This window comes from Rhinoraja longicauda, chromosome 27 (genome assembly GCF_053455715.1).
Source record: "Rhinoraja longicauda isolate Sanriku21f chromosome 27, sRhiLon1.1, whole genome shotgun sequence".
In the NCBI taxonomy this organism is placed as follows: Eukaryota; Metazoa; Chordata; class Chondrichthyes; order Rajiformes; family Arhynchobatidae; genus Rhinoraja; species Rhinoraja longicauda.
In genome coordinates this window covers 25,592,376-25,736,554 of record NC_135979.1, presented here as the reverse complement: position 1 = coordinate 25,736,554, position 144,179 = coordinate 25,592,376, and the positions used below count along the sequence as shown (strand labels likewise).

The 144,179-nt window shown below is 43.0% G+C and overlaps 1 protein-coding gene across 3 annotated transcripts; it reads right to left on the bottom strand.

Moving 5' to 3' along the window:
- Positions 1–26,058: 26,058 nt before the first annotated feature.
- Positions 26,059–139,576, bottom strand: thrap3b (thyroid hormone receptor associated protein 3b). 3 transcript variants are annotated; one of them, XM_078423348.1, is made up of 13 exons: positions 139,474–139,576; positions 124,032–124,086; positions 97,268–97,348; positions 63,834–64,013; positions 48,156–49,151; positions 44,638–45,297; positions 43,103–43,275; positions 40,524–40,632; positions 38,293–38,377; positions 34,593–34,786; positions 32,483–32,678; positions 31,349–31,498; positions 26,059–28,759 (listed from the first exon to the last, which is right to left on the bottom strand). In XM_078423348.1, the coding sequence occupies exons 4-13, from the start codon at positions 63,968–63,970 to the stop codon at positions 28,514–28,516; spliced, it is 2,946 nt and encodes a 981-aa protein (XP_078279474.1). In that variant the 5' UTR covers positions 63,971–64,013; positions 97,268–97,348; positions 124,032–124,086; positions 139,474–139,576; the 3' UTR covers positions 26,059–28,513. The 3 variants fall into 3 exon arrangements, with proteins under 3 accessions (XP_078279474.1, XP_078279475.1, XP_078279476.1); XM_078423349.1 differs by having other exon boundaries at positions 48,171–49,151; XM_078423350.1 differs by lacking the exon at positions 31,349–31,498.
- Between the last annotated feature and the right edge of the window lie 4,603 nt (positions 139,577–144,179).

Below are 144,179 nucleotides of genomic sequence, written 5' to 3'. Positions count from 1 at the left end.
TTATACGTTTCGATAAGATCTCCTCTCATCCTTCTAAATTCCAGTGTATACAAGCCTAGTCGCTCCAGTCTTTCAACATATGACAGTCCCGCCATTCCGGGAATTAACCTAGTAAACCTACGTTGCACGCCCAGACACGCATCATTCTCTGTGTAAAAAAACTAGCCCCGCACGTCTCTTTAAACTCTGTCCCTCTCACCTTAAAGCTATCCCCTCTGGTCTTTGACATTCCCACCATGGGAAGAAGGTTTTGGCTGTCTGCACTATCCATGCCTCCCACCATTTTACATACTTCTCTCAAGAACTGGGGAAAAGCCCGTAAATGCAACGCAGGCTTGATGTGAGGGTCCACAACCTTTCGGCTTGGGAGGCCTTCTTCGGGCTGAAGTTGGGCTCGGACTTGAAACGTCACCTGTCCATGCCCTCCACAGATGTTGCCCAACCCACTGAGTTCTTCCAGTACATTGTATTTTGTTCAAGATTCCAGAATGTGCAGTTCCATGCATCTCCAGAAAGACAGGGATAATGGTTAGGAGGAAAACTGGGCTCCGGTTTAGAATGAACGGCATTCAACACAAGGAGAGTAAGGATCCAGTCCATGCATGCAGCGGAAATTGGAAACAATAAAAAAACAGCAGTATAAGTGAATTAACTTGTAAATAATTTGTCTGATCAAATCCAGCTGCTAAACATTCTCTTCACGCCTATCACCAAGTGAGAAACGATTTTTGGACTTTTTTATACAATCACTGTAATGGGGCAGTGTAGAGTGAAGCCACTCAGCCCATCGAGTCTGTGTTGGTCGATAACACAGACACTTTCAGCTGCAGGGTCATCTATGATCCTCTCCGACACTTCACCCAGAGCCACCAGTCCAAACGTATGGTGGGTTGCACAATGAGCCAGATTTGGGAGGAATCAGGAGCCTTCCCCCCCACCCTCCCCCCTCCCGTTCCACCAGCGTTGGCATTCCCGAACAATCAATCACTAAACTCCCAAAAGGACATAAAGTGCTGGAGCAACTCAGCGGCTGCCGGAGTGTGGAATCTGCACATTTTCCCTGTGATGGTGTAAACTTTTACAAAAACTATTACAAACATAACATTGAGATAACATTTATATTGTTAAACAAAATCTGAAACTTTTAATACATTAAAATGATTTAAAAAAATTAATGTTGTTCCATTGATTTAAAAAAGATGTGAACGCTGGTCTTTCTCCCACACAGGCTCTCTTCTCTGGGAATTAATGGAGTTACTGTTCCTGCTTCACGCCTAATCTGGGCCAGTTGCAGGGGTAGATACCCCAGCTTATGTGGTGGGGAAATATCACAACTTCAATCTTACCTCAATTGAGAGATACAGCATGGAAACAGGCCCTTCGGCCCACCGAGTCCACACTGACCATTGATCCCCCATTCACAGTCGTGCTTCAGCACTTATTGTTCCACTTACCAGGTGTTTGCCCTCACCAAGTCAGTTGTCAGTGTTCTGTCTGATTCCAGTCACTTGTTGCCACTTAACCTGTCTTTTAAGTTTTAGTTTTAAAGATACAGCATGGAACCAGGCCCTTCGGCCCGTCGAATCCACACTGACCATCGATCACCCGTTCACACTAGTTCTATGTTGTCCCACTTTCTCATCCACTCCCTACACACATGAGGGGGAATTTATGCAGGCCAATTAACCTACAAACCCACATGTCTTCATGAAATGGGAGGAAACCCGGAGCACCTGGTCACAGGAAGAACATGCAATCTCCACGCACCCAGCTCCCGAGGTCAGGATCGAGGCCTGGTCTATGGCGCTGTGAGGCAGCTGCTCTACCAGCATCGCCACTAATCCCTCATCCTGCCCTAGTGTGATTCTGAAACCAGTGGCTCCCTCCAATCATTCTCTTTGGAGCAGCCTCCAATGTGTGGGTGCAGTCTTCACACAAGGCCAAAGCTCAAGTGTACACACCTATCTGGGGTCCAGCTTCGCCTTGGCAACCAGCATCTGCCTGGGGACTCACCGATCCAACAGGTGGTTCCTGCAGGAAAAAAGGCATGTTGACCAATATCAAGCTTTCTTGGACTTTGAAAAGAGCTATTAGCTCTTATGTTGCTGTGACTTGCAATCAAAGGATTGTGAGTTTAATTCCCACTTGAAGTCACTTACGAAGTAAAATCCATTTTGGTTCTCCAGTGCAGTAGTGAGGGTTAGCTGTACCATCTGTGCTGCAGACTAAATATTACCTTAAACCAAGGGCCAGTTTGCTCTCTCAGCTGCTTGGTAAAGACCCAAGGTATTTTAAAACATTGAACATCGAGCAGCACAGGAACAGGCACTCAGGTCCACAATGTACCGGCCCAACATGATGCCAAGTTAAAGTAATCTCCTCTGCCTACACGTGATCCATATCCCTCCATCACCCACACCTCCATGTGCCCATCTAAAAGCCTCTTAAACACCACTGTCGTATCTGCCTGCAGTGTGTTCCAGGCACCCACCACACTCTGTGTAAACAAACTTGCCCCGCTCATCCCCCTTAAGCTTTGTCCCTCTCACCTTAAAGCCTTGGTCCTGACATTTCCATTCCAGGAAGAAGGTTATGACTGTCTATCCTATCTGTGCCTCTCATCATTTTACACACTTCTATCGGGTTTCCCCCCACCTCTGGCATTCCGGAGAGAACAATCCAGGTTATTTCAAAGAAGAATAAGTTTGTTCTGTTTTAGGGCCTTGCTCTGCAAAAATGGGCCATCATTCTTCCTCCATTTCCAACAGGGGCTCCACTTCACAGTTTACTCATTGGTGTGGACTATTTGTGGTCAGGGATCGAGAACGCTTCATTGTCATATATACTGACAACGGAAATATGAAATTCTTACTTGCAGCAGTTTAACAGGCCTGTGAGCACAACATGCATAGATAATATATAATAATAACTATAAAATCAATAAATTAATGACTCTAATAGTGCTGCAAAAAAAAAGCCCAGACTCCATAGTGCAACCACAGACAATCCTTTGATTTAGATTTTTGATTTAGATTTAGATTTAGAGATACAGCGCAGAAACAGGCCCTTCGGCCCACCGGGTCCGCGCCGCCCAGCGATCCCCGCACATTAACACTATCCTACACCCACTAGGGACAATTTTTTTTATTTTTAACATTTGCCCAGCCAATTAACCTACAAACCTGTACGTCTTTGGAATGTGGGAGGAAACCGAAGATCTCGGAGAAAACCCACGCAGGTCACGGGGAGAACGTACAAACTCCGTACAGTACAGCCCCCTTAGTCAGGATCGAACCCGAGTCTCCGGCGCTGCATTCGCTGTAAGGCAGCAACTCTACCCCTGCGCCACCGTGCCGCCCCTCGGCTAGTGTTGTGTGCTGCTCAAGAAGCTAATGGTTGTTGGGAAGAAACTATTCTTAAACTGCAGGTGACGGTTTTCAGATTCTTTGCCTACTTCCCATTCATAAGAGTGAAATGAGAGTGTGGCTCGGGTGGTGTGGGTCCCGGATGATATCGGCTGCCTTTTTGTGAAACCACCCCCCCCCCCCCCCACACATCCCTTCGATGGTGGACCGTTATTGTCTGGGGAAAGTTACAATAAAATGCAATACATGGGATCCTGGCCTGAAGTGAAGTTGCTTAGTGGTAACATTACAAGACCAAGAAGACACCTTCAATATGCTTTTACCAAGGTTGGATAGAATGGGATCGGTGAACATGTTTCCGTAAAGTTCACGACACATGTGTGTCCTGCTGTGAAATTATTCCAGCATCTGCGGTTCCTCGCAATCTAACTACTCTGCCGTTCTACATTTGATCCTGTTCCCATATCATTAACATTCCCCAGTTTGGTGGAAGAGTTACCTGCAAGTCTGCGTTTGGTTCAGCTTCATTTTGGACACTGAAATCTGATGAGGCAAACAGGAGAAATGATGCATCACTGGACATTGTTTCTTACATCAGGTGCTCCCAACATTTCTCAAATAAACCCAACCACCACACTTCCACTCCCTCCCTCACCTCACCGTATATGGAACGAGCTGCTGGAGGAGGTAGTTGAGGCAGGGACTATCGCAATGTTGAAGAAACATTTGGACGAGTACATGGATGGAACAGGTTTCGTGGGATATGGGCCAAGTGCAGTCAGGTGGGACTACTATAGATGGAACCTGTTGGTCGGTGTGGGCAAGTTGGGCCCAAGTGCCTGATTCCACGATCTATGACTTTTACCAATATCAAGTGCAGAAACAAAGATGCTGATTTCCACAAAAAGACACAAAGTGCTGGAGTAACTCTGCCGGTCAGGCACATCCCTGGAGAATGCGGACAGGTGATGTTTCGGGTCAGGACCTTTCTTCTACACTGTGTCTTTTTAATACTAATACCAACCTTGTCCTTTCAACTTCTGTCCTTCCAAACCCTCAACCACACGCTACTATAATCTCTACTCCTGACTGAACCTCCCTCCATGAGCCTGTGGTTCACTCTGTCCTCAGGGTCAGCATCTTGTCCCACCTTCAGATAACTGAGGTACCGCACTGCACAGGGTATCAATATCCCAGCATCCGATACACATAGTGCCACACTTAACATCAGTCCTGAGTATTGCTTCCAATGCAGGGAATGCATGAAGTATCAGACAATGAAGAGGCTTTTTTAGAGATGAACGTCAGGGAGAGAGGCCACAACTCAGGGTGCATTTGCCAGGCAATCGATGACTATTCAGACTGTTTCCCCTTCCCAGCACACGGTGCCAGACACATGCTCAGCCAGTGACCTTGTCAATGTAATCAAGCTTCTGTCTCCTCCACCCTCTCAGCCAGTGAGTTCCAGACCCACCATTCTTGGGTCAGGAAACCATTCCTCCACTCTGTTCTGAAGCCATTAACCTTAAGTGAAATGCTCCTTTCTCCACCTCATCTAGACATTGGCATTTACACAACCGATCCATCTTCGTTATGGTACTTTGTGAAACATTTGCTCAAGTCCCAGTAGACGACCTTCAGCGTTCCATCTGGCCTCAATTGAGCCGATTCACACTTTGCCTACACCAACCATCCTCGATTAATCTTGTTCCTTTTTTAAATGTGGATTTATACAGTCTGTGGTGTGGAACAACCTGCCCACTGCTGAGGTTAGGGTGGCCTACCTGCAGCTATTCATTGTACTGCTTTAAACCTGTGACACTGAGCCCTCCTGCATCATGTCTGCACTTTTGTTTACACAAGAGACTGCAGATGCTGCAATCGTGAACAAAGTGCAAAGTGCTGGAGGAACTCAGCGGGAAAGGCAGCATCTGTGGAGGGACTGGACAAAATATGTCCTTCCTTCAGACTGATTGCAATAGGAAGGAAGAGAAGCTAGAAAAGAGAGGTAGGGGCAGGATAAAGCGATAGGTGGATACAGGTGAGGGGGGGGAAGGGTTGATTGGCAGATGGGTGGAGTAAATGACAAAGGCTGGAGATGAAAAGGACCCAGAGGGCGTCAGGTAAAGAGAGAAGAGGTGAAATGTAAAACTGCAGGAGGGTTACAGGTGGAAGGGGATGGGCAGGAATATCCTGGCCAGAATGGTCTTCAATATATTAGGGGTGATTTCATTCACATAGGAAGGTTGGCAATATATTCGCCATTGCTCTGGGAAGGGATTAAAATGATTGTTTTAGGGAACTGGAAGCTGAGTGCTGGGTTTCACATGATAAGGAAGGCCCAACTCTTCCTGGGGACATCGTGAAACCTTATTGATGCCAAAATGTGGCACAGTGTCGCAGCAGGTAGAGCCGCTGCCTTACAGCACCAAAGACCAGGGTTCCATCTTGACCTCGGGTGCTGTCTGTGTGGAGTTTGCACGTTCACCCTGTGACCGCGTGGGTTTCCTTCTGGTGCTCTGGCTTCCTCCCACATCCCAAAGATGTGCTAGTCTGTGATCTAATTGTAAAATTGTAAACCTGGCCGGATTGACAAAATACAGGGGGGTTGGGATTAGTGCAGATGGGAGTTTGATGGTCAGCATAGACTAGTAGACCAAAGGGCCAGATTCCGTGCTGAGTCATTCGATGACTCTGTTTCCATTCAGGGCCTGAGTCTTACCGCCAATGTGGTCCATTTGCACGACTAAATCGGACAGGGGACGGCCAGTGTTTCTGTTCTTTTCTCTCAGCCACCAACCACTTTCAATCTAATAGGCAAAAAGAAGAATGAAATAATTTAAAGTCACAGTGCAGCAATTGAGAAAACCCCAGTTCACGATGTGTGTGCAGTTTGCTGAGTATAGGTGGGGAGACAATAGACAATAGACAATAGGTGTAGGAGTAGGCCATTCGGCCCTTCGAGCCAGCACCGCCATTCAATATGATCACAGCTGATCACCTAAAATCAGTACATTGCTGCTGTTTCCCCATATCCCTTGATTCCTTTAGCCCAAAGGGCTATATCTAACTCTCTCTTGAAAACATTCAGTGAATTGGCCTCCACTGCCTTCTGTGGCAGAGAATTCCACAGATTCACAACTCTCTGGGTGAAAAAGTTTTACCTCATCTCAGTCCTAAATGGCCTACCCCTTATTCTTAAACTGAGACCCCTGGTTCTGGACTCCCCCAACATTGGGAACATTTTTCTTCCTTCTAGCCTGTCCAATCCTTTAAGAATTTTATATGTTTCTACAAGATCCCCTGATTCAGGGCAAGAGAACTAAAAAAATTATATCTTCAATGTATAAATTGTTACAAAAATCTAGTCCAAAGACAGGAATTCAAAAATCAAGACAAAGATGGGAAACAGATCTGAATATTAGCATTGATGAACCAAGTTGGGAAAGATTATGTTTAGAAAGTATGAAAAATACTATTAATGTGAGATATAGTTTAGTACAATACAATTTTTTACATCAATTATATTTAACTCCGAAAAAATTAAACAATTTAAATCCAAATTTACCTGAAATTTGTTTTAGATGCAACCAGGATGTGGGTACTTTTTTACACTCCACATGGGCATGTCCGAAGGTAACTCCTTTTTGGAAAGACCTAAAAAACTTTTTGGAGCAATTGATGAATAAGACCATACCATTGGATTCAAGGTTGTTTTTATTGGGAGATACTAAAGGAATACTACCAAGATTAATTTTAGATAAATATCAGGAAAGATTTCTCAAAATAGCAATAGCAATAGCAAAAAAATGTGTGGCGGTCACTTGGAAAGATCACAATGAAATAAGAATTGCAAGATGGTATGCAGAAATGCGTAGTTGTATCCCATTAGAAAAAGCTACTTATAATCTGAGAAATAAATATGATTTCTTTTTGAAACTTTGGAACCCATTCACTTTAAAACTAGGATTAAGAATTGGAAATATTTAATATTTAATTTTAGGATTGTTTTGATACCCCTAAAAAGAATTTAATAAGAAATTAGCCGGAAGTGTTTCCTTCTTGTCTCCAGGTTTCCTTCTTTCTTCTTTCTTTCTTTCTTTCTTTTTTTTATTTTTTTATCTTTCTTCTTCTCCTTTTTCCCCTTTTTTTCTAACTGGGGGGTGGAGGGGGGAGAGGGTTGTGGGTGGGGAGATAATACAGAACAATACAAGTATAATCGAATTTAAAATGTATAATCGAATTTATAATGTAGGTACCATCGCGTACTATAAGTTCATACATGTATGTGTTTTGTTAAAATTTAAATAAAATTAATTAAAGATCCCCTCTCATCCTTGTAAATTCTAGTGAATACAAGCCCAGTCAACTCATTCTTTCATCATATGTCAGTCCCGCCATCCCGGCAATTAACTTCTTCAATAGCAATAATGTTCTTCCTCAGAATAGGAGACCAAAACTGCACACAATACTCCAGGTGCGGTCTCACCAGGGCTCTGTTCAACTGCAGTAGGAACTCCTTGCTCCGAAACTCAAATCCTCTCGCAATGAAGGCAAACATGCCATTAGCATTATTCACTGCCTGCTGTACCTGCTTGCTTACTTTCAGTGACTGATGTACAAGCACACCCAGGTCTCATTGCACCTCCCCTTTTCCTAATCTCAGATAATAATCTGCCTTCCTTTTTCTTGCCACCAAAGTGGGTAACCTCACATTTATCCACATTATACTGCATCTGCCATGCATCTCCCCACTCACCCAACCTATCCAAGTCTTCCTGCAGCCTCATAGCATCCACGTCGGAGCTCACACTGCCACCCAGCTTTGTGTCATCCGCAAACTTGGAGATGTTACAGTTAATCCCATTATCTGATTATTATTATTAGGGCATGGACAGCCGGAAACTCTCCCGGTAACAGAAGATCTAAAGCTAGACAGCTTAGGTTTGGGGTAAGGGGCTCAACATTTGGAGGTGATCTGAGGAAGATTTTTTTCCATATCCATGTTCCTCTCCAAAAGTCTCTTAACCCCCTCTAGCAAATCTGCCTCCACCACCATCCCGGGTGGCAGGGTGGTGCAGCGGTAGAGTTGCTGCCTTACAGTGAATGCAGCGCCGGAGACCTGGGTTCGATCCTGACTACGGGTGCTGTCTGTACGGAGTTTGTACGTTCTCCCCGTGACCTGCGTGGGTTTTCTCCCAGATATTTGGTTTCCTCCCACACTCCAAAGACGTGCAGGTTTGTCGGTTAATTGGCTTGGTAAATGTTAAAATTGTCCCTAGTGGGTATAGGATAGTGTTAATGTGCAGGGATCGCTGGTCGGCGCGGACTCGGTGGGCCGAAAGGGCCTGTTTCCGCGCTGCATCTCTAAACTAAAGTAAACGTTCCGGGCATCCACCACCTACTATGTAAAGAACATTCTCCGCATATCTCCTGTAAACCCTCTCACCTTAAATTATGTTGACAGAGTTCCTCACAATGCCTCAGCTATTTCCCATACCTGATCGCAGAGTTGAATTACTTCCTCAGTTACTAATGTTGCTTTTGAGACTTCACTATAGACTTCAGAGGTGCAGCGCGGAAACAGGACCTTCGGCCCACTGAGTTTGCTCCGACCAGTGATATCCCCTTACCTCTAGCACTATCCTACACACTGGGAACTATTTACAATTAAACCGAAGCCAATTAAACTACAAACCTGTACATCTTTGGAGTGTGGGAGGAAACCGGAGCACCTGGAGAAAACCCACGCAGTCGCAGGGAGAACAATCGAACTTCGTACAGCCAGCACCCATAGTGAGGATTGAGCCCAGGGGTCTCTGACATTGTTAGGCAGCAACTCTATCGCTGCGCCTCTGTGCCAGCCCCCCATTGTTGGTGATTCATCTGCCCATCAGTGTCCACCTGACACCTGTGGTGTATTTTTGGTCCAGGACTGTTTCTTTTCACACGGGCATGTGGCACGAATGTAGGAAATACTGCAGCTCAACATCCCCCCCCCTGCCCTCAGCCCCAACCTTTGCCTGTTGCTGTGGAATGCGGCGGTGCCTGAAATTCATGTCCAACTCGACACCGGCACTTTTTACATAAACACGGAAATGTTTTGGCAGAAAGAGCTGATCGTACACAAATCACTCGGGATGGAGCGGAGGGAGGTTCACGGGGAGGGAGGCAAAACAGACTGCGATGGTAGATTGTTCCTCAATCTGACGACCCGTCTATTTCCCCCACAGATGCTGCCCGACCCGTCGAGTTTCTCTAGCACGTTGTGTTTTGCTGAAGATCCACAGAGACGTTGCCTGGGATGGGGCATTCCATTTTGAGGAGAGACGAGGTTTTTTTTTCTTTTCCTGGGACTGGGAGAGACTGGGTTTGTTTTCGTTGGAACATGGGAAATACTAGAGATGCAGCAAATTATCAGGGCACGGACAGCTGGAAGCTCTCCCAGTAACAGAAGATCTAAAGCTAGACAGCTTAGGTTTGGGGTAAGGGGTTCAAAGTTTGGAGGTGATTTGAAGATTTGTTTTCACCCAGAGGGTGGTTGGAATCTGGAACGCGCTGTCTGAGAGGAGGATGGAGGCAGAGAGGTGTCTAGAGCAGCACATTAATTACCAAGGCATGGACGACCAAGTGCTGGTAAATGGAATTAGCATGGCTAGGTACTTGATGGCCAACATGAGCATAGTGGGCTGAAGGGCCTATTTCTGTGCTCTCTGACTCCATGAGTCAATAAGCACAAGACAAACACAATAGAATGCAAAGATCAGCCGCTCTGCACAAATCAACGTATCCGCCTGGAATAATACACCGATCAGCCAAAACATTATGACCACTGACAGGCGAAGTGAATAACATTGATTATCTTGTTACAATGGCACCTGTCAAGGGGTGGGATATATTAGGCAGCAAGTGAACAGTCAGTTCTTGAAGCTGATGCGTTGGATGCAGGAGAAATGGGCAGGAGTAAAGACCTGAGCGGCTTTGACAAGGGCCAAATTGTTATGGCCAGACGACTGGGTCAGAGCATCTCTGAAACGGCAAGGCTTGTGGGGTGCTCCCGGTCAGCAGTGGTGAGTACCTACCGACAGTGGTCCGAGGAGGGACAAACCACAAACCGGCGACAGCGTGTTGGGCGCCCAAGGCTCATTGAGGGCAACGAAGGCTATCCCGTCTGGTCCAAACCGATAGAAGGTCTACTGTGGCGCAAGTCACAGAAAATTTTAATGGTGGTCACGGGAGGAATGTGTCGCAATACACAGTGCATCGCACCCTGCTGCGTATGGGGCTGCACACGGAGGACCAACAGCAGTTTTGGCTGATCGGTGTAGGTGCAGTGTGGCTGCTGTACTGTAGGAAGGAGGTGAGTAAGCTGGAGGGTGTGCAGCAAGGATTGACAGAGATGTTGCTGGGCTTGGAGGGCTTGTGTTATGAGGAGAGAGTGGATAGGCTGGCAGTGTTTCCCCAGGGGTAGAGTGGGCTGAGGGTTGGCCTTACGGAGGTTCATAAAATCATGGAGAAATAGATGGATGGTCATTGTCTTTTCCTTAAGTCAGGGAATCAAAAATCAGAGGCTCTCGGTTTAAGGTGAGAGGAGGAAGATTGAAAGAGGATATGATGAACAAGTATTTCACACAGGGGGTTGTGGGCACGTTGAATGAGCCGCCAGAGGAGGTAGTTGAGGAAGTACAATAAGAACATTTAAAGGACATTTGGACAGGTAGGCGGATAGGAAAGGTTTTGAGGGGGGGTGGGCCAACCGTGGGTAAATGGGAATCGCTTAGGACCTTGGTCGGCATGGATCAGGTGGGCTATTTATAGAAAATACCTATTTCTGTGCGGTACAACTGTACGAGGCAAGAGGATAAGAAGAAAGGAAATGATTTAAAACGCAAATGAAGTGTTGCCTGGGTGGCTGGATGCCAAAAAAGCAGGAGATGAGATTAAACCAACATTGAAGGTAATTGTTGAGCAAGAAATCCAGAAACAAGAGAGCAGTGTCTGACTGCAACTCAGAACTCACCCAGCACTCCATCACAGGACATTTACCCAGGTTTTCCAGTACTGGGGCCATTCACAGCCCAGGTCTCATTGAACACAGAATCTGGCAGCATAGAACAGGAACGGTACGGTATAGGATCAGGCCCTTCAGCCCACAATGTCTGTGCCGAACATGATGGCAAGATAAACTAATATCCTCTGCCTGCACATGATCCATTTCCCTCATTTCCCTGCATATCCGATTATAAATGCCACATGATGCTGTGAAATAGTGATAATAAGCACCTTAAAGGATCCAACTTTGGGATACTTTAAATCCCTAATCAGGCCTTTCAGTCCAACAATGATTTCAGCTCAAGTGTCTGTGAGTTAACCCAAGGAGAGGCAGCCAGACAAGTCCATGTTGATTCAGGTCCCTCCTTTCTTGTTTCACTTGGCTCATGATGTGGAACGGAGCCAATATGGCCGACATCACTGCCAGTGCTGTTGCTGTTGGGACTGCAGTTTATTGTTCAGTGTTAACCTCTGAGCAACATGTCTTCTGCTCAATTTATTCACAAAATGCTGGAGTAACTCAGCAGGTCAGGCAGCATCTCGGGAGAGAAGGAATGGGTGACGTTTCGGTCTCGACCCGAAACGTCACCCATTCCTTCTCTCCCAAGATGCTGCCTGACCTGCTGAGTTACTCCAGCATTTTGTGAATAAATCAATTTGTACCAGCATCTGCAGTTATTTTCTTATATGTCTTCTGCTCAATCACTTTAAAGATTTTAAAACGTGCTTGAAGTCGACTCGAGGGTTTCCTAAGATGGACACAAAATGCAGGAGTAACTCAGCGGGGAAAGGCAGCATCTCAATCCAGCATTTGGTTACTCCAGCATTAAGTGTCTATCTTCGGTTTAAACCAGTATCTGCAGTTCCTTCTTACACATTTCGCAAGTTTCTCCTAGTTTCCCACCGCACCCAACCAAGTGTTCCGAGAAACAAAGAGGCTGGCTCTTGAATGGCAACGGAAACTGCCGGAAACGCTCGGCAGCTCGAGAAGTAAAGCAAATGTTTCAGATTGACGGTCCTTCATGGAACTGATCAGCTCTGAGGAAGAACCTTCCACAGCACGTTTCCTGTGACCATACACAAAAGTACAGCATACTGATCCCTCCAATAAGTACATAACTATATTAATGTACAGTGTCAAAGGACATAGGACAGTACAACACAAGAACAGGCCCTTCGGCCCACAATGTCTATGCTGAACATCAGGTCAAGACCATCATTTATTTACCTGCACATAACCCATATCCCTGCATATCCATGTGCCTATACAAAAGTCAAAAAAGCCACTAACACATCTGTCACTAACCACCACCCACTGCAGTGTGTTCCAGGCACCCACCACCCCCTGCAGTGTGTTCCAGGCACCCACCACCCCCTGCAGTGTGTTCCAGGCACCCACCACCCTCAGTGTAAAATACTTGCCCTGCACATCTCCTTTAAACTTCGCCTCTCTCACCTTAAAGCCATGCCCTCTTGTCTTTGGACAGGTGTACGCGTACCAGCACCTTACAGTTGAATGTTCTTCGACCTGCAGCATTGACTGTTTCACTCTCTCTGGATGCTGCCCCGATCTCCTGAGTGTTTCCACCAGTTACTGAGTTAGTTTCAGATTTGCCGCATCTCCATTTTTAATTATTTTTAAACCTGTTGCTCATCCTTGCTCACGCGATATATTCTCCACCAAAATAGTGCAGCCGTATCCCATTCACAACAGTCCGCTAATTCAGTATGGACTGCTCCGAGTCCACCATCTCCCTGTTACTCTTTCCTTTCTATAGACAATAGACAATAGACAATAGACAATAGATGCAGGAGGAGGCCATTCGACCCTTGGAGCCAGCACCACCATTCAATGTGATCATGGCTGATCATTCTCAATCAGTACCCCGTTCCTGCCTTCTCCCCATACCCCCTGACTCCGCTATCCTTAAGAGCTCTATCTAGCTCTCTCTTGAATGCATTCAGAGAATTGGCCTCCACTGCCTTCTGAGGCAGAGAATTCCAAGTAACACTGGGAATCTGCCATCCATTATCTACCCACGTCTTCAGGACAAGGCGCCTTTAGGTTTAGTTTAGTTTAGTTTAGAGATGCAGCATGGAAACAGGCCTTTCGACCCACCGAGACCATGCCGACCATCGATCACCTGTACACACTGGTTCTACGTTATCCCATTTACGCATCCACTCCCTTACACACTAGGGGCAATTTACAGAGTTCAATTAACCTACAAACCTGCACGTCTTTGGGATGTGGGAGGAAACCGGAGCACCCAGGGGAATACCGCAGTCGCAGGCAGAACATGCAAACTCCACTCAGGCAGCAGCTGAAGTCAGGATGGAACCTGGGGTCTCCACTGCTATCTTGAACTGATTTATTGCAACTGAGCAGCCTGCTAGCCAGTTAACATGTTACTGTGTGGACGAGGTGCTGTCAGCAGATGTCCGCAGCTGCACGATGGTGCAGCAGTTAGTGCTGCTGCCTCATGGCTCCAGCCATGCGGGTTCGATCCCGACTTCCAATGTGGTCTCTGTGCATTTTGCACCTCCTCCCTGTGGCCCCAGGTGCTCCGAGCTACACTCACATCCCAAAGACGTGCTGGAAGTTTAATTGTCCACTGTAATTAAGTGGCAAAGGACCAAAGGTGGACTTGGTCAGCATAAAGTAACAGTTCTGGAAGAAGAGAAGAAGAGGGGCAAAGGATTAGGCTGAGGGTGAATTGTAAGGGGCTCGGAGGAAAGAACTCTTTTGTCCAGTGTACTTGGAATCTAGAAAGCACTGCTAGAGAGGGTGGTGGAGGGAGAAACTCTCGTAGCACTTCATAAGTATCTGGATCAGCTTTAGAATCACCATTTCATAAAACGTTCAAGACCAAGCAGTGGTACATGGGATTAGTATAATGGGTACAGGAAGTTTTGCTATAATGTAATAGTTGTGTTCCTAAGAAATCTTGCATTATAGAAAATCCTGTTTGAAAAACTGTATATAAAGGAACTGCAGATGATGGTATATAGTGAAAATAGACACAAAGTGCTGCAGAAAATAACTCAGCAGATCAGGCAGCACCTCTGGAGCAAAAGGATGGGTGACGTTATGGGTCGGGACCCTTCTTCAGACTGGAAGAACAATTGGGTTAATGAGGAAAAGGAATTCAGGGCCGGAGAGTTTCAGACAAGCAATAACAATGTTTTACTCACCACAGAATTTTTAAAAAATGTGTTTTTAATTGCTTTAGTTTATTTTTCTTACTGTAAGCTAAAATTACTAAAGGCTGTATTTATTTCTTTAAGAGAGTATTGATGCACGAGTATCAATGGAAGCAATTGCCTGTCAATTTCCATGGCCACTGGCGGTGAAATTAACAGACTGTGCGATTAGTGTGGGGAAGATTTTTTTTTTCTTAGACTGTTTTATTTTGCAATGCAGCTTTTTTTCTGCTTGTCCATAGATTTCTAGTTCCTAATCTAAATCACGTTAAAACCAATTTGTCCCACAGAATAAACCAGTGTTCCATAATTCATCAATCATGTTGCATCCAATTCTGGGTATGGAAACGTGTTCTAGTAGAACTACCTGAAATTGATGACACAGGGAACTGCAGATGCTGGAACTTTGAGCAAAAACCAAAGTGCTGGAGGAATTCAGCAGGTCAGGCGGGAATGGATGACAGGCTGTTTCAGGTCAAGACCCTTCTTCGGTCTGAAGAAATTTTGTCTGTAGATTTCCCTACGCAGATGCTGCCTGGCCTGCTGAGTTCCTCCAGCACTTTGTTGATGATTGAGTGGACATCATGGGCCAAAGGGCCTGTTTCTGGGCTGACTCAAAGAGCTGAATGGCCTGTATCATAGTAAGTATTTTCTCTAAGGGGATACCACTGGACCTGGGGACATCATGGCTTTTACTGACTTCTGTCCACAGATTGTTTTGATTGCCACATTCCTATGATCAAACTGCCTTGAACTCCCACTCTCCAGACGTATGGTTATAAATCCATTAAAAGGCACATTGCTGCACTGCAAAGTTATTTACACGTAGCAGAGAGAACTTTAAAACTCACCTGGCAGATGGGAACTTCGTCTCGGGCTCAAAGTGAATGATTAACTCTGCCATCATCTCCCAGTGTCTGAGGGGTGCCCATCCTGATGCCAACTGCAACAGCGTTTCTCCAGCTGTTCCCAAAACTAACGGCCAACGATGTAACTGCTCCAATTCCCGGTGTTAAGTCTCACACCAAAAGGACACGTGTTCAATTTTTTCCAAACCAATGTCCCTGCCACTTTCACTTTGAGGCAGGGACTTTGCCAGATTCACTTTGTTTCTGAAATGCAGGTGCGAAGAAGTTGCCAGCAGCATCCGTGGATGCGATGGATGTCCAGGGGCAATGGTGCAAGTGAGAACTGGGAGTTGCTGCAAGATCACTGGCAGTGTGCAAAGAGGCAAAATACTTAAGGTGGGGAATTGTGATGCCATCGGCTTAAAATTCAACTCGTTTCTTCGACGAGAGAGCTTGGAACTGTGGATCAACCGAGGAATACAGAGGTCCAAGCAGATAATAATGAAACTATGACAATCCATGAGTTATAGAGTCATAAAGTGATACAGCATGGAAACAGGCCCTTCGGTCCAACTTTCCCACACCAGCCAACATGTCCCAGCTACACTCGTCCCACCTGCCCGGGTTTGGTCCATCTCCCTCCAAACCTGTCCTATCCATGTACCTGTCTAACTGCTTCTTAAACGATGGGATAGTCCCAGCCTCAACTACCTCCTCTGGCAACTTGTTCCATACACCCACCGCCCTTTGTGTGAAAAAGTTACCACCTCAGATTCCTATTAAATCTTTTCCTCTTGACCTGAAACCTATGTCCTCTGGTCCTCGATTCACCTTCTCTGGGCAAGAGACTATGCATCTACTAGTTGATTCAAAATGTATTCAAATTGGACAATGTTGTACATGAGTTAGGATACATGCGATAGAAGGTTACACATTTTGTTTGCTCCACTACGAAAGCTCCTCAAGATATACCTCCTTTGAAGAAGTTCTCTTCTCTGTAACACCCTCTCTCACTGTTCCCCCTCTGTGCTGTTGCTGGTCCTGTTTTGTTCGGTCTTTTTCTCGCCCTCGGTCTGAGGAAGGATTCTGACCCAAGACGTCACCTATTCCTTTTCTCCAGAGATGCTGTTGAACCCATTGAGTTACTCCAGCATTTTGTGCCTATCTAAGGACATATACTGAGTTGTATTTGGTCAGTTACATTTTGCTCTGCCCATTAGGTCTCAGGTTGAATATATGGATCATTGAGAGTGTTTCAGTGTTTCTCCTCTCCTGGAATTGTTCATATTAACATCTCAAAAAAGTTTTACAAGACCGATAGAGAGAACCAATGTTTTATATGAGTCTGAAGAAGGGGCCTGATCCAATATATTGCCTATCCATTCCCCCCACACTGATGCTGCCCGACCCACTGAGTTCCTCCAACACTTTGTGTTTTACATACTATGCTGGTATTGTTTGATCAGTTTATCTTTGCTGAATTGCCCAGTCACTCATAACATAACATAACAACATAACAACACTTTATTGTCACTCGGCACAACACCGAGCGAAATTTCAGCAGTCACACAAAACACAGCAAAAAAGAAAAGAACACAGGACACCCGACCCCAACACAAACATCCATCACAGTGACTCCAAACACCCCCTCACTGTGATGGAGGCAACAAAACTTCCCCTCTCCTCCCCCCGCACCCACGGACATCCACCTAACAGAGGATGGGAGAACCAGCTGTAGGAATGCACAACGTGTCTCTGAGGTCGGCAACACTTTGCAAACAGGAGTATTATTTAACTCGGGTTCCTCCGCATCTAATGCACTCCACTACATCTTCTCACTTACCAAGCTCCGAGTGAGCCTGGCTCATCCGCTGATTAAGGGAGTAATGTTAAATCTCCATGAATCCAGTTGAGGATGGCACAATGACGCAGCTGGTAGAGCCACTGTCTCACAGCGCCGGACTCCCAGGTTCAATCCTAACCCGGGACAGCGTGGGTTTCCTCTGGGTGCTCCGGTTTCCTCACACATCCCAAAGATATGCTGGCTTGTAGCTTAACTGGCCTCCGTAAAATTGAGTGTGTAGGGAGTGGATGAGAAAGTGGGACAAGTGTGAACAGGTGGTCGATGGTCAACGAGGGTTCACTGAGCTGAAGGGCCCATCACCGTGCTGTATCGTTCTATCAATCTATTGTGTTTCTTTGAACAAAATAAAGTGCCTGAACTCTCAAACCTGTTAACTGAGGCCCTTGAAGTAAACAATAAGATCTCGTTACCACACAAATCAAAATCGCCTGAAATATTTCACCAGCATTATTGCCTCAGGGGATTAGTGTCATGAAAACAACTTTCTTCTCTATTCCTGCACGCTACCCCCAGAAATGAGAACCTAAATGCTCTGCTGGGACAATATATCTAAGCTGCCCTTGGTGTGGTTGGGGTAAAGCTGTGGATAAGTCTGGGTCTCCATTGGGCAGTGCGAATGGCCACCAGGAGATGGACACCTTGCCCCTGGTTGGACTGCTTCCCCTTCCAGGACTGGTGAGTGTTCTGCTAGCTGGTTGTCACTTGCTCCCCAGTCAGGCTGAATGTACCACCCTGAGAGTCCGCGTACACCTTCCCCTTCTGCAACAATGTGTTTCCCTTGTGCTCCTCAGATCTACCTGGTTTCCGGCACCTGAGTCAGATACACTTACCCACGCTCTTTGCTCTGCGATACATTTTCACCACTCCAGCCAGAGGTCTGCTTCGGAAAGGCCCCTCTTAGAAAATGAGCGTCAAAAACGTGAGACGCACACATAAATAAATTCTGCAGATTAAGGAAGAATTAACACATGACCCTAAGAAAGTTGGGAGGGATCGAAAGATCCACACAAACAGGTGAGACAGGTTTGGAGAAATACTCTTCCGCTAAAGAAAAGGTTGTAATAACTGACGAGCATTGCCCTGAGGTGATTTGAAGACTGGGAGAGAGATAGTGACACTCAAAGAAAAGGACTTGTTTTTAAATAGCACTCTCTGTAGCAATAGGACAACCCAAGGAACAATCTGAGTATTTTGCTAGATATGGTTACAATATTATACTGTGAAAGATTACAAATCCATTGACAGGAAACGCACACAATTTAACAGATATGTAAGTGATGAGATGAGAAAGTGCAGATGCAGGAATATGGAACAAAACACGAAGTGCTGGAGCAACTTAGCAGGTCAGTCAGCAACCATGGAGGGACAATCAATGCCAATGTTTTGCATCTAGACATTGCATCGGGACAGCTGATATATTTAGTGGCATCGGGGGAGATAAGTATCGGTCAGGATACTGGGAAGATTCAGCAGTTGTTTCAAAGTGTTGCCATTGGATCTCTTGCTGACAACAGAGAGGGGTTTGATTTGACATCTCACCACAGTAACAGCACCTCTAATGACACTGTAGCGGGTGGAGACACACACTGGGTAAAGGGGAGGCAGGGTAGGGGATGTGGGAGGTGGAGACGCACACTGGGGACAGTGGGGGCATGAGGAAGAGGGTGTGACAGGTGGAGACACACAAGACAGTAGGGTGTGGGGGGGAGGCTTGGCTGTGGTGGGTTGAGACACACACTCGGGACAGACGGGACAGCTCTGGCAGGTAGAGACACACTGGGGAGGCACAGGGAGGGGGCGCTGTGGTGTGTGCGGATGCTAAAACCTTCCTACATTCGCTTGCTCTGGTGACTCGGTCCCATCAGCTGCCCTTTTGGGTCAAAGCACGTGTTCTGACCTGGACACAGGAACATAGAACATGGACCAGTATAGCACAGCATCAGACCCTTCAATTCGCAATATCTGTACCAAACATGATGCCAATTTAAACTAATCTCCACTACCTGTACATGATCCATATCCCTCAATTCCCTGCATATCCATGTGACTATCTAAATGCCTCTTAAACTGCTTCCACCACCACCACCCTTGGCAGCGCATTCCAGGCACTCATCACTCATTGCATAAAGAACTCGCCCTGAACATCTGTATACTAAAACTCTTGTTTATTTGTTCCTGAACTACAGCCAAAACAGTACACGATAGCGCGACAATTTTAGGCCCAGCTTACTCACCATCATCCCTTTGGTGCTAATAGAAGAAGTTTCATTGAAATTGGTGTTATATTTTTTAAGTTATTCACATCTTAAAGTTTAAATCTATCTCCTTGGGAGAGAGGGCGGTGGAGGGAGGGAGGGGGAGGAAGGAGGATAAGGTGGGTTGAGGGGGATGGAGTGGGGGGGAAGGGGAAGGCGGAGGAGGGAGGGAGGGAGGGGAAAGACGGGAGGGGGAGGAGAGGGTGCTGCACCAATGCAGGAGAGGTTTGGGCCCAACAGGTCCACTTAGTCTAGTCTCCTTTAAAATGTGCCCCACTCACCTAATGCTGTGCTGTCTAGTGTTTGATATTTCCACACCCGGAACAAGGTTCTGACTGTCTACCCTCTCAATGCCTTTCATAATTTTATACAATTCTATCAGGCATTCCTCAACCTCTGGCATTCCAGCAAAATCAATCCAGGTCTGTCCAACCACTCCTGACTCACCCCACTAATTCAGGCCTTCCTGTAATGGGGTGCTCAGAACGGCACACAATACTGCAACCTGTCCAATTCCGAGGCGTGTTCGAGGCTGACTTTGATGCATTCCTTGCAATGCTTTTTTGGGCATCCCTGGTTCCTGTGGCTCTGTACAAGAATTCCGTAAAAGAATTCTGCAGGGCATACGGAACCATGTAGATTCGGCCAGGAATGCAATGATGAATTAAAGGGAAAAAGGACATTTTTTACCCGGTTCCACATATCACCCACTAACCTGCTGAGTTCATCCAGCATTTTGTTTTTTAATTAAAATTCTGCATTTTTCAGTTTTTAGTCCATTGACTTTAACTTATATATACGTCTGCCATTGGCCGTACATTGTTTTGTTTTTTTGGATACTTTCTTGGGCATGCTTTTCATTACCATCCAGCATTTATTGGCCATTCCTACTTGGTCTTGAGAAGGTACTGGTACGTCACACACTTGAACTGTGGCAGGACATGTGCATGGAGTGGGGGGGACGGGGGGGACTGCCAGGAGTCACCAGGAACTGCAGATGCTGGAATCTTGAGCAAAACACAAAGTGCCGGAGGAACTCAACAGTTCAGACAGCATCTATGGAGGCGACGGACAAAAGATGTTTCGGATCTGAATCCGTATTCAAACCAAGTCCGAAGAAGGGTCATTACTCAAAATGGTGTCTGCCCATTCCCTTCACACATGCTGCCTGACCCATTGAGTTCCTCTGTTTTGCTCAATACATTTCCGTCAGAGTCGTATGGGTCATGGTGGGGGAATGTGTAGCTGTTGGTTTTCCAATGTATTTGTTGCCATTGTAGAAGGTAAAGGCAGTATATTTTGGAGATGCAGTTAAAGAAGTCTTGAGCACATTGAGGGCATGGCTCACACTGTTCACCAGAGGCAGCGAATGTTTCAGGCAGTTGAGGAGGCATTGGCTGTTTTGTCCTGGGTTTTGTTGTGACTGTGTGTTCGAGCTGCACCCATTGAGCAAAACAAGCATTACTCTTGTTAACAAGTTATGGGCAGCACAGTGGTACAGCTGCTGCCTCACAGCACCAGAGACCTGGGTTCAATCCTGACCTCAGGTGCTGTCTATGTGGAGTTCATACCTTCTCCCATAACCACATGGCCTTTCCTCCGGCTTCCTCCCACATCCCAAAGTCGTGCAGATTTATTTGTAGGTTAATTGGCCTCTGTAAATTGCTCCTAGTGTGTAGAGGGTGGAAGTGAAAGTGGGATGACATAGAACTAGTGTGAATGGGCTGGCATGGACTCGCTAGGCCCAGATACAGCCTGTTTCCATGCTATATCTTACACTCTGTCAAAAGCAAACTCACATAATATGTTTGATAGCTGGTGGACAGACCCACAATCAGGAGGTAGTCCCGTATTGCAGAATAGCCAGCTTCAAGCCTGCTGTTGTGGCCAGTGTATAAGATGTTACTAGCAACTGATGACTTGCTGGATCATTTAGGGGAGGCGTTACCCTGGACCTGTGGACACTAACTGCTTCATTAAGAGGAGCTCTGAATGCAATGGAGCCTTGCAATCATCAGAGAACATCCCCAATTCCGTCCTTGCCAAGGACAGATGAAGCAGTTGGTTGGGTCTGGGGCAGTGTTCTGATAAAACTCCTTCCCCAATGCCCTGGATCTGAAGTAACCAATTCAACAATAATTTTTCATCGCTTATGGTTCCAGTCAGAGGAAACTTGGTAACCCAATTTTATTATGCTTCCTTCATGCCACAGCCAGTCAGAAGATGTGCTGATGTCCAGTGCAGCTACTTTAGCCGCACTGTTGCAATTTGTCCATGTTTGGGCCAAGACTGGAATGAGATCTGGTCATGGATATTCTTGCATACCGAGAGTTGGTTATTGGCAAGTTCCTGTTGAGAGTACAGTCATCACTACCATCCATCATGTTTCTGATGACCATTCCAGATGGGCCAGTAAATGTTTAGCACAGACCAGCTTTGTATGGTAACTTCGCCAGATTTTGGCATCTTGTTTCAGATCTACTTACTCCTGTTCCTAGCCTACACTTCCACACTCCCCATTGAACCCAAGCTGCTCCCTGATGTGATTGTAAGAGAACGAGTAACCTACTAAATCAGGTGGTTAACAGATTTAGTGGAATAAATTCTACTGCTAAGCGTTCAAACCATCCTACTAAAGCTACTCGATTTATTTTGAATCAATCCCAAGTAACTCATTTTGTCTCGGTACTAAGATGGTCTCCACTAAGACCAGTTACTCCCTATTAGACAAGGATGAAAATCCAGCAAGCCTTTTCTTTCACATTACTTTCGGCGCCTGCTATAAAACTAGTTTAATTTAGAGATACAGCATGGAAACAGGCCCTTCGGTCCATCGAGTTCACACTGACCATCGATCACCTATTTCACACGTTCTATTTTATAAGATCATAAGTGATAGGAGCAGAATTATCCGTTTTCTCATTCACTCCTTATACACTAGGGGCAATTTACCTACAAACCCTCAAGCCGTTAAGGTGTGGGAAGAAACCCCCAGTCACAGGGAGAACATGCAAACTCCACTCAGACGGCACCCAAGGTCAGGATCGAACCAGTCTCTGGCACTGTGAGCAACAGCTCTACCAGCTGCATCACAGTGCTGCCCTCAAAGTCTAGAAGAACTCAGTTTGGCCGGCTGTGAACGAGCACTGAAACACTCTTAAGTGATAGTTATCCCAGAATGCATTCCATGCTCTTAATATTCTCCTTGGAATATTGCCCCATCAGCTGACAACAGGTCAATCCATATGCCTGAATCTGACCTTGAGATCATGAGATTTCATGGGGTGAAGACTGTTGGCATAGTAGTGTAGGTCAAATGCTGCAGAGGCAGCGACAAATTGCAGAATTCACCACACTGTTGCCTAGATTAGAGTACTTTAGCTATGAGGAAAGATTGGATAGGTTGTGCTTGTTTTCCCTTGGAGCAAAGGCAGCCGCGAGGTGATCTGATGGAGCTATATAAAATTATGATAGGCATTGATAAAGACAATCTTTTTCCAATGGTAGGTGTAAGGTAAAATATCTTGGACATTTTATTACAGAACAAATGACAGATGATGAGGATATTTATAGGCAACGCCGCATGGTGTATGCACAAGCAAACATTCTCTTATGCAAGTTTAGTGCGTGTACAGATGGATTAAAGATGTCTCTGTTCAGAGCATATTGTATACCACTCTATACTGCACACTTGTGGTCAAACTACAGAAAAGCAAGCTTTTTGTAAACTTCAAAGTAGCTTGTAATGATGCTATGAGAATATTAAGAGACCTAGATGGTGTAGTGCAAGTGAAATGTTTGTGACTGCAGGAGTGCAAACTGTCTTAAGAAATCTTATGTATAAATTTATTTGCCGAATTAATGACTCTGAAAATGAAATCATCTTGGCCTTATCAAACATAAGGTTTAGCGCTACACGCTACCAATCCCAGCTGTGGTGACATTGGTATAGTTGTCTTGTTGTAGGACACTGATTTTTTTTTTAAATCTTGGTTTTAAACCATGTATTGTGCTCTTGTAAGTAATTTATTGTGCTTTTGTAAGTAATTTATCGTGCTTTTATATGCAATTTGTTCATGCAATTCCTTGTCTTTTATCTGGACTCTGAGCCTGTAATAAAAGTATTGTTGTATCAAAAGCTAGAGGGCATGTGGGAGGAACAAATTTTAAAGGGGATCTGAGAGGACACAGTAAGTGGTTAATATTTGGCTGCCAAAAATCAAACGCAAGACATTCAGAGTCTTAAATAGGCAAACTAGAGATACAATCCAAATGCAGGCAAATGGCATGAGTGCAAGTCAGCAGGGGCATGGTGGGCTGAAGGGCCTGTTTGTGCTGGGCATCTCTTTCACTAAATCTGCAATGTAAAGGGTATTTAGGTTCCTCTTTCACTGGAGCAGAAATCTCGGTGTATGCTGATGTTACTGAAATAGGGAGGTCATTGAATTTGCTTGGTGCTTAGAAAGGGGCCTTTGTTGAAAAACCCCATTGGCACGGCCGCCCACAATATGCACTTAGAATTAGACGGAGCTTTGACAAGACGCAGAATAAAACTCACTAAACTCCAAGGAAGTGTACTCACAGTGCAATAAGAATTGACTGTACTCCTGAGATGTGAAGCTAGTTTCAAAAGCTTTGCCACCAGTGCGAGTTTTCTCACTTCCAAGTCTGTTGTAAATTGCTGTGAATAATTAACTCCATCATTGTGGTAATCCCAGAATAAGCAGCTGGATAGATGACAGTCTCTCAGTACTGCCCTCATCCATTCCCCACTCAGGCACCTCGCCTACATTCATCGATGTGGCAGTTTTCTTCCTCCTTGCTACTTGTCTTTATTTAAACATTCTGTGTATGTGTAGTGTCTGTCTGTTCTGATAAAGCAATTAAGGTGAAACATTACTTCCTCTGTTGGCAGCAGTAACACGGTCTGACTGGAACCATTTCCAACTCCTGGTTTTATTCTCAGATTAAAAACAGTACTTGTTAAAAATCTGACTGGTTGGATTCCAAAACTGTGGTAATCTGCTTAATGACCAGTACGATTTGTGCAAACCTTTTACATAATTGTCTATTGATGTTTGGTATCTACGTCACACCAATTATCAGCACCTTTGTTTAAAGGTTAATTTTAGAAACAAAACATCAGCTGATTCACTCTGCTGGTATTTGAATGGCCACTGGGAAACTCCCAGGTGAAAGTTAGAACTTGCACACACAAGGCAGAAATAATTTATCAATTGATGGCTTTCAATTTTGTAGATATCTATGATGATGCATCTGTTCTACTTTTAACATGACTTTTACCAAATTTCCTCCTTTGATGTAGACTAAACTAAAAAGAGTGTTTTTTTTGAGTGAGGCATTCATAAATTGACAAAATAGGAATTGGTTTGTTCAAAGTCTGCTTTGGGTCCATTGTTTGTTCATGCTCAGAAATGCTGACATTTTTTAAAAAAACTGAGAACCAGGGATATTTGGTGTTGAGTTTATGGTCAACATTCCATACCACAGGCACACTGTTCTTTCACACACTGTTCTTTCACACACTCCCCATTTCTACCAGGATTTGATGCTCCCCAAACTCATTCTTCCAAACCTCTTCATGTCACCTCTGCCATCATCTTCAAATCGCTTTCAGACTGTGCCTCCCGACATTTCCTCCCTTTACATAAAACACTCAATTGTAAAAATGTTATGCTCACACGAACGCAGGGTTCAGTAGAAGTGGGTGCAGGGTGACCGATGTTATCTTTGTCCTTAACTTCTTTCTTACCCGATCCCATTAAATTCCACACTTGAGATTCCTTCCCATGAAGAGCTCTTTCTCGACCATCCCCCACCCCCGGAAATTACTCACTTCCCGTCAAGCCCCTCAGAACCGTACATTTTTCAGCGAGAAAACCCCTCATTCTGTTAAGCTGTGAGAGATACACGCTCAATATTTCCTCTCTAAATTCCAAGGATGAATCGTTTTACCAATTTAAATAAACCTCCAGTTTCCCTCTCCTGCCCCACTCCCTTCCCAAACACCAAAGCAATTTAGCACTATTGGAATTGGCTCATTAAAAAACTAGCAGCAAAGTTTTTCCTCGTCTTACGCTGCATGCCCTTCCCAATAAAGGCAACATTTGCCTCCTTAATGACTTTGCCAGTCAGAAGGTTGTCCAGATCGCTAAGAACACCAACATTTTATAGCTTAGCTTTGCCATCCTTCCTACCAATATGGGCATCATCATTCCTACCCTGGTCGTATGCCGCGTGCTATGTCATTGGCCACACATCTATGACCCTCTCCGGATCCATATCCCCCTTGGGACTTTCGTAGTGGCCCATCTCTATAAGGCAGACAAACTTCGAGACATTACACTTGTACGAGTATGGATGACAAATATCCATTCGAGTGTCGCTACATAAATGGGAATAGTTGAGTCAAGGCAGAGTCAATAACACACATATACAACTGATGACGCTGGCACAGAAGTTTAATTAAAATTTAACACAATGCTTTGAACCTCAGCAAAATCACAGTTTGAGGGAGAGTCAGGGGGACTAACTGATGACAGAATGCCATTTTAGACTAGGGACGAGACCACAGTAACAAAACTGAACACAAATAATTGGAGAGATACAAATCAGGTTAAATTCTGGACAAGTGACTTTTAACGAATCTTAGTGATAAGGCAGTCAGCAAAATTTTACAAAAATAGTGCAGCCGTCATACTCCTCCCGTTTCATGTTCCCCTCCCCTCAAAACTATTTACTTCCATGTATAAAAAAAAATTCAGTATACCTCCTGCAGCCGAGAGCATGTCACTTTTTTAATATTTTTTTGATACATACATAAAAAGATACAAAATAAAGGGATTAAGCAAGATGCATTAGAGAATGGGGGTTAGGCACAGAGCAGAGGTGAGACAGCTGATTGTCAATATAAAATGTACTTAAATGTTTATCCAATGTCTGTTCAATAACATTAATTCCAAGGTCTAAAGCAACAAGTGACTCAACATTTAAAGTCAGATGACGAAAGAAACTCCCAATAACAAAAAAAAAATCAAAAGGAACCTAAATTCATTCTTTATTAATATGTGTATTGCTCCCACTTTCCCAGTTGGGAAGTTCCCAATTTTGGGGGGAGGGGGGCAGGAAATTGGGACAGAAGAATGGTGGATAGTGAACAGGTAACACAGGTCTGAAGCCATGGCATAATCTGGGGGGGGGGGGGGGGGGGGATTGTTGCCCGTAGCCTTGGGTTTTAATGGGACCATTTGTGGAAGAGGTGTCACAGAATGTAGACTACTTGCCTACATGGACAATCGGACTGTACTTCAAACTGCAGATCTGCACAGCAAGAGTGCTCTTGCAAGCACTCCCCATTTATCCAATACTCCACAATTCCAATCAACCCCACCTCTATTTTTTGCCAGAAATGAGCAAACTAAATTAATTGACATCTTTTGCTTCAGGTAAATATTTTTTGCAGATCTGTTAAATTCAAAGAATTCTTTAAGAACAGTTGAATCTTCCCATTAATTTGTATCTCAGTTCCTATTCCGTGTCCAGCCTCTCTCAAACCATTCCAATTATCTTTGCGAACTGTGGCTCGAGAAAGGGAGGGAGGGAGAAAAAAACGTGGAGACCTTGCCAAATATTAGAAGCTGGCACAAATAATGCTCGGAGACAAGTTAAAACCTTTCTTTTTCAAGTGATTTTCTCCCAGCTCTCTCACCTTTTCCCTTCTCCAGTTCTTTGCTCATGATCAACGCAGTTTTTAAGCAGCATTTAATTACATAGCCTCTCAGGCAGAGGCAGTGTAATGTGATCAAGAACAGAAATACTGGCTGAATCCCTTCCCCTGAACAGTGACAAAACAAGAAATAGAGGCCACAGCAATGGCAGCACTGGCCAGGAACCAACTCAATGAATACACTCGCTGTATTCTAACTCACAAAATAAAATGTAATGTTTCAATTTACACTTTTGCTCTTGGCAAGCTGGAAGGCGGGTAGAAGATTGGGGTTTAAAGTGATCCTTCTGGGCATTAAGTGTTGACTCGGGCAATTCCCTACCTGAACTATCAGAACAAATTCACAGCTGGTTCACACCTTTTGATCAACAATACAAACAAACAGCGAATTAGGCCCAAGAAGAACTGCCTGTTGCTTTTTAAAAAAAAACCCTAAAAAAAAATATATAGAAACCACTCTCGCCGTCAATCACATTGGTAATAAAGCATAAGCCAAGCGTCGTAACCAAATATGGAGATGTGCAGATTGCAAAAGGAACTAGTGAAAGGAAATGAAGGAGAATCCTTGAAACATGTACCACTATAAAGCTGGCTTCAAAAGTGAAAGTGTTTTAAAACCCATAATGATAAAATAAGCATGCGGCAATATCGGGGGCTCAGAAAAACAACAATTTGGGAAGAAATTTCTTCTAGATTGCAGAGTGCGACTTGTGAAGGGAGTACTCATTTTCTCCTTCCCTTGTCAGTTCACATTTTTTTGAAGCAGTTTCCTATCACAAACTGAACCCAGTAGCTCAGGAAGTCTTGCAAAGTCGATCTACACAAGTCGCACCAACATGCACTCTTATATATTTTTTTAATGTCTCTAAATACATGGGGGAGGGGAATCACTGCCCCAGGGCAACGTGTGGCGTTATCGATGTCGACTCGTGTGGTATTACAACACAGGTACGACGCCTGCACCGCACTTTATATAGTAAGTTGCATTAAAGACAGATGTTTTTGGTCCTTTCAATCTCAAAAGGGTCCTATACCCTTACCCCCACCAAAACAAATAACCTACTACACTGTAAACCCTAGAGAAATCTGGATGAAGAAATCTTGTCTGATCCTAGTGATCAGCTTCTATACTCAAATCAATGCACTGTTGCCATGAGATAGGCCCAGTCCTTTCACCTCTACTGTTCCAACGCACCCATACTTTTCTCTTCCTGGGTGGCGATGCCAGCAATTTGCCCATCCTCCTCCTCCTCTTCCTCTTCCTCCTCCACGCCTTCCTGTCCGCTGCCTTGATACTTGTCGTGTGTCCACTTGGGGCTGGTGTTGGACTTTTTGTACAGGAAACGGCCCCTGCCTCGCTGGAAGGCTCCACGACCCCTTTTGTTTGCCCAGTAATTGTCTCCATCACCCTCACGGTCATCGTGCTGCAGAGGATAAAGTAGGGCAGGGAGGTAGGGTGGGGGGAACAGGGGAGAAAAATTATAATTAAACGCAAATTATCAGCATGGACAGGCTTTTAATTCAATCCATTCAGAAAGTCAACAAGAATGTTACCATCTTGTGTAGCTTCATAACGATTATATGGGAATGCAATCATGTCTCTGATGACACACAGCTTACTAGTTTGCTAGAAGCAAACCTTCCTCAGCCAGCCACACTGGCTCCGTTGGTAGAGATCTACTCCCCTTCCCCTCATAGAAGATAATAGATTCAACCCTCAGAGTTTAGAAGGACACTTCAGTACGACTGAGAGTGCAGCAAACTATCATAAGTGGTAGCTTTCACAGATTAGACATTTAACCAAGATACTGCCGACCTTCACAGGTAGAAGTAACCCCTCCCCACAACCCCTCTGGCTCCCACCCACACTAACGAAACAGAAGTTCTCCCAGTATCGCTCTCATAAGGTCATAAGTGATAGTAGAATTAGGCCATTCAGCCCATCAAATCTACTCTGCCATTCAATTATGGCTGATATATCTCTCTCTAACCCCATTCTCCTGCCTTCTCCCCATAACCTCTGACACCCGTACTAATCAAGAATCTATCTATCTCTGCCTTCTCAGCAAACACCTGTTACAGATTATTTGGTTTTATAATCACAGTTGGTTGCCTTGGTTACTACATCCTCTCCAATAGTGACTACACTATAAATTTACTACTTCAGATGCATTGCACTTTGGTATTCCCGAGACCATAGAAGACACTAAACAGACAAAAGGAGACACAAGGGAGAGCTGCTGCTGGAAACTTGAGCAGAAGCCAAATTGCTGGTTGCTCCCGGTGGCTGCCTATATGTCAGTGAGACCAACAGTAGACTTGGCGACCGCTTCGCCCAAACACTTGCCCGCTGACTGCCGGGGCCAGATGGAGCTCCCAGTTGCAATGCATCTTACTTCTCCTTCCCATTTGCTCACAGACCCGTCTGCCCACTGGCTTCCATTGCCAGAATACCTCGCATTCCGCTTGGGTAGCTGCAATGCAATAACATGAACATTGAATTCTCTTTCAGATAAACCTTTCCCACCTCTTTCCTTCTGATCTACCCAGACCCTCTCACTCACACCCTTCCCTCCACTACTGTGTTAACTTCACCTCCTTCTACTCATCACACCCTTCCCACTCCCTGCACCACCATTCCCATCTACCTATCACTTTCAGCACATGCCCCACCCCATTTCCCTCGCAATTGTCTGCCAGCTAAATCCACTCTACTCTAGTTTTGAGGAAGGGTCCTGACCCGAAATATCATCTGTCCATTTTCCTCCATGGATGCTGCCTGTTCTGCCGAGTTCTTCCCGCAGTTTGAATTTTTGCATCAACAGACAAAATGAGTTCACATAAGGAAACAGGAATACAGGGAATCAAACTAACGGGTATGACAGAGGACGATGGTTTGACACTGTCACAGAAGCCAGTATTTACTATTAAATGAACACTGCTGTAAATTTAATGGCTCTTGGCAATTATATTCAAAGTCTGCTTCAGCTTTGGTCAGTGTCTCTACCAATTAGCTCCCACAAATCTGTGTTCTTTTGGCTTCACGTCATGAGGACATAGTCACCTTTGCATTACCCAGGTAGGGTGCAGACAATTGACATAAAATGAGGCTCAATTACTCTCTAAGCAACAGGATAATCCATTAACCCCCACCAAACTAACACACCAATTAGATTTTGCTCAACTCTCCCTCCCAGCATGGGGGAAAAGAAAAACGACTTGCTTGGATTAGCGATAAATTATTAAATCCTATTAAGCAGTTACACTTATACTTTACCCTCTCCCCAAAGCTGCTCAGTGTCACTTGTCAACCCGCAGGTTCGATATTTCCATTACAGATGTTTGTACAAATTTGCAGCAATAGCTATATCGGCAAGTGGTCGTCATTTTAACACTAAGGTGAACTTCCAACAGAAAACTCTGGATAGAAGCATCTTAACCTTGATAGGTCGACCAAGCATCAAAATGAAACCCTGCAGCACATGGCCAATATGACATGGTAAACATTGGGTCGCTGCCTGATGGCAACTGTACAAGATTAAGGTGCTTTCATCCAGAGTGAGTCATGGATTCTAAACCTTGCCTGACAAAGATTTGCCCATCTGGATTGTGAAACTTTTAATTGACCCCCTGATTCCGACTAGCCTCTAGGTTTCCATATGCCCATCACCCTTCCGGGGTAGAAGTGCTTCCTGTGTCACTACAAAACAGCCTTAGCCTACATTACACCCCATTTGCTCTGTAGGCACAACTTACAATTCAGGACTCAACTATTTTGCAGTGACATCAAAAACATTTCTGAACACAAGGACGCAAACCTGCCACATCTACTCTATGCACATCAATCACGCACTGTTTCTACTTGCTGACCTCTTGGGGGTTGGGGAGGGGGGGGGGGGGGGTTGGACACCTGCCTATCCCTGTGTTACTTAGGACATTGACTGAAGTCCCCTCAGCACAGACTGAACATGGCACTGACCCAGGCCTGAGCCTGGATGCTTGTGGACACGTACCAGGTAGTACTTTTTGCTTTTTGGCGTGTACTCGGGATCCCAGTCCTCTTCACGGGGTCGCTTTTGGAAGGTTGTGTTACCTGGGTTACTGCTATTGCTGGGACCAGGAAACGCTCCCCTGCCATATCCTCTTCCTCTTATTCTGAACTGCTGCATTAGCATAAAAAGGAAGGCGTGATTGGGACAGGTATTCAACTTCAATGAGTTACATTTTCAGATCTTGATGCAAGTACCAGTGACAGAGAATGAAACTGACTCAATGTACCAAGGTGACAGGGTGGAGGTGGCTTTCTCACACTAACTTGGTCATGCAACTCCACCCAAACACTGCCATTTTATGAAAGTGCCCTCATGCAGCAAGGCATCTCAATTCTCTGAACTCTCAAGCACTGTTTTGTCGAGAGATAGAGATAGAGAGAGAGAGAGCGTGAAAGAGAAAAAAGAAAGAGAAAGGAATGAGAGAGGGAGGAGAGAGAGATGCATTCAAGCACTGTTTTGCCATGAGAGAGGGAGAGAGAAGGAGAGAATAGGAGAGTGAGAAGGAGAAAGAAAAAGCAGGGTGAAGTCACAAAGGCCAGAAGTAAAACCACCCCAAAACCCTCTCCCTAAGTATCACTTCTAATTGCTAAACACTTGTGAATTTCTACTTTGGTTCTCTGTATAAATTAGGAGCAAATATCACGCAAGCTGGAGGTCAGACATGGGCATTAAATAGAAACTCTGGATGGAAGCATCTTAACCTTGATATCCAAGATCACTATTCCCAAGAAATCGATGTGGAACTCTGCCACAGTGTCAATACAGAGTTAGAACTTGGTCAAAGCCCACAAGCAAATGTTTCCATTCAAGGATGAGGTGGTTCCAACCAGAATCATTTGAAGACACTCAACTCCAATCCTGCGCTCTAGAACAAAAGGTACATTAATCACATTTCTATACATGAGTTAATAACTCTCAAATTACTTCAGTATCAGACTAGGTGATTCTGGGCCAGATTAGAGGCACAAAAAAACTTTGAAAACAAACTCAGTCGTTTAATCTGAATATTACAAAAAGCAGTGACCCATTTTGTCCAAAAATTAGAAATCAAGGAAGTCCTAATGCAGAAGGCACCAATGTTCAGTTTTTGCTTACAAAAACTCCGCGTGCTCGGCCTCGAGTCGGTGGGCCGGTGAACTCTCTTGTCCCAAGACGAGCTTTGTTAAAACCAGGAGTGGGTTCTTCCCGGCCTGCCCCCTCTTCTCTTTCTTCTTTTACCTCGTGCGGCTGGGAAGAGGAGGAAGATGAGGAGCTTGAAGAGCTGGACCTTGCTCTGGCTTTCTTGCGCTTCCTGTTCAAAGTTACATAAAGATTTTTAAAGTTTTTTTGTTAGACCCAATGTAGAACTGTAGATATTGGTTAAAAAGCGGGACACAAAGTGCTGGAGCAACTCAGTAGGTCAAGCAGCATCTCTGGAAAACATAAATAGGTGATGTTTCAGTCTGAAGAAGGGTCTCAACCTAAAATATCACCTATGTTCTCCAGAAATACTGTCTGCCCTACTGATTTATTCCAGCACTATGAGTGCTTTTGTTTTAAACCCATGTTTTCTCAAGCATTAATTAACACTTAATAAATACCATAATCTGTTAAGGGATTCAGCCTCCTCCACATTAGACATCTGTAGTGAGATCAGAAACAGCAGTAAGAATAATAGGGTTGGAATAGAAGGTAATTTTATAATCCCATCTATTGACTGGGAATTCCAGTGTGGAGGGCTTGGGATGGGGAAGGAAGGCAGGCGGTGGAATTTAAAATAAGAAATGATTAATCATTTTGATGGGTTGTATTATGAGGGAACAGTCAGCGGAAATTAGGAGCAAATATGTAGGGAGATCGCAGATGGCAGTAAGAAATAAAGTGTCAAAGGTGATTTTAACATCCCGCACATTGGGAATCTATTGACTGGGAATCTCACACTGCAAAGGCTTGAACTTGTTGGAATTTCTTAAATATGTCCAGGAAAGATTTTGTAAACGATATGTATAGAGCTCTATTAGAAAGGGCACAACACTAAACCTCCTAACTTGGGAATGAGGCAGGGCAAGTAACTGAAGCATCAGCAGGGGAACATGTTAGGACCAGTGACCCCCAAATTCTATTAGTTTTTAAACAGTTATGGGGAAAGGACTGGTCCATAAGTCAAGTCCTAAACTGGGCCATTAGACAGCAACGTGCATAGGTTGACTGGGAGATGTTCTTCACAGGTAAAGGGAAGTCTGGCAATTGGGAGATCTTTTATAAAGGTGTGATTGGGAGAGTTCAGAGACAGCATGGATTAGGGAACCCTTGTTAAAGCGCTAGTCAGAAAACGAAGACATTTACCAAGTATCGGCAGCTGGTATCAAGCAAATCCTTGGACAAGTACAAAAGATGTAGAAGAAAACCTGGACAAAAATAGGACACGAGATAGGATTTTCCTTTGTCTTGTCTTGACAAAGCTAAGAGATTCCACAAGTTTCTTAAGAGCGATCCATCAGCCTCTAACTTTGTCATGCTGGCCATCGGTAAGAGCATCGAGTACAGAGGTTAGGATGTAGTGTTCTAGTTGTACAAGAAGTTGGTGAGACTGCATGGGAATTTGTTTTCAGCTTTGGTCACCCTGCTATAAGAAAGGTGCTTTTAAGTAACTCAAGGGGCAGAGTTATAGGGTTAGGGACTGTGTTATGGGGTGAGGTTAGGCAAGCTAGAACTTGGAGTGTAGGGCACTGTGGGAAAACCTTAGGGAGGTATTAAATCATGAGGGGTATAGAGTGAATGCACCCTTTTCCCAGGGTTGGATAATCAATGACTAAAGAGCATAGGTTTAAGATGAGAGAGCAATTTAATAGGATTCCGGAAGGGGTGGGGGTGTAAGGGCAACCTTTTCAAACATCGGTGGTACATATGTGGAATGGCCTTCCAGACTAAGTAGGTTGAGGCATGTACATCAAAAGTCAGTTGGACAGGTGTGTGGATAGGAAACGTTTTGAAGGGTTATGGGTCAAATGCAGGTAAATGGTTAGACAGGCATCTTGGTTGGGCATGGGTGAGTTGGGTTGAAGGGTCAGTATGACTCAAAATAAAACAAAATTTCAGCTGCATGAGATAGTATCTCACCAGATTCATGACTACTGTTTCCCCATTAGGTAAGGCACATGTAGTCATGGAAAGGAGGCTGAGCGGAGACATGTGATCCATTGGAATGAAGGAAATGAAATATTACCTTGGCTTTTTCGATTCCTTGTAAGCTTTAGCAACTTTTCCAGATTTTTCCTTTGAGCGCTCACGTGAATGGCTTGAATCTCTTGAGTCTTTGGAACTATCCTTTTTATGCTCTCCTTCCTTGCTTTTATATTTTCTACGTTGTTCAATATCTTGGCGAAGGTCATCCATCTCATCCCTTAATTTTCCTTCTCCCTATCGGGTTCAATGTAAAAACAAGTGCATTTAAAATATACTCCCAGTGAAGAAGGTTGAAGAACCCAAACCTCTTCAGGAGATGACAATGTGGACTCGCATTTCCATGACTTACTCTGTATTTCATCAGTCTAGCTTCACAGTCTCTCTCAGTGGTGCAGTAGCACTCCTGGAAAATGCGTGCACAGCCAAGAATTGGTTGGAATTGATTGCAACGCTGCAAAGAATATGGCCTTTACTCCCATCTTTCTTTCTTTCTTAACCTCATTCAATGCATGCACCATTTTATACACTAGTCAATCACCAGTTACCTGCCTAACAAGTATAACCCCACATCACAATATAACAATCTGCCTCAAAGTATGAGGTCTAAAAATCTATATCATTCAGAAACACCACAATTTGTATTTGTCCCCTTCTCCTGAAGTCTTGTGCTTTTCAGAATATTTTGCGAGTAAAAATAATAATAATGGTCTACAGCATGTAACTCCTGTTGACATAGATAAGATTCAGGAGTACAGCATTTATAAGCCAATAAGTGACCTCTGTAAACATGACCAGAACAGCCACACCTGCGTACCTTGTGGCCGTATCCACATCACTGCTGCTCCAGTAATCTATCTAGTTCCTTCTTTATTAATCCAACTCCTACAATAGAGCGGGTAAGAAGGGTAGGCTCCTTAACTTGGAATTTCACTTGCCATTTCCTCACCGTTACTACTGTTTTGTTCCACACAAGGCATCCCATCAATCCCACCTTGGCCTTGCACAAACATAGGGGCGAGTTGGAAGAGACTAAAATAACACTGTAGATGTTTCCTTCCCCCTCCCTCAATGTGTTCTTTATTCCAGTCACATTATCATCAGATACCTTTGAACGAGGACTGAGGGAGCTGGTCAATAATTTGAAAAAAAATGAATCAAGGTGGTGTCCTTTTAAGAAACGTTACTATTGTAAACACAGTGGTGCATTAGGAAGGAGATGGATGAAATAATCGATTGGAAACCAGGAGCCAGAGGTGAAGGTGACTTCTTCAGTCACCAATTGTTGGAAAAGATCAGTCCAGTCCAATAAACATTGACTGAAGCAATTAAACAGTTAAATTAGCTTCCACTTCAGTGGGGAATAAAGGGCGTAGTCAGGAAGTTAAATTAAAATTTGGATCAGATCAGGATCAAAGTATGCTGAATGGCCTCTTCCTGATTTTATACCCAATTCTTCCTCCAAGAGTGATAGCCAAACACTGGTGAGTGCTGGTCTGGTCACTTCACCAATTTGCAAGACAGATGTTGCTTCCCGATTTGAAGCAGTTGACGTCAGAGGTTACGGTAACCAGATCTCTGCATCTCTTGAATTCATAAATTCTCAAAAGATAGCAAGAAACGAGAGGAATTAACCAATGAGTTTGGCTTCTCTGCATGATGGTCTACATCCTTTTCTGTTGCAGTGAAATATTTTGCCATGGTGCTGTCAGAGGAACTGCCATAGACTATGCCTGACTTCTTATTCATTCTCAGCTTCAAGGGGCAATCTGTCTCTCTCTTTACATCAATTTCAGTTTTGTGCAATTGGAAAATTACCCACTGACAACACTGCAAATGAACAACAGCCAACTTCTTGCAGTGTCTCGGAGCCAGCTAAGAGTGACCAGATGTTTAAAAAGCAAGGCCCCGACCAGCTCAGAGAACCTGCATGTATGAAGTGTATAGGTTTTGCAGGCCAAGCAATGTTCTGTCACAAGTAATGCAGTTCTTAACTGCCAGAAGAGCTTTGGCAAAAAATAAATAAATCTGGTCCACAAATTCTGGAACGAATAGGATATTTGCACATCTGGAAAATAATTCTGGTACAAATGACATCTTGCAGATTCCACCCACCTCTGCTTTTCAGGCTGTCTGCTGACACATGTCTAAAATTATGAGTTCAAGGCTCAGCGCAGCCAGCAGTTCCCCTTTCTCCTTATGCTGCTGACATGTATTGAGAGTGATTTCACTAACAGCCTTTTTGGTACCTACAGCATGCCTCGATCATGAACATCACTGTATTGGTCATCTCTAGGAAGTACAGGCTTTGAACCAACAAAAGGAAATGCAAATATTAGAGCGAGCTTTACAAGTTATGGACTGGACTAGAATTAAACCCCCAAGAACACAGCAAGAGCAAAGAGAAGTGCAGGCACATAGAGAAGGTGAAGGAAAATAAAGAGTTAGAATTTGTTTTGTGAACTGTCATGTCAATGCGAATTCATTCCCTCTGAGGATTTCACTCAGCAACTACATTGTGTCTGGACTCAGAAACCCATGTTTCTACAACTAACATGTAGCTTTATTACCAGAATTATTAAGTATAAATGAACAGGGGTCGGAGTACACTCAGCAAATCTAGACGATTTTTATCATCGAGTAAGCTAAGCCCGTTTAATAAAATGTATCTCTGTTAGCAGAACCCAGGTATGTTTGGCCTGCGTCGCCAGTCTCCACAGGCAGCAGAGAACAGTGCGTTCACAGTGATCCAAACCAATTTGATGAGCCAGCCTATAGCTTAAAATATGGATTACAGTAGTGCTGATATTTTCCATTAAATGTCAGCGTTTAATATAATAACTGGATTGGAAAAGAGGAAAGAGCTGCAGTTTCCTTCATATTCACTATACAATGTATTCAAAACTATTTATGAATATAGGCATGCTGAGAAACCTTTCTCCAGTACTTATAATGCATGGTAAGGGGGCAGACAGTTTAAGTCCCTTCACGTACTCCTTTGATCTGGTTTATTCACTGAATCATTGTCCAGACACCAGGTCTAGGAGTCAGAATGGACCCATACCTAATATATCTTATTTGGTATGCCACTCAGAATCTCTTTTCGTACATATAAATAAATGGCACAAAAAATAAAAATTCATTTTGAATTCCTATAAAGGTTATTTTTTTAATAAAATACATACAGGCTCTGGAGACAGCAAATGCCACAATGGCCTAGATTCATTTGTTAATTTTCCAAGGAGCAAGACATCAGAAATGAGTACAAATATCCTAATACTACATAAGGGATGACAAAACATAATTCTTAAAATGTCAACTACATTTGAACGTATTAAAATTTTCTTCAGAAAAAAATCCAAAATACTTACAGCTCAGTCAGAAAAGTAGTTTTCCTGCATCAGTCACTCGCATTTTTTTTATATTTTTGCATTTTTCTAAAGATTTTTTTTTCCAAAAATGTCTCCCAGTGTCTCAATCTCACCTCAACAGGCTCTGACAGCATTTGCCATACTTTTAAGCACGTCACAGAGGTGAGGATTAATTTAATAAATTAAACACTTTGCAGCTCAGTTTTTTTTAGAACAATTGTTTTGGGGCCTTAAAAGAAAAACACAAACTTATGATAGGAGAAACTTCAAACAAAAATTAAGTTATTTGCATTACGCAGTCATTACCCGACATCCATGCATTAAAAGCACAAAACACATCATTAGTAAAATCATAACTAAACACCAAGTTACCTTATAGCTGCTTTCCTTCGGATTCTTTACGTCATCACGGAGATGCATGCGTTTCTTTAGAGCACTGGGTGATATATCAATCCGCCTTAAAAATTGGAGACCAACATCAGAATGAAGAACAAAAGAGCAAATTCCTTAAAGATGCCGCATTAATTTTGACGGATGGGAGGCAAAAATAAAATGTTGTGCTTAACAAGAGGGTAACAAGAGGAGGAGATTTCTACTATTTCAGCTATTCGGTATCAGTACTGATGTCTCCAAGACTGACTGGGTACAGCACAGCCAAGTGAAGAGTAAAGCTCTGCTTAAACAATATTGTGGGCAGCACAGTGGAACAGCTGGTGCTGCTGCTGCCTCACAGTGCTAGAGACCTGTGTTCGGTCCTGACCTCGGATGCAGTTGGTGTGGTTTCCATGTTCTCTCTGTGACCGTGCGTGTATCCTGCTCAGTTTTCCTTCCACATCTCAAAGACGTATGGGTTTGTAGTTAATTGGCCTCTGTAAATCGCCCCTAATGTGTAGGAAGTGGATGTAAATGTGGGATAACATAGAACTAGTGTGAACAGGTGATCGATGGTCAGCGTGGACACAGTGGGGCGTGTTCCCATCTCTATAACAAAAAGCCCAATTCTCTACCTCTGCTGCGTGTGTATGCGAGTGGTCCACTTGTACTCCCCCCTGGGACTGTTTGTTTACTATTTGAATTACACTTATTAATTCACAATCAATTAATGACCAGTAGGAATAACATTGCACTGAACCGATTTTGAAAGTGCACACCAATTTTACTTCCAAACTTCAGAGGGCAAAGAACTAATGGAAGGTTTGCTAATGTTACACGGGAGGTTTAAACTAGATTGGCAGGGGGGTGGGATCTCGTGCAGGACAGAGGGACGTGAGAGATTCAGAAACGATTTACGAGGATGTTGCCAGGACTACAGGGTGTGAGCTATAGGGAGAGGTTGAGTAGGTTGGGTCTCTATTCCATGGAGTGCAGGAGGATAAGGGGTGATCTTATAGAGGTGTATAAGATCATGAGAGGAATAGATCGGGTAGATGCACAGTCTTTTGCCAAGAGTAGGGGAATCGAGGACCAGAGGACATAGGTTCAAACTGAAGGGGAAAAGATTTAATAGGAATGCGAGGGGCAACTTTTTCACACAAAGGGTGGTGGGTGTATGGAATAAGCTGCCAGAGGAGGTAGTTGAGGCGGGGACTATCCCATCATTTAAGAAACAGTTAAGACAGGTACATGGATAGGACAGGTTTGGGGGATATGGGCCAAGCGCAGGCAAATGGGACGAGTGTAGCTGGGACATTGTTGGCCGGTGTGGGCAAGTTGGGCCGAAGGGCCTGTTTCCACATTATATCACTCTATGACTCTCTAACTGAAAAACATTTCTCTCACCATTCTGGATTAAATTTAAAGTCAAATGACAAACTATCCAGTTCCCTTCATTGTCAACTTAGTTAAAGCAAATATACCTGGTCAAGAAAAAGAAGTGGAGAGGCAAGACTTTATGTACTAAGATGTGGGAACAGGAAAGCCCTTCCCAACTTCTGTTGCCATCCTCGGCAACCAAACTCATAAAATTATGGATTTTGCCCCTTTGAAAACGTCTGGATTTTAAAGCTAAAATAGTAGTTCTAAAATGGTTCTATAAGGAAACAAGACAAACACAAAGCACCCTTACTCTTCATCATTAATACTTTGAAATATTTGAAGTACAATTTAATTTTAAAGACAGTTTAATTTTTCACCTGAATCATGGCACTTTTGACATGGTAAGACTGCATAATACATGACTATCATCCAAAATGTGTTCATAACTCTTAAAAACAGGGCCTGGTTGCCCAAGAGGTAAAGATGTTATCAACTCAGCCAAGGCTGTCACAGGAGAACAAGCAGATCAATCCTAAAGATTAGCGTGAACATAATGTAACCCCCCCAACACCTAATTTAGGAAGGAGTGGCTATGGGAGAAAACTAACACCGACATCACATATCTTCACTGACAATGCTTGGGTATGATTAACAGGTTGCATAAAGTCAGCATACACTACAGAGGGAAAAGTGCAGAGAAGTCAATGGGCACTCAATTTTCACTGCACAATTAGAGAATGTTTCAGGGTCAATAGTTGACTATCAGGATCTAAACTCAGATCTCTTTATTGACAGTCTTGGTGCAAGATTACTGAAGCATACCACTGGCAAAAAGGAAAACCAGGTACCTATGAATTTCTGGGCTCTTCTGCCTGGGTACCTCCTGCTCAGCTGTTCTCCTTTGGTACATTGTAAAGCGTTCATTTAATGTAACTCCTGCTGATTTGAAGTAATGCTCTGTTGGTTTCAAAACAAGAAACATGGTCTTTTTAAGAGATTTATGAGTGAATAGAATGATATCCAAATCTTAAAAGAAAATATACCATCAAGAAGGTAAAGATTATATATTTGAATATCATCCAAAGTGGAAGAAGACTGTCATTAATTTCAGTCTCACACTGTTGGTACACCAACTCTACGACCTCTCAAAACATTTTTTAATGAACACCCAAGATGTCTAATTTTAATGTTTTAATTTCCAAAGTGCTCAAACATAGTACTCCTGGTGATATATTCATTCCACCAGTCTCAGCTCAATCATTGCATGGATTTCATTGCAAGAGTTGTATTTCCAAAGAGACTGGGGCCCATTGTTTCGAAAGGGCTTCCGAAGCTCCTTAGTAGGTGGTTTGAGCATAACGCTGAGCATTTTTTCTTGTCCAGTCACTTCTATGCACTTGTGCTTTAGGATAAGCCAACTACTTCAAACCCATTTGTTTTTTGCATGAAAAGATTACCATAAAAATATAAATTGCAGAACAATCATGGTTAGAAGTGTACAATAACTGGCACAAATGCTGGTAGGCACCTCTTTGTCATCTCCATCAAAATGTCATCTCCTTTTCCCTGCTCCATCATTATCACACATACTTTGTTCCAAGTTCCGACTCTTTTAATAAAAAAATGAAACCTAATGTTCTTATTTAATCGCATTTCTTTTATCCGTGCTTATTCGTTCAAACAACCTGATGAACTCAAATCCCTTTCAGCTTTCAGTAACTTTTGCTTACGATGACTGGTGGGATCGGATCCTTGTGGATATAAAAACAGACTACATTCAGCAGAAAAATTGCCAGTTTGTCTTCCAGTACCAAATATTTCCATCCGATAGCCACAATGCAGCAACATCTGGAGACGAACTATCCATTGGGTTTTCTCGATCAATATTCAGAATATACATTATAAATGCAAACGCTGTAATTTTAACATGGGATCCATCCATCATCAATGAGAACATCTAGCAATTTCAACCAGATGATAAAGGACGAAGTTCCTTTAAATATTTAACTCTTTGGTAGGTATCATCACAATGAACAATTTAGCTGTAGCGATTAAGCAGTAAAAGTGCCATGACTTCAGTCGGCAGCCAAACAATTTTGTGAAGTTACCCGCACCATCTTATCCCACAACAAGACGTCACGTTATGTCCTGCAAAGCTCCGGAGTTAATATATTCCAGATATAAATCACAAGTTGGAAAAGGCTTATGCCACAGGTCACTTCTTTTCCATTCAGTCATATCTCTACACAAATAGGAAAATAATTAGAGACATGTTAACCAACAGTACCAGATACCTATACCCTACTTTCTTGGGCCAAAAAAAGCACCAAGTGCAAATGACAACTCTGAAACACAGAAACTGCTGGGAATGCAAGTCAACTCAAACAAGGAACATTCTTTCTCTATGAGGCTATTCTGATAAAAAAAAGGCTCCGAAATATCATCATTTATCTTTCTTCACGGAAGCTTTTTGTTTCAAGCTGTCCAACTTGCCGAATGTTTCAACTTTAAACCTGGATGGAGAATTAAATGCAAATGGTTCGCAGCCCGCAACCTGGTTTTGAAGCATTAGTGGCCAAATTTAAAAAAAGCACTTTTGAGGTGCTAGATTTTTGGTTACAACATAAAATTGGATCACAAATCAAATTTGTGAAGGTCAATCATAGTCCACAAATCAGTTTATTATTAAAGATGTTTGTATTGGGCCTCCTGGTGGATCTATGCCATCTGCAGAGCAAAAAATCCATTGTATAAAAAGATCAGATAACAACAGAGCTGATACAAACACATTTCCCAAGGTATAGTAGAAGACCTATATAAATTTATCATGAAAAGCGGAGACTCCACTTCTCTGGAGAAGGCTGCGAAGTGCCCTTCTATAGTTTAAAAAAATATATGAATGGCTTGACTGGTAGATGTAGAACTGTTACAACTTCCACAACTAGAGGCTTAAATAAAAGATGCTCAATGATAAATCATCTTTACTTAGGGAATGGTGGGAATGTGGAAAAGTGGAGGGAAATAACTAAGATGTACAGTTCCACCCACCCCTTTGTTCACTCAATAGCAAGAGGAATGAGCTTACAAAACATATGATGTAGGAAACAGATACTAATGAAAGATACATCATTAATTTGGCAGCTTGTTTCTGTAACCAGCACACACTCTTATAGATTTCATTTACTGTTTGGTGGTATCACAGGTAATTATGTATCGCAGTTAGAAGTACATGATGATACAATGGCCCCATTTGAGCCCTTTCGTGTGATCAAAACACAACTAATTTACAGCATGGGTGCAAAAGTAACAATGAGCATTTTTAATATATTAAATGGCTGCAAAGGGACCAGACCCAAAAGAAAAAGGATTAAAACAAACCCCACTGAAAGGGGAAAATTGCTACATAGTCAGTCCCTTGTTATCTTACCTTTCACATGGTGAACCAATGTCACAATGTGCTGAGCAAACAGCTCTGAAGGGCTACGGCGAGTCTGGGCCATCTGAATATGTTGGAAGATGGAACGGAACTCTTGATCTTTTTTGGGTTTGTGAACAAGGTCACGACAGAGCCGTCGTTCATGGGTCAGGATGTTGGCAGAGCTGGAAGGATGACACAAAGAGTTGCTCATGAAAGTCGGCTATTCCAATGCAATGCTCTGACTGTCACTCAATGTATTCAGTACAGCAAATGCATCATTCATTATATCATAACATTTTTTCTAGAGTTCTGATCATCATCATGCATCAATATCTCAAATATAAGTCAACAGGTTTGTTAAAGTTTAGATAATGAACATACTGAATAATTTAAATATAGACAATCTATCATTTTCCAGTCCATGGTGATGGAGGTGTTGTGGCAGCATGGCGAAAAGCATGGGAGAGAAACATTTTAAGTTGCTGCTCACTCTGATAAATTGCTTTCAAAGGCAAAAAATAGCTGATGCTCTCCACAGCATAAAAGACAGCAATTGCACATGATCTGGGCATATTATCAAAGGGAGGCAGGGAAGGATGGGGAAAGATCCTAAAGAGTAAATGAGGGTATATGAACAACAATGCAAAAGAATTATAGGGTCACTGAATCAAGCTTTAGAAAGGCAGCAGAGGGCCTCAAGACCTATATTTTAATGGCCTGTTACACAATTAGCATAGATCATCAGATCCTAATAGGAGCAACATTTTCGGCCTATCAAGTCTACTCCGTCATTCAATCATGGCTGATCGGTCTCTCCCTCATATCCCCATTCTGCCTTCTCCCCATAACCCCGGCACCCCTGAGCTACATCTATAATGTATGCCCAATTTTTACCAATCTTATGGCTTGGAACCAATGTGCTGCTTAAATTTTATGCCGGTAACAAATTTCAGCTGGAAATTACACAAAGCGGAAAATCAAGATTCCAGAATATTTTGATGTGTTGATATTGGAATATGTCATCTCTACATAAGAATTTGACTCTACTGCAACATGTTGAAGTGGTGAGACATCAGGAACTATGAGACATGGTCTTGAATTAAAGGGTCACCCAACTGAGACTGGAGACAAGTTTCCTTCTCAGAGGATAGTGACTTTTTAAGAACTCTGCACCCAGGAGGGCAGTAGATGATGAAATACAAAATACATTCACGACTGAGAAAGGTAGATTTTTTTCAGACTAATCAGGAGAAGGGGGGATGAAGTGGCAAAGTAAAGTTGATGCCGATGATCAGATCACCATCATCGTATTGAATGAGAGTGCTGTTTCAAAGGGCTTTTTGACGAGCATTAAGTTCTTACAACCAGCTCTCTAAAGCAACCACAAATTACCAAATGGCCTTCGCCCCACACGTTTAATATACTATTTCAGGATGGGGTGGGGAGATAGAAGAGAAAGTATTTGAATCATTACAGAATTAGCCGCAGAGAAACCACATAAACCTCCATGACGAAATAAACATGAAACACAATCCAATTCTTACCCGAGAACATCATCGCCAAACTGCAAGGAATCCATTTTCAGTGTCACCTCTGTCGGACGATGAGCTGGTTTGTGCACTGAGGCGCTCTCCTCCAGAGCAGTGACATCTTCCTGCTCTTTGGCCTCAGTGCTCTTCCTTGGAGGAAGAGGACTTTCTGCTCGGCCTGCCTTATACTTTGATGTTTTCATGGGCGATACCTCCCGGTATCTGTTCCCATCTACTTTCTTGGTTTGAAAGCGGTCCTCTTTTTTAAATCTCTCGGGTATTATATCCTCATCCTCCACATTATCCACCTCCCTAAACTTTTCCTTGGAGATGGCAATTTGCTTAAAGAAATTTACTTCTTCCCGTTTGCGTGACCTATCATCCTCTTCCTCCTCCTCATCTTCCTCGTCATACCTCTCCTGAGTTTTACTTGCGATTAATTTGCTCCGGTACCTGGGCTCATCCTCATATCCATATTCCTTTTGGTTCTTGGACAGGTATTCTTTAGTATGATCCTCCACTTCCTCTTCATCAAAACTAAATTTGTGACGCATCTCTGCTTTCGGCACTTTTTCAAAATCCTCTGCAACTCCACCCTTGAATCGTTTTGGGGATTGGCTGCTACGATTGCCCTTCTCTGGAATATTTTTCACATGGAATTCCGTTTTCACCACACTGCAAGCAGAAAGCCTTTCGTAAGCACTGGCCTGGTCTCTCGCTTTCTTTAAAAAAAAATCTGTTCCTTTCTGCTCCTTTTCTCTTCCATTCGCCCTATCCTTCAGAAATATTTTAGCTTTTTATTCACCGTTTTTAAAAACCCAATAACATATGCAGAGAAAAAGAAAGAAATAATGCCATATAGCTTCTGGCTAAAATGGAAGATTTTACAGCAAGGACCCATCTCAAAGGTCTCGGCTTGGAGCAAGACCTCAACTTGAGATCCATTAAAGTACTTTCTCGAAAAGATGTTTACAAATGTAAGGTAAAGGCGGAAAAGAATGAGGAATATCATGTGCTGATTAGGTTACAAAAGCTTTGGGATTTTAAAAAAAAAGGAAGTAAAGGATAAGACGATGACTTGGGGCTGAGTTTCAGTTGAGCTAAACTAGAACACTTAAAAACACAACCATATTTTCAAAGGTATAATACAAAGTTATAGATTAATAAAGCACACGTTTCCTTTGGTTGCTTAATAGTCACAATCCCACAACTACAGTCAAGGACTACTCCTTGCCATCTAATACAGATGGAAAAAAAACCCGTTGACACATTTGCACAGAAAGAATTGAGGGGAAACGCAGGGGTTAAATCCAGTTACACATTGCATTAGAACAAGATATTGCCAGACAGTAGGCAACTTTGAAACAATTTTAATCAAATATTGAAAGAGCACCTCAGAACCAGCCTGACCACAAACAGAGGCACAAACATATGACAGTTGTTCGCGATTTGCTCCAGTCTCTTTGAAAGACTTTCAAAAGCAGTTTTAAATGGATAAATACATTGTGCATGGATCACTGTACATTGACTATTTGGGATTGCGGCCCCTCGCAAAACATTGAGAGCTGCAAAGCTATAGCAAGTTGAGACACAGTTAAACGGGTCTACAAATCAAGCCAAAGTATCCATGCCCTCCATCTCAAACATGCCAATTTAGGAGCGGCATTAAATGGAGGATAAGCCCGCATCTGCCAGTCAGTTGTACAGCACAGAAATGGGGCTCTTTGATCCAACACATTCATGCTGATCTTTTTCTCATCTAGACTAATCCCATTTGCCTGCATGTCCTTCTATGCCGTGCCTATTTAGGTGCTGTATAAATGCCTCTTAAATGTACTAATCGTATCTGATTTCACCATCTCCTGTGGCAGTGAGTTCCACATATCAACGGCTCCCTATAACACATTTCCCTCAAATCATCTTGAAAACATCTTCCTTTGACCTTAAATCTGTGCACTTGTTTTTGATACCCCCACCATGGGAGAAAGAATATGACTGCCCCATTACTACCTCTCAATTTTATACATTTCTATTAAGTCATCGCACTTTTTTTTTCACTCCAGGGGAAACAAACTCAGCCTATCCCCATAAAATTAATCCTCTAATCCAGGCAACTTCACGGTGAACTTCCTGTGCACTCTCACCAACACAACCATCACATTCCTACAGTGCCACGACCACAACTGCACACAATAATCCCAGTACATCATTTTGTAAAGTTGCAACATCCCAAATTTTATATGCTATATACCCTGACCGATAAGGACAGGTATGCTTTCTTCACCACCCTTCACACCATTTTCAGGTGAACTAGACCTTCAAGGTCCCTCTGTTCTTTAACAATCCTAAGCGCTCTATCCCTGTCCTGCCCTATTTGACTTTCCAAATTGACTAACACCTCACACTTGTCAGGATTAAATTCCATCCGCCAATGGGCTGTCCAACTTTCCATCCAGTCCTTCCTCGTCTTCCTATTCGGCAACTTCCCCGCCATTCACATCACCACCAGTTTTCACGTCATCCACATGTGTTACGGAGTCATGTACAACAATATGCAATTTCATCCATTATTCTTTGACCACCCCACATCCAAAAGCCTACGGTGCAAGATGTTTCTGATGACTGTAATAACAGCTTAAGACCGAGCCCTGCTGGGAACAGGGGACCTCCAGTCTCAGATGAAAATTGAGGATGCACAGTAGTACGGTGCCCTCCATAACGTTTGGGACAAAGGCCCATCATTTATTTATTTAAATCGGGGGGGGGGGGGGGGGGGGGGGGGGGGACGACGACTATGTATAAACACTGCTGTAATTTCTACATGGTGAAATCAAAATGTATAAAAATGGCCGTTATTAAATTCTGGCAATGTACACTTTAACCACATCTGATTTTTTTCTATTACAAATCTCAAATTGTGGAGTACAGAGGCAAATAAATAAATGATGGGTCTTTGTCCCAAACATTATGGAGGGCACTGTATTTCTTAAATGTGTGTTATATCTTATTTAAGGCCATTAAACAAGTCGTATTCTGGAATGCTCTCCTACTTTACCAACCATCCCACTCCATTAAACAGAAGATTTAAAACTGAGGAGTACCACATTCATGGAAGACAAAAAAACAGTCAATTTCTGAACTTCTGCCAGCCTTGCCAAACAAGCTGGATTACAAAGGCTTAACAAAATTAAAGCCAAGATCATAATGGAAGAACTATTCTTTCAGGACAAACAGACAGACAGGCCAATCATACCTTTTCAAACACACAAGTGTTCTATCATGATCCACAATTACGCAGAACAGCCATCCTATGGTAAACTAGTCACTAGCTGGTTTTACAGAACATGCACCTCGGAAGATATTTCATTAGATGCTACAAATCACAAAGACTCACCATTGTGAAATGCAATTTACCTACTATTCAATTCTACAGTAGCAATTGCGACAACTTTTCAAACACTTTCGTAAGAAGGCTAATTAAAGGTAAACCAAAGGGATGGAAAGGAAAGATAAATCAAGAACTTAATACTGACCTTTTTGGAACATACCTCTTTAGATATGAAGGGATGGTTGGGGCTGGCTGCTCCGGAAATAGCCCAGATATTCCTGGCCGCATTTCTTCTTTCTGTGCATTGCCCTGAGGGAGACTGGTCAGCGGTGGACTTCTCTGCGGCGGGCTGTGGTTGGCTGAGGTTTGACGAGGCAGATTACGAATTGTAGAGCTGATAGATGGAGGGCTCTGGTGAGAGGTATTCGGCCTGCTGGGGCTACGGCCCTGAGGACTCATTTGCGAGGGGCTCCCATGAGGCGAAGTGTGGCGGACCACGCTCGACTGCGGAGGGCTCTGCTGGCTGGGGCTGGAATGCACGGGAGAACTGGTCTTCAGCACCACCGTGGAGCGCGGGGCAGGGCTGGGATGCTTGGGGCTGGCGTCGTAGGCGGTCAGACCTTTCCAGGAGTCGCCACGTTTGGGGGGCAGACAAGTGGGAGCCTCTGTGCCACCGTTGCCGGCCTGCCCGTCCTCAGGAGACCTCTTCTGCTGGTCTTCGGGCTCCTGGCTGGGCGGCTGAGAGGCAGCCGCCTCCTTCTGGGCAGATTTGTTTTTCTTGCTGCGCCGCTTTGGCGAGGCCGAGCGACTGCGGTGAGGAGAAGAGCGGGACCTGGATGACGATGACCTGCCCGACCTGCTGGACGATGACTTGTCGGTGTACCTGGAGCGGCTCCTGGACCTTGGCGATGCCGACCTCCGCTTGGGAGAGCGAGAGCGGGACCGGCCCCGCCGGGGACTGTAGGTCGAGCGGTAGTTGTGCCAGTTGGGCCGGTAGTTGCCGTAATGGTTGTAATTACCGTAGTTGCCGTAGCCCCCACGGTTGTTCCAGTTGCCCCGGGGGTAGTAGCCTCGCCCACGGCGCTGGATGAAAGGCCGCCTGTAGCCGCGGTGGCCTCTGAACTCCCGAGGCTGGTACTCTCGCGGGTAATTCCTCTCCCGGTTATGAGTCGGAGAATACGATCTGGAACGAGACCTGGGGCTGCAAGGCAAAAGCATAAGAGAGATCATGGTGTGAATGTAATATGAATATACTTTATTTTCTGGTGGCTGATGCAATAACTACCAGCATTTATACAACGGCTTTGGTGCAATCATTTATCCCAAGGAAATACAGAAGCTGGAATCTCGAGCAAGAAACAAACTGCTGATTGAATGCAGAGAGTCAGGCAACATATAAGGAAGTAAAGGGAAGGTTGATGTTTCGGGTCGAGACCCAGCACCAGGATCTTCGACAAGAAACATTGACCATCCCTTTGCTGAGTACTCGCAGCTGTTTATTTTTTGCTAATAATTTACCTCAAGACGACCAACATTTACCTCCTGAGATCAACATTTTTTAGTGGGGGAAGAACACAAGATCTGAGTGGCCTTGCCAACACAATTTGGCCAAGTAGATTTAAAGAAATGGCTTTGAGGAGAAGGATAGGCAAAGACATTTAGGGACAGAACTTTAAGACCCAGAAATCATAAGGTCTGACTGCCAATGGAAAACAATCTCAAAAGGCAGTAGATTTAGAGGAGATTGCAGACACAACTTGCACATTTTGCTCTTGTCCTCCTTGCAGCAATTATAATTTAGCCTTTTAGTGGGTCAGAGTGCAACTTTTTAAACACACTAAATTTTCACTGGGACTTTTCATTAAAGGGCAGCACAGTGGTGCATCACAGCACCAGAGACCCAGATTTGATCCTGACCTCGGTTGCTGTCTGTGTGGAAATTGCACATTCTCCCTGTGATTGCATAGGTTTCCTCTGGGTGCACCGATTTCCTCCCATATCCCAGAGACGTGCAGGTTTGTAGGTTATTTTTGCCTCTGTAAATTGCCCCTGGTGTGTAGGAGCAATTTACATAGAACTAGTGTGAATAGGTGATCGATGGTCGGTGTGGACTTGGTGGGCCAAAGCACCTGTTCCCATGCTGTATCTTTCAATCAATTAATTTTTTTACCTGCCTTTACCAGAAGATTAAAGGCTCCACATAGGCAGAGTGACTATACTGCGACACAAAAGGGTGCATGGAAGTTCTTTGGCTACCTCATAATTTTGTTCCCTCCAACAAAACAGTTAAAGTGGCCATTTAATGCTCTTTACCAGTGGGACACTGCTGTGCAAACTGCTGCAGTGCCTACATATCAGTTGTCATGGCCTCTCCAGCAGGGGTCACTCGACAGCAATATGAACGCCGGGTGATGTTTTACATTCGAAGTTGGGGAAACGGAGCTGAATTGTAGCAGCTTGGAGCGGGTTTGGCAGTCTGCAGAGGCGAAGAAGTGTGACTGGGAAATCTCCGGGACTGTTGAGGCTTAATGCCAAAATTTTCAAATAATTCCCAAAAGAGACATCGAGGAATTCCTTCCACACGATAATCACTAACTGATGATCCTATTGCTTCTGGCAACACTGAGCCACTAAGTCACCATCAGCCTGGGCTGAACATCAGTTTTACAGAAATTTTGCACCGTATCTTGGAGCATTGCTAAATGGTTTACTGGACAAACCTATTACAAACATCCTTTTCTCAGAAAGATTCTGCAGTGAATGAGACGCTTTATTTTTAACCTTGGGTGAATAGATGAGGGAAAGACGAGGAGCAGTGAGCAAGATAATGGGCGGCAAAAACCAAGGGCGTAATTACTGCGCCTGGAAAGTGACTGCAGACATGCTTGTGCGACATGTGTAACCACAGGCCTATTTCAGATACCATAACTTTCACATAACACAAGATTGCTTCATCCCAGTTTAGCAAAAGCCGTTTCTCTAAAGAGAACTCATTATATGTTCTTTCATCCCTACCACAAGAACTCGATATTCATGCACTGTACAAATTTGTCATAACAGATCTATGGTAGCAGAGTAGAGTTGCTGCCTTGCAGCACCAGAGACCCAGTTTAATCCTGATCACAGGTGGTGTCAGCAGAGTTTGAGTAAGGTTTTTCCCTTCACACCAATTTTCCCCCACATGCCAAAGATGTATTGGTTGGCAGGTTAAATTGCCTCAAAGGTGTAGATGAGCAATAGAAACTGGGGGAAGTTGACTGAAGTGTAAAGAGAATAAAATGCAAGATTAATGTAGGATTAATGTAAATGATTGGCTGATGGTCAATACAGACTCAGAGGGCTATTTCTATGCAACCTTGTGAACAATTCCATTTCTATAACTTAAATTCCCTTATCTTCCCAATAATCTCCCTGATCTTCCCAATAATGCGGTCAGAGCCATCAGCTGCAGGGTTGTCCTCTGAAGCAATTGACCTAATCATCCCTACTCTCCACCATTCACATTATGCTTAAAAACCATCCCTTTCAACAATTTCAAGTTATTCTCCAGCAACCTATCCTCTATTTTTGCTTAATTCTGCACCCATGAGAGAACAGAGGAAAAGAAAAAGTAAGAAGAAGGGGAGAGAAAGGGACAGAGCTTTCAGAAATGGGGCAAGGGGGCGAAGGAGTAGACTGGGGCTAGTTGTCAGGGAAATGGGTTGGCGGGTGCAAGGAATAGGAATTGAGTGGGGCAGCTGAAAGACAAATAGCTCGGAATAAGGTCAGCAAGGGATTGAGTGGAGAGACAGGCAAGGTGGAGTTAGGCGAGAATAGTTAGAATATTCACAACCTTTCACTCACTTAACAGTATTTTGAACTTCAGCTTATAAATTTGAAAATATTGTTAACTGTTATCATCCGCCACCATCACGGACATCAATAAGTGCTAATAAAGGGCACCCACTATACTTGAAGATGTTTTCATAATCAAAGTAGTCATAGCTTTTTATAAACAAATTAAATAGGTGATTTTCACTGTAGTAATGATGGTTCTAAGATATAACTGACTGATAAATTCTAATTGCTGCGATAATTATTTGAATGGATTTCATTATTTTAAGTTAAATTTATTATATTTAATAAAATCTTCAGACATTTAGTCATAACATTGGACTGAAACTTCTCCTAATTTCTAACAAATATAGAAAAGACATAATATAATATTCAGCTGCTTTAATTTTGTCAGAGACTCACCTCCTCACCCAGCAGGGCCCAGTATTGAGCTGAGATCTGGGTAGGAGTTGTTTTAATGTGACAACAACTAAAACATTAAAATGGAGGCACAAGCGACTGCAAATGCTGGAATCTAAAAGAAAAGATAAAATAGGCTTCTGGAGGAGCTCAGCAGGTCTGGTAGCATCTGTGAAGGGAATGGACAGTTGAAAACCTGGTTTTGGGACCTGTCAACCACACTCCCACTGTCCCTCTCTGCCCACGCTACCTCCCTTATTTGATTCCATTCTTTAACTTTCTTTCCTACCTGACTCCATCATCTGCAGCCCTTTGTTGCCTCCACCTCTCACCTCCCAGCCTCCTCCATCAGGCTCCATCTGCCACAATTCCTTCTCACCTGGATCTACCCATCGTTCATCAGTACTTGCCCCTAACCCACCTCTTTATACTGGTTATTTCCCCTGTACTCGTTTGGTCCAGATGAAGGGTCATGACCAGAAACGTCAACTGTCCAATCTCCTCCACAGACGCTGCTAGACCCACTGAGTTCCTGCAGCTTGTATTTTTGCTTCAAATTAAAATACAGCAAAACCCTCGCAATAATGGACCACTGCGAGTGTGGGTGGAGGGTGGAGTCCGTTATTGCTTATTGTCCGCCATGACCGAGTGAAAGGCGTAAAGTTTAACCCAAGGAGGAAACGTGACATTGGGAGGGGTATTTTTTAGTATATTTAGTATATAGATGTTAAAATTAGTTGTAGAAGTGCAAATAGAAGAAGTTTCATTGAAATCGGTGTTATATTTTTAAAGTTATTCCCATTTTAAAGTTTAAATCTGTCTCCTAGGGAGGGGGGAAATGGGGGGGTTGAGGGGGATGGATTGGGGGGAGGGCAAGGGGAAGAGGGAGGGAGGGTGGGGGAAGGGGGGGGGGTGGAGGGGGGGGGGTGTTGCACCAATGCAGGAGAGGTTTGGGCCCAACGGGTCCACTTGGTCTTGTACATACTAATTTTTTTACTTGGCTTGACTGCTCAGGAGAAAAGAAAAAATCAAGGTTAACAACTGCTGATCATTTCCAGGAACCGCAAGTTTAATATTCATAATTCTCTTACAAATGGGGAGAGCAATGAAATGGTTGTGTTGGTGGGTCTGCATTCCAGAGGCCTCGACAAATGATTCCGGAGACAAGCTCTCATTCCACGACGACAGCTGATGAATCCAAATTTAAGAAATTAAAGAAATGTGCAACAACTATAAAGCATTGGACTATTATATTAAAAAAAACACCTGCCTAATGTATGGCCTTTAGAGAAGTAAATCTGCTGTTATTATCTGGCTTAGTGTATGGATGACCTCACTAATATTGCCAATATTTAACCGCCAAGTTGCATCTTTCAATCAACTCAATCAATCAATCCCCACAGGAAAGAATGAAAATAATATGGAGGAACTAAATGGGAAGAATATATAATGTACAACTGACCGACTGAGAGTTCAACAGCTTAGAAAGATACTTGTGTGATCGGACCCTGACTATACAGCAGCTGAATTTTGAAACTGTGCCAAACACATCCCCAAATCCATCAAGTATCAGGCTGATTCCACACGTTCGAATGCGCCTCCACTTGGGACCCAGAGGGGACAGAAGGTGTGGAGAGTGTTGCAAGGCACATTCTCAGGGGGCTCTTGGAAACTGGCTCAGAGTGCCAACAGTAGCAGTCAATATGTTAAATCTTCAGGGACAGCAGAGGATTCCAACTCTATTTAACATAATACTGAGATAATGAATTAACCACTGGGCTTCATGTAACAGTGAAGCTTCAATTTAATTAAGGGGAGGAACACCCTTCGGGTATAAAGCATTTTCCTATTTGTGCTAGCCCCTTTAATTACCATCTGGTTAGGGTTGCAAGGGTTGGTTTGGGAGCCCCGCAGATATCTTTAAACTCTCAACACAATGCCTCGCGACAATATTGAGAGAGCACGACACGACCAAATTTATAGCATGAACACAAACAGTTAACAGAAAACTTATTTTCCTTCCACCACGAACTTCACTACCCCTCCCACTGTGGCCCCTTCAGCATGAAGTAAGTCAAAGAACACCAGAGGTATGTTAAGCTCCCAATCTTCTGAAGCTCAAAAAAGTTAGTGACCTTTCAAAGCACCAAATTCTCGATCAAACAATTCAGTGACTTTTGGTTGGTTTTAATAGAATTTAAAAAAAAATAAGTGAACAGTCGGGGATTCTTAATTCTAAAGACTCTTCTAGTGCCTTGCTGCAGAGTCACTAGTGGCTCAAGAACAAAAGTAAATGCATTTCAAAAGCTAGCACAACTCACACCGCACAGGAACTGTGGTAACAGCTGGATTAACCGTTCTGCAAGCCTGTCCTCCAAAGTAACAGTAGAAAAATCCTCTTCAGCTAAAGAAATTACTTTTAAAATCAATAAAACAGACTGAGAACTTAAAAGACTTGTGGCACTTACCGGGCAGAGTTTTTCATTGAGAGGAATGTGTGCCCCGGTGAGCAACCACATTGCGATGAATGACTGCTACAGCCTGCCTGCTAAACCCATTTTAACAGTATCAAGTGAACAGTTCACCTCGACTCTAACTCTCACAGGAAGAGGCCGGCTGTTCGGGACACAATCCAGCTAAGGACTGAAGCTTTTTTTTTTCTGGCAGCAGTTCTGCCAACAAGAGTTAGAGTGGATCAGCTCCCTCGGGTTTTCATTTACTGAGGGAAAAGCTGGTTCCACTTAGTTTCTTTAAGCTGCAGGCAGTACACCCAGCAACCAGGAGCTGGCGACCGAGTTAGATTCAAACTGTTTGTAAAATTGGTGCTTTCTGTGTTTGCACAGTTGGTTGCCCATGGATCCGCATGCCTCAAATGCAAGGCCATGAAGCAGTTTAAGTGAGTCAGGATGAGCTGCTGTTTATTAAAGCACTGATCCTGAGGCCACAACAAACTGTGACTCAACAGACACATTTTGAGTCAGATTGAGACCAATTCCCACTCCACTGACTTAACCACACAACTTAAGAGCCACATTGCACTGATGCAAGACAGCACCAGACCCGTTAGCTACATCAATCTTTGGGACCTAATGTGTCCAGGTTTGACCTGCCAACTATGGATGGTGTACAGCTGAGGAGTCAGACATGAGTGTATCAATAAGCAATTCTCTCAGCAAATTACGGAACACTCCGAGACTCACTATTAAGCCCAAGAACAGAATGATACATGGATATCTAGCCACCAGCGAGTTCCTGACTCTTGTGCTACATGCCGAAGTTTGGAATGCCCTACAGACCCACTAATTGGCTCTCTCTGCCCTCCTGCATAACCTCGTCAACAATGCTGCACCATTTGAAAAGCTACCTTTCCAAATTGGTCACTCAAGGCGATTTAAACAATCGTATGACACTATTTCATTTAACAGCAAGGTAATAATCGGAATAAGGGATGTCTATTGGCTATGACCCAAGTAAGCTCATGCCAAGTGATCACAACCCAGAGAAAGTACAATCCATTACCAATCGTTTGAGAGGCTAGTGTGTGATTTCAACTGGACAACTGGTAATGCTGCCGCTAACAGCAAAGTCTGCAGTTCATCTAGGGTTACCCCAGCTGCACCAAACTCAAACGTCCAAACACCCTGATAGTTGTTTGCTATGTGGAAATCTGCTCATGTGCCCCATGATACAATTGTAAATCGCACTGCACAAAATCTTCCTGGGCTGCATACTACTTTGGGTTGGCCCGAAACCTCAACAGAAATTACTTTTGTGCAATAAACTCAGATCTATTGACAATTAATAGTGTGAATATCTATCTGGCAGCTCAGTCAGTAAATCCACTCCCATTATGCTACTCATATAGGTAAAACCCATAGATTCCGGAAATCTCACACATAAGACAGGAATTGCTTGGCAGGTGAAGGCAGCAGGTGAGAAAAAACAAGATTAATGTTTCAGGTTAATGACCTGAAACATTAACCATTATGACACTGCCCAATACAAACCAAGCAGGTTCCAGTGCTAACTCCCAGTTTGTGCTGAATTGGCTGCTTTCACCCACAAAAATGTGACCGGCAAAGGCACCATTTAGGAGATTATGGCGTGCAGGTACTGTATTTAGTGATTTTTCTGACCTTTCCATAAGCTCACATAATCACCATCCAAAAGGCCTCCTTAAAATGATACGTGCAAGTGTCACAGAATAAAAGACTTGGATTTGATGTAATATCTCAGAGATAAAGACTTTGCCAATGCTCATCCAGGTTCATAGTTGGTGCAAACATTCATGTCGGATAACAGAGTGCAGGTCAAGATATCGTGTAATTGTCCTGCCAAACATCAGGCAGAACATCAGAGAAGATAAGTAAATGAAAGGTGGCCGGGCACTAATCTTTATTCTGTCGTCTTCAACATTGGTGTTTAGAGACAAGTCAGATTGAAAGGACGTCTATTGGTTTGAAAGGCATCACGTGAAATGTATTTTCCATTTCTAGAGGTTACACATCCATGAATGGTCAGAAAGGACAGCCTGGTAAAATAATTGCATCCATAGAAGAGGATGGGAGCATGGCTAGTGGGCTGTTTAACTGTGGGAATAATTAAAACCATATACAAGACGATCTAGAGCTGGTAGAAGGCAGTCTTTTAAAAAAGTGAAACAGGACAGGATATAGCAGCTGAAATGCCTCTTCAGATTGAGGATGCCATGGTTATGGGGGCAAAGACTTGTTTAAACTAAATATATTGTCACCTCCTAAAATAGCAGGCCACAGAATTGTACATGACTGAAGTAGATGCCTTCAATAGCGATTGGCAGAACATAACCTTAAATCTACTATGGTCTTTTTCAGAACAAGTTACAAAAAAAAAGAAATTACAATCTAATGTCAATTAAAGTGACTTGAAGCTTTCATATTGCTGTAAAAAACCCAACATGTGATATACTAATGGAGGTCCTTTAAAGAGAAAAATCTACTATGGTCTTTTTCAGAACAAGTTTAAAAATACAAAAATTACAATCTAATTACAACCTAAAGTTGTCTTTGTGTGTGTGGTCTGGCCGACATGCAAACCAAGCCCACATAAACTGATGTGGACCAAGAAGCCACAGTTATAGTAAATGCCAGTGGTTCAAAATGATGGCCTACTACCATGCCCTCGGGGAATCTAGGACAAGGCAACTTAGCTTGCACAAAATCAAGATTAATTCCATTGGAAAAGAGACAACTAATGAGGAAAATGTAAAATTCCACAATAACGGAATAGGAAACTTCTTCTCAAGTCTTACAACTATCAATGCAATTCTAATTTTAAACAGTATGATGCCTTGTTAAATAATAATGAAATAAAAATAGGAAATATTCCTTGGCAGACTACTGGATCTCCCGGTTCCTAACCACTTAAACTCCCCTTATCATTCCCATACTTTGAGACCTGGGCCTCCAACGTTGCCAGAGCAAGGCCGCATGTAACTTAAAGGAACAGCATCTCATATTTCACTTGGACAGCTTACAACCCAATGGTATGAACATTGAATTTCCAATTTTAGGCCATTTCAACAAATGCCTCCCCCCACCCCCCCTCCACTAAAAGTTAGTTAACTAGTTCTACAGTACACAACGATGTATACCTCTTGGGCTCACACCTGCCCCTAGGCAACAGTCAGTCTATCAGGGAACCTCCTTGCCTGAGGCCAGTTGTTGCCAGAAAAGGTATTTGAGGCAGGTACCAATACAACACTGAAAAGACATTTGGACAGGTACATGGATTGAAATGGTTTAACGGGATATAAGCCATACGTGGGCAGTGGGATTCGTTGAAATGGGGAAATCTTGGTCAGCGTCCACAATTTGGACCGATGGGCCCATTTCATGTTGTATGACACTATGACTATATGGGGTCAAGCAAATCGCCTGCAAATCAGAGTACATTTCGCAGGGTAGGTGTAAGGTGACTCTCGGATCAACTCTATTCCTCTATAAAAGAGGCCTCCAAAGTTTTCAGCACGAGGGCCACATTATATATTTGGCACATTTTTGCAGGCCGTAGGAAAAAATAAAGAAATGTCAGTTTTATAAATGTAATGAACTCAAAAAAGAACCCAAGTAAAACAAACGGAAGAAATTCAAGCCATCTGGAGTACATGGCAGCTTCCGGCATACACTAGTAACACATGCAACACGTACATTCTTACCTTGAAAAACCCACCAAAATGGTCAATGTTTGTGCTGTAAAAAATGGTGAAGAAGCTGGCAGATCTGGCGGAGGAAGAGGAACCGAGAGAAGGGCTGCAAAGCACGTGGACGCAAGAAGTAGCTGGGAAGACGTCTGGCCAGCAGGCGGGAGAAGGGGAAGCGTGGCCGGGAAGGGAGGCAGGAGAACAAGGCCGAGAAGCAGAGGGCCGCCGACCGGGGGAGAAGAAGGAGAAAGAGGAGGAAAGGACGGGGTTGAGCGAACTGGGAGAGGAGCAGCGGGAAGAACCCAAGCCGAGGGACCTGGAGGGTCTGCATGGGCAGCAGCAGCGAGCGCTGGAGGTCGGCGACCTGCTGGGGCCTGAGGGCGAAGGGCCCATGGCCTGAAGACTCAACGACCTTGAAGGAGGAGGCGGTGGAAGAGGAGGAGGAGCGGAGTGTCGAGCCCGAAGAGGAGGCCGAGCAGCAGTGAGAGCTGGGCCTGGGCACGGCTCTGCTGCCCCAGCCTTGAAGTGTTGAACGCCTGCCAAGTGGAAACGGAGCCCGGCAGCCCTGCTGACGGAGAGGGCGAGCGGGGAGAAGGGCCAGCAGGAGCAGTGAGGCGCGGAGCCTGGAGGAGCGCAGGAAGGGGGGGGGGAGGTGTCGGGACACTCAGAGCACTGGGAGGGAGCCGGGAGAAGCCGAGCTGCAGCACGGAACGTGTTAAAATCTCTTGGCGGGCTGGATGTGGCCCGTGGGCCATAGTTTGGAGACCCCTACTCTATAACCATTCCAGACATACAGTGAAAACATAGAAGTTGCTCTATTTTCTTCCAACTGTTATATGAAGCCCTGATTAAACTTCAATATTCGAGGAACAAAGCCATTCAGCTGTTCAGATTTGTTCCACCATTTGATGCGATCATGGCTGTATGGTCTTGATGCCTGACCAAGCCCAGAGCCCAAAGTCTGGAACCTTTTTGGGTTGTTGGGTGAACAAAGCCATGCCTGTCTGGCTCAGTATTTTATCCAGGTCAAGATGACCTGTTTAATGTTACTGGCATGTAGTTTAAAAAAAAAAAGAATTATGTTTTATGGCTCAGGTTGTGTTGGATCAGAAAAGGAACCAAGTGATTGTGTTTAGGTCTAATTCTATACCCTGGCAGACTCCTAGTTGTCTAATCTATAAACTACCACACCTACTCCTTCTGAAATCACCCATTATTCCTACTCTGCCTCTTTCTAGATTGTTAATTTCTGAACCTGGTCAGCAAATCGCTTCACATTTGCCTAGGTTAAAAACCCATGAGCCTCAAAATTTCCCATTCACTGAATATATTAAGTATCCTTTTGTAATAGTTTGCTTCCATACACACTGCTTATCATGCTGATTATCTGTGCCAAAGGGAGGTGTGGGCCTTCAGTTTTCTTTCATATCAAATCAATTATAAATATAGCAACACAGCCCTCCCAAAACAAAAAATGGGTGACAGCTCGATCGCATCCTGCCAACTGGCACATATGCCCCTAATCCCTACCTTGTCGGGTGGGTGGTTTGAGTGCCTGTTTGATGCTTTTATTGTTGGACTGTGTTTTTGGGGGTTTTTGGGGTGTGTGATTTGAATGCCTATTTAATGCTTTTATTGTTGGACTGTGTTTTGGGGGGTTTTGGGGGTTGGGTAATTTTGGGTGCCTGTTTAGTGCTTTTATTGTTGGACTGTGGGTGATTGAATTAACATTTTGTTCAAGATGGCCGCGCCGTTGTGTTTGGCTGCCTGCCACTGTATGTTTCTTTTTTTTCCTGGTCAGATGTGCAGCACTTTGGTCAACGTGGGTTGTTTTTAAATGTGCTATACAAATAAATTGACTTGACTTGACTTGACTTGACTTGTCATTTTCCTCGCCAGGTCAATATATTGCTATTATTTCCATGAATTTCAACTTTGGTTTAACAGTCTCTTGATTTATATAATGCTTTTGGAAGTCTGCACAAATAGACATTCCCCTTTTCATTATTTTAGTCACCTCTGAGTCACCTCTCACAGTTTAAGAATAAGGGGTAGGCCATTTAGAACGGAGATGAGGAAAAACGTTTTCAGTCAGAGAGTTGTGAATCTGTGGAATTCTCTGCCTCAGAAGGCAGTGGAGGCCAATTCTCTGAATGCATTTCAAGAGAGAGCTAGATAGAGCTCTTAAGGATAGCGGAGTCAGGGGGCATGGGGAGAAGGCAGGAAAGGGATACTGATTGAGAATGATCAGCCATGATCACATTGAATGGCGGTGCTGGCTCGAAGGGCCGAATGGCCTACTCCTGCACCTATTGTCTATTGTTTTCAATTAGGCTAGTCAACCATAATCCACCCAGAAATCCACGTGACTCTATTTAAAAATGAATTTTTTAGAGCATCAGTCATTAATTTTATACCCAGTAGTCACCGAGTGATCCAGTTTGGAAACAGGCCCCATGGCCCAACTTGCCCATGCTGACTAAGATACCCCATCTACACTTGTCCCACCTGCCTGTGTTGCCCCACATCCTTCTAAACCTATCCTGTGTACCTATCCAAATGTTTTTTTAAACATTGTGAATTTTAAAAAAATACACCAGCAACTTCCTGAAATTATGTTAGACCACCATACCCAGTTCTGTGTTTTTTTTTTCTAGTTTCCTCTCTTGCCTTCCTTAATTAAAGCAACAAAGTACAACTTTTCATTCTAATGGACTGGTTTCCAATTAAGATAACTTTGGAAGTGAATAATTCGGACAACTGAAATGTTTTAACTTACTTTCTTTAGTAATGGAATGAAAACTACCTGGTCATAGTGACTTGCTTAAAAAAACAAATGCTAGAGTAACTCAGCAGGCCAGGCAGCATTGCTGGAGGACACGGACAGGTGATGTTTCCGCTTTGAAACATTGCTTACCCAAGCAGTCTGAAGGTGGTCCCAACCCAAAAGTTCTCCAATCCATAGTTTGGAGAAATGTCCCAACCAGAAACGTTGCATATTCATGCCTCCATAGCTGCCTGACCAGCAGATACTCCACCACCATTTTTTTAAAAACCAGCATCTGCAGTTCCTTGTGTCTCCCAACTGCCAAGTAAGACATTTGACTGCCATTTGTTTATTTTCCATTTAGTTTTGTCTACACCATTTATAAGGGGCTAATTTTGCTTCGAATTTGATCGTAAAATATTTGAATTGATTTCAATGTTGGTTGTAAGTTTATTTTGATCCTCTCTTTCACAATCTGTTATAGTTTGATTTGGTCGGCTTTTCTTTGGTGCATCTCCCAGTTGTCGGATCTCTGCAAGCCTTTGCCCTTTTTTAAAAAACACTTTTTTATGTAGTGTTACATCTTTGGTTGTTCATTTTGCTTGGTGTCAAGAGTTCTTGTCTCTCAAGGCATGTATAGTCTTTTGTTCAATATTTACTATTTGCTGTACAGTGGTTTTATCCCTGGTGTGGAAGACAAGCGCACCTAAACCTAGAACTTTATAATCGTTTTACCACATTGAACATGATCATATAGCCATTGATACTTGATAAATAGTCACACACCATTTAGCTACAGCTATCTCATTACTCAGTATGGTCTGTTCCATTGTCTGATATAGGATGCTGTTTCAGGAAATCCTGAGCACATACCAAGATTTACTAGCTTTCTGAAATGACACCCCCCACTACAACTCCCCTCCGTTTCCTACATGCATGTTTAATATTTGCCTTAAATAAATTCTGCCACTGTGTAGGCACTTCCAGGAAATCTTATAAACAACTCTCACTAGTCTCAAATATTTTTCTTTCTCTTACTTCTACCTATAAGGTTCTCCACTGCCTGCTCACCGTGCTCTATATTCTCAGTTATCAATAAACAGTTGCTAACCATTATAACTTCTTTCCTTATCCCGTACCAATGGTACAGCACCCCCCCACCAAAGGACTCCAATGTTCCCAATCTGCTCATCCAAATGCCAATTTGAAAGTGGCTCAGATAATTATGCCATACTTCATAACTCCATGCCCAGCACTAAAAGTTAATTACCCGCACCCTCCACTATCATTCCTGGGAAGGAACCTTGCATAATCTCACAATCTCAGTATTTTACAACAAATCAAGTATTATCAAGTAATTGACAGTGAAACAGGAGCAAGGCCCTTTAGTGCTGATCCACCTTTCAATGATCATGGCTGATTATTCACTTAGAGTACTGAAGCTTCTTCCTTTTCCCCATATCCATTGAACATTGTATTATCTGTCTCTTCCTTGAACATATTAATAATGCATGTTGCCTTCTTTGGCAGAGTAGGTTCTCCACACTTCAGATGAAGACATTTCTCTGGATCTCGATCCTAAATACCCCATGTTTTAAGATTGGGGCCCCTGGTTCTGGACTCCCTAGCTGTCGGGACATACTCCCTACATTTATACTATATGGTCCTACTGGAAGCTTTTTGGTTTCTGTGAGCTCACAGTTGTTCTTCCCGACTCCAGAATCATAAAGCCAGTTATAACTTTGGAAGGACAAAAGTCAGTTTGTACATGGTAACTTCCCACTAGCAGCATTGACATAAACAGCCAAATAATTTGTTGCAATTTTATCAGTTGGACAACACTTGGGAATTGACCTACTCTGCTTTGGACAATGCCATAGGATCTTTTAAATCACCCAGGGACAGGGTCTTGGTTTAATGTCTCATCAGAAAGATGGGATGAGACAGTTTAACACTCGATTGCCAGATCAGGCTGGGTTTTGCACTCAAATTCTAAAAAGTAAAAGTTGAACAGTAACCTACACTCTCAAAAGTAACATCTCTAGCACTAAGATATGACTGACACTTTATGAAGGGCATACATTGCTTGATTTAAAATGCAAAGAAACCACAGACCGAATGGCCAGCGTCTTTAGGGATTCTCATTAGCAACATTGGTTTGCCGCGTTTGCTCCACTTTTATCACCTTTTCATCTCTTGCCTTTGTCCACCAATCTGCCAATCAAATACCCCCCCCCCACTTGCATCCAACTATCAGTGTCTGAAGACGTACAGGTATGTAGGTTAATTGGCTGGGTAAATGTAAAAATTGTCCCTAGTGTGTGTAGGATAGTGTTAATGTACGGGGATCACTGGGCGGCACGGACTTGGAGGGCCGAAAAGGCCTGTTTCCGGCTGTATATATATGATGATGATATGATATATGAAGGGTTCTGACCCAAAAAGCAGCCTTTACATAACTTCCAGAGCTGCTGGCTGACCCATTGAGTTACTCCAGCACTTTGTGTTCTACCCAGGATTCCAGCATCTGCATTTTGCTTGTCGATAATCACTGCATAACAGTGGTCTGTTAGATTTTAATTAATGAATATTAAACACCTTATCTCTACAAGGCAACAAGAAGGTTCTTAATATCATTAATATCACACAAGAGCATTAACATCGTGAAATCAGAATGTAATCATCTGAAGAAATTCTCTCACCTGTACTTCCGTTTTCTTGAGTGAGACCGTGAACGAGAACGTGAGCGAGATCTAGTAAAAGAACGGGATCGGGACCGAGAGCGGGACCTTGAGTGGGATGATTGCGACCTGGACTTCGAACCTGCTGGCTTCGACATCTCGCAAACGTGGAAATGGCAAAGTGATCACCTCCCTTCGAACCTATCAATAAGACAGAAACTTTTAAGAAAAACGCCAGAGGAAACAGTGGTTCAACAATACTAGAGATCTACATTGAATGAACGAGTAAGTAAAGGAATCTTAATGAAATACATAGTGAAGAAACAAAAACTCAGAACCCATAGACGGCATCAATGCACATCAAGCCTACTTGGATTATCTATATACTACTAAAACTCAGATCTTGAAGCGATGTTTGTATATATATTCCACTGATGTCTGCTGAAGGAAATTCCGGAAAAACGGTGAACCGTAGCGCAACGGCTTTTGAACCGCATTAATCAGCATGCGGTTCGCTGCTGGAAAATGATATTTTTATTTAATTCGGACGCATATTTTTTAAGTTACAGAGGTCTAAAGGTGCTGCCCCCCCTCATTTATCGAAGTTTTGACAGAAGGGGGGCGCTGCGGTCCGGCAGTGCTCAGTACGCATGCGCGGAATCTCCTCACTCAGTACTCAACACGCATGCGCCGAATCTCCTCACACGCACAAAAACAATGGACGCCGTTAGCGGCGCCAGCCCGCGATCACCGGCTCACCTCTCCTCTCTCCCCTTGCTTCTCTCCTCTCTCAAAAAACACGGGAGAACATCTCCAAGCTATCCCCCCCCCCTCCCACCTCACTCTCTCCCCCCTCCAAAAATACCGAAACATCTGTCATCACCAAACGGGTAAGAGTAGGGCTGGGGGAGGAGAGAATGGGGGTTGTGGGGACGGGCCCAACGGGCCCGCTTTGAACGGGCACACTTGTTCTAGTTATATTTTAAAAATGTTATACAATTTAAAAAAAACACCAGTTTTTATTTTGATTGCAGGAAGAGCAATGTACTCTGAGCTCCTGCTGTATCAGGGTTTCCAGTGGGAACTGTACATGTGAAGAGATTGCGAGAGCCTGTTTGGAGTTGGGTTTCTAGATCTTAGCCAGAACTAGGAGAGCTGAAGCAGAAGTGAAAGTCCTGCTTCCATCTTCCAAGAGTATTCCTTAAACCAGGATTTAATCTGGTACAAGGGGATGCCTGGGGCTAAGCGCTGCGGAAAGTGAAAGCAGACCCAGAGCCTAGTTTACTATTTGGAGTGTGCAACACTCTACTTTTGATGGCTAACATATTGTTAATACCAAAATCCTGATTCAATACTGCTCTAGCATTCTGCCTCAGATGGTGGGTTTCTGCCCAGCAAGGTATAGAGTAACAAACTGGTGACAATAGCTACACTCTCACACTTGCTGTTCCTGGACTACTGATTCTACTTGCGTGCTGGGATAAAGAGTTCTAAGAATAAGCTCTCACTGGATAAAACCACGTAACAGCTAAGTCCATACACTATGGTGACCCCAGGCAGATATTTAAAAGTATATGCTGACCTGTGTAGGAGGGCAATGCCAAGCAAACAACAAAAATATTGGAAATAAAAACAGAAGGCGTGGAAACATACAGCATGTCAGGAGGCATTTATGAAAAGAGAAGTAAAAATCAACAGTCCAGGTAGGAAGGAGACCTTTCATCAGTTTCCCTTTCCACAGACACCCCCATACCAGCAGAATGCTTCCAGTTTTTCAGTGCTCCGATCCACAAAAACACGGGAGCTTGCAAGTTTGAAATTATACTGGAAATACTACACGCCAACATTATCTGAGGACGGCAAGAGACAGACTTAATTTCTCATGCTGACGGGTTTTTATTTTACAAAAAAAAGTTAGAATGTTAGAAATGAACAAGTTTTAAGTTGCAGCCGATATGTGAGAGGGAAGACAAGAGGGAAGTTTGCATTGTGCTTTAATGGAACATCGTAGCAGGCTGAGCAGAGAGAACTCTCTATTTTTACCTCTCGTACAGATCAGCTATGATTAATTAACAAGCTTTCATTACACTATTTTAGTTGACAGCAACAGCATGTGCCTGTCACCCTGCCAACCCAAGTTTCTACTCTATCACAGTTGTTCCCCCTGCCCTCTCCAACTACCCACTTTGCCACTTAAAACACAATCTTCTCACTTTCCCACTTCTGGTAATCTCTCAACTGCAGTATCGGCAATATCTTCAGTTTTTATTGCAAAATTACCACATAGTGGTAAAACTATGCCATCAGAAAATCTGCAATTTTGGGTCACATGTTTAATGAAGGCAGGGTGCTCATTATTTAACCACATTGTGAACAGCAAACACAAATGTACTAGTAAATCTCTCTCTCACATCTGGAAATAGCACCAGAGGCCCTGGATGGCAGGAATAAAGAGGTGTATTTTATTAGTTTATCAGTCCTGATGAAAGGTTATCAAACTGAAATGTTAATTCGGTTTTCTCTCTTGACCAAGCTACTTCCAGCATTTTGTTTTATCTTAACCCTCCAAGTTCAAAACTCCTGTTATGTGGATCTTATATGATTTGCAGTTATTCAATTTCCTTTGCTTTTACTTTATCTAATCCTGGGTTAGATAAAATAAAAAGATGACACAGGCACATTTGGTAATTCTGTATGTGGTACCAAACATTTTTGTTCAGCATCTGTTAAACCTCCATTTGAGGGAGTGTTACACTGCTCCGCCCAAGATCTCGTGAATTTCAAACAAAAATGGTCCACTGTGGCATTGCAGGAAACAGAGTTTGAGAGGACATTTTTTACAACCAGCAAGTGTGCCAAGATTTGGAGTGCTACGGGCAATGAGTAGGGAGAAGAAATGATTTGATAGCATTTTCAAAGACTGAAACATGAAAGCCAAGTGGCCTCTCACTGTGCTGCATTGTTCTTCAAAGAAATCACGCCGGCTCAATGGGTTCACTAAAGAACTCCAAATAATCCTCCAATTAATGCTGTTATTTAAAGTACATTGACAGCATATTTTGTAATGTTTATTTGGCATTTAATTTTTTTTCTACTTAGAAATCATTCTATCAAAACTTAATTTTAATTAACAAAACATATAACAATGGTCATATATACTTTTTTAAACTGACGCACGATGATCAAAATTTAGTTGTACTCTGTTAAAGATCCACATAACAGGAGTTTTAAACTTGGAGGTTTCATTTATAACCAGAAGGGAATTACTTTCTCAGGGAGCAGGCAAAAAATAAGTTGTGCCCAGTAATTCCATTCCAGTTATTAATTAAACATCTCCAAGTCAGTCGTTAGCCAGGTCAGCTAAAGCAGTTTTTACTGGTTGCTGAATTGTGAGATGAGAAAACAAAGCACTCTCCACTCATAAATCTTCTCAGAGGAGAACGGAGGTTGATTACTGGGGGGGGGGGGGGGGGGGGGGAAGCAAACGCGATTTGAAAACTTTTGCTATTTCCCAAAAGTCTAAGTTCCTACCATCCCCACCTGGTAAATCATTTCAGACTGTCATCATCCTGTATGCCCAGAGCTGTGCCTGTGATCTGCTGTGTTTATTTTTGTGTGTCTGCACAGACACTGTGCCACAGTCCAAAGCTTCAGAATTATCTCCAGAATATAGGCAAGAGGAATTCTTACAATGAGATCCTTGAAACTGAGATATGGCCTCAACATCACTGCTCTCTTCTTAATTTGAAGCTTTGGGTGGGGAATGTGGCACAAAAGAAAAACGGAGAGGGAGGAGTGGACCAAAGAGAATGAGAGAGAGCTTGAGGGAACAAACTGGTGTATTCAAAGGTGTACAGAGGGATTTAGAGACGGAGCATGGAATCAGGCCCTTTGGCCTAACTCATTCATGTCGACGATTGGATTTGGAAGAAGAGGGCATAAAGAACAGGAGGGAAAGAGCAAGGTAGAAAAAAAGGGGAATCCAAGAGATAGAATGGGAGAAAGAAAATGCTAAAACTAAAGAGACAGGTGGCAGTTCTTGAATCCTGGTATAATTGAAAAATACAGAATGGAAATAGGCCCTTAGGCCCAAGTCCACACCAACCTTCGATCACCATTTACACTCTTTCTATATTATCCCACTTTCACATCCCACACACTAAGGGCAATGTATAGAGACCATTTGACTTACAAACTGCACGTCTTTGGAAAGTGGGAGGAAACCAGAACACCCAGAGGAAACCCACGTAGACACTGGGAGAACATGTGACCAAACTACACACAGACGGCACCCCAGGTCAGGATCAAACCCGGTTCTCTGGTGCCGTGAGGAAGCAGCTCTCCCAGCTGTACCCGTTTGTTTGAGAGAACATAAAAGGCAGATTGCGCAGATTCTCATTCCATCATATGAACTTAGCCTCCAAGCAGAGTAACTTGATACATTCATGCAAGTCTTCAGGATTGCATGTTATAGGCATGACAGTTTAATATAAATCTGTTTCAGAGTGTGTTGACTTTGTCTGTACTACGGCAGACTGTTAATGAAGCCCCTCTTAACAGCTTCTACTCAAGCACTGAGCAGACTGCGCAGTAATAAGAAATCGAATCAACGTATTACTGAGGTCTCTTTGCTGATAGAGACCAAATAGTGCACAACATGAGCACATCCACATCTCCACAACTGTCTAATAACAACCAAAATAAGTACATTGTACTAGTAGGTAGAAACCTCAAATCAATTTTCCTCTAGCATATTGATTTTCAGAACTTGCATTTATATCACACTTTCCATCTTCAGGATCCCTCAAGCATTTTGAATCAATCATTTTCTCCACGGCAATCACTGGTGTACAGGGAAGAACAATAAACCCACAAAATGCAAGCACTAAAAAAAAATATGTCTGTTTTGAATTGAATTGAATAAGTTTATTGGCCAAGTATGTACACATACAAGGAATGTGCCTTGGTGCCCCGCTCGCAAAAGGTGACAACAGCCCTCTGTCGTATTGGCTGTAGTGCTATCTCTGTTGACCAGACACCCCAGTAATTTTATCTTGGTTGAGGGATAAAATTACTGGGGTGTCTGGTCAACAGAGATAGCACTACAGCTACTATGACAGGGGGCTGTTGTCACCTTTACTGGCACTTACAATGCCCATGGGAGATTTCACATAGCTGTCAGAGATGATTAACTGCATGGGATGATGCAGAATTCATGACAGTACCTTGCATGGCAATTCATTAAAGCAAGAAATGGGGACTAATTTTTCAAATTTCAGTAAAGTATTCGGGGTTTAAAAAAAACCAACTACATAAATGACCTGAATATTGGTATAGCGGGCATTGCAGCTTTAATTTCCACAAATGATACAAGCATTAATGCAATAGAAAGTGAATGCAAAAATTAGTAAATCAGGAGAATACAGAAATCTGTAGAATAGAAGGCATATTTTGACAAAAGTAAGCCTTAACAGTACATGAGTGAAAAAACAGAAGAGCATGGCCTAAATCGCACCAGCATCTGTAGTGGAGGAGACTCAAAGCAGCACTTTTGGTGCAGTGTAGGGCAAATTGTAAGAATTTAAAAAGCATGTGTCTAGGATTTGAATTTAATGGTCCAATGCGATTCATTTTCAACGGATAAATAGAACAGGGAAATGCATTGGAATTTGAAGCTGTGGTTTTCCTTACATGCTCTCTACATCCAACAGGGAGAACTCCATATACAAAGTATTACTATGGGAAAAGAGTAGGTTAATTGGCTGGGTAAATGTAAAAATTGTCCCTAGTGGGTGTAGGATAGTGTTAATGTGCGGGGATCGCTGGGCGGCACGGACTTGGAGGGCCGAAAAGGCCTGTTTCCGGCTGTATATATATGATGATATGATACTATGTAACTGGTTAATTTTCTCTTCTAGTAGCTGGCTAGGTTTGAGGAGATGAACGACTGCCTTCAATGCCACAGTAATTGTGAAAAATGTTGGCCAAGGCCCTAGAAGAACAGTTCGCTTCACAAATCTGTTGCACCATTCAGCAAGATAATTGCATAACCAATCTTGGCACCAACGCCAAGAGATCCTGACCAGAAACATGATTTCTCCATTCCCTCCCCAGATGCTGCTAGACCCGCTAGGTTCCTCCAGCATTTTGTGTTTTGCTTAAGATTCCACCATTTGAAATTCTGTCTTCAACAACATTCCTGTTCTCCTCCCAAACCAATGGACTCCATTATAGTTCAAATGTATCAATTTCCATCGAGACAATTCAATGCATCTGCCTGCACAATTCTCTGAGGTACTGAATTCAAAGCATCATGACACTCAGAGGAAATTCCTCCATCTTCAATGGATATTCTGATATCAGAATACTCTGAAACTATAGCCCCTATTTCTACATAACACATTATCGGAAATGTATTCCCAGAAGAAAGCTGTAAATCCACAAAAAAAACGGATTGTTTAAAACATTTCACCTATAAAATGAGTCAAGAGGGTCAAGAGTCAATTGCATTGTACCGACAATGATACAATGAAATTCTTGCTTGTAGGCTTGTAAACACGATAAATACAGATAATATATAATAAACATCACCAATTCAATAAACTGATAACCACAATACTAGTGCAAAAAAAAACATTGTTCTTAGTTCAACAAAGACCAAATTCCATAGAAGTTCATAGATGAGGTCAGTGTTGCACAGTATTGAAGAACTAGATGGTTGTTGGGAAGAAGCTATTCTTGAACCTGGTGGTCACGGTTTTCAGACTCCTATACATTCTTCCCAATGTTAGGAGTAAAGTGAGTGCATGGTCAAGGTCGTGTGGGTTTTTGATGATACTGGTTGTCTTTGAGGCAAATCAAATCTGCCTCAATGATCCCTTCAATAGTGGGGAGGTGAGTGAGTACCTGTGATGGACCAGACAGCATCTACCACTCTGTAATCTCTTTTGTTCCTGGGCATTCACATCTTTAGGTCACATCTACTCATACTGTCGTTACACACCAAATATGTCATCCCAGGCTCCAGTGTAATGTCTTTGCATTCTCCTATTTGTTTCTGTAAATTTAAATATGCTACATCTACTGGTAATCTTTATCCACCCTGTTTGTAATATCCTCGAAATATATCCTCTATATATTTATCAAAAATCATTTCTCTTTCATGTTGACTGCTTGATCACCTTAAGATTTTTCCAAATTTCTTGCCATACCTTTTTAGTCATGGATTCTCATATTTTCCCAATGAAAGATGTTAGTCTAAACCATACAATTTTACACTTACCATCTTGCTCTTGAAGAACAGTGCAACATTTGCAGTTTTCCCCTCCTTTATAATCTCTCCAGAATCCAGATTACAATCAAAACATCTACTATCTCTGCTGCCATATCTGTTAAAACCATGGATGCAAGTAATCAGGTCCAGACTTTAGCCCCATTAGTTTGATTCAATGCACTAGCTGCACTCTTGACGAAACCTCACTCTCACCAGTATTCAAAGAGAAAACCTATATTTGCAGTGGGCTCCTTCATTATCTCCCTGCTTGTTCTTTTCTGCATTGGGAGCCTTCCCATTCCTTTCCCTACACACACACTCGTTGTGGTGTGGCCTCCTTTTCAGATTTCCAGTCATCAGTCTCAGAGGCACCATGGTAACTCCTGCCACTGTTCCAGCTTTAAAACCAGGCTTGAGCTGCTACAGATGTAGACAATTCCTGCACATGTGGCTGCCTAGGACATTGGAAGCATCCATGACTCTCCTCATAGCACTGGATTTACATTCCACTCAGCTGAGCGCCTGTCATTCTGCAACTTTTACAACTTATAATTTATACAGAAACCAGACAATAGAAAAAACTCACCAACCAGGTCCCTGTCTCCAGTCAATACCACCTCTGAACTGATACAGTTCCAAACCACTGCACCATTGTGCTCCCAACTCTTTCAAACTCAGCCATGATCATATTGAATGGCGGTGCAGGCTCGAAGGGCCGAATGGCCTACTCCTGCACCTATTTTCTATGTTTCTATGTTTCTAAACTCCTCTGGCTCGCTTTAATTCCTTCTGCAAAGTCTCATATTTCATATTTTTATTTCAGATACAGCGCGGAAACAGGCCTTTTCGGCCCACCAAGTCCGCGCCGCCCAGCGATCCCCGCACATTAACACTATCCTACACACACTAGGGACAATTTTTACATTTACCCAGTCAATTAACCTACAAACCTGTACGTCTTTGGAGTGTGGGAGGAAACCGAAGATCTCGGAGAAAACCCACGCAGGTCACGGGGAGAACATACAAACTCCTTACAGTACAGCACCCGTAGTCAGGATCGAACCTGAGTCTCCGGCGCTGCATTCGCTGTAAAGCAGCAACTCTACCGCTGCGCTACCCTGCCGCCCAGTACCGTGCCGTCTCAGTTAACATCCCAATTATGACCTGCATTATATGACATTTTTAAGTTTGTAAAATTATGCAATATACTCCACATCTATGAAAGAAGAAAATATCAGCATAGATGACCAAACATTTGGCCGAAAGCTAAAGTTTTAAGGAATTAAATGTTATTCACTTTTAGGCTGACTACTGACGAGGCCAGAGTTTATTTCCCTGGCCTGAGAAAGAGAGGAAGTCGGGTGGTTTAAGAGGGGAATCCCTGTTTGGGCTCCTGCAGCAGAATAAGAGCTGGCTAAGTGGCGACGCCTAACGGCTGCGGCTCGCTAGCAGTCTGTTCGTCTTTTTTCCTTTTTTTTTTGTTGTGTCGGTGTTGGGATGGTTTTTGTATTTTTTTTGGTTGTGTATGTGTGGGGGGTGGTGGTGTGGGTGGTGGGGGAAACCTTTCTCTTCCTCACGGCGCGGGGTGCGGCTCGGCTGCGGGGCCTAACATCGCCCGGTGCGGCTTGGCCGCTGGACTTTACATCGCCCGGTGCGGCTTGGCCGCTGGACTTAACAGTGCCCGGTGCGGCTCGGCCGCGGGACTTTTCATCGCCCAGTGCGGCTCGTCCGCTGGACTTTACATCGCCCGGTGCGGCTTGGCCGCTGGACTTTTCATCGCCTGGTGCAGCTCGGCCGCGGGACTTTTCATCGCTGGTGCGGCTCGGCCGCGGGACTTAACATCGCCCGGTGCGGCTCGGCCACGGGACTTAGCTGCGCAAGGCTTGGTCGCGGGGCCTTTCATCGCCCGGCTCGGCTGCGAGACGTTTCAGCACCCGGTGCGATTCGGCCGCGGGGACTTCCACCCCCTTGCGGGGACTGTGCGGGTCGGTCGGGGACGAGCTGTCTGTCCGTGGGCGTGGGGAAGAGAGTGGGAGTTTTGTTGCCTCCATCACAGTGAGGGGGTGTTTGGAGTCACTGTGATGGACGTTTGTGTTGGGGTTATGTGTCTTGTGTTCTTTTTTTGTATGACTGCTATGTAGTTTCGTTCGGTACCTCGGTACCGAATGACAAATAAAGCTCTGTTATACTGTTATAAATAGGAAGCCACAAGAGGGCAGAATTGAAGAAAAGCAAAGGCCGTCAAGGTGTGTAGGGCTGCAGGGGGTGAAACTGTGTGAGGAACGAAAGTAACAAATTTTTAAATGGAGGCATTGCCAGATTGTGAGCTACTATAGATCAGATAGAGATGAGCGAACATCTACCAACCACGAGAACTGTACTGCTGTAGCATTGGTCAAATATTCTGTTTAAATGCACATCCACGTTGAACCCATGAGTGGTGACTAAGATATAATAGTGCTACCAGAGCACCACACCGCACTTGAAACCGGCAGCAGCGTTAAAAATAAAATGCTTCAATTGCAGCCAACACTAGGAGCTCTCGCCAACATAGAGATAATAAATACTGAGCGAAGGACATTTTTATTGCTGAGCTGCCATTTGAGACAGATTTCAACATTCTGGCTCTTATTCTCCAAAATGTTGATCCCACTTAACAAAAAATCAGGGTAACTGGAGTGAGACAGAGGAGGTGGAAGGAACTTGCAGAGCAAGAAAGAGATCTCGATTAAAATGATACAGTTAAAGGACAATAAATCTGTCCTCAGCATCTAACTGATGGCTACCAGTTCTTCTGTTGGTTCAGCTGTCATGCTCTGATTGGTGGCTTAGCTGTTCTTTCCAATCTGTTCTCTAGCTATATCAGTACATGTCCTGTGGAATAATATTTTCCAGTAGACATGACAAGTTAATCTCTATGTTTCAGGGGGTCATAGCCAGTTCCTGCTACGATAAGTGAACTTGACTACAAAGAACCAAGCACATTTCTGTTTGCATTTGTTGCTTACTGACAGAGTGGATCTGCCAGTGACAACAGCAGTGTGATATTGCATAACAGAATTCCAAGGACAAGCATTTTTTTTTGCCTTGACAAATCCCCCAAATGTCAAGGAAATATCTCCACATTTGTGATAATTAATAAAAAGAGATATTGTACTGCCAAAATGAAGAACATGCAAGCTTATGCAAGAATGGAGATATATAAAAATTATATTCACAAAGCAGCCCGCCCAGCTTTAGGATACCCCTGAAGGAAAACAATGAAATCCACTGATCTACTTTAGAGGTGCTGTCGCTTATTTTGAAGACAAATACACTGGCCAAATTTTAAGCAACTAAGTCACACAAACAGGAACGGGATGATTGACCAGACATGTCTTTTTTAATGGTTTTCGCTGTGGAGGAAAGTTGACCATGTCCAGACCCGATTTTAAATTATTGCACTGACCCAGTCACCTGAGGGAATAATTTCTCTATCTTCTCTCATCACCGTGGAAACCTTAGCTTACTTTTTTGTTCCATGAGAAACAATCCTGTAATACCATAAGAAACAGGAACAGAAACTATTCAGCTCCAGGGAAACCACATCACAGTATTTATCCTTTAAAATTACGTACTACGTCTCGATAAAATCGCTTCTCATTCTTCTAAGTACAGATCCAGCCTGTTCAAACTTTTCTCAAGACAATCGTTCCATACGTGGGATCATCCTAATGAACCTCCCCTGAGTTTTCGTGTATAAGGGTTGAAAATTGTATACAACGCTGTAGATGGAGCTTCACTAGTGCCTTGTTCAGCTATAGTAAGACATTCCATCCTTTATATGCCAAACACCTCAAAATTAAAGCCAACAATATATTAGCCTTCCTGTTTACAATCTGCATCTATAATATTAGCTTTGTTTTTTGTATCCAATCGGCTAGCTCACCCTGACCCCCAACACAGGCGCACATCAACGCTGTATGCTGAGCCCCTGCTCTAGTCTTTACACCTATGACTGTGTGGCTATGATGCCATCCGTAAATTCACTGATGAAACCAGTGGTTGGACAAGTCTCGGGTGGCGATGAGTCAGTGTACAGGAGAGGTAGAACACCTGCTTGATTTGTGCCACAACAACCACCTCTCGCTAGATGTCGGTAAAACCAAGTAACCGATGGTTGTCTTCAGAAAGGAGAAGTCAGCCAATCGCGTGCCAGTTTATATTGGTGTGAGTAGTGGAGAGAGTTAGCAGCTTCAAATTCCTGGGCGTTAACATCTAGGATATCCTGTCCTGGGCCCGATACACAATCACAAAGAAGATTCACCAGCACCTCTACTTTCTTAAGACATTTGAGGAGATTCACTATGTCTCCAAATACTATAACAAACTTTTACAAATGTACGGCAGAAAGTATCTGACTGTTGCATCATGGTCCAGTACAGCTGCACCAATGTAGAGGAATGCAAGAGGCTGCAGAGTGGTGGACTCGGCCTGGTCCATCATGGGCACAGACCTCCTCTCCATCGAAATCATCTACAAGAAGCCTGAAGTCCAACATCATCCTTGCTTGCCCCCCATCAATGTAGAGTAAACCTTAGTCATTGACAGGTATGACTGTAAAGAAAGAAGACAAGACTTTTTGCAAGATGTGCTGAGTGCAAGTGAGGTGTATTTCTACTTGGAGTATAGACAGGGCGGCACAGTGATGCAGCCAGTAAAGCCACTGCCTCGCAGGCCAGCGATATGGGTTAAATCCTGACTATGACTGTTGTCTACATGGAGTTTGCACCTTCTCCTTGTGACCATGCGGGTTTCCACCATGTGTTGTAATTTCCTTCCACATCGCAATGACATGCAGTTTAGTAAGTTAATTGGCCACTGTAAATTACCAATAGTATGTAATGGCTGATAGAATTTGGGAGGTTGAGAACACGGAGGAAAAAAAAGTAGAATTAATATTGGATTAGTGTAAATGAATGGCTAACGGTTGGTGTGGACTTGGTGGGCCAAGGGGCCCAGTCCCTTACTGTATCTTTCTACGAGTTTATTTCAACATAATAAAGTTAATTTAGCAGCTGGAAAAAAACAACCTGATTGATTTGAATCTTTGACAGACTGTGAGGAGACTTGCACTGAAAAGACTGGGGCAGGGGAGAGTCAGGTGGAGAATGTACCAGCGATTGATGCAGAAAGAATTGTTATATTTAGAACCCTGCCTAAATAAGAAGGGTGTTGTGCAATGCTGGAATGACTGAGGATGCACAGTTGTATCTGGGGGAGATTACCAAGAATGCTGCTAATGATCACAATGTAGTGAAACTTGCACAGCAGAATGAATGGATGTAGGGGGGTGGGGGGAGAGTAAGTTGGCTTACAATTACCAGACATATAGGGACACAATCTGCAAAATGAAAACTGTCACAACTGAGGTGCTGAACTATCAAGTCTTAACCAAATTCAAGCAGAAAAGTTGTTATCAGAAATAAATGCTGCAGGGAACCAAGAAATAGATCAGCTCGCTTTGGGGGCAGAGAATGAAGTAAAAACTATCAACTCACAATGTAAAATGAACGATAGCAATGACTAATTGGCACAAGTGCCTCCTAGGATGGAGTTATTGAATAGATTAGCTTAAGAAAATAACTGCAGATGCTGGTACAAATCGAAGGTATTTATTTCACAAAATGCTGGAGTAACTCAGTCGGTCAGGCCGCATCTCAGGAGATTCCTTCTCTCCTGAGATGCTGCCTGACCTGCTGAGTTGCTCCAGCATTTTGTGGAATAGATTAGTTTATTGTCACATACACCAGGGTGCAATGAAATTCATTGATCACATCGATACAACAATACCACAGCAAATCAAAAAATAGTGTGCTGCAAAGATGTAGTACAATCGATAATAGTGCAAAAAAAACCCACAGTGCAATAACATAATAACCAAATGAGGTGGAGTTAAGAGTAAGAGTACATGGCAGCACCTCCGGAAGGGGATGGGAAAGAGGTGGTGTTAGGCGTTCAACAGGAGTGGGGAAGAAGCTATTCTTTGTCCAGGTTTTCAAACTCCGGTACCTTCTCCCAAAAGGTAGGAGAGAGCAAAAGGGATGGTTATGCAATCCTGAGTCCTCCAATATTGGGGATCAGGATGGAGGAAATGTTATGACCAATCATAACTGTCTGAGGTTTGCCAGTCAGGGCGTTTAGAGGTGAGAATATTCAGTGCTATGGTGATGAGCTGTGGTCGATGAGGAGCATCGAGACACGGGAGTTCTCATTATCAAGGTAACCCACAGCTGAATGTAGTGCAAGGGAAATGTGTCTTCTATAGATGCAAATTGGAAGGGGTCTATAATGACCACATCTGGTCCACTACCAATCTTTCAAAGCATTTGATTATGGTCGAATTTTTGAGCGGTCGTCATTGAGACAGGTTACTTTAATTTTCTTTGGTTATTTTGATCCCTAATAGAATGGAATGTTTTATAAGGAATCACTGAACAGGTTGAAGTTAGAATGAGAGGTGATCTTATCAAAACAAGATTCTGAGGAAATTGCAGTGCTGAGAAATTGTTCTCCATGTGGGGAAATCCAGAATTAGAGGGTTAGATTCTGGATAAGTCATCTATTATGTAAGATAAAAGAGGAGGAAATTCTTATCTCCAGTGCCATGAATCCGTGAGTCCAAAACCATGGGAGCTGGAGAGGCCGCAAAGGATGGAATCTGAACTTTGGAAAGGCAAAGGTTATGAGAAATTAAACAGGAAAATCAGAATCGTATCAGTTATCATCAGTGAACTGCAGAAGATGAGCTTGTGAATAGCTCAAGCAGGTGACTCTTGCTTCTATTTCTTATTCAGATAATTGACCATAAACACTTTAGGACTTCAAAGTCTTGCAAGTCTTTCTTGTCCGTATAAAAGAGGGAACCATGCAATGAGCCTGTAATTTAATTACCAAATCCAGGCAATGTCATCCCCTCCCGGAGGTGCTGCCATGTACAAGATCATATCTAACTGCATTAGAGTATTCTGTTCCATGTTCTTACCCATGAGCAATATCACTAACACAACAATCTCAAAACAGGTTATATGACAATCTTCTATTTCTGAATGTGGAGCAAGAATCCAACATCTCAGAGATGAGACACAACAGTTTTGACCTTCTCAGAGGAACTAGTTGTTCAAAATGCCTGCAGCTGTTCCTCCTTCAGTTGGCACCATAATCTCTTCTGAATTTTTATAGCTATAAATGTTCTGGGTTAAATTTCAAGATTAAGCTCCCAATATCAAAGTCACAGCCCTTATAAGCAGCTGTACGCAAGCAACGCATCACCTGTTTGAATCATCACCTCTCACTATGCCAACAAAAACAATGGAATGGTCATTCGAGTAATGAAAAAGCCAGCCAAATGTTTCGCAGTAAACACAGGTGTGATGGCTCATTCAATGATTACACACAGCAGAAGGCCTACTAAGACCTAAATAGAGTGAACCAAGGATATCCAACCTCCTACACAAAACCTGCCATCCCTAGAGCAAGTCAAAAGAATGCTCACTGCACTTAATATCAAGCTTATACCTTTCAGAAAAGGCATCTAAAACAGCACACAATATTCCAGATTCTGTCAAAAAAAGTCCTATATAAATACACTATGTCCTACCGTATTACACTTCTCTCGTGATAAAAAGCCAACATACTACCTGCTGTACTAATCACACTTTCAATGAATTCCAAACACGGATATCCAAATCCCTCTGAACAACATTACCCAATCTCTGATTTATCTGAACCACCTACATGCCATGTGTCCAAGCCTGTCCCTCCCACCCAAGACGATGTTCTAGTTCTCCTGCCCTTTCTATTTTCTCTCCCCAAGACCAACAATCCCATCTCCAACTCCCTCCCACCAACTCCTTCCTGCTGATCCATTTCCCCCAATATTGGCCCCTTCTTCCCAAGTAATCTCCTCCCAAGTTTACTTGGTCTGTTACCTGCACTACCTACAAGAGTTGCTAATGAAGAAGAAATGGTGTTTTCTGCTTTCTTTGGTCTCTTGCATGGTGGAATATATCAGACTGGAAATGAGATTTATTCTGCTAATTAAGCCAAAAATTGAATGTTCTTGAGTTTGATCACAACTAACTAAACTGTAATTCCATCCATCTGCTATCAGAATAAAGACACAAAATTACCAAATTAGTAAAGTAGGGTCCATTAGGGACCAAAATGAAAATCCTTGTATGGGGCCAGAAACGAATTGTTAAATGAATATTTAATGTCATCAATATGGAGCAAGACATTGCAGTTAGAAAATTTAGAGAGGGAGATGGTGGAACTCTATAACAAATTCTCACTAAGGAAGTTATTAGACATCTTATTGTAAATAAACAGATAAAATAAACCTCCCATGACCGAATGACAACATCCCAGACTGGTGTAGGACAAGGGCTTTGCCGAGACTTCAGAAATGTTTATATCTTCACTGGCCATAGTTGCTGGATGACTGGAGAACAATAATACCTTTATTCAACAAGAGCGTCAGGTACAAGTCAGTTAATTATAGACCAGCGAGTACAACGTTAGCGGCGAGGAAATTATAGAGTCACATTTACATATTGGAATTTTTTTTAATGACAGGTATAATTTACACGTGAAGGGTCTGGCAGACATATCATAATGAACAATACTGCATTATCATTTGAGAATGGTCTGGGGATTCAACACAGAAGCCACTGTTGGAGACACCATTGTAGAAATATCATTGTTCATAGCAGCAGCCAGAGGACTCGATACATGAAGACAAACATGTCAGTAGTCTCCCTCCTGCAAAAAGTAATTCTACACCATGTACCTTGTAATCGCTACTTTCATAAGCAAGTCCTAAAATATCATTAAAATGTTAACTAAAAAAATCCTAAAATTCAAAAATAAAGCAGGTTTTTTTTTTAAAAAGCTGGTTTTGTTTGACTAATTTGATTGGATTTTGAGAGAAAGTGACCAAATGTGTCATTGTGGTCAATGTGTTTGATGTAATCCCAGTTGTTGTCAATCAGGCCCTTGACATGGAGAATTGGTGCAAAATTAAGAGCCCCTGGGATCCAAGGCAATTTACCAAATTGCCTCAGAGATTGGCTCGAGGTGGAGAGTGATGATTGTTTTTGTGATTCCAAGACTGCACCATAGGGATTGGCACTGGGACTTGTGTTGTTTATGATATACAATAAAAAGCTGAACGAGTACAACGGGCATGATTTGTAATTTCTCAGGTAACACGATTGCTGGTGTTGTTGACAAATAGGAGAGTAGTATTTGGCTATGGAATATTAATTATTGATCAATAGATGGGCAGAGAAATGTACTACGGAATTTGACCCTGAGAAATCTACATTATATTTTAGGCAGACTAATACAATTAGAATATACACCAAAAAAACTAGGATCCCAAGAGGGACCTTGGTGTACACATTCAAGTATCCTTGAAGATAGTAAAACAGGGAGATAAGATGGTGAAGGCAGCATACCAGATATATGCAGTTATAAGCCAGCACAGCATATAAAAGACCATTATGGAACAACTATATTAAAAGAATTAGGCACAGTTGAGCAGTATGTGCAGTCCTTAGTCCCACATTACAGGATTTGGTAGCAATCATAGGAAGGATGTGATCACATGAGTGGGCACAGAGGCGATTTATCAGAATATTACCCAGGGTGGAGGATTTCAGCTTATAGGTTCATAGAAGCAGAATAAGGCCATTCGGCCCATCGAGTCTACATCACCTTTCAATCATGGTTGATCTATTTTTCCCTCTAAATGCTATTCTCCTGCCTTCTCCCTATAACCTTTGACACCCTTACTAATCAAAAATCTGTCAATCTCCACCTTAAAAATACCCAATGACATGGCCTCCATGCCGTCCGTGGCAAAGAATTCCACAGATTCACCACTCTCTTACTAAAGAAAAATTTCAGTATCTCCTTTCTAAAGGTTTGTCCTTTTATTTTGAGGTTGTGCCCTCTGGTACTAGAGTCTCCCACTAGTGGAAACATCCTCTCCACATCCAGTTTCCAGGCCTTTCACTATTCAGTGAGAGGAGAAACTAGATAAACTGAGTTTGGTTTTCTTTGGAACACTGAAAGCGGAGGGATGACCTGATTGAGGCATGAAAAATTGTGAGGGATGTAGATAAGGAAACTGGTCTGGAAAGTAGAAGTGTCTAAAACTTGAGAGCATAGGTTTATGTTACGGGTCACATAATTGAGAGGGGATTTGAGGAAGAATTCTTTCACCCAGAGCATGACTGAAATCTGGAACTCACTGCCCGTAGGAGTGGTGGAGGTAAATATTCCCACAATATTTTAGTATTAGATGAGTAATTGAAACACTATGGCATAGACGTTGCAGTTTCACATCAATAGTTGGTTGATGGCCAGCCAATACCACTGTTTCCTCACCAAATAATCCTATATTGCAAGTACACTGCATACCTGGGTAAAGGCTGCTACTTTACACATTTCACTCAACTTAAGAAAAACACCCTCTCCTCCAACATGACAGCAGTCCAATTTACACATCAGCTATTCTAGAGCAAGACTGGTTTAGTGCCACATTCAGTGAGTTTGAATGGCATTTCACTCCAGAATTAATTTTATTAATGGACATAAGCTTCAAAAACCACATTACACATCCAGTAAGGACCTTCACAGTGAATAGTGCGGTCCCGGGGTGTGTTGTTGAGTGGAGAATCTAGGAGCACAGGTACATAGTTCCTTGAAAGTGGCGTCACAGTTATAAAGGATGATAAAGGTGGCTTGGTCTTTGGTCTTCATCAGACAGGGTATTGAGTATATGTCCGGATGCTATGTTACAGTTATAGAAGATGTTGGCCAGGCTTTTTTGGAATATTGTGTTCAGTTTTAGTCACTCTGCTATAGGCTGGATGTCATTAAGCTTAAAGGGAGCAGGGATTTACAAGGTTCCTGAGCTATTGGGAGAGGTTGGGCAGGCCAAGACTTTATTCCTTATTATATTATTATATTTATTATTATAGGAGTGCAAGAGACCGAGGGGTGATCTTATAGAAGTGTATAAAATCGTGAGTGGAATAGAAGGGTGAAAGCAGTTATGTACTCAGAGTAGGGAAATCCAGAGGACATAGGTTTAAGGTGATAGGGAAAAGATCTAATAGGAACCAAGTGGACAACTTTTTCACTTAGGGCGTTGGAAACAAACGATCAGAGGAGGTAGTTGAGACAGAATTAAAAGGACATTTAGCCTGGTACACAGATAGGAACGGTTTAAAGAGATATGGGTAAAAAATGCGACTAGCGGAGATAGGAAATCTTGGTAGGTATGGATGAATTGAACCGTAGGACCCGTTTCAGTGCTGTTTGACTAAGATTCTCAATTCAACAAGAAAAGTGCAAATTCATTAGATGTTCATACAATGTAAATATAATCCAACAAACTTGGTCTTTATCTGAGCACAGCTAGTCAAGCCAACATTAATTACCAATGCCTTAATTCCTTAAATGATAGTCCTTCTGTTGAAGGTGCTTCAAAAATATTATTTTTTTGGGAGGGAGCATGACAGTTTAGGTCCAGTGATAAAGAAATATATTTCCAATTCAGGATTAACCAAGATTTAGGGTAGAGGTAATGTGCTTGAAAGATGCTGTAGAGATAGCCTTGTACAGATTTTAAAGGGATTTTTAAGATTTAGGAACATACACAAAAGAGAGTGGATGTGGATAAATATCAAGAGCACAAAAGAGAAGTTCCTGACCACAGAACTTGCAAAATAACCCCAAATCCTTGACATTAATGGCAATTTGAACAGTTCATAAAAACCTAAACAACGTTTTCTGCCAATATCTTGATTCTTCATATTCTTATCCAAAACACTCTCTCATTAAGCCACAAATCCTTGGAGCCCAATAAGTCAATTCTTCTCTCCCATCTCGAGAGGCTCTCCTTACACCTCCCACATATTCCAGCAGTGGTTACGATGAAAAGCACAAACATTTATTGTAGAGCCTTTCAAGCTCCAACTCAAACCGTTTGCCTTTTTTGGTCACCTACAACGGGACCCCACCACTGGCCATATCTTCCCATCCCCTCTCCTCTCTGCATTCTGCAGAGACCGTTCCCTCCGTAACTCCCTGGTCCACTCGTCCCTTCCTACCCAAACCACCCCAACCCCGGGCACTTTCCCCTGCAACCGCACGAGACGCATCACCTGTCCCTTTACCTCCCCCCTCAACTCCATCCAAGGACCCAAACAGTCTTTCCAGGTGAGACAAAGGTTCACCTGCACCTCCTCCAACCTCATCTATTGCATCCGCTGCTCTAGATGTCAACTTATTTACATCGGCGAAACCAAGCGCAGGCTCGGCGATCGCTTCGCTGAACACCTGCGCTCGGTCCGCATTAACAAAACTGATCTCCCGGTGGCCGAGCACTTTAACTCCCCCTCTCATTCCCAGTCTGACCTTTCTGTCATGGACCTCCTCCAGTGCCATAGTGAGGCCCACCGGAAATTGGAGGAACAGCACCTCATATTTCACCTGGGCAGTTTGCAGCCCGGTGGTATGAACGTCGACTTCTCCAACTTTAAATAGTTCCTCTGTCCCTCCCTTCCCCTCCTCCTTCCCAGATCTCCCTCTATCTTCCTGTCTCCACCTATATCCTTCCTTTGTCCCGCCCCCCCCTGACATCAGACTGAAGAAGGGTCTCGACCCGAAACGTCACCCATTCCTTCTGTCCCGAGATGCTGCCCGACCTGCTGAGTTACTCCAGCATTTTCTGAATAAATTGCCTTTTTTGGTCTTCTTGACACTGTATTACCAGCGCTCGCTTGAACTTTGCATTTTTTGAGCTCTAAATATCCTTCATACCCACCCTCCCTAGGAACGCTCACTTTTGCCTATTCCTATAATAACTTTCCAAACATAAACATCTCCCGAATACCTTCTGGAAAAAATCAAAACCACTTACATTGGAATATAAAATAATCAACCGTAAGGTGGAAATGAACTTAAAATGGGGGCAGGAATTGTGGATGGAAAGAGACAAAAGAGTTGGCAGCAAAAATAATGCTTATCTTGAATTTATATTGTCTTCATCAGGACATAAAAGAGTAATGTGGTTGCAAAGTGTAACACTGGCAATTGCTCACACATTATTCCTATAGCATCACCCAAACCCACAACCTCTAACATCAGACATTTCCTGCATGGGAATACGACAATTGCAGATTCACCTCCAAGCCACCTTGACTTGGAGACATCATTGGTCCACTGTGCCAGGTCTAAATGCTGGATTCCCCGATCTAACCGAACTACAGGAGTACCTTCTGCAGACACACTGGCAATTCAAGATGATGGCACACCAACACTTTCTTAAAGATAATTAGGAAGGGTAATAAAAGATGGCTTTAGAAACATGGAAACATAGAAAATAGGTGCAGTAGGCCATTCGGCCCTTCGAACCAGCACCGCCATTCATTGTGATCTTGGCTGATCATTCACAATCAATAACCCGTGCCTGCCTTCTCCCCATATCCCTTGATTCCACTAGCCCCTAGAGCTCTATCTAACTCTCCCTTAAATCCATCCAGTAATTTGGCCTCCACTGCCCTCTGTGGCAGAGAATTCCACAAATTCACAACTCTCTGGGTGAAAAAGTTCCCTCTCACCTCAATTTTAAATGGCCTCCCCTTTATTCTAAGACTGTGGCCCCTAGTTCTGGACTCGCCCAACATTGGGAACATTTTTCCTGCATCTAGCTTGTCCAGTCCTTTAATAAATCTATATGTCTCTATAAATCCCCTCTCATCCTTCTAAATTCCAGTGAATACAAGCCTGGTCTTTTCAATATTTCCTCATATGACAGTCCCGCCATCCCAGGGATCAATCTCGTGAACCTACGCTGCACTGCCTCAATTACAAAGATGTCCTTCCTCAAATTAGTAGACCAAAACTGTACACAATACTCCAGATGTGGTCTTACCAGGGCCCTATACAACTACAGAAGAACCTCATTACTCCTATACTCAAGTCCTCTCGTTATGAAGGCCAACATGCCATTAGCTTTCTTCACGGCCTGCTGCACCTGCATGCTTACTTTCACTGACTGGTGTACAAGGACACCAAGGCCTCGTTGCACTTCCCCTTTACTTAATCTGACACCATTGAGATAATAATCTGCCTCCTTTTTTTTAAATCTACATTATACTGCATCTGCCCACTCACTCAACCAGTCCAAGTCACCCTGCAATCTTCTAACATCCTCTTCGCAGTTCACACTGCCACCCAGCTTTGTGTCATCCGCAAACTTGCTAGTGTTGCTTCTAATTCCCTCTTCCAAATCATTAATATATATGGTAAACAGTTGCAGCCCCAACACCGAGCCTCGCGGCACTCCACTCGCCACTGCCTGCCATTCTGAAAAGGACCAGTTTACTCCTACTCTTTGCTTCCTGTCTGCCAACCAATTTACTATCCATGTCAACACCCTACTCCCAATACCATGTGCTCTAATTTTGCTCACCAATCTCCCGTGTGGGACCTTATCAAAGGCTTTCTGAAAGTCTGGATACACATCCACTGGCTCCCCTTCATCCATTTAACTTGTCACATCCTCAATAAATTCCAGATTAGTCAAGCATGATTTTCCTTTCATAAATCCATGCTGATGTGGACTTATCCTTTTACTGCTATCCAAATGCACCAAATGCCTTGTTATCGACATTCACATACCGAAAAAGACATACAAAAATGTTTCTCTTGATGGCTACATATGGATACTTTTCCTGCTGCTGTTTTGGCTTAATAGGTTTATATAACTTGTAAACTGTGCATTAGTTCCTTAAAAGTTAGCTACTGCTTTTTTACTATTTATTCTTTTGATGTGGTTCCCAATTTATCATTAATAAATCACAGCTTACAGCTTAATAGGTTATTTAAATACAAAACACTGGTTCCTGTATCCATCCGAATAGTTTTCAAACTATATATGAAAAACTACACACTTTCACAGTTCCCCAAAGTCTTCTTAGATCTTCCAGATCACTAATTATTCTTCTCACCTGTATGCTTCATGGACACACTGATTTAGAACACTTCCCCTCCACCAGTCTGAAGAATCATCCTAACCCAAAACGTCACCTATCCACATTCTCCAAAGATGTCGCCTCACCCACCGCCATTCCAGCACTGTGTGGCGGCTCCCGAGGGTCGGGCCATACCACTCACGACCCCTCGGCACGGGAATGGGTCGAGCCAAGGAGGCGGACTTCGGCCGGGAGTATAAAGGTCAAGGACCGCATGACTCTCATTCCCTTTTGGAGTTCCAGAGATACAGTAAACACGCTTTCGTTAACCTTGCCTACTTGTCGTTATTTTGGCCTACTTGGCCCACTACATTGGTGACCCCGAACGGTCCATTATAGAAAAATGGACAAGACATGGGGCTCAGCCTTCGCCTCGCTGTCCGAGGGCGCTACACCGGCTATCGAGGCAATTTCTGTAGCCCTCCCTACCTTTTGGACCCACCGACCCCACGTCTGGTTCCAGCAAGCTGAGGTATATTTCCAGCTCAAATCCATCCGGTCAGATGATACACGGTTTTTCTACCTGGTTGGAGCCCTGGACCAGGACACGGTCCAGCGGGTAACCGAGTTCCTCGCCGACTTACCGACCCAAGGTAAATACAAGGCGCTTAAAGATCTATTGCTGGAAACTTACCGGCTCCCGAGAATGGAGCGGGCTAAAAGAATCCTCCAAATGCCTCCCCTGGGCGACCGGCGCCCATCCGCGCTGCTTAGTGACATGCTCGCGTTGCTGGACGGTCACAAACCTTGCCTTCTTTTTGACTATGTATTTCTCCACTTACTGCCGTCCGACATTCGCATGCAGCTCAGTGAAGGGCCTTTTGATGATCTCCAGGCCCTCGGCAGGCGTGCAGACGCCCTTTGGGCGGCGCGCAGTGATGACGTCATGACGCTGCGCGTCACTCCGGCAGCGCCCGAAATAGCCTGGTCGGGAGGGGCGGCTGTGGAAGGAGTCAAACCTGCGCCCCGGAGGCCTGCACGGGCTCCCCCGGCGGCAGCCGCAGGTACTGCACCTGCTTTTCAACGACAGCAGGCTTCAGACAACACCTTGGTTAAGAACTGGTGTTATTACCACCAGCGCTGGGGTGCTGCAGCCCGACGATGCCGCCTGCCATGCACGTATCCGGGAAACGCTGTGGCCGGCTGCCAGTAGACCCCGCGGCGGCCGGCCAGATTCACCGCCTTTTTGCTTGGGATCGGGTTTCGGGTAATCGTTTTCTTGTGGATACCGGGGCAGAGTTGAGCGTGCTGCCTCCTTCGATGCAGGACATTCATTCTGGGAAGCGCGGTTCCGCCCTCACCGCTGCGAATGGAACCAGCATTCGCACCTATGGCGTGCGCACGGTGAAGATCACCTTCGGCTCTTGCCACTTTACTTGGCAGTTCACCGTGGCCGACGTCTCACAACCGTTGCTCGGGGCGGACTTTTTGCGGGCGCATTCCCTCCTGGTGGATGTCAGGAGGCAGCAATTGGTCCACAGTGCAACAATGCAGCCCATTACATTAGGGTTGGTCTGTCCTGTTGCTCGACCGCTGTCATCGGTCGAATCCACCTATGCTCGAATCCTGGCGGAATTCCCGGACATCACGGCGCCGCAATTTCGTACGTCAAACCCCAAGCATGGGGTGGTGCATTTCATCGTCACGACCGGCCCACCCCTCCACGCACGAGCGCGCCGACTTCCGCCGGATAAATTGCGTCTGGCGCGGCAGGAATTCCGCGACATGGAATCCTTGGGGATCGTTCGACCATCGAACAGTCCATGGGCGTCCCCACTTCACATGGTCCCCAAGGCAAGCGGTGGCTGGCGGCCTTGCGGGGATTATCGGCGACTGAACGCCGCTACCACGGCGGACCGATACCCCGTACCCCACATTCAGGATTTCAACGCCCACCTCGCCGGGGCTACTATATTCTCCAAAGTGGATCTGGTGCGGGGTTACAACCAGATCCCCGTCAATCCGGACGACGTACCAAAGACGGCGATCATCACACCGTTTGGCCTGTATGAGTTCGTGCGCATGCCATTCGGCCTCAAAAACGCGGCGCAGGCATTTCAGCGCCTGATGGATGGCGTGTGTCGTGGGCTGGACTTCATATTTGTGTACCTCGATGACATATTGATAGCCAGCCGCTCGCGGAAGCAGCACTGTGCCCACCTTCGACAGCTGTTTCAAAGGCTGAGTGAGCACGGCTTGGCTATCAACATCGCCAAGTGCCAGTTCGGCGTGGAAACCATCGATTTCCTCGGCCACCGCGTGGCTTCGCAGGGTGCGGTTCCTCTGCCGGACAAAGTTGAGGCCATCCGCCGGTTTCCCCGTCCCTTCTCGTTACGTGGCCTGCAGGAATTCGTGGGCATGGTGGCTTTTTACCACCGTTTTTTGCCATCTGCGGCCCACATCATGGAGCCGCTGTATCATCTTCTGGCAGGCGGACGTAAGGACATTGCGTGGACCGATGAGGCGGCGACGGCTTTCGATGGCGCAAAGGAGGCCCTGGCTCGGGCTGTGCTGCTCGTCCACCCACGGGAAAATGCCCCGACGGCCCTTACAGTGGACGCATCAGAGGTAGCTATCGGCGCCGTGCTGGAACAACTGACAGACAGGGGTTGGTGTCCCCTGGCCTTTTTCAGCCGACACCTTACCAGCGCCCAGAAAAAGTATAGTGCATTTGACCGCGAGCTCCTGGCCCTGTACCAGGCGGTACGTCACTTCCGCTACTTTCTGGAGGGACGTCCGTTCACAGCATTCACGGACCACAAGCCACTAACTTTCGCCTTCACGAAGGTTGCAGACCCGTGGTCCGCCCGACAACAGCGTCAGTTGGCGTACATTTCAGAGTACACAACCTCCATCCGTTTCGTGGAGGGGAAAGAAAACCGGGTGGCCGACGCGTTGTCGCGCCCCGCCGTCGAGGTGGTTTTGGATGTGGCGCCTGGCATTGACTATTCAGCCCTGGCGGTGGCTCAACTGGTGGACGACGAGATACCCGCCTACCGGACTGCCATCTCCGGCCTCCGCCTTGAGGATGTCCCTCTCGGCCCCAATGGAGCGACAATTTTGTGCGACGTGTCATTGGGCCAACCACGCCCCATCGTGCCTGCTGCCTGGCGCAGGCGGATTTTCGATGTAATCCACGGGTTGGCTCACCCATCCATCCGGACGACAGTCGCACTGGTGGCCACACGGTTCATGTGGCACGGTCTCCGCAAGCAGGTTGGCAATTGGGCCCGCACCTGCGTCGCGTGCCAGACGGCGAAGATCCAGCGCCACGTCCGGGCGCCTCTCCAGCAAATCGGTCTGCCAAACCGCCGATTTGACCACCTGCACGTGGACATTGTGGGTCCCCTCCCGACTTCGAGGGGCATTACTCACCTCCTCACGGTGGTTGACAGGTTCACCCGGTGGCCAGAGGCCATACCATTGACCGACACGTCCACGGCCACGTGTGCTCGAGCGTTGGCTGCAAATTGGATCGCACGCTTTGGGGTGCCGGTGGACCTTACATCAGACCGGGGACCACAGTTCACCTCTGAGTTGTGGTCAGCCATGGCTGAGCTGTTAGGGGTTCGGCTTCACCACACCACGGCGTACCATCCGCAGGCTAACGACCTGGTGGAGAGGTTCCACCGGCAGCTCAAGGCTGCGTTGAAGGCACGACTCTCCGGCCCCGATTGGATGGACGCACTGCCGTGGGTCTTATTAGGCATCCGGACGGCACCCAAGGAGGACCTCGCAACGTCATCAGCCGAGCTCGTCTACGGGTCGCCGCTCACCGTGCCCGGGGAGTTCGTGCCCTCATCGCCGGGGCAGCAGGAACCGTCCTCGTCCACCCTACAGCGCCTTCGTGAGCGAGTGGGAAAACTGGCACCCGTCCCTACGTCTCACCATGGGACGTTCCACCCGCACGTCCCATTGGCCCTTCGAGATTGTGCCTACGTTTTTCTCCGCCGCGACGCACATCGAGCACAGCTTCAGAGACCTTATGAGGGCCCTTTCAAGGTGCTGAAGCACGGTGAGACAACTTTTGTGTTGGACATGGGGGGCCGACCGGAGGCCGTGTCAATTAATCGCCTCAAGCCAGCGCACTTGGACATTGACCAGCCGGTGCGGGTTGCACAGCCTCGGCCGCGCGGGCGCCCCCCTTTACAAGTGCCTCCAACACCGCACCCGCCGATCCCCTCATCTCGACCGGTATTTGTACCCCCTTCTCTGCCCCCGCCAGCCCCCCCGGTTGTCCCTTCAGCTGAGCCCCCGCCAGACCCCCCGTCGGACGGGTACCGTACACGGTTCGGTCGACTAGTGCGACCACCGGTGCGCTTCGTGCCTCTGGTTCTGGGGGGGGGTCCTGTGGCGGCTCCCGAGGGTCGGGCCATACCACTCACGACCCCTCGGCACGGGAATGGGTCGAGCCAAGGAGGCGGACTTCGGCCGGGAGTATAAAGGTCAAGGACCGCATGACTCTCATTCCCTTTTGGAGTTCCAGAGATACAGTAAACACGCTTTCGTTAACCTTGCCTACTTGTCGTTATTTTGGCCTACTTGGCCCACTACAACTGTGCGTTTTTAAAATAAACATCATCTGCAGTTCCTTTACTGCTCCATTGTGAAATCTCAAGCTATGGGCAGCACCGTGGTGTAACGGCAGAGCTACATCCTTACAGCGCCAGATACCCAGGTTCGATCCTGACTATGGGTGCTTGTCTGTGCGAGGTTTATACGTTCACCCCGTGACATGCGTGGCTTTTCTCCGAGATCTTCATTTTCCTCCCACACTCCAAAACCGTACAGGATTGTAGCTTAATTGGCATGATATAAATGTAGATAATAGACAATAGGTGCAGGAGTAGGCCATTCAGCCCTTCGAGCATGATTCACCGTGATCATGGCTGATCATGCACAATCAGTACCCCGTTCCTGCCTTCTCTCCATATCCCCTGACTCCGCTATCATTAAGAGCTCCATCTAACTCTCTCTTGAAAGCATCCAGAGAATTGGCCTCCATTGCCTTCTGAGGCAGAGAATTCCACAAGCTTCACAACTCTCTGAGTGAAAATGTTCTTTCTCATCTCCGTTCTAAATGGCCTACCCCTTATTCTTAAACTGTGGCCCCTGGTTCGGGACTCCCCCAACACCGGGAATATGTTTCCTGCCTCTAGCATGTCCAATCCCTTAATAATCTTATAAGTTTCAATAAGATCCCCTCTCATCCTTCTAAATTCCAGAGTATACAAGCCCAGTCGGTCCAGTCTTTCAACGTACGACAGTCCCACCATTCCTTGATGTAAAATTGTCCTTCGTGTGTGTACGGTAGTGTTAATGTGCGGGGACTGCTAGTCGATAATGCACTCAGTGGGCCGAAGGGCCTGTTTCCACACTGTATCACTAAACTTAACTGCGCTGCCGTCGCAGCTGCGGCTTGCCTGCAGAACGTTTGTCTTTTGTGTTTTTTGTTGTTTTTGTATGAATTATAGTTTTAATATGGTGTAGGGTTTATATGTTATGTGGGGGGGAGGGGGTGGGAGGGAACGGGAACTGTAAAAAATTCTCTCTCCCGAACGGAGACGCGACCTTTGTTTCTGTGTCGTGTCCCCGTTCCCGTTGCGACCTACCAACGGCCATGCACCTGGGACCACCTGGGGCTCTGGTTCGCAGAGCCCGCGGCCCGGACTCACCACCTGCGGCGCTGGCCGCCTTCGGATGCTGCGGGAGCGGCTGCGACTCGTCTCCGGAGGCTCCGGCGCAGGCCGCGTGGACGTCGGAAGCCCGCAGGCCCCTGGGTGGGGGCCGACATCGGGAGCTCCGGCAGCGGCAGAGGCAGCGTGTTCGCCCGCCCCGAATCGCGGGGCTTGGGTCGGCCCGCCGCGGACCTTTCACCGTCCGGCGCGGCCTGAAATAGGCTGTGGACCTTTCACCGTCCGGCGCGGCGCTCCAATGTCGGGAGCCCCGACCGCCCCGACGTGGCAAGTTCAACAGCCTGACCTCGGGAGAAGACGGCAGGGAAGAGAAAAGACATTCTGGCCTTCCATCACAGTGAAAGGGACTGGAGGAGAGAGACTCACTGTGATGGATATTTCTTTTGTTTGGTGTTAGTGTATGACTGTATGTGTTATTGCATTTTTATTGATTATTCTTATTGGTCTTAGTGTTTCAACTGCGGGTAATATTTCATTTCACTACACATTTATGTGTGTGACAAATAAACGACTATTGACTATTGCTGTTTTGACGTTCTCTTTCTACTCTTCGACAGGAGGTTTGTGATACCCTCGATCACTGCTCCCCTGCAATTCCTGCTGCTCTTTGACAAATGTTCCAACCATTTGCCAATAAAATACTCCCCTCATCTGCATCCACCAACTCCTGTCAGGCTTTGTCCTGCCCTCACCTCTTTCCCAGCTTCTTCCCCCCAACCCCCCCACCAAACATCATTCTACTTTGATTTTCTGAATCAAGATTCTTAATCTCTACCGTACATCCTTTAAAAAAATATATATTTTTCTTGTCCATTTTGATCATTTCTAAAGTTACACATCCAGGAATATTTATGTTGCAGCCATGGTCACTTTCCAACCAAGTCTCAGAGATGGCTATTAGATATTCCAATTTATTTTTATTTGTACCATTAATTCATTACACATGCATTCAGATAAAGAGTGATTAATTTTGTCCTTGTATTGTTTTACCCTGCTCCAACACAAATTAGAAATAAACTTTTATGTTGTATACTTTGTCAAGTGTGTTCTGGTTATCATTATGATGAAAGACCACCGACCTGCAATGTTAACTGTTTCTCCCTCCACAGATACTGCCTAACCTGCTGAACATCTCAAGCACTTGCAGATTATACAGAACCTACAATGTGAATAGTAAAGCAAAACCATGTTACCATGTTGATAACCACTTCAGATGTTGTAGAGATCTATACCTGCATGCAGGAAGACTTGGGCAAGTACTGGCACAGGCTGTTAAGTGACAAATGACAGTCACAATACACAAATGCAAATGGGCATATTTAACCACATTTCAATTACTAAATACGCCACGATAAATATTGTAACAGCAATAATAGGCCAGAAACATAACTAACCATATAAATACAGCAGCTATAAGGGTTACGTCACTCACCTCCTGCCTACCAAAAAGGATGGCAAAGTGTCCTGCACGTGGCTGGATGAGTAAATTTCCACAAACTGCTGAACACCACCTAGGAAGCAATTTGCTTGACTGGTATGCAACCTCTCAGTCAAAGATTCCCTCCCTCCACCGTGGCAGCAGTGTACACCAGCTACAATGTGCAATGCAGCAACTCCTCAAGGCTCCTTGCCAAATCTGTGACCCTGCCTTCTAGAAAATGCGTACAGTAGGCACATGAGAATACCACTACCGAGTTACATACAATCCCAAGCTGAAAACAGACCAATGATGGAACTTAAATAATGGTATTAACATCTTAAGAAACAGAAAATGCCAGCAAACTGGTCACTGACAGCCCCACAATGTTGGCAGTGGAATATTTTGCAATGACAATTGCATTTAACGAGTTGCAAGATTGCCAGACAAATAAGCAAACGAGAATTGGGAGTGGTTTAGATTTCAGCAAATGAGGCCAACAAAATTGATTATGAGAGCAAAGGGTATGAGTGTAATCATCCAGGAAATACAAGTAGTTAGTAAAACATTTTATAAATACATAAAAATAAAAAAAGGTTGATGTAGTCAGTTGTCAACTCCCTATGGGAGAACTCAAATGGGGAATTAAAGACTGGTGAATCAATTAAAGAAAAGAAAATGATGCTTCTAATTTCATGAAAGAAGTCACAAATATCTTTCAAAAATAGGGAACCAAGAACCCGATCAAGGTGAGGAAATAAAATTTAGAGAGACACGGGGCTGCAGGTGCTGGTTTACAAATATAAACACAAAGTGCTGGAGTAACTTAGCGGGTCAGGCAGCATCTGTGGAGGACACAATACAGGCAAGGTATCAGGTTGACACCCTTCTTCAGACGGATTGTGATGGGGAGTGGGTGGGAGAAAGCTAGAAAAGAGGTGAAAGCCAGACAAAGCTTGGCAAGTGATAGGTGGATACAGGTGAAGGGGTTTGATTTGGCGTATGGGTGGACGAAGGCTAGATAGGAAAGTGGGAGAAAAGGGTGTCAGACAAGTAAAGAAGGGAGGGAGTCAGGATCGAGGGATATAGGTGGAAGCCAAGGGAGGGGTTTGTTACATAAAAGTGGAGAATTCATATCATATCATATCATATCATATATCTACAGCCGGAAACAGGCCTTTTCGGCCCTCCAAGTCCGTGCGCCCAGTGATCCCCGTACATTAACACTATCCTACACCCACTAGGGACAATTTTTACATTTACCCAGCCAATTAACCTACATACCTGTACGTCTTTGGAGTGTGGGAGGAAACCGAAGATCTCGGAGAAAACCCACGCAGGTCACGGGGAGAACGTACAAACTCCTTACAGTGCAGCACCCATAGTCAGGATCGAACCTGTGTCTCCGGCGCTGCATTCGCTGTAAAGCAGCAACTCTACCGCTGCGCTACCGTGCCGCCCAATTCACTGTTTAAATTTAATAATGGTTCCAAAAGCTGTAAATTCAGAGAGCCCAATAATTTACATTGCAGAATACAAAAGGTTGCTGTGGAAATGGTGGAAACATTGGTTCATTTACCAGAATACGAGAGATTATGGAATAGTTCTCAGATTGAAGATGACAAATATAACCCCACTATCTACAAAAGGAGGGAGGGAAAACAAAAGCAAGAATCTATAGACTAACGCATCAGTTTAACCCATCAGTTGTCAGCTGCTAGATGCTATTATAAAAGAGACAACATACTTGGAAAATATCAACGGGATTTGGCAAAATCTACATGGATTTTTGGAAGCTTTAAATCTGCCTGATTTTTTCTTAATGTGAAGGACTTGGATTTTCAGAAACCCTTTGATAATATCACACAGATGATGTTAACGCTTAAATTTAAGCATACACTGAGGGTAATGTACTGGCAAGGGGTGAAAATTGCCTGGCAAACAAGTACAGGGAGAATAAGTTTCTTGGCATTAATATTGTGCCGTTAATACTACTGTTATGAACCATCCATATTGACACAACGATGAATTCACACCTGTGCTGCTACTTCCTTTGGGAACTGAAGAAATTCAGCATGTTCACAAATGACTGTTACAAGGTTCTACAGATGCACCATAGAAGCATACCGCCTGCATCACAGCCTGGTTTGGTAACAGCTCTGCCCAACGCCGCAAGAAATATTATAGTTGTAGACGTAGAGTTGTGGACATCACACAGAACAGACTTCCCACCATTGACGCCACTTACATTTCACACGGCCTCAATCAAAACACAAAACTACACATGTCCCACCCCGGTCATTCCTTCTTCCCGCTGCTCCTGTCATGCAAAAAGAACAAAAGAGCACACCACCAGACTCGGGAACAGATTCTTCCCCTCTTATCAGGCTTCTGAACAGTTCTTCCATAAGCGAAGGTACTGTCTAATTAATTTCTATTCTATTGCAGACATTAGATTTTGTCTATAGAACATTAGTTCAGCAATGCTGAGAACTATATTCTGCATTCTGTATCTTCCAATTTGTTCTACTGATTATACTAGAGGTTGGCTTGATTGTATTTATGTATGGTGTTACCCGATTTGATTGGATAGCATGCAAAACAAAGCATTTTGCTGTACCTCAGTATGTGACAAAAGTAGACCTAGTCCTCAGAATCAGAAGGTTTATAAATTATCAATGATTTAGATAAGGCAACAGCCTGCAATATTTCAAAGTCAACAAGCATCAGTAATTGAGTGGGATAGTGAACGGTGAGCAGAATATAACGAGGCTCCAACATACAAGCAGATCGACTGGCTAAGTTATGCTCACCGGCATAGATGGCTGCCAAACCTATCAGCTTTGATTCCGAATGTCCGTGACATGCAAAATCAAAAGTTTAGCATTTAAGAGCAATTATCACACAATTTAAAAATATTTAATTGAGTTAATACAAAGCATTAAATAAGCCTTGTATCAGTCTTTATCCCTACAATTTATTGGAGTTGCTGCTCATGATCCAGGCCTAACAGGGTGTTGATTCACCAAAGCCTCAATAAAAGTGTTTGCAAATTATTACCTGTTCACATGATCGGCAGAGTTGGAAAATCACTCAAGAATGATCAACAAACTCAGGAATTTAATGCTCAACACGGAAACCAAAACTTGGAGCATTTCCCTACAAAATACAGTCCATTATTTCATTAATCCTGGCAGACTTTATTACCTTAAACATCTCTCAATCATCCCCACCCCCCTCCCTCCTGTAATCACCCTTCTGATATCTGGGGAAAGGAGCCCCACTCTGCTTTATCATTCCTGCAGTATTATTTTGTGGTTCTGGTACAACTTTGCAAATCTGTTTTTACACTTAAGCCAATGTTTCCATGTCCTTTCATAATTTGGAAACTGGAACAGGAACATGGTCTAATAAACATGACCACAGATGGCATTAACACAAGTTCTCCGCTATTCGGTTTTATCCTGCTACCAATAAATCAATGCTTGATTTGCATCGTTTGTGGGCTAGTCATCAGGCAGTGCTTATACTACATCCATAAATGGTGCTTTCCTGAAAGACTATCAGTTATCTAGCAGAGCGACTGCAGTTAAGAGATTTTTATTGGTCGTGCACAGTAAAACGCCTGGAGGGATGGGCCTGCTATTGGTTTACTTCAAGACCCATTTCTTTAACAAGGGCAACTTCTTCATGACTGTACTGAAATTTCTAAGATATTAATTACATGTTTCTTAAAGAGAGAGTTGTGTGGGATTACTCTGCGCCAAATAACCAAACTGGAGAAAAATCAGCATGGCTACATACTTGGAACTATTAGTTGCTATATCCCAAAAATGAACTGTAACCAGAAGATGTGTATCTTATTAGTTAACTCAAACAATAATCTTGCCAATCCTTTGGGTCAGAGGAGTAAGGAGGCAGAAACATAGACCGAGTTGTGCCTATAAACATTCTCATTGAAAAGGATGTCATCTTACCACACAAGGTGAGCAGTAATCAGAAGCAAAGGTTATCCTAGCAGGAGCTACTCCATACAGGTGACGACAGTATTCAAGAATCTGACGAGAGAAAAGAACAATCATGTAAAGGATGGAAGATGTACGGTTCTCTCTCATTTAAACATTCATTAAGTCATAAATTAGATTTCTAGCTTTAATGTGATTCTCTTCACTCCAAAAGATGTGCAGAATTTTCAGATGTCATTGACCCATCAGTACGTCATGGAGTCAGTTTACACCATCAGATTGCTCATACGATTATGGATACAGTTCTTTTGTGTGACAAGAGTATTAAATGGGGTCACGTAGCAGGATTTGGAACTTAATGAAAAAATATATAATCTTCATTATCTGAAATGCATCTTAAGCATTAAATGGTCAAAATGCTCTACTGCATTTGATTATAATAGTTAAAGATTTCCACTTGTGCGTAAAGAACTGTTGGCACTTCCAATGCAATCAGCTCCTAAACATGTATAACAAAGTATGTGTCGGAAGGAATTGCAGATGGTGGTTTAAACTGAAGATAGACACAAAATGCTGGAGTAACTCAGCGGGGCAGGCAACATCTCTGGAGAGGAGGAATGGGTGATGTTTCAGGTCGAGACCCTTGTTCACACTAGAGTCAGGGGAAAGGGAAACGAGAGATATAGACGATGATGCAAAGAGATATAGAGCAAATGAATGAAAGATAGCTAAAAAAGTAACGATGATAAAGGAGCCAGGCCATTGTTAGCTGTTTGCTCGGTGAGAACGAGAAGCTGGTGCGACTTGGGTGGGGGAGGGAGGAGATAGGGAATAATGGGGTTACTTGAAGTTAGAGAAATCAATATTCATACCCCTGGGTTATAAGCTGCCCAAGCAAAATAATTTGATTGTCATCTCATAATTGTCACCCATTCTTTCTCTCCAGAGATGCTGCCTGTCCCACTGAGTTACTCCAGCATTTTATTTCTATCTTCTATAACAAAGTACTAGTTCTGTAACAGAACTGTTCTGTTCTGATCAGTCTGATGAAGAGTTCCAACCCAAAACGTCACCTGTCCATATTTTCATGAGAAGCTGCCTGACCCACTGAGCTACTCCAGCACTGTTCTGTTTCCTCAAAGAAATCTCGATTAATAACAGACACAAAAATGTTACACAAGTATCATGAGATATTAGAATTAGATTTGCCTTGGGAAAGGAATATTAAAATGGATGCAAGGCAACCACAGGCACTACTGCCAATTATGTTGGAGAAAGCAGGAGGATGGAATTATGGAATTTAATGTCCAAGAAATGTAGAGCCAGCAAGGTGGATGTTTGTAGGGCTGGAGGTTACAGGGATATGAAAGCATGGTACAAATTTGAAATCTGAGACAATGAGAGAGATGGAGTCCATGGGAATTTATAAAGTGATAGACCAATAGGAACAGTTGCAAGAGCAGCTCGAATTTGTGAATAAATTATGGTTAACTGAGGTTGACGCGTGCAGGAGATGCAGAGGGAGATAACAGTGGATCAAAAATAAGCTGTGACAACTTAGCTGAAGCTTTAAGCAGCTCATTCATTACAACCGGATGGAAGGGGCCAATGTTATGAAGGTGGAAGCACACAGTTACCCCAATTTGAGACTGCGCGGTTAAGTTAGGGAAAGCTAAGATTCAAATTCTTTACATTACACTGGCTAACAATGAGAATAATTTTGCTGACAAGGATACAGACAAGCATATCACAAGATGAAGTATCATGAGAAGAGGGGATGTTCAACGAGATCTGGGTGTCCTAGTGCATCAGTCACTGAAAGGAAGCATGCAGGTACAGCAGGCAGTGAAGAAAGCCAATGGAATGTTGGCCTTCATAACAAGAGGAGTTGAGTATAGGAGCAAAGAGGTTCTTATACAGTTGTACCGGGCCCTGGTGAGACCGCACCTGGAGTACTGTGTGCAGTTTTGGTCTCCAAATTTGAGGAAGGATATTCTTGCTATTGAGGGCGTGCAGCGTAGGTTCACTAGGTTAATTCCCGGAATGGCGGGACTGTCGTATGTTGAAAGGCTGGAGCAATTAGGCTTGTATACACTGGAATTTAGAAGGATGAGGGGGGATCTTATTGAAACATATAAGATAATTAGGGGATTGGACACGTTAGAGACAGGAAACATGTTCCCAATGTTGGGGGAGTCCAGAACAAGGGGCCACAGTTTAAGAATAAGGGGTAGGCCATTTAGAACGGAGATGAGGAAGAACTTTTTCAGTCAGAGAGTGGTGAAGGTGTGGAATTCTCTGCCTCAGAAGGCAGTGGAGGCCAGTTCGTTGGATGCTTTCAAGAGAGAGCTGGATAGAGCTCTTAAGGATAGCGGAGTGAGGGGGTATGGGGAGAAGGCAGGAACGGGGTACTGATTGAGAGTGATCAGCCATGATCGCATTGAATGGCGGTGCTGGCTCGAAGAGCTGAATGGCCTACTCCTGCACCTATTGTCTATTGAAGTCACTGGTACAATCGCTCCAGTTGGAAGCAAAGAGGAATAGAAGTACAAAATTATGGACTGGAGGAGAGGCACAAAAGTGGTGTGACTGTGTCATAGCTATAGGAAAATTCAGAATGGGCTTTCATTTGTAATTTCAATTGGAACCACATTGGAAGCAAGTGCCTCAAAAGAGATTCAAACACATAATAGTAGGAGGGCAGCACGGTGGCATAGCAGTAGAGCTACTGCCTTTCAGCGCCCGAGACCCGGGTTCGATCCTGACTACGGGTGTTTGTATGTTCTCCCTGTGACCTGCGTGTGTATTCTCCGAGATTTTCGATTTCCTCCCACACTCCAAAGACATACAGGTTTTTAGGTTAATTAGCTTAGTATGAACGTAAAATTGTCCCTAAAATTGTGTGTAAGGTAATGTTAATGTGCATTTCCACAGGGTGGAAATTTCAGACAAGAGGGCACAATTTAAAGGAGATGCACGGGGCAGGATTATTTTGCTACACAGAAGTCAGTGGGTGGGTGCTGCAACACACTGCTATCAGGCTGCAGTGCTTTTAGAGAGGCACATGGATAGGTAGAGAATGGAGGGATATGGATCATGTGCAGGCAAATGAGAAGTTTATCTTGTTCACGTCTGCCACAAGCATTGTGGGCCAAAAAGCTTTTTTTTTCTGAGCAGCACTATTATATGTTCAAAACAGAATTTAAAAGAACCAAAGGGAGGTAACTTTTACTGTATCTGGTGACAATCTGAATAATTTATTACTTTTTTTACTCGTATCCTTAAATTCTGCTCTCCCACTAATCCTCTGCACTGTTATAATCTCTGTGCTCCTCAATTTCTGCCTTTAGCATCCACAATTTTAATATTTCCAGCACTTGCATCATTTGCCCAGACCTGAGATCTGGAATTCACCATCTAAACACCCGTCATTCAAGATATTCCTTAATATTCACCTCATTGACCAACCTTCAATACCTATTTGGGGTCTATGGCCAAACTTTGATAACTTCCTGAAGCAAGTTAGAACATTTCCCTATTTAAATGTTGTATAAATATACACTATTTTGCAGTGAACTTGCATTGCTATTAAAACTGGTCTTACAGTGAAAAATAAAGATGTTACAAATTAATCACAGATTCCTTTTTGATTGAGCAATAGGGATTTGCTTGAACTCTTCCTTGAACAGATTCCAAATGCCAAGGCAGGCAGGCAAGAGCTCAATTTCATACTGGGCAACGTTGCAAGCTTATTTAAGTCTATACTATCCACTCTAACAGTTGAATCCACAAATCAGACTCAAATTGTGGGAACTTTACAAACAAGCTAATATTGCGACATACAACAGTAAACAAAAGGGGAACTGTGTCATTGCATGTAATAGATACTATAAAATATTCTTTTATATAACACCTTTGTATAACAACAATACTTGTACATCAGGATAGCCAAGATATCCTTTCACATAATATTCTTACTGTGCTATATTTCTTTAGTATAAAATCTGCTCCAGAAAATATTGTTTGCAGAGAACAAATATCCACATTAAAAGTCTGCAATAAAACTATTCAGAATTCTTAGTAATTCAGCAATCAGCTCGCCGGCTAATGTTTATGTTCCTTTTCAACTCAGCAGGGCGATGGTCCTATGTCTTCCTTTCAAATTACCTGGTTCACCGAACAATTTATCATATTGTATAACATCTTAAAAAATGAATTTGAAGAGTGTCATGGGCCAGAAAAACCATGGCTGATTATTGGAGTATTATGCTGCATGGTTTTGTTTTAGATGATAGCATATAAAATTCTCAATACAACAGAACGCTGCACAATGTGCTCTGTGTACACAAGGTAGTGCCTAACATACTATAACACTGTCTATTACATTTAATGACAGTTCCTTTCATATAATATTGTATGGCACACTGTCAGAAACAAGGAACTGCAGATGCTGGTTTACAATAAAACACACAAAGTACTGGAGTAACTCTGTGGGTCAGGCAGCATCTCTGCAGAACATGGATAGGTAACAGTTTGGGTCAAGACCCTTTTTCAGATTCTGAAGAAAGGTCCCAGCCCAAAATGTCAGAGATGCTGCCTGACCCACTGAGTAACTCCACAACTTTGTGTTTATTATACTGCATCATTAATATTGCTCTGCATTTACTCAAAAATCTTTAGAAATCTGCTCCAGAAAACCACATGTCAATGTACTAAATTCTGAGACATTCAAAGCCTTGATGGTGATTCAGTACTCAGACAATCAGCCAACAACCAAAAATAAGCTGCATGGGTTGTGATCTTTACATTCCAATGCAGCATCCCGTGAAACACTGGGTATGTTGTTCAGGACCGCAAATCTCAATTACGCAGCAATCCAACATTTAACTCAAACTAGGCATCACGAGTTGGGTTTTGAGAGCTTTGACTGATGAAACCCAAGTAGAAATTTAGTACACAAATAATTACACTGTCAATGGGCTCATTTTACTGTATCAGAACAAATACAGATCCCACCATTGATTTCCTGGCAACAGGTGGCCCGGGGGTTCCCTTAACTCGGACAAAATTACAAGAGCGCATATGTTCTTTGTGATGTTCAGTACTGGACTCGATAGGGTAAATGCATCTATAATCAAGGTAACAGTTTCAAAATAAGGGGTCGGCCGGTCAGGACTGAGGTTTTTTGGAAAGAAATCTTAGGAATAGTTTACCAAAGATGGCTGTGGACTGCTCAGTCGCTCAGTATATTCCAGGCAGAACAATACATTTTTGGATATTAGTTGAATCAAGGATTACAAAGTTGGTGCTGATGTAAAAGACCAGCCGTGACCTTATCAGATGGCAGAGTAGATGCAAGAGGCAAGATGGTCTACGCCTGCTTCTGTTTCTTATGTCCTTGGCATATGCAATGAGTTACTGTCCGGAATCAGATTGAATGGATCAGGGGCCTTTATACCATGGCTATTTATACTTTGCATTTAAACCATACAATCCCCAAAGCAGATTCTAGCCCGCAACATGCTTCCAGGTCTGTGTAGTATTTTTTTTAAACACGTGTATCATTCAACAAATAAAGTCATTCGGTACAGTGCTCAGCACAGCAAGATTGAGATCTTACGAGTCCAAGTTGCCATCCACAAAGTTCTGGAACAAATTCAGACTCATTAATTTATTAAATTCAGGCTCATAAGTAAAAACTAGACAAATTACCTGGTTCACCGAACAATTTATCATATTGTATAACATCTTAAAAAATGAATTTGAAGAGTGTCATGGGCCAGAAAAGCCATGGCTGATTATTGGAGTATTATGCTGCATGGTTTACTCACAAAGAGGAGGAAAACAAAGGAACACAAAGTCAGGATAATTTTAACTTCTTAATTTGGTAATAACTAGATAGAGACATAAGCAAGATCAGGAGTGAGAATGGCACTTTCATGCAGTCAGTGGCAGTAACATGGTCGAGTGTCAAAGAGCCTAGATGGATATCAAGGGTTAAGACCTTGATTTTAATTGAAAGTTAAAGTCCTTTCATTTTAACCTTCTTGGGTCAACATGCCTGGTCATTACAAATGGGGGGGGGGGGGGGGGTGGATGAGGGCAGGAGAAGCCACCTTTGGTAAACTATTCCTAAGTTAATTTATTTAATAATTTTAACTGGGATTAGGCAAGACGAGAAGCAGGAATAGAGAAACAAATCCCAGGAAGGGTGCGTCATTGTGTGCAGCAAATACTGGTGTTCTAATTCTTAAAAGACAAGAACAGATGAGGATGGACACAAGGAATTGTGGATGCTAGAATCTTGAGCAAAATACAGATTGCTGAAGTAACTCAGCAGATCAGGCAAATTTTGTGGAGGGATTCGCTAGACAATGTTTTGGGTCAAGACACTTCTTCACACAGATTCAATCTGAATAGAATCATTCTGTATAGATTGTTATCCAGTCCTTCTCTCCAGAAATGCTGCCTGTCCCGCTGAGTTACTCCAGCTTTTTGTGTCTATCTCCGAATTATCATCTGCCCATTCCCTTCAGCACTTTGAGTTTAAATGAGAATAGATATTCCATGACCAACACAGCACACCAAACACACCGTTTGGATGTTTAATCACTATAAAAGACAATGCCCAATAACTAAGAATTGTTAACAAAATTCCAAAATGTCAAATTAAACAATGCAATTACGAAGGACATTAATCAGTTCAAGGAGCATTATAATAAATCATAGGAAATTCTTATACACTTCATTTTGACACTTGCGTTCTCTAGCCAATCATGTATTATTTTATAATCCAGGAACTACGTTGCAATAGCTTTGAAGTAGTTAACTCTCTTTCCCCACCTAGCATAGCCCAGGGTGTGGAAATGGGAGTGAAAAATTACACAGGCAGCTGCAGCTGTCGGTTTTAAACGTTGCCCTCTTCTCCTACCTAAACTAAGCCAGTTTATTTCTGAGACCAATGGATTATTTGTGCACTCTAAACCTGGCAGTAACAAGCAGCGATAATACATCACAGTTTTGTTAATGTCATAGAAACCATGTGGATTAGGCTCAGCATGGAGCAATAGGACCAGCTGTCCCATCTTTTCACATAGTCCATCATAGTGATGCAGCGAACAGGCAAATAGGATGGGTTGCTAATAGATTAATTTCCCTAATTAACCATCGGTTCCAATGGTTAACTAAGGAAATCAATGCTTTTTAACTCTTGTAGCCAGCACATAAGAGTGATTTCAAGAGAGAGCTAGATAGAGCTCTTAATGATAGCGGAGTCAGGGGGTATGGGGAGAGGGCAGGAACGAGGTACTGATTGTGAATGATCAGCCATGATCACATTGAATGGCGGTGCTGGCTCGATGGGCTGAGTGGCCTACTCCTGCACCTATTGCCTATAATAATCATAGCTATTGCCAAAATTTCAACACAAAGACTAATATCTAGTCCTAAATGTGGTTTAATGAATAATATGAAATAGCCAAAGTACAGAAAAATCACAGGCAGAATACATCACATGGGAAATTTCCTTCACAGTCTAAAGGGGCTTCATCCCGACTCTGAGTTACATATATTTCTGTCCTATGAATGAATCACATGGCAAGAAAGTATCTGAAGACCAGACGCTGAGCTCTCCAAAACATGCTTCACTCTACGAACCAGTCCATATTAACACAGAATAATAGTACGGTTGCAGGACAGAAGGCTGTTTCCTGGCTTCTGTGCTCGTGAAGTTGTGCAATGTTGTAGCATTACGAGTAATGCTCCTGCTTTAATATATGTCAACTATAAAAGCAAACAATTATAGAATTTAAAGGTTGCATAATTTAGAGAAATTATATGGATCTGATAGACATCTTAAAGGTTATTCAAGAAAAGATGACCAATTATCTGGTGAATTTCATATCACTTTCAGGCGACCAATAAAATGTTGCCTCATTTTTGTCATGCTGAACCAAGGCAACCTATTTATGCACATCATTTTCACAAACAGCATGACATTTTAAAATCACATCAAGCAAGGGATAAATATTGACTACCCTGTAGTGTCAGAGACCTGGATTTGATCCTGACCTTGGGTGCTGTATGTGTGGAATTTCCATGTTGTCCCTGTGACCGAGTAGGTTTCCACCGGATGCTCGTTTCCTCCCACATCCCAAAGACATGCAGGTTTTTAGGTTAATTGCCCTCTGTAAATTGCCCCTAGTGTGTAGGGAGCGGATGTGAAAGTGGGATAACATGGACCTCGCGTGAATGGGCGATTGATGATTGGCTTGGAGTCAATGGGCCAAAGGGCTTGTTCCTGTGCTCTAAACTAAACTAGGGTTAATTTGGCTCCTTGCCAAATTATCACCAAGGAATCTTTTACATCCACATGAGAATGCAGGCGAGACATTGGTTTAATGATTCATCTGAACATTGACGATTTCAACATTCTTGTTCTGCTCAGTACTGCAATACACTGTCAAAGGATATAATAGTGTTCAAGCTCTTGCACCTTCAATACACCATCATTGATATATTTTGGTACTCCTTCAACCTCTCGTAAATTGCAGATACATTGAGGGAATTTTTAAACATGAACAAATTTAAATTTACCATTACCAATATAACTTCCTGTATAGTTATTTGTTCGTTACTCTAATCTCTCTTGCTCACATTGAATTTACCAATTAGAAAATGATTCTACTTCAGACAAGCAACCCTTAACTTTAATCTTTACCTGTCTTTTGAAATTTTAAAGATTTGGTGTTTGCCTAGATTTTCTCAAGCCATCTGAATATTACTTATGGAATGTGTTCCAAATTCTCACCATTCTATGTAAAGCAGCTTTTCCTAAATTCCTGAACATTTTTTTTAAGAGACAGTCTTATATGGTCCTAATTTTGAATTTAATTGGTTTATGAACCTATTGTTTTATTGTTCTAATAATCTCTCCATTCGTCTTTAGTGGCTTTTATTTTCTATGCAAATAGTTGGTTAACTTTTAGTTTCAATTTTTTCCTTTAATATATTATTTGTTAATAATATCTTTCTGGACAAGTTCTTATGTAGATGGATATAGATCTATCTAAGACAATTATCTTAAAACGCCATTGTTTTTGAAGTCTTCCTCACCTATGATCCAGACTGTAAAAGCACTGAAGACCCTCGGTCCAAATCATTACCTATCCATGTTCTCCTGAGATTCTGATTGGCTTGCTGAGTTACTCCAGCACTTTTAATACAAAACATTACTTCTTTGTGAACACAAATCTTCTTTCCCACAAGATGTTGGGAATGATTCCTACCCCCTCCAGGCTTTCACCTAAGTGACTTCATTCAAATCCAAGTAAAAAAAGGTTTTTACTCATTTTTGTAACTGACAAATCTCTTCTGTCCAACAATGTCTTACATTAGACTTTCTAGAGCAAGGGGAAGGCCACCATCTCAAAAACTTCAATGATAGCCAACGAGAGTCAAGAGAGAGGGAGGGACATGGAGAGAGTGGATGGATGCAAGGAGTAAAATACTTGCCTCATATTCTTTTTGCTGCTATCACCACAACAACCCCCCGCCGCCTCATTGCCTTCCCTCACCACTACCATTGTGCCTTTCCAATGGTGAAAATAGAGATCAGTTCACTCCTGTGCCATTAAGCTATGAATTTCTCACCAGTCTGGGGAAAGTGGGTGCTATTTTGAGTCGTGAAGTGTCAGTTAAGTGTAGGGGACGAAGTTTCTCTTTTACTGCAATGTCAGCAATTTCCCGAGGATGATAAATGAGCTAATCACTTAGGGTCTCGGTTACGTTACCACCTGTCTGCAGTGAGAAGTGATAATACTACTGACAACTGGGAACCAGCATAAACACTCTTCCACAAGTGCTTAGCCCAGCAAAATGTTACCTAGAGCGCTGTGGTTTCTATTCCACCAGTTGAACCTTTCAAAAAGACTAACTGCCCTCAGAAACAGACTGAACTGCAGTTTAAACACGGCTTTATAATACATTATAGCTCCCAACAGCTTACCATGTGTTCCATCCCAACTGATGTGAAACAAAATGGGTTTTGCGACATAATGGCGTGTACAGAGAGAGAGAGAGCAGAGCCCCAGCCCGTGCTCTGAACTTTCTCTATGGTCAATTCCATAAGCCGCTGTGAGGGATATTCTATCATATAATATGAGTGCGATGAAGAATATTCTCTCTGTGCTCCCAATCGCTCTGAATGGGCAGAGGAAAGGGCCAACAGTTCCTCCTGATATTCACGCTCCTATGGGTAGAGACAGATAGATGAACAAGAACACAAAAAGGTGCAAGATTATTACTTGTCAGGAGAGCTTGGGGGAGAGGAGGTATGTACAAGTAGGACAAAAGTCACAGATAGGGCAAGAAAAAGAAAGAAGAATAGGGGATGAAAGAGGCAGACAATTCTCAAAGAGAATTAAAGAGAATGGAGATTAAAGAGCCAGACTGGAATAGAGCACCAATCATGCAATTTTTCACTTTATCCTTTTTTTCTAGGTAGAAAGCAGAGCACAACATGGAAGAAACAGAAGGAAACCATGAGAGTCTAAAATAAAATTACATTTAGATAGCATCTTTCACAAACTCAGTGCTACAAAGTGCTTTACACCTAGTAAGATTATCTTGATGATACTATTGAGGTGGTTGAAATGTGACAGGTCAATCACCAGATGGTAGATTGTAGACGGTAGAGGAGGCTGAAGACAGAATAGTGTGGGAAGGGACGAGGAAATTGCTCAGAACCGGGAACTCCTGATGACTTTTGTGGACAATGCCCAGTATAATCCACGATTAAACCTATTTAAGGTATCAACTTAAATGTGACACTGTTTAAGACTCGTCTACTCAGATCTAAAAAAAGTAAATTTTTCCCACAATTCAACTATGTTGCCAAACTAGTAACAGGTAGCATGATAAAAGGAGGATGGAAAGAGCACCATTAAATGAAAATCAAAAACTGATAACGAACAAAATGGTGGAAAAGCTCAAGTCATGCACCAAAGAGGCAAAACTAGACGAGGTGGCAGAGGTGTGGAAAGACATTAGATAGGGCCAAAAAATGCTGTGATTGGATGAACAATAAAGCCATAAAGGGATTGATAAACTGCTTTGGCTGTGTAATGCGGTGCTAATGTTGTAATGTCATATCGACCCATCACTACGCCTAGTCGTTGACTTTCGTCTCAGCAGATGCTAAGTGGCCTCTGCGATGTTTCCAGCATTTCTATTCCTGTTTCAAATTTCCAGATCTGCAGTTGCTTTTCAGTCACTGGCCAGATCTGATGCAACACAGGGTATTTTTCACGCCACAGATGCTGCCTCCTGCTGGGTACGTTCAGTATCCTTTTATTTCAGGTTTCAGATTTCCAGCAACTGCCGTCTTTAATATCGCAAAGATCCAGCATGTGATACTTCAAAAAATAAAATGCCTTTTTTAATACATTGGTGCAATGAAAATCTAAATATAGTCTACTGGCTACACAATCTAATGAAATAAAAAAATACTACATATCTTTTCCAAAATTCCCAGTTTGCAGTTGACTGGTAACACCAGGGGTCGGCAGGAATCATATGGTTACAGTTCTTAAAGTAAAGTAATAATAGTACTCAACAAGGTATAAAATTTGGGATTTAGCCACAAACCCAATCTAGCCTTAAAACTGATGAGAGCAAAGATATTATTTATTCATATGTTTATACTTCCTAATCATCCATTCTGGCTTAATGAAGAGCAGTAAAGCAGGGTCTTGGCACATTGCAAAGTGAGAAGTGGAGAAACCAGAATAGTTTAGAATAATGTGTAATATTAATAGGGAACGCTCCATTTTTAAGCACTTGCATACCTTATTTTGAACAGCAACTTGACTCAACAACTTTTCTCTACCATTACATTTGAGGCGATTGTGGATTACAGAATCCACATGGAAATTTGGTGGGAAGGCTGTTCATCCAGCGCATGTCACATAATAGGTTGATCTGCTTCAAGACCTGAAAGATCTCATGTCTTATTCTCTTATTAAAGCAGCTGACAATTCAACACAGATGTTACTATCTGAGCTTCTGGGGAAAGTGCACATCTTGCAGTAATCTTACACATCCAGCAAATCCATTATGGTACACAACTGAAAGGTGCAATACCCTGCTGACATTGAGGCAGCCCTCTAACTCAAATTTCCTGAGACTGCACTTCCTAAGCATCTAGGGGATTGATTGAACATTTTTAATTTACTACTTTTCCTTGGAGCACAAATTGACGTCATTTCCCAGTCTGAAGAAGGGTCTCGACCTGAAACGTCACCCATTCCTTCTCTCCCGAGATGCTGCCTGACCTGCTGAGTTACTCCAGCATTCAATTTAAACCAGCATCTGCAGTTTTTTCCTACTCATTTCCCAGCCCTGTCCATTTACCCAATTTTTCCTCAGAAGCCTTTCATTTCATGAAGATACCAATCACATCCTAATGTGTTTGAGCTGCCACGACTCTTTAAATTCCAAGCTAATTGGCAAGAAGCAGCCAACATTTAGCCTAGCTAACAGGTGACCATTTATCATTTGACAATGGATAGCACCATCTCCAAATGACACCACATCCGCACTCCAGGGACTGAACGACAAAAGGCTCCTAAATTAGTGTGTTAGAATTTCTGTACAATGACATAGTCCTCAAGTTGTACAGCATAGAAACAGGCCCTAGAGTCCACCATCCTCACTGAGCATCAAGCTCCCATTAATATAAATTTTACACCAACTTTATTCTCATCAATTAGAAGAAATTTACATTGGCCCATTAACCTATCAACAAACAAGTCTTTGGATGAGGGAAGAAACTGGAATACCTGGGGGAACTTGCCTGGTCACAGAAGTCAACACAAACACCACCCAAGGCCAGGATTGAACTCACACCTCCACTCCAAAACTCAAATATGCTACTCAAGAACAAGTTGTTGGTAACGAAGAAAAACATCCAAAGACACTTCAAAAAAAGTGATGAGATAACAATGGTTGCAGTAACAAAACATAAGAGATCAGGAAGGCCACCTGAAAACTGGACCAAATAGGTGAAGTAAAAATTGCGTTTCCGAACTTCTTTACCATAGGGCATCAACATGTTGCAGCCAATGTCCTAAATTAAGCATAAAATATTTCATAGGCTACGGGCAAATAATTGGAGGGAATGAGATGGTCTTGAAAACTTGCATAGACATTAAGTCTATGTAAGTTTTCAAGACAATCTCATTCCCTCCAATTATTTGCCCGTAACCTTTATTCAGACAGAACCAATTATCCTAACCAGAGCATCAGGAGATAACCCAGTCACACAGAGAATGTGTAAAATTCAGAAGGATTCATTGAACCTGAACTACCCAGAGCACTACTGTATTGCTCTAGGAGGTTTTAGGTAGACAGAGAGCAAGGTGCAGAGGAGAAAGCAGTACACTGAAGAAACATGGAGGTTACTACTGGAAGATCTGGAAAGTCTGCACACCATGCAGAAATCCCACATATCTCCAGACACAAAAGCAAGATGGGACATTCCACAGCGGTAAACACCTGAAACCACGGCAAATAATAGGAGATGTAAGCCAGAAACTAGGAAATGAAACACTGGCAGAATTTAATTTAACTCAGGGATGCAGACCCAACCAAGACCACATAGATCTAAGCAAAGATCAGCAATATAACTCACTGGACTGAAACAATAGCAGCAGTACACTCGCACATATGCATTAGAACATTTTTAACAATGAATTATAAAATGCCTTCAGCACTCCATGTTTCTTAAAAATATTACAAATTATTTCAAACCCTGTGAATTATTTCTGAGAAGCCATCTTGTTAAGTTAATATATGCAGCCTGAAGCAGGTTCCCACAAAAAGGAATGAGATAAAGAACCTGTCTGTTCCTGGTGTTGTTCAAAGATAAAATGCCAGCCAAGAAACCTGGAGGGGCTCCCACACTATCTTTTGAATAAAAAAACACTATTAAAATCAGTAAGAACTAAGAACACCTTGTTTTCTGGGTTTATTTGCCTTTAGTCAGTGATTATGCGCCTCCAGGATTACCATACCTATCCGATGAAATAATGGATTTCAGTCCCATCTACTCTCTCATGTAGATGCAAAAGATTCTATGGCATTATTTAAAAAAAAATTAAAATCACCTCAGTGAATTAAACAATATCTGTGTCTCAGACAAAAGCATCAGAAGAATGTGGAGGAAAGAACTACAGATGCTGGTTTATACCAAAAATAGAAACAAAATGCTGGACTCAGTGGGTCAGGCAGCTTCTCTGGAGGAAAGGAATATGTGAAGTTTTGGGTCAGAACCCTTCTTCAGATATCAGCCTGCTGCTAGCAGGGGCAGTTTGCAGTATTCCCTACATTACGACAGTAACTGCACTTCAAAGAACCTCTCTCTTTTCCATCCTACCTCAAACTCATACTTTCAACAGAAGCGAGTCTCAGTCACAAATGATATACTAACATTCTTTTTCTTGTAGCTGCCAATGAGCAGCCTTGTACTTACACAATCCCCCTTTCCATTTTATTCCTACCAATAGATTCTACTAGGTACAGGAAAAAGGGAAAATTAAGTTGCTGAATTTGGACACCAAAATACTGAATAGCAGCAAAATATACTTGACTCAAGACAGAAATGTAGAAAAAACATGCAGATGAATACGAGAGGAACAGACCATGGTGTGATAAAAAAGATTGTGCAGAACAGTAGGAAAGAGAGGGCAACTATATTAAAGACAGTTGCTTAAGAACTGAGATAGAAGAGAGGCAAGAGTATATATTGTTCATGCACGTGTGGGAATACCTGCCCAGGGTGGAGGCATTTATAAAGAGCAGATTTTGTTGAACATGTAACCATTCAAGAGATAGATATAACTAGCATTTTTGCCATCACCAACTGTTCATGAACAAAGTGCTTTGCTGGGCCATTTCAGAGGACAGTTAAGAGTCAACTGCATTTTTGTGCATCTAGAGCAATATTCTGCACATTGACTAAAGATGTTAAATTTCCCTCCCTGAAGAACATAAGCGAGGCAGATGTTTTTAATGACAATCTGATAGTTTCGATAACTAATACCAACACCAGGATTGTATTCGACCTTTATTTAAGTCCAGCACAAAGAAAGGAAACATTAACCATAATAAAATACTTTCCATTAGATAAGTAAAAAGAGAGCAGAGTTAGGGCAATGTCTGCAGTGCAAGAAAATTCCTCAATGAATCCAATTGAGATTGCAGCACTGAGAACTCCATATAAAATTCCACATCTGTCATCAGCACAGTTAAATAGGAGCGTCACATACAAACAAGTGTCAGCAGTTTGTTTGTGGTACTGACCCTTCCACCACAGGTCAGACAGCTTCTCACTGCAACATGCTTAATAAGATATGCAGGAGGTGGTGGGGAGCATTGGGTCTGAGAAACAGCCCTCTATTTCATCGCATTCACAGCTTATATTGAACACTGTGCAAAGCTCTACTTCCATTGCCATTTTAAGGTTCTCTAGCTCAAAACGAATACATGGAGCAAACAATTTGCACAACACGCCTTTTGCACAGAATGCCAAATGTTCATTGACATATGCAAGATTGGGCACAATTTGTTTCAGAAAAAAAATCATTACCCGATTACAATCCATCCGCATTCTTCACTTTTTAAAGCAAGCAGAACATCACACAAGTTTAGTGTGAAGCTCCCTCAGAAGAAATCCAAACCCAAAATATCACCTAGCCAGTGAGAAGGGTCCAGACCCGAAACGTCACCGATACATGTCCTAATGAGATTCCGCCTGATCCTCTGAGTTATTCCAACACTGTCTTTTTTGTAAAGCACCATCTGCAGTTCCTGGTGTCAACTTTCTTATGTGCAGAAAAGAACTGCAGATGCTGGTATATATCAAAGATAGACACAAAGTGCTGAAGTAACTCAGCAGGACAGGCAGCAACTCTGGAGAAAAAGGATCGGTGACATTTCGTTAACTTTCAACTTTTTTATGCTGTGGAGACTTATACATAGCAATGGACTTCAGAATTTTTTATATCAGATTACATAGAATACTCACCAACGGCAAGGATGGATGAACAAAGGAAAATAAATAGGTTAATTCTAGTAAGGTTGTCACCAATAAAACAGATACAAACCTTTCAGCAAGGAGGAAGGAATGGGAATCCTATTTGGTTTAAAATCTTTGGACTTCCCTACAATGTCAAAAAGGCTTGGTTGGGACAGAATCAAGCACACCTCCAAACAAGATGTTTTACATCCAGAGATTTAAACAAGTAAGGGGACAATGTAATTTTTAAAGAGGCTATCTGAAAGCAATAACTGGGTAAAAGAAAAGATTGACATCCAAGGCTATCATGGTTCATACAACAGGCAAAAATAATAGGTTTGGGGTTGGAGGGGACCTTGAATGCAGTCAGCCAGAATCAACTGGCATATGCAGAATGATAGAATGAAGGGTTGCAAAAATAGAGTACGGCAATATGTGTTGGGAAAAACAAGTAGTTCAATTAGGAACCGGGATAAGATAATGATGCTAAGATGAATAAATATCACAAGATTAGTCAACCATCAAGAAAGCAATAGACTAATTGCAACAATACAATTTCATTAATTGCTCAACAGACTAAGCTCACACACTGTCATTACTAACCCAAAGTCTTCATAACTGAAAATACCCATAGTAGTTACCCTCTCTAATCAACCCCAGTATTTATGCCCAACACCAGCAACAACAGTTTCCTCAGGTCAAAGAGGTATGGAGACAGTGCTCCTTACAATCACAATAACCACCAAAGTATTTTTACAGGACATTAAACTCTGAAGTTGTAGAAATTTAGAGAACAGGTACAGGTCAATGAGCACACCGAGCCTGGAGTAATCAGACTTCTGAAGGGTCCCGAACCAAAATGTGGTCTATCCATTCCTCCGCGCCCCCCCCCCCCCCCCCCCCCAGATGCTACCTAACCCACTGAGTTCCTCCAGTACTGGTTCTTTTTTTTAAAATCCTTACATAGAACACAAGCTCATTTTTTATTGCAATAATGCACACAAACAAAGCTGGCCACCATCTACGCAGCATTATACAAATCTCAGATCCTCGGTAGAAGTAAGGTATCTATCTGCACTGGGTTCTAAAGATCAAAACTTGTGACAGCTAAAATCAGGGAGTCATCTGAATGCTCAGAATTTTAAAGTTTAATCCCTGGAATCATTTGCCAAAAGTGCTCACTGTTTAGTCCAAATCCCACCCGACCTGCTCTGTATTTCCAGCACTTTTGTTTAGAAAAATAATCTGGGCAAGGGAGTAAAAGGCAAGTTTGTTTATTAATAAACCTGGCACCCAATAGCAACTTGACAAACTGTGTATCAGACACATGGTTCATCACAAGCTTAGGCCAATGGTTGAGATCAGACGAACACAGTTAGGTCAAAGATCCCCACAATATCACAACACGCACCAAATTTCAACCGGTCACCCAACTCCCAAACTCACTTCCCCAGCAAAATTGAAACCAAGTTTACTAGACTAGATGAAGCAGCAGGTAATTCCCCAGACTACAGCAATTTAAATATCATTACCAAAATTGGTCACATTTTATTCCAGTTAGAGCAGATCCTGACTGCAATCCAAAGCATTTGGCACTCTGTGATTCCAGGTACTGCCTGTGGCAATCCAATAATGGAGCACTTTCCACATGCAAACAGATGAAAATCTGCTCTCATTTAACACATTTTACAATACCTCCATTAGTTCTAAATTATCAGATTGTTTGCCATACGGCACTAGAAATGTTCTCCAGCAATATTGAGCTGCAGCCTGGTGGTTCCCCTGGTGGTTCCCCAGCCACCAACATTCTCCCTCTCCCTAGCAACTGACTGAAACCAAACACTAATCACGCTCTCAGTTTCACATTTGATGACAAGATGAGCTTCAGGCCGCATACCCGCATGCACCACAACTCCCTATTTCCATCTCCCCATCTCCATATCACTTGATTCTGACTCTATCACCGCTCATTTGGAGTCAACAACCTCATTTATGACACTCGTATATCTGGACTTAATCTTTTTTTTTTAATCCAAGCTAGCCTCCTTTATTCAATCCTCCAATAGCATGAAAAGCCTGTCTTTAACTTCCACTAAGCCCTGTTCATCCTATTCTATTGCTTGCAGTGATACTTAGTCTCTTTCTTTCTCCCAACATCCTCACTTAAGTCTCCATTTTGATGTTTGTCATCATCTGTTCTAGGCACCGAATTCTGCTCAATACTTATTCCTGCTTTGGGATGTTCTGTGATATTAAGGCCGCAAAAATGTCGTTGTTGCCGCTGCCACCACTTCAGATGCGAGACAATGATTCAGTGGTTGGAATATTCAATTATTCCTCACAACCACTTCTCACTCGTCTATTCACCATGTGAAGCTACTAGGACTGCCTTCACATGTGAATAGATCACTCTACTTCCTTTGCCAGAAGCTACCATTCACTGTTCCAATAACAAATGAACACTTAAACACAGGATGACTGATAAACACAGGAAGTAATTGAATCCTATCTACCAGAAAAGGCCATGCACTTTTATTCAAATATACTGAATTCAAGTGCACGGACTGAAGAGTTCTCAGTGGGGGTACTATAAAGCCAGTCAGCTTCAGATGAGGGATTGGCAGTTTATAAGTCTTATTTGCCACAATAGTAGAAGTCTACATCAGTGTAAACAACAGTTAAGGACTCCATTTTTGGAAATGTCAGGCAGCATTCAACCAGAGGTAATGCTGGATAACTGCCATCTATGGAATGTAATCCCAGTAGAGAGTCAACTCCTTCAAGAGAGTCCAAAGAGACAAACGGAAGTCATATTTTATCTCAGAACCAACTTATCTCAATATTTATCAGATAAGCTTGCAACATAGTCAAAACTATGGCGATTTATATACAATTCAATCAATTGTTGCCAGCTATGGCTCAGAAGCACGCATGCCTCAGAATCAAGTGGTTTTTAGCCCAAAACGTCACACACACAAACTGATGTGTGCATGGAGTACAAGCATGAGAGAGAATGGTACAGTCAAGTGATGTTGTATCTTGGAAGAGATATTAAACTGAGATTTACAACTTCCTCGGGAGCACCGAATAAATTCCCATGGCGCTATATAATCCCAGTGTCCTTTATCTACATTACTAAAATGCTTATTACATGGCTGTGGAAGCTTGTCATGCATAGATTGGATACCCACTATATAACATAACATCTTGCTTGCAAATGGAACAGATTTTTATCTTTCCATAAGTAACAAGCAACAGTTTCTGGAACAAATGTATTTGATTTTGTGTTTCATAAACTAACTGCGCCTCGGGCCTGCTAGAACATTCTGTATGTTCGTGCCAAGTCCTCAGCGAGATGCTAGGGTCAAACAAATCAGTTTCCCAGCCAATAGCTGCATAGTGACAAGTAAACAGAGCCAAGGTCAGGGAATAGGGAGAGGTAATACTCTTCAATACCTTGGCTGGGAATACAATAAATAGCCGTTTAAAGTCAAGAGAGAAGATCAGGAGGGACTGAACAAAGAAAGATGCAGAAGCATTGTGCAATGGAGTCCCCAAAGCATTCTTGGGTTTGCACCAGAACAATGCCCAGTGAAGGGGAATCAAACATAATGAACTGAAGATCCATAGCAGACACAAACAAAAGCAACACAAAATGGAATTCAAACCAATATTATGAACAACAGATTTTATGCCTAGAAAGGTATGGAACCTCTTAAGGGCACAAACAGCATCTTTACATGAGGATCATCTGAATCCCAATCATCCTTGTTGAGTTTCCTGTGGAAAATAAGCTAACAATCATTCAACGTAAAAAGATAAATACAAAGATTATTTGGGATCTTTGAGCATTGTGGATCCAGGGACTCCATAGGCTGGTTGCAAGTACAATGCTATTTTCTCCAATTCCTTCTCTGCTCCATCAGAGACAGGCTCAATGATCTGGATTTATTGTAGAGATCTGGACTCTTGTACCTATACAGCGGATCCTAATTATTGGGCCAGTCTCTGATAGAGCAGAGAACACAAACAAAAACCTGTCAAAGATCAGTAATGGAATTTGCATCATCGTTGAAACAACAAATGCTCTGCTTCAACCCATTCTTTCTAGCTCTGTTGCCCCAACTTTGCTTCGGATATGCCCTTCCATGACATCTCCATAGGCACGGATCATGTTCTAGCATCTCCACTCACGGCGGATACTTGCATGCAAACCTAGTGTCAAACGAGGTAATGAGCAAAACAACACCCCTTGCAAATGATCAATGGAACAGAAGTACATAATTATACAGCAAATCCAAATCAGAAACAATAAAGCTGTTTAAAAGTAAAGATAAATCCCAACAATTTCACCTGGATTACTTGCTTAACCATTCTGACTTCACAGGTGATTTCCAAAGAAATGGTGAAATGAAATACTATCATGGCAGGAAGTAAACAGAATAAAATCATACAGGAATTATTTAAACCTCGGAAACTTTCACGGGAGGGAGAGAAGGAAAGGAAAGTATTACCAAAGTAAACTGTAGCATATTTATAGCCACCCTCCTAGAACTGTGAAGCTATCTCTGGAGCTCCAGTTACCATCTAATCTGCCATTGGATCTTCAGGTAAGAGCAAACACAGATGGTCTAGCTACATTTGAAATAATTGGTCTTCAACACTGGCACACTCTTCCACAATTGTATGCCAAAACCGTACTCGAGTTGCAACTACCTTCGTTTCAAATTGCATCGACTAAACTAGGGTACTGAAAACATAAAAATATTAGCAGAAGGTGCAATGAAACTAAAATATCCAATTTAACTAATGCTTTCATAATGCATAAATAATACACCTTAAGTGCAATGTCAAAGAAAATTGATTCGTTCAAGTACATTCCAAGCAAATGAGGTAACTGGAGATTAACATTTTCAGTGCTTACAAATTCACCACCTGCAAGGGTTGTGGAAACAGAATTAGTTCCTTCAAAAGAGAACTGATAAAACATTAAGGAGAATCATTTGCAAGGCGGCAGGAAAATGTGGAAGAATGGGATTGATGGGATCAACCAAGAAGCAGCCACCATGAAATTGATGGCTCAAATGGTCTCTTTCCGTGCTGTAATAACCAACGATGACAGTTAGCAAAAATGTAGATGTAATCATGGAGCTGCCTCAAGTGTATTTACCCCCATTCCCATAAGAATCGACCAAGGGAAAATAAAAATTGTTGACATATACAATATACAACACATAAAATCACATTTGTTGCATTGTTCTTTTGTATTAACATTGAGCTGCAATCATTTAGATGTCCAAACTATATTCAAATGTAAATTATGAACGAACATATTTTTCTCTAAATTTATGGAGATCAAATATCTCCGATTTGTGCAACAATCACTCTGCATCTATAACTACAGAGACTAAAGCCAAGTCTTATCCAAATTTTATGACAATAGTGACAATGCTATTCCTAGCCCAAGTGCAGATAATTGAATAATTTCCATCAATGTCAGGTGTCATTCATTTTATGCACATATAACATGTGTATATTGGTAACTATCCTCGTGCAATTTTCTGGAGAAATAAGTCTGCTTTTTTTGGAGAATAGTTCCAGTTACTCTACTCTTTGAATAGATTGTCTTCTGAGTAAATTGACATTGCAGGCTAAACAATAGAATGGTGTGTTCTTGCACTCCACTCAGCTCCAATGCAGTGACATTGTTGTCAGCCAACAGACATGAGTAATATTCCTTCCACACAGCCATCCTTCCCTCACCCCCCCCAGCCCAATGCAGAAAAAGATCATGCATGTTTTTCGAGCATTGACACAATTTCCTCTGACCGCCTTACATTCCTGAACCCCTTTAGGCCAAACTACATCTGCGTAGCTTGATCATCAGTTTGGGATAAAACATGAATAACTTATTGAATAACTTGGAAAAGACATTCACTGCACCTCACTAATAAGCTGAATAACACCTACAGAAGACCAAGATTGTGATATGCAAAAACTGACTTCTATCTGTCAAAATAGCCACATTACTCTCCATTGTCAGAGAGCGTCATTCTACACGCAAAATATCTAATTAAAAAGGAACGTAGCACAGAGACAAAGACATAAAGCAGCAATTTCAAGAACATTATCCTTTTATGTGGCAACTCTGAACTCAAAATGTACTCAACTTTGCCTGACTCCTCCCAAGTAAAATTAAAAGAGATAGGGAAATGGAAAAATAAATAAATTTGTCTAATCCTTTGCCCTGCATCTCAAGATCTGCCAACACCCGTAAACTATTAGAGACCACAAAATGCACTAAATTGTTCCAGTCGACGAGAGCTCATTTTATGTCCATCTTTTACTTCAAATGGCTCCATCGGTTCTTATGCCACTGAGATCTCACAGACTTGGTATCTGAACACTTCCCTGCTTTGGAGTAACATGAAAAGAGCATAACATCTAACTTTTGATTCAAAGATTGCCAGAGAATTTCTGAAACTGCAGGGATTTTATTTAAAAAGCAGCTCCAACAGTCCTCCCTCACATTCTGATTTTTAGGGAGGACTATTGCGAGTTAATTTTGAAATGAATTTTGATTGTGAGGAGCAAGCATCCCACAAAATCCTACTAGAGAATACAGAGTAAATTATACCATTTTTGTTACAAAATGGGCCTAGTCATTTATAAATCATCACATCAGAATTTTGAAACAAACCTACAACAAAAGATTAACTTGTAACTGGATCCCTTAAAAGGATATGGAGTCACTGCTATTTGAGATGGGTGCATAATGCTTGCTGGTGCTGCGACCTAGTTTACCCTAATTGCAGTAAAAACAGAAAATACTCAGAATACTCGAAGGCAGGCTACATCTCTGGAAAGAGAAATAAGGTTAATGACCTTTCATCAGAACAGAAAAAAAGAATTAAGAGGCATTAAACATGTACTGACTCAGGAAAAGGGGAAATTAAGAAAGAACAGAAAAAGTCTAATTCCTGGAATGGCAGGATTGATGTATAGAGAAGGGGAAGAATTGCGTTGGTTAAGTTCATACAAGCACGAAAATGGCCCATTGAGTCCAGACTGACCATCATCCACCTTTTTACACTAATCACACATTTATCCTACTTTTTATTCTCTGCACGTTCTACCATTTACCTACACACTCTGGACAATTTATAGCAGCCAAATGGCAAACCACCCTGCATCTCTGGGATGTGGGAAGAAAACAGCACACCTAAATAAAAGCCACATGGTTACAGGGAGAATGTGCAAACTCCACAAAGAAAGCACCCAAGTCAGAGCTGAGTGGCCCCGGATCTGTTTGTTGCACCACTAATTATATTGACTAGAGTCTTCAGCAACCTGACATTGTCTCGTCATGGGAACCTGATGTGTCTGGACATAAGAGTGGTAATTTCTGTGCATTTACTCCTTCAGCGTAATCCAAGTCATGCACGTCAGAGCATCAGGTCCTGTGGTGCTGGGAGAGTATCAATGCAGCAGGTGAGGAGACACAAGAAGTGGTAGCCATGAACCTGCACACACGACCTAGTGACATCTCATATAAGAACAAGTAACAAACAAAATATTCATTGGCGTATAAAAGAGAGCATATACTCAACGAATATAATTAAAAACAGGACCAGACAGACGATCTGCAGGATGAATGGAGAGTCTAGAGCCAGGAGCCCTAGCATCAGTCTAAAGGGTATGTCATTTAGAACAGAAGTATCACAGCTTGGTTTGGGCACAGCTCCAACCAAGACCGCAAGAAATTGCAACGAGTTGTGGATGCAGCCCAGAAGATCATACAAACCAACCTCCCCTCTATCGACTCCATTTATACCTCACGCTGCCTCGGCAAGGCCAGCAGCAAAATCAAGGGTGTCACACCCTGGCCACTCCCTGTTCTTCTCTCTCTCATCAGGCAAAAGGTATAGAAGTGTGAAAACGCACAACTCCAGATTCAGGTCGTTTCTTCACAGCTGTTATTAGGCAACTGAATCATCCTACTACACCCAGAGAGAGGTGCTGAACTAATATCTACCTCTTTGGTGACCCTCAGACTATCCTTGCTCAGAATCTGCTGGCTTTACCCTGCACTAAATGTTATTCCCTTATCATGTATCGTCTTTCTGCTGACTGGTTAGCACACAAAAGCTTTTTGCTGTGTGACGTTTATTGTCACGTGTTTATTGTTACACATGACAATAAACTAAACCGAACTGAACTGTATCTTTACCCAGAGTACTGCAAACCTGTAGAATTCTCTACCACAAAAAGCAGTAGAAGCCAAGTCACTGAGAAATATATTTAATCTCACAACATATTTAATCCTGGTACAGAGTACGAAAGTGGATGATCAAGCACAATTGTATTGCATAGTGGAGAAAAAAAAGAGCCAAATGGCCTATTGCTGTTTGTATTTTCTATATTTCTACATCTGTGATTGGGTGAAAAGCATTAAGTAACAAAATGAAGAAAGATATGACAGCTCAAGATAAAAAAAATATGACAAGTGGGGGAAAGGATGGGTCAACAGGATGCAAATGGAAACACTACAATTATTACCAGTTATTTTTATGTTTACAATTTAAGTTTCTTAAACTCAATGTGACTAGAAGGCAAAGTAATAGAACTGAGTCTTTCTTCTTCTGAAGGACTGGTAAAAATGCCAGAGGGTATGGTAACTGGTTATGAAGGAGAGGATAAGAGGATCGCTATTGTAGCTCTGGGAGAGAGGACTGAGAATACCATGCCTATCTACACCCAATACTTTAACCATCTGGCACCCAATTCCCCACCAAATCCATCTAGAACAAAGGATTATCCAGATCCTCCGCTCCTCTACCCAAACCACTGTCCCCTGCCTGGTTTAACTGGCTCATACATTTAAATTCTTTGATTTCTTTTTTTCCCTCCAATAACATGTGTGAGAAAAACATGCAGATCCCAGTAAAGTCTACTTTGTTTTTGGCAGCTCATTATACAATAGAAAACAAGAAATTGGGCCCAATTATCAAATATCTGTGGCATCTCCTATTTTCATTCAATTTACTTATGCGATCAACATGGAAGGAACAAACACAGTATGTGGGTGAGGATCACAAAAACGGCTGAGATGGGAGAGCGAGCAGGCACGCAGAAATGCCCTCTCCCCACCTCGCAGACGAGAACATCAGCCCCACAGCAGGCACCAAATTCATTCCCATCCATCCTGCCATGCTAGCTAATGCAAGGGGCTCATAAATCTGGAGCTCATCAATCAATAGTCAATAGTCGTTTATTTGTTACATACACATAAATGTGTAGTAAAATGAAACATTACCCGCAGTTGAACAATAAGACCAATAAGATTAATCAATAAAAATGCAATAACACATACAATCACAACTAACACCAAACAAAAAGAAACATCCATCACAGTGAGTCTCCTCCAGTCCCTCCTCACTGTGATGGAAGGCCAAAAATGTATTTTTCTCTTCCCTGCCGTCTTGTCCCGCGGTCAGGCTGTTGGAGTTGCCACGTCGGGGCGGTCGGGGCTCCCGATATTGAAGCCCCCGCTGGGCGGTGAAAGGTCAACGGCCTATTTCAGGCCGCGCCGGACGGTGAAAGGTCCGTGGCGGGCTGACCCAAGCCCCGCGATTCGGGGCGGGCGAACACGCTGCCGCTGCCGGAGCTCCCGATGTCGGCCCCCACCCAGGGGTCTGCGGGCTTCCGACGTCCACGCGGCCCACGCCGGAGCCTCCGGAGACGAATCGCAGCCGCGCCCGTAGCATCCGCAGGCAGCCAGCGCCGCAGGTGGTGAGTCCGGACCGCGGGCTCTGCGAACCAGAGCCCCAGGTGGTCCCAGGTGAATGGCCGGTGGTGGTAGGCCGCAACGGGAACGGAGACACGACACAAAACAAAGGTCACGTCTCCGTTCTGGAGAGAATTTTACAGTTCCCGTTCCCACCCCCCCCCCCCCCAAAAACCCCCAAACATAACATACAAACACTACACCATATTAAAACCACAAGGAGTACGACTACTTTGGATGCAGAACTATACAGCAAGCCCAACGTACTTCAGGGCTCATACAAAATGACCAGCAAATGATTAACTCAGCCCAACCACTTAATCCTCCCTGGCATTTAGCAAAGCAACCTGCACTTTAGATCAGATCGGCACTATCAACTCAATTCGGCTGGAGGAGGATTCACAGAGGCCAGGTGGTAAAGATTGTGGAACTCAACCATATGGAGTAGAAAACCCCAGATACACGTTCCATTCTGCAATTCACAGACGATGAATAGCAAGGCTGCAGCTATGGTTTTCGAAATGGCTTCAGTGTTTCACAATTATTCTCCAAGGCAGGAAATGGGTTGGTTATAGCATTAATTACAATTATAAAACTTATCAGCATTCACCATTTGGGCTCATGTTTCAGAATTAGGACCAAGTGAAGTATGGTTGATGTCAATGCAAGTAGACTCCAGAATAGGTCAGCTTAAGACAAGATGACAGACAGCAAGTAGACAAAAAATAAATTTGAGAGGCATCACATTTGAATTCTGAACTCAAAATCTCAACTGCCATGAACTGAAGGATCTTCAAACCAAAGGCCCAACTTTGTTTCTCTCCCCATGGATACTGCCTGCCTTGCTGGGCAATCTAGCATTCGAGGTATAGCACACCATAATATTATATGAACTTGTTAATATTATAACATACCTGTTACAATAGAGTTACTGCAGAAAGGGCCTCTATTCCAGCACACCACAGCAACCTGAAACAAGAATACAAACTTAGTGTGTTAAAGGGAAGTACCAACGGACAGTAGATTGCATCGCAGAACATGGGGTGAGAAGGCTGCTCTGAAACATCTCACCATGTATGTTTAGCTCAGTTGGCAACATTCACTTCAGTCAGAAAGTTCAGAGATCAATTGAGTCTGCAAATCCATCTGGTAATGACATTTCCACACTGTCTGAGGAGCTAGCATTCAGTCCTCATGCCTGAAGAAGGATCCCGACCCAAGACATCACCTATCCATTTTCTCCAGAGATGTTGCCTGACCCACTGAGTTACTCCAGCACTTTGTGTCTATCTTTGGTATAAACCAGCATCTGCAGTTCTTTTTTATTACATAGCCTTGCCTACTTGTTCTGGTGCATTTAGAAATTTGGTAAGAACTGGGCCATATTCAAGTTCCAATGAAACCTCCAAAACCGCATCTAAAATAGATTGGGACCATTAAATTATTATTATTTTTGAGACATTATTTTGGGCAAAATAGTTTTGCATTATAACTATATAATTTTAGGAATACTTAATTAGAATGTTTAGAGGACATGAAAAGGTCTAAAAGTACATTCAGATTCCGTTTACTTCAATGCTTGTGGTTGATCGACAGAATTGCAATCAAGAAGACAGTTTGATTGGTTCTTGGTCCTCCAAAATATTCCAAATGGAATTTAAACTCGAGGTGGGCTGTACAGAACAGGGTTTGGTTGCCTTTCTATTTTCACTAATTTTTTTTAAATAATGAAAGAGGTACATCTTCTGAAAACAGAAGTAGTCTGTGGAGATGGGAATTTAGATGAAACCAAACAGTAAGGTCAACTGATCATTTATCTGTTGCTCTTCAGGAGGTTTTGCTATAGCTGCCAACTTTACCTACACAAGAGTACCTACTTCAGACAGTAAAGCGCTACTGCAACTCACTTTCAAATTCTGGATTGAAAGCTACACGTTAAGAGGCACCAATAAATCAAGGCAGTAGATCTATTCAACAATTCGAAAGGGTGCTATCCCCAAATATATTTAGGACCTACATATCCAACTGAAAATTCCAATCAAAAGCAATGCACATTGTGTGCAATACTTATTTTATTATCTCTTCTGCTTGCTGTCAGCACTAAGGACATTCCAGTTCCACAAGTTCTTCAGCCACGTGTAATACAGTTTATTAAAGCTCCCTCCAGACACGGACTATGTTTAGAAGGATAGAATCTAAGGCTGCAATGTTGGACGTTTCACATTTCAAATGAGTACATTGAATTTTCACACATATTAAATTTCACTAAAACCCATGCGACAGTGGAAGCCCAAGAATTGGTTAAGCTCTGGGTGAGAAGCTGTTGCCCAATACTCCCACCCTCTTCCTTGCAATGAAAGCTTATTAACCTCATTCCCATGCAGGACCAAGATGCCTATCCTGACTGTCTCATGATGTATGCCAAGGATCTTAACAAGCTTAATATCAAAAGCACATAAATGTACTCTGTATAAACGTTACCTATGCCTCAATATCTCCCACTCCCCAATTTGTTCTCCCGTTTTGAAATGGATGACTGTTGATTTGGTTATAGCACCATACGAAGTCTATCGCGGGGAAATTTTTAGGGCACTGTGCCAAGGTTTCAAAACCATTTGGGCTGAGGTGTGAAGGAGACTGCAGAACGCGTGTGAACCCACACCACAGTTCAAGGCAGAAAGGGCTAACTGCAGCAGATGAATTGTCTGATGTGCCATAGCCATCTCGAGTGAAGTGAGGGAGGAAGAAGGATAGACTTTCCCCATGGACAATGGGATTTTATGTCCGGCTACTCTGGTTATGTACAAAGATCAGGCTGTACCTGCACTGAAGCCACATTTAATTGCCATTAAATGTTAAAAAGTCCTAGACCTACCATACAAGTTACAAATGATAGATAACTGCAAGAACTGCACCCATACACCTGTCAAGGCCAGCAGAACATCAAGGCCAGTATGTCTGGGTTGTTTAACTAAATGCCAGAAAGAGAAAAAAGACTGGGCTCTACCTCAACATCGTGTTTGATTTACCAAAATTTTTTAATGCTTTCTCTACATGCGACCCAAGTAGTAGTTTTTGGTCGGCAGAATTCTCACAAACCTCAGCCTGGAATCATTGCAATTGGATGGACGATTAATATTGGCTTCAGATCACAACACTGTACGCAATGTTAAAGTCATGTTTGCTGCAAACATTTCTGGTGGATAAAAGCAGGTTTTGCTGCAGTGCGCGTTAGACAAAAATTAAGAACTTTTTTTTGTCAAACAAATGAAGAGACATTTGACCAGGTACTGGGAATGAGTTGGCCCAGGTTGATCACTGGGAGGACTCCTGAGGAAGTAGTGACAGCAGAAGACCTAGATGAATAATGGAGAAGGCCAAAGAGCAATTTAATATAGAACTGCTTGGTCAGAGGAGGGATATAGTCAATGAAGTGAAAGGGGATCTGGTGAAGATAACATGAAACTAAGGATTGGATGATAAAACTGTAAGAGCAACAGGTAGATTTAGAAGTCTGTAGTGCCGGCACAGTGCATTCCCACAGGGTGACAAGTGAACCAAAGTCAAAGCTAATTAAATGATTAAAAGTTTTTAAGGAGAGATGATAAGAAGGAATAAATAAAAAAGGGGATTTGTATGATGTACATCATGTGACTCATCCAAACAGGAACCAGGTCAAATATATCAGTGGTGAAAAGGAAGGAATAGATCAAAGTTTAGCCCTTATAATATTGTCCAAAACTGCAAAAAAAAGAAATACAATTGATGATTTGTGAAGACCTGCGTGAATAGCTGGTAAGCAAAACTGAAGCCCATGAATAAAAGTGGTATGGACAAAAGGTTTGTTAAAGCAAAGTGTGCTGATAAATTTAAGTTTTTTCATAATGAAGACAGTGCGTTTCCCTCAAAGGTTACTGTATAGAGCACAGATTATGTTGCCAAGTGTAATTTTGTAAAGTTTATAGGTATGGTAAACAGGATAGTATTGGAATGCATTCCTTAAACAAACCTCGTCCATACTGCTTTTACTTCATGGGCCACAGTTTTTCTCACCAATCCAAAGAAGATCACGCAAAACATAATCTATCTATGTTCTCCAGGGATGCTGCCTGACCCGCTGAGTTACTCTAACACTGCCTTTTTTAGTATTGGAATACAATATATGGACATGGATTGTGTGACAGAATAGACCACACCATTAACAGATTCTCCATGACCACGTGGATTCATCCAGGTGCTCCAGTTTTCCACACCCCCAAAGGGTGGCGGGATAATTGGCCCCTGTAAATAATCCCTGGTATGCAAGTGAGTGGGAGAAAATTAATGGGAATGTGGGGAGAATAAATGAAATTACTGTAGGATTATCCAAGTGGATGACATGGTTGTCACGGACTCAGTGGGCCGAAGAGCCGTTTCCTGCTGTATTTCTCTATGGCAAAGTGTGAAGTGACATATTTTGTCAGAAAGTACAAATTAGATTATATTTGTAGTTTGCATTCCATTCCGGTCACCGAACTTCAGGAACGAAATGTAGATCTTAAAATTGATGTAGGAAAGGGAATTAGAATGGGAATTAGAGATTTCAGCAACAAGGGTGAAAATGATGAAACTGATGATTCTTGGAGCAAATAAGATTGAGAGAATTAATGCTGTACAAGATTGAAAAAAGGAAAGAGAGAAGCTGTTTCCATTAATAAATGGTTTACATACCAAGGTAGACAGATTATAAGATAGTGTACTGGGGGAGGGAGAATACAAGCAAAAAGCTTAATCTTAGAAACATGGAAAATAGGTGCAGGAGGCCATTCAGCCCTTCGAGCCCGCACCGTCATTCATTGTGAGCATGGCTGATCATCCACAATCAGTGACCTGTGTCTAACTTCTTCCCATATCTCTTGATTCCACTAGCCCCCAGAGCTCTATCTAACTCTCTTAAAACAACATAGAAACACTGTGGAACATACTTTCTGCAAAGTTGATGAGAACAGATAATGTAGTGTCTTAATAAAAAAAAGGGAGTGAGGTCAGAATGCTGCCAGAAAAATAAATTTGCAGGATGTAACCAACTTCAGCAAATTCAGCATTTATTGCCCTTCAAAACTACTTTTGGGGTGACAGTAATGTACATCATCTTGAATCGTTACAGCTGTCTTCATAAAGGTATTGGTCCATGTCTGTTAATTAGGGCATTCCAGAATTTAACCCCAAAGGCAAAGACCTGAATAGTGAGAAAGCTTTAAAGGATTAAATGGATGCTGCCATTTCCACAAACGTGGAACCCTCCCAAAGGGTAGACATTGTGTGCTTCAAAAGTGCTGTCAGCAAAGCCTTGGTGAGCTATTGCAGAAGGCACGTATCAGTTATAGTGCACAAGTGATGAAGATAATGAATATTTACAGTGTCTGACGGAATACCAATTAAGTAGGCCACTTTGTCCACTTCGATGTCAAACATCAGGAGGGTGTTTAGAGCTGTTCTCACCCAGCCAAGTGGAGAGCATTCCAACAGAGCCTGAATGGTATTTAAAATGATTTAACTCCAGACACAAAGTGCAAAGGGACCCTTCTTCAGACTGATTTAAGGAGTGGGAAAGAAAGCTGGGAGAAATGAGAGGCAGGAACAAAGCATAGCAGGTAATAGGTGGACACAAGCGAGGGGGATATTGATAGGTAGACCCACTGAATTGCTCCATCACGTGTCCTTTTGTGGATACCAGCATTTGCAGTTCCTGGTTTCTCTAAGATAGCTTTGGGAAGCAGCAACCAACGCAATGTGATTTACGGCAACTACAACGGCAATCTGGATATTTGTCCAATAACTTGGTCATCTATTCACTGGGCAAGACATGGGATTTTAGATAAGATAGAAAGGGGAAAGTATTTAGAGTTTTATATTTGGAGATACCAACATCAGTTGAAAAATGAAACAATTCAGTAAAAAAGATTCTACAAAGTTAAAAATTAATCACACTAAAAATGGAAGGGAAGCAAAGAACAATGTAAATTAGAGAATTTAATGGGAAAAAATTAATCTTAATGAGAATTAAGTGAACCAAAGGTCAGCAAAGCTCCTTATAATTTGAAATTCGCCATTCTTAACAAAATATGCAAGCAGCCCAAAAATGAACCCAATCTGATAAATAAAACAAAAGTAGCAAAAACACCGATGGTGTTTTTTTAAACTCTAAAATTAACAGTATTTAAAATGACTTTACCAAGCCCTGATCAGAACAGTTAGGAATACTGTAGAGTTCTGGTCATCATATTAGAAAATGGATACATGGGATCAGGAGAATAAAGATCTCCAAGCAAGGAATCGTGCCCATCCGGAAAGGATGAAAACCCAAAGTCTTTCTCTCTCAAAAGAAAGGCTGAGGACATGTGGCCAATTAAAATTATGAACTTGCTGCTGCAGGAAATGGTCGTGTGGATAGAGATATCTTTAATTAGTCTTGCCATAAACGAATGGAGGAGAATATAGCGACGTTCTATAAAAGTCAGATAAAGGGGGTTAGAGCAGGTTTGAGTGGGCCATTAATGTCATCATGGAATATACAACTGAAAATAAATCCAAGCAAAACTTCAAAATTACAAAGTCCATTTTAGATCCTCACACGGCCTCCATTTTAAAAGAGACCTGGGTAGTCCACCATTTTCTGACATACAACCTCAGTTCTAGTTTCATCCATGCAAATCCTTCTTGCGCACGCTCCAATGCCTCTAAGTCAGTTTTTATGGAAATGCTGGTGGCATAACAATTTTATTTGAATACTTTACAAATGCTATTTTAATACTCTACCAGGAACTCTGTAATAATTTTCTAGACTGTCTTGAAAATCCCATCGGCCATTGCAACTTAAAAAAAAACCATAGAGCCTTTACTTCTAACCAAAATAAAATGCTATTCTCGGGATGAAGGGTGACAGAGGTGGGAGAGAGAATAGAATCGTAGAAAAACAGACACACTATACACCACCATAATTCCACGAACATCGAGTGTAGGAAGGTCCTGCAGATGAAATGTGTAGAAAGGAACTGCAGATGTTGGTTTAAACCGAAGATAGACACAAAAAGCAGGAGCAACTCAGCGGACCAGGCAGCATCTCTGGAGAGAAGGAATGGGTGACGTTTCAGGTCAAGACCCTCTTCAGAGTACTGCAGATGTTAGTTTATACCGAAGCGCTGGAGTAACTCCAGGCAGGCAGCATCTCTGGAGAAAAAGGATATGTGACTTTTCAGGTCGGACCCCTTCTTCAGACATCAACAAACATTGATTCAGTCAATGAATTCCAGAGGAAAAGTAGCAAGCAATTTTTACATACAAAGAGATGAATGACCAATGAATTTAATTTCAGTGAGGCCAGCTGATGGTTGAAGGGAAGAATCCTCATTTGCTCTTTGAAAGCAACCCGTTAATACCTTCTACGACAGATGAGTAATCTGCTACCACTTTGCTGATATCCGCCAACCATCGAGCTTACTTGAGGTGGAATGGGGATATCAACCACCATTGCTGCCCCCCCCCCCCCAACCAGGCCAGAAATGCATATATACTTTAAAATAACGAAAACCAATAAAACTTTCACAAACACAATTATGTAAAACAGAGCAACTCTCGTTTCAACAAAAAAAATGGAAAACTATCTAAAGAACTAAAATTCTTCACTGCACATTTTTGAAAAATGCACTGTTGTCAAAGCACCAATGCTCATTATTAAATTTCACAGCATAGCACACCTACCATTACTGGTCTTTTCAGGATTATTCAGGTTCCAGTTTACTTTGCCCGAACAAACTAACTCTGAATTCTGTCTTTGGCACCAATCCAATAAGGAATTAGATAGTTCTTTCTGTTGTCCAGAACAGTGTTTATCCCCCAGTCAATATTAAGAAAACATTATATTCCCATTATCTCTTCAGTTTCCACAAACTGGTTGCTGTTAAGCCATGTGACATCTAGAGTATTGATGTTGCTAAATTGCACAGAGCCACTATGTATTAAAATAAAATCAACAAAACAAAAGTAGAAGTAAAAAATAAGTATTGCAATACTCATCTCCAACATCCTCCTAAATAAAATTCAATTCTCTTTATCAAGTGTTTTGAATATATCCAAGCTCACCAGCTGCCATCAAAGTCCACTCTAGTTCCAATACAAGCTGAGTTCCCAGCTCAACTTTCACAAACATCATCTATCCCGGCCTCAAATAATGCAAGTACACCGAATCCCTTAGTCATTGAAGCTTAATCCAAGCTTTCATTACCTGATCCCTCCATTTCTTAAAAGGGAGTTAAACTATGAGCACAAGCAGCATAAACCTGTATTGAGATTCTCTGTATATAAGCTAATCTAATACAGAAAGTATTTCTTCTGGATTGTAGTATACAAATCAATGAGACATGCTCTAAAATTAGAGCTGAGCATTTCTGGATTGAAATTAGAAAGTACTTTCTTCCATGCACATGGAAATCTGGAATCTTCTTGTAAGTAAACATTCGGATAATTAAAGCTTTCAAGAAGAAGAAGATTGTGATTTTGTTGTGTGCAGTGGTTACTTGTGATGGTTAATGTAGGGGTGGGAGCTAAATGATATGGGCAAATGATTCTTTGGAATAGGCTCAAGGTACTGAACATACTATCCCTGGTCCTATTTTATTCCAGCACAGCTAAAACAAGTTTCTGCCATTTTCCAAATTTCTTATCCACATCTCCCAATTCCCAACTCAGAAAAATACAGGGCTCTGTTCAATGACTTGCATATGCAGCCTAAAGTATGCCGAATCCCAGCAGCATGTTCCAAGATCCTGCTTTGCAGCTGCTATTCACTCAAAACTACTGTACCTTTCAAACATTTTCAATTATTGGCACAATGCCATCGCATAAATCGCACATCACCTGAAAAGCATGGGGGTTGGAACAGATGAGGCCAAGAAACAGAAACAGATTTTCGACTTGTAACTTCAGGTTTGCTTGAGCAAAAATGGTCAACTTCGCAATTCCATTACTCTCTCCTCTTCACAAATTACTGCTCATATATTCTATACTAGAGCACCCGATATAGTTCGATATACTGTCCTCCATTACTTCACTTAAGAGCCAATGTTGCCATGCAAGCACAAATGTTGGCAAACATTTATGGGGAGGGAGAAAAAAATAGCCAAAGCAGATTGTGTCCTTGCTCAACATCCTTGCAGGATCCCTTGAAGCCGCACAGCATATATTAAATCTCTTTTACTGTAACCATCTAGAAGTTCCCAGTCTAAGAACGCTGTGGTGGTTCAGTACTTTCATAATCCAGACTGTCATGGCTTCCTGAGTTAGGCAAGTTATTTATCCAACTCAGCAAATAACTTACCTAACTTGGTTACATCAGGCCACCAATAAATATTGACCCCAAATACGTACATTTCAAACTAATAACAAAGGTTTTCAGCTGGGTAATTCTCACAAGTACTCAAGATGAATGCCTCCTTTATACCCAGAATCATTGAGACCAACTGGAGCCTGGACAGGGCAGCACATGTCCGAAAAGATTTGCCGCAGCAATTTGCAACTTTAACACCCCGAGCCACTAGGGAACCCCCAGTTATGAACCTGCAGTATTTGACACATAGTGATGATGCTACTTTCCTGAGGGTTCAGGTTCCCCTTAGTTCTGTGCATTAACAACCATTAAAGCTACTCCAACCTCAAATTTCAAGACAGGAGACTGGTTTTGAAAAACTAAAGGTCACATTTCTGCTTTTCCTTTTAAGAATGTCCTCCTCCAACCCATCCCAGTTGTTAGGGGATGTTTGGCTCAGGTAAGAGGAGGAAGTCATGGACATGGCAATAAACAGAACCCAAAAGAACAAACTTGCAGCCTGGGGCAAGTGCTCACCCATCACAGGTAGCAGCTGTTGAAAGTGGGGGCAATCTTTCCCCACATGTTCTGGGAGTATGAGCGTGACTGGTGGATTACTGACATTACCTTTGCATCTCCAGTCTAGTCAACTCACTATCACCAACTTTGTCATACAAATTTCTGAGACAACTCATATTTTGCCAACTTAAAAGGACAATTTCATATGAATAAAATACAGTAGATCTGCTGTCTCTAAGGTGTGTAACAGCCATTAATAGTGCCTTAGCTGGTAGCAACATATAAAGGCATTTACATTAGTAGATTTGTGTTTGGACAAGGGCAGAGATCAACGTATTTCTGCCACTGCCATACAATCCATTATACAAAAAGTATTTGGTTCCGTCTGACCATGATACAAAGACTAGGTTGCATAAACAAAGATAGATCTTTTCTGTTGCACTATTACTATCTTTGACCCTGAAATCCCTGGAAGTGAATAAACAGCAAAAGGAGTTACAGTTTGCACAGGAAGTTCTGATCTTAGATAACAGGTTTAAGGTTGAAAGAAATGCATATTTTCAACATTAACAACTTTAGTTACAGTTATTGATTGATACAACTTAACCTATTTAAAACGCCCAATTTATAAGCATCAGGCAACTCTAGTTATTTGTCAACGTATCAATTATTTTAAATGGTACTAAAATTCTCATTAATGAAAAGTGATGACAATGCAACATCACATCTCAATCACAACTGAACCGTTGACTTTTCTATTACTTAAATTCGCCCCTTTCCTTCAAGTGTGACCATTCTTTGTCAGCCATACATTCAGTTATCTAACCCAAAGCTTTAAAACCCAAATTGTAACCACACAATCCCATTTCTATAAAAAATAATTTACAATATGTGGACTTTGCAATCAAGACCAGTCTGTGTTGGCCTCTCCCAAATGCCCTAGCTTGTTGGACCACTTGATGACCATACTATGTTCTTCTTGGGATTTTCTAATTGCTTCTACTCCATGTCTTCAGGTTCTGAGATAACTGATGTTCCATGAGGGAACCAGAGATTCATCCATAATGGGGAAAGGTGCCAAAAATTCAGGCATGTGTAGTTTGTGAAGTGGAGCTCCTTCTGCCATTTATGCAGGATTTTTATGAGCTCCTAAAAACAGAATTTCAAATTCACAATACCATCCCAAATGGACCTTCCTTGTTTTTAACCACCATATGCCATGGATTCCCAAGTTAATGGGAATGTTGCCATTTTTCCAAGGACAATTTTGGCACATAATTGAATGTCTTTCTTTCCATGAGAGCAAGGAATAGCGTGTTTCCGGAGCTCGATATCCTACACAAATAGCATGGCATACTCAACAAAATCCCAGAGTAATTAGTATGTCATTGATGGGCACAATGACCTTGGAGAAGTATTTACATTGCTAGAAACAAGGAAGTGCAGATGCTGGTTCACAAAAAAAAGACAGTAACACAGCGGGTCAGGCAGCATCCCTGGAGAACATGAACATGGATAGGTAATGTTTCAAGTTGGGACTTTTCTTCAGACTGAATATTGTGGTGGGGGAGGGTAGCTGCTCTGTTCTGGGTGAATCAGTGATGGCCAACAATACAACCCAAATAATGAAAAAATATCAGATGGTATCACAAAATGCTGGAGTAACTCAGCAGGTCAGGCAGCACCTTGGAGAGAAGGAATGGGTGATGTTTCGGGTTGAGACACTTCATCAGACTGAAGAAGGGTCTCGACCCGAAACCGTCACCCATTCCTTCTCTCCAATATGCTGCCTGACCTTCTGAGTTATTCCAGCATTTTGTGATACCTTCGATTTCTACCAGCATCTGCAGTTATTTTCCTATATAAAAAATATCAGATGGTACAGTGCTGATGCTGTGCTCAGATGGTGAAGGGGCTCAGTGTTTAAGATGTGGATATCACCTTGAAAGAATGCAAGCTGCTTGAATATTGCAGATGTTTCAAACAAATGAAAGGCATTTCATCACATTGAATGACCTTGGAAGTCAGCAGGGGTAGTGCTGGAGAAGTGTGTTTTTGCCTTACTGATGATGGTATGACATTTGTATTGCTGGTCTCATTAAAATTCTGGGGGGGATTTTACAGTGCTGGTGAATATCAAGATGTGGTGGAGTAGTTTGTTGGTATCATATATTTTGTGTTTTATGACAGTTGCAGATCAATTTACCTCCTGGGATAAAGTTCTATCGCATCGTATCGTTAGTCTGTAGTTGTAGTTTACAGTAGTGCAGCTTGGACCACCTATCAACATCAAGAGTGGAAATTGAATAACTTCCATTTTCGCTGTCTTCTCCACATCCTGGGAGTTTCTTGGCAGGACTAAATCACCAACGAATCTGTCCTCTCTCTAGCCAACATGCCTAGCATCCCTGCTATCCTCAAGCAATGCCTCCGCTGGCCTGGACATATACACAGGATGGACAATGGGCGTATCCCCCAAAGACGTGCTTTATGGGGAGGTTGTCAATGCTCGGAGACCAAGAGGAAGACCAAAGCTCCGCTACAAGAACACAATTAAAAGGGAAATGGCAAGCTTCAATATCGACACTGACAACTGGGAAGGGGCTGCTGAGGACCATGGCAGGTGGAGGAAGAACCTCCAGCATGAAACATCACGACGGCATGTGGTTCAAGACCCTGGAGCATAGGCGCCACGCCGCAATATGGTTAAAGACAGCAGCCACGGACTCCCCAGATGACCTCACTAGTGGAAACTGGGGAAGGATCTGCCTGTCACGGATAGGCCTAGTCAGTCACACAAGGAAATGTAACCACAGATGAAAAATCACCCTCTCCAAGCAGGACAACGCCAAGCCACACCATCATCTCCCGCAGATGAACGGATGCCAGAGAGAGTTGGAGATGGGTGTCCCCTTGCTGAATCACCTTTCGTGTTCCTATGACAGTGGATGGAACATAATTTGGGGTTTTGATCATAGTTTTATTAACTCCAAATCCATATTTTGCTGCTGCTCTTTTGATGTTAGTTGATGTCAGGGAAGATAAACATTTTCACACTTTTACAGGCCATTACAATTTTATGCCTGCCTTGTTTGGCTTTGGGAGTAGGTAGGGATGTCGGAGGTGGAGTGCAGATGTGGCGTGTGGCACTGACATGATTGAGAAGTTAAGATTAAAGACACTCTGCCTCGCGGAGAAGTACCCTTCTTCAGACTGATTGCAGGTGGGAAGAAAGCAGGAAGAGAGAGACAGGACAAAGGCATGGCAGGTAAAAGATGAACACAGACGAGGGGAGTTTTGATAGGCAGATGGTTAGACAAAGGTCAGAGATGAAAAACCAGAATGGGTGAGACAAACGGCATCACAATTTGCAACTCTTTTGTTTCACACCTACTGTTTTTTCCATCTCAGGCCTTTGTCCAACCAACCATATGCCTACCAAAACCCTTTCTAGCCTGTGTTCACATTTACCTGCCACACTTTATCCCGCCTCTCCTCACTTTCAGCTTTCCTCCCCACCTATCAGCTGCAATCAGTTGAAAGAAAGATCCCGACCCAAATCATTACCTATCCATGTTCTCCAGGGATGCTGCCTGGCCCACTGTGTTACTCCAGCACTTTGTGTCTCTTTTTAAAAATATATATTGCTGGTCCCATTAAGGATCTGGTCAGTTAAATGTTCGGGGGGGATTTGATAGTGCTGATGAATACTAAGATGAGTAATCTATCATTGGAGATGGTTATTCCCTAGCTGAATTAGTTCCAATTAAGTTGCAGGATTTTGAGATATGCTGGTAACTTTCTGGTGTCTTGCGATGTTCATTTCAAGTAGTCCAGACAGACGCGTAGAGACGACCAGGTATCTTGCTGCCTAGTAAGCATGCATTTTAAGCAAGACGCAAGTCTTGATCTTCCAACACCCTTTTCCTCAAAATGATCAAAGGCTGTATAGGCTTATTATATTATCTCTTGGTCCTAGTTTTTGACCACTTCTCCATTTCCTGGCTTAGTTGATTTTGCACTTAACACTCCTGAGAGTCATTATATGGCATTTTACCATATCAAAGGGCAATATATGAATACAACTGAAAGCATACAATCCCAAATTAATGGTTATTATGATTTTGTTTAAACCACGTAAAATACATTGTCCAATTCTGTACAGTTAAACACAAACTCTTGGGCAGAATATTAAAGGTACAAAGATTTACCAGGAGCACCAGGGATGCAAGACTTCAGTTAATCATTGACAGCTAGGGATGCTTGGGATTTGTTGACATAGTAGGGTTCAAAAGGAGCAATGAACTTGAAAGAGTAATATGAAGCCAATAAAATATAATCATGAGTTGTAGATTCAAACAATCATACAGTTACAAAAAGAGAGATCCCTGCCTGGTGCAATTGTATGAGCTTGCACTGCAATACATACTCCTCCTCAAGGCAGAGTGCTTTTAATTGTCTGAAGAAGGGTCTCGACCTGAAACGTCACCCACTCCTTCTCTCCAGAGATGCTGCCTGTCTCGCTGAGTTACTCCAGCTTTTGGTGTCCATCTTGCCTTTAATCTTACCTTCTCAGATCATGTCAGTAACACGCACATCTGCACTCCTCCTCCCACATCCTGACCTACTCCCAAAGCCAAACAAAGCAGACAAAAAAATTTAATGGCCTGTAATAGTGTGAAAATGTTTGTCTTCCCAGCCACAAACTAACACCAAAAGAGCAGCAAAAAAATGTGGATTTGGAGTTAATAAAATTATCAAAGCACAAAATTATGTTCCATCCAGTGTCATTGGAACATTAAAGGTGATTCAGCCAAGGGACACCCATCTCCAACTACAGACTAACCACCTCACCTTGACATTCACCAGCACCATAAAATCCCCCCAAAATATTAACTGACCAGAATTTTAATGAGACCAGCAATACAAATATCATGGCTGCATCAGCAAGGCAACACTATTCTCCAGAACTACCCCTGTTGACTTCCAAAGACCATTCAATGATCGACAATGCACATCATCAATATGATGAAATACCTTTCATTTGCTTGAAGCATCTGTAATATTCAAGGGAATATTATGCATTCATCCAAGATAAAACAATCATCCGAAGTGACATCCACCATCTTAAGCACTGCTCACCTTTTCCATCCCAGCAAGGTATCAGCACTGTGTACCATCAATTGTTTTATTTATTTATTCATTTGGATGGATTTTATTTATTGATTCTTTGGGGTTGTGAGCATCATTTGCCAAGATTCATTGGCCATCCCTCATTCACCCAGAACAGCGTTGGGCTTTTACAAAGTCTATATTCAGGATCAACTATTGCTGTTGGTCTGAAGTCACATTTCAGGTGGCAATCTCCTCCATTAAAGGAGTGAGTGACACTGATCAAGTTTTAAGCTTTGTGGTCATCACTACAAATTACCAATGTTTTCATTTCAGTTTATTCAACCAAATTTAAATTTCACAGCTGCCATGATGGGATTTGATTCTCAGTCTCTAGATTGTTGGTGAAGACCAGATCCAGTAACTTCACCAATGTGCCACTACCATATCCTAAATTTACCAACTACAGCAGTGCATCCAGCAAAATGCACTGCAGCAATTAATCAAAATCTCTTGAAAACATGCTATTAATCTCTAACACAGAAGAAAATGAGCATAAGTCACATGGCAACCCATCCCAAAACAAAACCCACCCTCACTAATACTTCTTATTAGGCCAAAGACCTATTGCACACAAACAGTGCATCACAAACAGCAGTTCAAGGTGACTACTCATAAACATCTTTTCAAAAGAGAAAAAAATTCTAATTCCAATCCAAGAATATTCTTTAATATAGAAAAAAACATGACCCAACACTTAATTACCTTTCCCTCGACATCTTGTGTATCTTCTAAATACCTTAAAGCCCAAAACTAAAAAAGCATCTATTCCAATTTTTAAACTTTCAATTTAATCTCGATGGAAATTGATAGGTTTTAACTGATAAGAGGCAAGACCCTAACAATTGACACGGGCTACGCAGTTCGGACCAGCTGCATTTTTTGTTGTTGTAATAAGCGCGAAACCGAGGAGACCGGAGTTGGAACTAGCCCCACTCCCGGATCAGGGGAGGATGAGGTGAGCCCGGAGCCAGGTCCAGGATGTGGCTGCGGGACTAAACCCGTGCAATCCGATCCTGTGTCAACCTACAGCGGGGCGGCACTGGCAGCTGTTGGCCGGGCAGCGAGGCCTGCAGCGCTCCCTCAGCCTCCTCCACGGCGTAGAAGCCCGCGCTAGGCCCGCTGCGCCACGGCCAGGCGGCAAGGCCCACAAGCCAGGCCTTTCCACTCGGGCTCCGGGCCCGCGGATCGGCGCTGCGAAGCAGCCCTCTTCCCCTTTCCCAAACGCCCGACCTTCCTCAGGCGACGGTGGTGCTGACGGGCTCACGAAGCCTCCCGCCCGCCCCAGGGGGCCTGGCCTTGCCCCGCCGCGCCGTACCCACCTGCCTGCCTGCGACCTGCGGCTCCGCGTGTCTGACTCCGCACCGAGCGCCTCAGCCGCGCTTAGCCATCCACCGCTCTGCGCCTGCGCCGCGTCCCACAACCCCCCGCCGCGCATCACAAACTACAACTCCCAGACAGCACCGCGCCACAGCCATCGCCTCCATCAACAGAGAGACGATAAACACGGAAACAGGCCCTTCGACCCAACTCCTCCATGCCGACCAAGATGCCCCTTCTACGCTCGTCCCATCTGGCCTCGTGAGGCTCACATAATTTTAAACCGTTCAATGCACTTGTCCAAGTGTCGTTGACATTTTGTTATAGTTCCAGCCTCAACTACCTCAACTACCTCCACATACAGATTTAACAATACCTCCTCCTGCTGCGTTACTCCAGCATTTTGTGAATAAATACCTTCCATTTGTACCAGCATCTTATATAACCATGTTTTCAACACTGTTGAAACGTTGCCCCTCTTGTTCCCATAAATTTTTCCCCTCTCACCTTAAACTTATGTCCTCTGGTTCTTGATTCCCATACTGTGGGATAAAAGACTCGGTACAGTCACCTTATCTATTTCCCTCATGATTTTATAAGCCTCGCTCTATATGATCATCCCTCAGTCTCTTGCGCTCCAAGGAATAAACTCACAGCCTGCTCAACCTCTCCCTACAGCTCTAGCCCTTGAGTCCTGGCAACATCCTTGTAAATCTCCTTGTCACCCTTTCCAGCTAAATAACATCCTTCCCATATCAGGGCAACAAAAAGTGAACACAATACTCCAAATGCAGTCTCACCAACATCTTGCAACATTACATCCCAACGTCTAAAAATCAATACCCCGACTGATGAAGGCCAACATACCTAATGCCTTCCTGACCACCCGTGATGCCCCTTTCAGCGAACCATGTACCTGCACTCCTACTGTAGATCCCTCTGCTCAGCAACACTCCCCAGGGCCCTTCTTGCTGTTTGGAGTATTTGGCAGCTGTTGCAATGCGGATCAATGAGGGGAAGCAGATCCTAAGCTCCCTCCCTCCCTCCCACCACCCCATTCGAGCAATGAAGGTATTGCTTCTGCAGTTAAGGTTATTTTAAAAATAATCTGAATCTGAATTTAGACAGTGCCAGCCTAGGATGGAGGGAGGCCTTCCTAAAATGTTTCAGGAACTAAGGGTTACCCGAGGTGTTTTGTAGTAATGAACTGCTTTGCGATGTAAGAGATACGCCACCCAGCTTGTGTACTGCCAGATACTCCAAACAATAAGAAGGTAATGGTTACATAATGCAAAGGAAACAAACACATCAGTCTCATTTACAAAAAGATTGCTGATCCTTCACCTTGGCTGGGTGAGAATCCTGGAGCTCTCTCCTTCACAACATTGTAGGCATACGCAAACCTCAGGGACTGCAGTGGTTCAAGAAAGGAGCTCAGCGCCATCTTCACAAGGGCAAATAAATATGGGCAATTAAATGCTGGCAAGGGTCCTTGTCACAGTTCATCTCGAGCAACTGCGTAATGGAGGACTTTCTGATTTACGGGCTGTTCCCGGGGACAGACTTGAAGACGGACATCAAATGCTGCCGGCAGACCATCAACTCGGTGAAAAATGCTTTTTGATCTGCTTGGAACTTGTTGGTCTCCCAGCACAGCGAGATGTCCGTCAGGGAATGTTGCCGACTGGTCTATTCCACACTGCAAGAGTACGTGCTGAGGGACTCACTGAAGCTTGGTGCAGCCAACGCCAAGACCCTGTGGGGAGGACCACAGTCCAGGGTCCTCCCGCTGGTGGACATTGTGGGGCTGAGTCTGGTGGGAACACCCACAAACAAGGGAAGGGATATTATGAGTGGGAAGGGTGTCTTTGTGTAAAGGCAGGTGCTGACATTACTATGACACTACTATGACACTAAACATGTACAAAGAATTTCTGCCACAGCTGCCAAACAACCGTCTCATTCTCCAGTTTAGTTTATTGTCATGTTCATTGTCCCGGTGATAGCATTACCCTCACTAGCATTGCTAACAAAGTTGTCCTGGCCTTGTGGGAGCTTGCAATGCTCAGATTAGTTGTCACATTTCACCACGTTACAATAAAGACTACAAGGAATGATGGCCTGATACAGCATAGAAGGAACTTGGCTCACAACCAATGTCCTGGTATGTTGAAAGAACTATTTACAGGTTATTAGTAACTGGGGGGACAGGGCTTTCTCCATCACTGCTCCCACCCTATGGAACTCACTACCCCAAACCGTCAGAGACTCCTCCTCACTCACCACATTCAAAACATCACTGAAGTCTCACCTGTTCAGCACTGCCTTCAACCACTGAAGGTCACCTCACCTTCTGTCTCCTTTCTCTGTTCGTTTACTTATTTATCTATTTATTCACTTCTCTATGTTCTAGAAATCCCTGTAAAGCGTCTTTGAGTGTTTGAAAAGCGCTATATAAATGTAATGCATTATTATTATTAGTGCCATTTTGCTACCTTTCCCCGGAGTTTGGGCTATTTTTTATTTCTTCTTGAAATTATAGCTGCTTTTATTACTCCTTAATCCTGCACAGAGTGTATCGTGGCACCTCATTCGTGGTCCACTGCTATTTTTTTTTGTCATCTCAATTATGTGCTCTCTGGAAAACCAATTACTAAAGCATTTCACAATCTTGGATAAACTGTTGAACTCACCCCTTTCCCTTTTCTACTCTGATGAGAAGAACACGTTCTTCTCTGGACCTTCTACATGCTGTCGGTCTCACACCTGGCGCGTTGCTGGTAAATCTCCTCGGCCCCCTTGCAAACCTTTGACATTCCTCCGAAAGAGAAGCGTCCAGAATTGAACGCAATACTCCAGCTGAGGCTTAGCCGGTGATTTACAAAGCTTTAGCACAACCTTCTTGCTTCCTTTCTCACCATTCCACGCATTTTGTGAATGAAGTACACTTTTAAAGATTAAAGATCACTTCAGGTCTCTCGCTTCCCAGATCTCCTTTATAATTACACTATGAGGTTCATGTTGTATATCCTCACGATTTCAACAAAAAATGTATCGTTTTCACAGTTCTGGCAGTAAATTCCAGCTGCCATATGTTTATTCGTTTTAATTTAGTTTATTTTCATCACATGTACAGACATAGAGTGAAAAGCTTGCTCTGCATGCAATCCAATCAAATAGATAATTACAATAAATCCTCTTCTGGAACAGCACGCAGTGAGTAACCATGTTCTGGTGCCATCTTGCAACTTCCAAGTCTCTGAAAAGTCCAATCTTGGCCGAAGAAAATGTGCAATTTCTTATTTTCGCACTTTAAAACCCATTGTCTTGACGACACTGGATCAAAGAAGTAGGGATCGGCCTGGCCCAGCACAATGCTGTCGCCTCCTTCCACCACCGCTCCATGTAGCTGCTGCAGGCTGCGCTTGATCCAGGAGGTTCTTCAAAACTAAAATGTGAATTGTTTTGTGAAATCATTAAGAGTTTTTTTCAAATGATTCTGGATTTAAGATGAAAATGAATTTCAGGAGAGGATCCCATGGTAGGTGGGTAGTTGTTTGTACTAGTGGGATGCATCTCAGGGATAAGATGAATCACAATGATACTAGACCAGTAGGAAAATAACTGCAGATGCTGGTACAAATCGAAGGTATCACAAAATGCTGGAGTAACTCAGCAGGTGAGGCAGCATCTAGGAGAGAGGGAATGGGTGACGTTTCGGGTCGAGACTCTTCTTCAGTCTGAAAAAGGGTCTCAACCCAAAATGTCACCCATTCCCTCTCTCCTAGATGCTGCCTCACCTGCTGAGTTACTCCAGCATTTTGTGATACCATGATACTAGACCATGTCTTTCAGAAATCTCCTATAATTCTCCTTACTGGTCATGGGATGAGGAAAGCCATTTAATCCTTTAAGCCTGTCCCACTAAATATGGATATCATAATCCAACACCGGATGCCCACCTCTGTCACATATCCCCAGGTAAGGTTTATTTACTAAATTTAAACTCAGTTTTAAAATTAACAGTTGACTTGGAGTCCCTGGAGCTCCAAACTGCTACTGTCTTTGGTGTCTAGAAGTATTTTCCTACCTACACTGTAGAAAAGTGATCCATCCTAGTGTATCCAGCCAAATAAAACACTTTCTCTCCATTTACCAAATAAACTTCCATTGCTATTTTGCAAGCTTTGCTCAAGTCTTCCTTTTTAAGAAATGTAATCCTAGTTTTCTCCTTTTCTCCCTGCAGCACTCCAATGAACAATTTGATTACGTTTTACTTGCTGGTAATATTTTAAGTACATTGGTCATAGTGTCCCAAAGGCCTCCACTGTTTCTAGCTTCCTACCATTTATGAGTTCAGTGCCAGCATTAAAGTAGATGATCCATCTCCCTCCTGTACTCTGACTCATTGTAACCTCTCATTCATCCAACAATTACGGTATTGTTGGTAAATTAAAAGTAGGTTTTGGAGCTGTGTCAAGTTACACGTGTATTCTTTCAGGGATCAATGTGAATGATTCCACATTTGACCAAAATGAAATCCATTGACACCATGGCAAAATTTGATGCTATTTATTTATAATTTACTGCTAACACCTACACTGCTTACAATGCTTCTCTACAGATTTATTAGCAGTACAGGAATGGCATCTTTCACTGCTATCATCCAAGTTAATAATGAATAAAGTGAATAGTTAAAGCAGGAAAT

Coding starts and splice junctions, on each gene's coding strand:
- thrap3b (XM_078423348.1), bottom strand. CDS start 63,970: ATGTCGAAGCCAGCAGGTTCGAAGTCCAGGTCGCAATCATCCCACTCA. Junction 45,298..48,155: donor AAGAGGTATGTTCCAAAAAG/GTCAGTATTAAG, acceptor TTCTGCTTGCAG/TGTGGTGAAAACGGAATTCC. Junction 32,679..34,592: donor AAGGAATCGAAAAAGCCAAG/GTAATATTTCAT, acceptor AACTTTGAACAG/GAAGCGCAAGAAAGCCAGAG.